At 44.7% G+C, this 144,179-nt stretch overlaps 4 protein-coding genes and 1 long non-coding RNA gene across 6 annotated transcripts; 3 read left to right on the plus strand and 2 right to left on the minus strand.

The window, feature by feature from the left end:
- Positions 1–31,797: 31,797 nt before the first annotated feature.
- On the minus strand, positions 31,798–57,912 carry LOC120018743. Its single transcript, XR_005472248.1, has 3 exons — positions 57,869–57,912; positions 56,988–57,075; positions 31,798–31,932 (listed from the first exon to the last, which is right to left on the minus strand). It is a non-coding gene; the product is annotated as an uncharacterized LOC120018743 (long non-coding RNA).
- LOC120018742 (retinol-binding protein 2-like) lies at positions 50,248–58,261 on the plus strand. Its single transcript, XM_038961948.1, has 4 exons — positions 50,248–50,362; positions 56,039–56,217; positions 56,977–57,078; positions 57,769–58,261. Exons 1-4 carry the CDS (start codon positions 50,290–50,292, stop codon positions 57,820–57,822), a joined length of 408 nt encoding a protein of 135 aa, XP_038817876.1. The 5' UTR covers positions 50,248–50,289; the 3' UTR covers positions 57,823–58,261.
- Positions 58,262–62,818: 4,557 nt separating this feature from the next.
- Positions 62,819–79,510, plus strand: LOC120018963 (coatomer subunit beta'). The gene is made up of 20 exons (XM_038962173.1): positions 62,819–63,050; positions 63,896–64,033; positions 64,192–64,278; positions 64,436–64,562; positions 64,678–64,826; positions 65,007–65,153; positions 67,359–67,458; positions 67,681–67,823; positions 68,113–68,312; positions 69,830–69,940; positions 70,046–70,134; positions 70,256–70,362; positions 71,355–71,498; positions 71,632–71,762; positions 76,417–76,624; positions 76,760–76,870; positions 77,209–77,423; positions 77,977–78,069; positions 78,409–78,589; positions 79,481–79,510. The coding sequence occupies exons 1-20, from the start codon at positions 63,048–63,050 to the stop codon at positions 79,508–79,510; spliced, it is 2,514 nt and encodes an 837-aa protein (XP_038818101.1). The 5' UTR covers positions 62,819–63,047.
- Positions 79,511–89,218: 9,708 nt separating this feature from the next.
- LOC120018076 (calphotin-like) lies at positions 89,219–96,459 on the plus strand. Of its 2 annotated transcripts, none has more exons than XM_038961041.1 (3): positions 89,219–89,678; positions 89,824–91,611; positions 91,803–96,459. In XM_038961041.1, exons 2-3 carry the CDS (start codon positions 89,836–89,838, stop codon positions 91,902–91,904), a joined length of 1,878 nt encoding a protein of 625 aa, XP_038816969.1. In that variant the 5' UTR covers positions 89,219–89,678; positions 89,824–89,835; the 3' UTR covers positions 91,905–96,459. The 2 variants fall into 2 exon arrangements, with proteins under 2 accessions (XP_038816969.1, XP_038816970.1); XM_038961042.1 differs by having other exon boundaries at positions 89,224–89,678; positions 91,818–96,459.
- A 30-nt stretch (positions 96,460–96,489) lies between these two features.
- LOC120018078 (28S ribosomal protein S22, mitochondrial-like) lies at positions 96,490–112,394 on the minus strand. Its single transcript, XM_038961043.1, has 7 exons — positions 112,255–112,394; positions 98,605–98,765; positions 98,280–98,444; positions 97,955–98,093; positions 97,609–97,753; positions 97,143–97,251; positions 96,490–97,015 (listed from the first exon to the last, which is right to left on the minus strand). Exons 1-7 carry the CDS (start codon positions 112,379–112,381, stop codon positions 96,938–96,940), a joined length of 924 nt encoding a protein of 307 aa, XP_038816971.1. The 5' UTR covers positions 112,382–112,394; the 3' UTR covers positions 96,490–96,937.
- Between the last annotated feature and the right edge of the window lie 31,785 nt (positions 112,395–144,179).

Genomic DNA, 144,179 nt, shown 5'->3' on the forward strand with positions numbered 1-144,179 from the left:
AAAGAAGTAGGTTCAATAGGAAACGAATTTTATCCGGTGCGTAATTTCTTCAGGGTGCATGCAAACACGAATTTCCAAGACTGTGTCCTTCTGCTAAAACTGAATTTTCTGAATCTTCATTGTTGAAGTTACAAGCCTGAAACCTTGACCATAGACTGCTGACACCCTGTGGAAGCAGGAAGATATTTCTCAATATGACTTTTCTCTTGCATATCTAAAAGGATGGTCTCTCCCAAAAAAATTCTGGTTGGTTTTTCTTTGGATTTTCTCCTACCATATCTATTGTGATATATTCTCCTACATTATTTTAATATTTCTACAAACTTCAAAGTGTTTTCATTCCAATGGTACCAATTATATGCATATCCTGGGTTCAGGGCCTGGGCTACAGGCAGTTTACTTTGGGCACATCATTCAGACAGGAGGTGGACAAAAAAGGGGCCTAGCCCTAAGAGGTTTTAATGCGGGGATACTTAAATTGTTATATCTCACTTTTACTAACATGTCTCCTGCCACACTAGGGTTGCTAAAACATTAGACCACTTTTATTCTACCCACAGAAATGCATATAAGCCCTCCCTCGTCCTCCCTTCGGCAAATCTGACAATGACTCTCTTCTCCTGCTTCCTGTTTACAAAAAAAAGCTCAAACAGGAAGTACCAGTGGCGCACTCAATACGGAAGTGGTCCAATGAAGCAGACGCGAGGCTACAAGACTGTTTTGCTAGTACAGACTGAGAAATGTTCCAGGATTCATCCGATAGCATTGAGGAGTTAACCACATCAGTCACGGGCTTCATCAATGAGTGCATAGATGACGTCATCCCCACTGTGACTATAAGAACGTATCGAAACCAAAAACCATGGATTACAGGCAATATCTGTGCTGGGCTAGAGCTACCGCTTACAAGAAACGGGACACGGACATGGACGTTCGACTACCACCAAGCTGCCTCAAAATGTAGTTAAATCACTAGTTGAGCTACATGTAAGTTCACTACTCCCCAACACTGGTTATCCTGTTCCTCAATTAATTCATAAGTATAGACTATCTCAACACAGAGGTCGCTCAGGACGCACAGAGCGCAGCCCGATTTATAGCATTGTCGAATCAGACAAACTTTGTAACGGGATTCAAACAAAAGTCAACTGATCAAAGTTGCTAAGCTTGCTAAATAACCTCCATCAATAAATGACAGAAAAGCTCATATATTTGGCATTATTTAGCTATGATTAAACAGATAGCAGATCAGCTCATGAATAACAGCAGTGACGATTTTAGCATCTAAATCTTGGTGGGGCAAACTCCCTAATTTTAGATGCATGTCAGGAAAGCCACTACACAACCCAACACGTTAATTGCACTAACGGTGACAAACGGTGCCCACAAACTGTTAGGGCCTACATAAAGCTGTCCCAACAGCAGAGCTTTCTTTTCAGCACCATGGAGTGAATCCTTACGACCGCTACATCTGGCTATCAGTGGAGCCTTCTCTGGCAGGGAAACAGTTCATTCACCCTCATTTACTGCCTTTAAAAAAAAAACTTGCTTACACAAATGTGGTTTCTAGTGACAAATGAGATGGCATAAGTGAACGACGAGCGGATAAGAGGCAATCCGTAATTTCTATTAAGACAATGAGTGAGTTAGAACGGAAGTAGTCAATATATCTATTTGTTCTGCACTTTTCAAATGTACAGCGACATTTCAGAACATGGGTCGTTTTTAACAGTATTCTCCTGTACACCAAGTCAGAGCCATAGGGTAAATAAAGGGGGCATATAGGCAGACAATGAAAGCTCTTACAATATTTGATGATTACATTTCTCTAAAACAGGCTATAGGCTACATGTCAGAACAGTAGGCTAAGTGATGAGGGGGAAAGGGACCAAATTATTAGGGAAATTGGGCTACTAACAGCTTACTACATAACATACACTTACATGTAGTATTAATTTCTTATCTACAGTATACATATCTCCCTGGCATATAAGATAATTTATTCAGCAGCATACAAGACATTTTTGAACTCACCTTGTTGTTCTGTGCTTACTTGAACAGGAAGGTAGCTCGGCGGTCCTTCTTGTGGGCAAATTTTGTCATTCAATTTTGTCTGGCATTCTCTGGATTGATGGTGCTTTCAAGACAACTGGGAACTCAGAAAAAAAGTTTGAATCATGACATGATTTTCAGGTCGGAGCTCTAGAAAGTGGCCTGTGTTCCAGACTTTGAATTGCGAGTTGTTTATTTATAAAAAAATTATTTAACCTTTATTTAACTAGGCAAGTCAGTTAAAACCTGTCTAGGACAGGGGTTCCTCTAGCGCCACTCCTCCCACATTCCACTGAAAAGGCAGAGCGCGAAATTCAAAAAATATATTTTTTAAATATTTAACTTTCACACATTAACAAGTCCAATACAGCTAATGAAAGATAAACATATTGTGAATCCAGCCAACATGATTTTTAAAATGTTTTACAGCGAAAACACCACGTATATTTATGTTAGCTCACCACCAAATACAAAAAAGCACAGACATTTTTCACAGCACAGGTAGCATGCACAAAACCAACCAAACTAACCAATAACCAACCAAACTAACCAAGAAACAACTTCATCAGATGACAGTCTTATAACATGTTATTCAATAAATCTATGTTTTGTTCGAAAAATGTGCATATTTGAGGTATAAATCATAGTTTTACATTGCAGCTACAATCGGAAATAGCACCGAAGCAGCCAGAGTAATTACAGAGACCAAATTGAAATACCTAAATACTCATCATAAAACATTTATGAAAAATACATGGTGTACAGCAAATTAAAGACAAACATCTTGTGAATCCAGCCAATATTTCTGATTCTTTAAGTGTTTTACAGCGAAAACACAATATAGCATTATATTAGCTTACTACAATAGCCAACCACACAACAGCATTGATTCGTTAGGCACGTTAGCATAGCGAATAAACCATCAAAAGATATTAATTTTTTCACTAACCTTCTCAAACTCCATCAGATGACAGTCCTATAACATCATATTACACAATACATATATTGTTTGTTCGAAAATGTGCATATTTAAAGCTGAATTCCGTGGTTATGCATTGTAAACATGTAGCATCTTTTTCCCAGAATATCCGGATCTATTTCTGACACACCTATTCTGACCAAATAACTATTCATAAACTTGACTAAAAAATACATGTTGTATAGGAAATGATAGATACACTAGTTCTTAATGCAATCGCCGTGTTAGAATTCTAAAAATAACTTCAGTACGACATCCAGCTTACGTTATGGCGAGAGAGCACCCAAAATCTGGGCGCGAACTAATAGTAAACAATTTTCGACAGATATATGAAATAACATCATAAATGGGTCCTACTTTTGATGATCTTCCATCAGAATGTTGTACAAGGGGTCCTTTGTCCAGAACAATCGTTGTTTGGTTTTAGAATGGCCTTTTTCCCTCGCGAATTAGCAAGCAAAACTAGCCAAGTGCCGCTAAGCTCTCCTTCGTGAACAAACGCAGTGAACGGAACACGCAAAAACTCCCGAAAAAAATTCAATAATCTGATTCAACTATATTGAAAAAACATACTTTACGATGATATTGTCACATTTATCAAATAAAATCAAAGACGGAGATATTACACGTCTATAGGGAAAGCTTTTCAGAAGCCAAAGCTGATGTCCATCCCGCGTCATCCTGAACAGAGGAAATTGGGGTCCTGTCATTCCAAGAGGCCTCTTTTCACCATAGAAAGAGCTAGAGACCCCATTTCACCTCTCACAGCCTATTGACATCTAGTGGAAGGCGTATGAAGTGCATGTATAGTCATAAATCTCATAAATCTGAGATTTGTCACTTTCTGACAGGAAGTTTGCTGCAAAATGAGTTCTGTTTTACTCACAGATATAATTCAAACGGTTTTAGAAACTTGAGAGTGTTTTCTATCCAATAGTAATAATAATATGAATATTGTACGAGCAAGAATAGAGTACGAGGCCGTTTAAATTGGGCACGATTTTCCCCCAAAGTGAAAATAGCGCCCTCTATCCTCAACAGGTTTTAAGAACAAATTATTATTTACAATGACAGCCTACACCGGCCAAACCCTAAACCGGATGACGCTGGGCCAATTGTGCGCCACCCTATGGGACTTCCAATCACGTCCAGTTGTGATACAGCCTGGAATCAAACCAGGGTCTGTAATGACACCTCTAGCACTGAGATGCAGCACCTTAGACCGCTGCGCCAGATGACCGTTCAAAACTTTTTTTCCCAGTCTGAGCTCGTTTCTTTTCAGAGTTCCCAGTTGTCTTGAACTCACTGAAGTCTGAGATTTCTCAGTTCCGAGTTTCCAGTTGTTTTGAACGTGGCAGAAGTCATGCTGGATTGACAGCATGGCCAATGTATTCAATCTTTTCTGGCCCATGGTGTGTTGGGAGACAATAATAATAATTTTAAGCTTGGAAAAGAGACTCTTAAACCCAGACTAGGACCACACACTCTCCACTGAATAGCAGGCTAGGGATTGCTTTGCAAAGCTTGCAGTTAGCCACTGATTCCTTCCAAACCACTCATTTTTGAATTTGCGATTTCCAACTTGTTCTGTAATGTTTATGTCCAATGGCCAACCAAAGAGCACCGATACATTTTACCTATACTTTCTCTTCATATGACAAGGATTGAAAAGAACTTGCCGGTAGATTGTCGACTTGATTCATGATGATTACTGATAACTTGCTAGCTAAGATTTTGAAAGTATGATGTTGACATGATCAGTCCAATCAAAGCTACGGTAGATATAAGGTGATTTGACATCAGTTTATCTGTGGCCAATGACCTTGAGCCTTCTTGGATGGTCAATTCTAATGTAAATCTATGACAGCAGCCAAGAGGCTTGAATTTTCAAGCTCTACCTGTAGATTTTGCAGTGACGTAGTGTCCCCATGAGTGACAGAACACTGAGCCAATCACGGCGCAACTAGAGAACATTACAACCTACGCTCCATAGTTTAAGTACAACATAGAGGCATGACTACATGGAACTCTATTCCACATCAAGTAACTCATGCCAGCAGTAAAATTTGATTTAAAAAACAGATTAAAAAAACACCTTATGGAACAACGGGCACTGTGAAGCAACACAAACATTGGCACAGACACATGCATGCACACACACACACACACACACACACACACACACACACACACACACACACACACACACACACACACACACACACACACACACACACACACACACACACACACACACACACACACACGATAACACGCACTATACATACACATGGATTTAGTACTGTAGATATGTGGTAGTGGTGGAGTAGGGGCCTGAGGGCACAGAGTGTGTTGTGAAATCTGTGAATGTATTGTAATGTTTTTAAAAATGTATAAACTGCCTTAATTTTGCTGGACCCCAGGAAGATTAGCATGGGGATCCATAATAAATACAAAATACAAATATAAGAGTTTCTGCTGGCTGCCCCACCACAACAGAAAGCACTGAGCTAGGCTGAAACATCTACATTTTGGAGCTGCCTTACTCAAGAAAGCAAAAAAGAGACCATGGTTGTATGCGGCTTTATTAACTCAACTATACATTTTTTGTATAATCTTTGCAAACTGATATGTGACACGTATTAATGCCAAAATAACATGCAAAACAACAAAAAACGTACCCCCAAAAATTATATATATACAGTACCAGTCAAATGTTTGGACACACCTACTCATTCCAGGGTTTTGCTATTTTTTTTAACGATTTTCTACATTGTATAATAATAGTGAAGACATCAAAACTATGAAATAACACATATGGAATCACGTAGTAACCAAAAAAGTGTTTTATATTTGAGACTCTTCAAAGTATTGATGACAGCTTTGCACACTCTTGGCATTCTCTCATCCAACTTCATGAGGTAGTCACCTGGAATGCATTTCAATTAACAGGTGCGCCTTGTTAAAAGTTAATTTGTGGAATATCTTTCCTTCTGGATGCGTTTGAGCTAATCAGTTGTGTTGTAACAAGGTAGGGGTGGAATACAGAAGATAACCCTATTTGGTAAAAGACCAAGTCCATATTATGGCAAGAACAGCTCGACAAGCAAAGAGAAACGACAGTCCATAATTACTTTAAGACATGAAGGCCAGTCAATATGGAACATTTCAAGAACTTTGAAAGTTTCTTCAAGTGCAGTCGCAAAATCCATCAAGCACTGTGATGAAACTGGCTCTCATGAGGACCGCCACAGGAAAGGAAGACCCAGAGTTACCTTTGTTGCAGAGGATAAGTTCATTAGAGTTACCAGCCTCAGAATTGCAGCCCAAATAAATTGCTTCACAGATTTCAAGTAACAGACACATCTCAACATCAATTGTTCAGAGGAGACTGTGTGAATTTCCGCAAAGAAACCACTACTAAAGGACACCAATAAGAAGAATAGACTTGCTTGGGCCAAGAAACAGGAGCAATGGACAATAGACCGGTGGATATCGGTCCTTTGGTCTGATGAGTCCAAATGTAAGATTTTTGGTTCTAACCGCCGTGTCGTTGTCAGACGCAGAGTAGGTGAACTAATGATCTCCACATGTGTAGTTCCCACTGTGAAGCATGGAGGAGGAGGTGTGATGGTGTGGGGGTGCTTTGCTGGTGACACTCACTGATTTATTTCGAATTCAAGGCACACTTAACCAACATGGCTACCACAGAATTCTGCAGCGATACGCCATCCAATCTGGTTTGCGTTTAGTGGGTCTATCATTTGTTTTTCAACAGGACAATGACCCAACACACCTCCAGGTTGTGTAAGGGCTATTTGACCAAGAAGACGATTGATGGAGTACTACATCAGATGACCTGGCCACAATCACTCAACCTCAACCCAATTGAGATGGTTTGGGATGAGTTGGACCGCAGAGTGAAGGAAAAGCAGCCAACAAGTGCTTAGCATATGTGGGAACTACTTCAATCAATCAATCAATCAATTTTATTTTATATAGCCCTTCGTACATCAGCTAATATCTCGAAGTGCTGTACAGAAACCCAGCCTAAAACCCCAAACAGCTAGTAATGCAGGTGTAGAAGCACGGTGGCTAGGAAAAACTCCCTAGAAAGGCCAAAACCTAGGAAGAAACCTAGAGAGGAACCAGGCTATGAGGGGTGGCCAGTCCTCTTCTGGCTGTGCCGGGTGGAGATTATAACAGAACTATGCCAAGATGTTCAAAAATGTTCATAAGTGACAAGCATGGTCAAATAATAATCATGAATAATTTTCAGTTGGCTTTTCATAGCTGATCATTAAGAGTTGAAAAACAACAGGTCTGGGACAGGTGGCGGTTCCATAACCGCAGGCAGAACAGCTGAAACTGGAATAGCAGCAAGGCCAGGCGGACTGGGGACAGCAAGGAGTCACCACGGGCGGCAGTCCCGACGCATGGTCCTAGGGCCCAGGTCCTCCGAGAGAAAGAAAGAGAGAAGGAGAAAATTAGAGAGAGCCAAGATTTTCAAAATGTTCATAAATGACAAGCATGGTCAAATAATAATCAGGAATAAATCTCAGTTGGCTTTTCATAGCCGATCATTAAGAGTTGAAAACAGCAGGTCTGGGACAGGTAGGGGTTCCATAACCGCAGGCAGAACAGTTGAAACTGGAATAGCAGCAAGGCCAGGCGGACTGGGGACAGCAAGGAGTCACCACGGCCGGTAGTCCCGACGTATGGTCCTAGGGCTCAGGTCCTCCGAGAGAAAGAAAGAGAGAAGGAGAAAATTAGAGAGAGCCAAGATTTTCAAAATGTTCATAAATGACAAGCATGGTCAAATAATAATCAGGAATAAATCTCAGTTGGCTTTTCATAGCCGATCATTAAGAGTTGAAAACAGCAGGTCTGGGACAGGTAGGGGTTCCGTAACCGCAGGCAGAACAGTTGAAGACTGTTGCAAAAGCATTCCAGGTGATGCTGGTTGAGAGAATGCCAAGAGTGTGCAAAGCTGTCATCAAGCTACTTTGAAGAATCTAAAATCTGTTTTACTACATGATTCCATATATGTTATTTCATAGTTTTGATGTCTTCAATATTATTCTACAATGTAGAAAATAGTAAAAATTAAGAAAAATCGTTGAATGGGTAGGTGCATCCAAACTTTTGACTGGTACTGAATATAAACTCAGCAAAAAAAGAAATGTCCTCTTACCGTCAATTGCATTTATTTTCAGCAAACTTAACATGTGTAAATATTTGTATGAACATAACAAGATTCAACATCTGAGACATAAACTGAACAAGTTCCACAGACATGTGACTAACAGAAATGGAATAATGTGTCCCTGAACAAAGGGGGGGTCAAAAACAGAAGTAACAGTCTGAAAACCAAGACTGAATGTGTCAAACACCCTGTTTATATATCCTATATACCTGTCTTTCTCACCCTGTCTATCTATCCTATCATTCTTTCTCTCACCCTGTCTCTTTATCCTATCCTCCTGTCTCTCTCACCCTGTCTATTTATCCTATCATTCTGTCTCTCTCACCCTGTCTGTCTGTTCTATCATTCTGTCTCTCTCACCCTGTCTGTTTGATCCTATCAATCTGTCTCTCTCACCCTGTCTATCTGTCCTATCATTCTGTCTCTCTCCCCCTGTCTATCTGTATCCTATCATTCTGTTTCTCTCACCCTGTCTCTACCCTATCATTCTGTATCTCTCACCCTGTCCCTATACCCTAACATTCTGTCTCTCTCAGACTGTGGTGAGGTGGGCGCTGTGCCGTGCTGCATGAGGAGGTGTGGAGGGATTTCTGCTTGTTTGGTTGAACATAAAGACTGTAATTTCCATAAGGTTAACACTTAGCTGGTTGTCTCTGTACAGTTCATCTGATTGGCTTGTAATGAGTTCTGCTTTCATAGTACAGCAACACAGACCTCTGGGATAAGTCATTCTGAATATACAGGGTGAGGGTTGACGCTGGAGACGAGAAAGCAGGTACAAGGAGGGAACATTTAATGAAACAAGGACTTGAAACAAAACAGGAACATCGTCTATAGAGGGGGAAAAAGCAACATCAATGCTGACACAGGGAACAAACTGAGGAGCAGACAGATATAGAGGGGGTAATCAACAAAGTAAGGGAGGCCAGGTGAGTCCAATATTGCGCAGCTGCTCGTAATGATGGTAACAGGTGCTCGTAATGATGGTGACAGGTGTGCGTAATGAATGGCAGCCTGGCGCCCTCGAGCGCCAGAGAGGGAAAGTGGGAGCAGGCATGACAGAACCCCGCCTCTAGGGGCGCCACCCGGCGTCCCACCTGGGCGAGCCTGACAGACCGGCCGAGGCATGGGCGCTGGACAAGCTGGCTGAGGCATGAGAGCCCGACAAGCCGGCAGAGGCATGGGAGCTTGATGATCCGGCTGAGGCGTGAAAGCCTAACGTGCCGTCTGAATCATGATGTGGGATGGGTGTGTGCCGAGCCAACCGAGGCAAGAGGACCTCTCGAGCCAGCTAAGGCGTGGAAGCCCGACCAGCTAGCTGAGGCACCCCCGGTTCCATCGGCGATGGCACCCGGACCCGACGTCACCAACCAAAACAAAAACCAAAAACTCTCTTATGCTTCCTTTACCGGTGTCAGCATTCTGTGAGGATTGAAGCTGGAGATGAGAAGCAGGTACAAGGAGTGAACATATAATGAAACACGGACATGAAACAGAACAGGAACAGCATCTGGTCAGGGGAAAAATAACGACATCAGTGCTGACACAGGGAACAAACTGAGGAGCAGACAGATATGGAGGGGGTAATCAACAATGTAATGGAGTCCAGGTGAGTCCAATATTGCGCAGCCGCGCGTAATGATGGTGACAGGTGTGCATAATGAAGGGCAGCGAGGGGGAGCGGAAGCAGGCGTGACAATACAGTATGTGTGCTATGACTCTATTTTTGAGGTTGTTTTTTCTTTCCTTCTGTGTATTCGTCCTCCTACTTTTCCTCCAACTTTTCCTCCTCTTCCTCTTTCTTATCTTCCTCCTCCTCTTCATCATCATCTTCCTCCTCCTCCTCATTATCATCTTCCTCCTCTTCCTCCTCCTCACCTGCGTTCTCATCTTCCTCTCAAAGCATCGTTTTAGAGAAATAAGAGATGTAACGCACACAAACATACACACATATACACACACACAAACACACACGCACACACACACAAACACACACAAACACACACACACACACACACACACACACACTTACTAAAAACAAACCTCCTGAAGGCAACAATGGTCCCACAGATCCCACATATCTGTCTGCGAATACCCAAATGCACACACACATACACACGTATAACACACGTATAACACACACACACACACACACACACACACACACACACACTCACAGGGAAGGTGAGAAATTAAATTAGCTATGAAAATAAACAAGTTAATAGAATAGCTAGGATTTTCAGACCAAATTAAGCTGATTTGCCCATTGGCAAAATGGAGTAGGATGTTCAGTTTGAATATGAAGTGAATATCCCCCCGACTCCACCTACGCTATTTTATCCCATAATGCTGGCTGTATATCCTCTGTGCTTCTGCTCAATACTATTCCAGGGCTCTGATGCTTGTTTTTCAATGAAATAGTATAACCTGTAACAATTTGACCTTATTGATATTACCATATTATTCATTTTTACCAGCAACTACAGAAGTTGTCATACTAATGTATTAACATATAAATTATTGTAAATCTCCTTCATTCTCTCAGAATTGCAACTACTTTCATCACACTCATCAGCAACACTCATCACTTGAAATCTAATGTATTCTCTCATCAGGAACCTCAACAAACAGCTGTTAATCTCACCACCTTCATCACATCAACACAGCTAGTGATAATTCTCCACTCTCTGGCCAAACTCCAAACACCTAAACATCAACATACTGTAGAATCCCCTTTCTAACACGGCCACTTTGCCTGTGTACGTTCTGCTTCTTGTTGTTAAGCGTTTTAGAAGCGTTGTTGTAGCTCCTTGTTTAGCCCGGCGGGGGAACTGGTAGGTTTGGAGTGCTGAAGAAACGGTTCCCCTCTGTTAAACCTGCTTATTTATGTTGACAGTTTTATTTTAGCGCTCTAGTCATTACACACATACACACATACACACACACACACATAGTGCTCAACTAATTTGCATAGCTAATGAAGCTTTATTTTCAGTGCCCGTTAAGATTTAAGATGGCAGGAACATGCCTTTTTTTAAATTAAACTCAGTTTGCATGGAACTAATAAACCGAGGTCCCTGTTGCTGGGGACAAATATACTTGTTTTGTGGACGGAGATGAAGAGTTTGAAACAGGTTAATTGCTTTGGCCTCGTTTTGTAATGGAAGAAAAACTGTTTGAAGCACATAAGCTTTTTAAATCCAGGCTTTTCTTTGAGCGGGTTGAGGAACGAGTGAAGATGATTGGCAAGACAAGGAGATGTGGAGGAGAGCAGATAGAGGGAGGAGGAAAAGAGTGATGTGGAGAGAGGGAAGAAGGTGTGGAGGATAGAGGGAGAGGGAGGAGGAAAAGAGTGATGTGGAGAGAGGGAAGAAGGTGTGGAGGATAGAGGGAGAGGGAGAGGGAGGAGGAAAAGAGTGATGTGGAGAGAGGGAAGAAGGTGTGGAGGATAGAGGGAGAGGGAGGAGGAGAAGAATGATGGAGGGAGAGGGAAGAAGGTGTGGAGTGATGGAAAGGGATTCATGGATGATTGGGCTTAAACGTGTTTCTCTGTTTACAGTGGAGATCATCTAGGAAAGGAGGAAGATGAAGATGAGGAAGTGGAGGGGAAATAGTCCGTCCATCAAACAGTCAGTCCAGCCTGCGCATGATGAGTCAGTCCATCCCACCAAGTACGTTGCAGGACACTTGACTTTACTGCATCTCACAACCAAACACATACCGTATGCACATGTACACACACACAAACCTATGCCCGTGAGCTATGTCTCCATTATAAAGCTCACGTCACACCATCTCACACCAGATTCACACACTCATACACTATCTCTCTCACACACACACACACACACACACACACACACACACACACACACACACACACACACACACACACACACACACACACACACACACACACACACACACACACACACACACACACACACACACACACACACACACACACACACACACAGCCCTCTGCCCCTTGGGAGTGCTGCTCGTTGGGACTCCTGCTAGTGAGGAGATGGGTATTTTAATGAACTCTGCCCAGCGGGGCTCTCCTTGCCCCCCTGTTTCAATCTTGTGGTCTCTCTCTCCTTTTCTCCTTTATCGCTCCCACTCTCTATCGCTCCCCCTTCATGTTTTCATGTTGTCCCTATTTCTCATCTGTCCTCTCTCTCCATCTCTCTCTCTCCCTCTCCACATGGATGCAAAGGTCATTTTATCTCTCGCCTTGTTGGTTTCACTCTGTCCTTTTCTAATTTTCTTCTTCCAAAAGAGGGATAGGAGCCTATCAACAACCTTTAGATACCGCTGAACCCACTGTCGTATAATAAGGTGATTGACAGGTGTGACTCAGACCTATGAGTGGCTTAGAGTTGGTGGGGACTGTTTTGGCTCAAGCCTAGGCCATACACACACCTGGGTACACCAGTAAGATATGTGTGGAAACAATAGTGTTGGTAGGTACTGTACTGGGAATGATGGGTCAGTCAGAGGTGGTGAAGGTTAATAGAAGTTAGAAAGAGGAAGCAGCTGATGTGATATTAGTTCTGTGTGAAGAACATCCACACACACCTGCATCAGCCAAGACCTCAGATGGTCAAGCCTCTACAGAGAACTAAGGGAAAATTGTAAAAAAGGAGAAAGAACAGGGGAGGTGGCAAGAAAAAGAGAGAGAAGAGAGAGAAGAGAGAGGGGGTGATGGGTAGATTGACAAAAAGACAAAAAGGAAAACATGTTATTTTGTACATTCCTTCTACTTTTCTGCCTCACACAAACACGCATTTCTCTACCTCCCTCCCTCCTTTATCTCTGTCTCTTTTGTGATGAGTGACACTAGTCCGCATTCTGGCCCAGCATTCTTAAACACTGCTTCTAGCCCTCCCTACTAATAACACAGATAATCTGTCTCCTAAGAAACTCAACATTATTCTGAACCATGAGGCACAAAGAAAATGGCCTCCAAGCTCTTAGCAAAAAACAATCTGGGCCTCTCCGGCGTGGCTTGCTGCCCTGCTCGGTATTGGTGAGTCATGCTGGCAGTCTAATTCTCCAAACAATTTAGACTTTACTTTCTTTGTAGAGTGTCAGAGTGAAAATGACATAATTGCAGTCATCACAGGGGCTATTTTAACTCTTTAACCTTGAACCTTTTCCATGCTTTTCACTCTTGATGGGTAAAACATACTAAGAGCACTTTATTAAATTACGAGTAACACTCAGACCTTTATTAATTTATTCATTTTTAAAATTTGTATTATTTCACCTTTATTTAACCAGGTAGGCTAGTTGAGAACAAGTTCTCATTTACAACTGCGACCTGGCCAAGATAAAGCAAAGCAGTGCGACACAAACAACAACACAGAGTTACACATGGAATAAACAAGCATACAGTCAATAATACAATAGAATAAGTCTATATACAGTGTGTGCAAATGAGGTAGGATTAGGGAGGTAAGGCAATAAATAGGCCATAGTGGCGAAATAATTACAATATAGCAATTAAACACTGGAGTGATAGATGTGCAGAAGATGAGTGTGCAAGTAGAGCTACTGGGGTGCAAAATAAATAAAATAAATAACAGTATGGGGATGAGGTAGTTGGATGGGGTATTTACAGATGGGCTATGTACAGGTGCAGGGATCTGTGAGCTGCTCTGACAGCTGGTGCTTAAAGTTAGTGAGGGAGATATGAGTCTCCAGCTTCAGTGATTTTTGCAGTTCGTTCCAGTCATTGGCTGCAGAGAACTGGAAGGAAAGGCGGCCAAAGGAGGAATTGGCTTTGGGGGTGACCAGTGAAATATACCTGCTGGAGTGCGTGCTACGGGTGGGTGCTGCTATGGTGATCAGTGAGCTGAGATAAGGCGGAGCTTTACCTAGCAAAGACTTATAGATGACCTGGAGCCAGTGGGTTTGGCGACGAATATGAAGCGAGGGCCAGCCAACGAGAGCATACAGGTCGCAGTGGTGGGTAGTATTTGCGGCTTTGGTGACAAAACGGATGGCACTGTGATAGACTGCATGCAATTTGCTGAGTAGAGTGTTGGAGACTATTTTGTAAATGACATCGCCGAAGTCAAGGATCGGTAGGATAGTCAGTTTTACGAGGGTATGTTTGGCAGCATGAGTGAAGGATGCTTAGGAAATAGGACGCCGATTCTAGATTTAATTTTGGATTGGAGATGCTTAATGTGAGTCTGGAAGAAGAGTTTACAGTCTCACCAGACACCTAGAATATGTGGACAACTACAAATACCTAAGTCAGAACCGTCCAGAGTAGTGATGCTGGATGGGCAGGCAGGTGTGGGCAGCGATCGGTTGAGAGCATGCATTTAGTTTTACTTGCATTTAAGAGCAGTTGGAGGCCACGGAAGGAGAGTTGTATGGCATTGAAGCTTGTCTGGAGGTTAGTTAACACAGTGTCCAAAGAAGGACAAGAAGTATACAGAATGGTGTCGTCTGTATAGGGTGGATCAGAGAATCACCAGCAGCAAGAGCGACATCATTGATGTATACAGAGAAAAGAGTCGGCCCGAGAATTGAACCCTGTGGCACCCCCACAGAGACTGCCAAGGGCCGGACAACAGGCCTGCCTTCAGAGACGTCTCCGTCGGAGAGGGCCGACCCCTCAGCAAGACAGTGAGGTTCAACGTCCTCAAGGTCACAAAGGCTGCTGGAGCCAAGAAGCAGTTTTGACATACTGAACTCTGTCTGAGAAGTAGTTGGTGAACCAAGCGAAGCAGTCATTTGAGAAACCAAAGCTGTTGATTCTTCCGATAAGAATGTGGTGATTGACAGAGTCAAAAGCCTTGGCAAGGTCGATGAATACAGCTGCACAATATGGTCTCTTGACGATGGCGGTTATGATATTGTTTAGGACCTTGAGGGTGGCTGAGGTGCACCCATGACCAGCTTGGAAAGATTGCATAGTGGAGAAGGTACGGTGGGATTCGAAATGGTCGGTGATATGTTTGTTAACTTGGCTTTCGAAGACCTTAGAAAGGCAGGGTAGGAAGAGGGGGATGACCGCGGCAGCTTTCCAATCTTTGGGGATCTTAGACGAAACAAATGAGTGGTTGAACAGGCTAGTAATAGGGGTTGCAACAATTTTGGCAGATAATTTTAGAAAGAGAGGGTCCAGATTGTCTAGCCCGGCTGATTTGTAGGGGTTAAGATTTTGCAGCTCTTTCAGAACATCAGCTGTCTTGATTTGGGTGAAGGAGAAGTGGGGGAGGCTTGGGCAAGTTGCTGTGGGGGGTGCAGGGCTGTTGACCTGGGTAGGGGTAGCCAGGTGGAAAGCATGGCCAGCCGTAGAAAAATGCTTATTGATATTCTCTATTCTCGTGGATTTATCGGTGGTGACAGTGTTTACTAGCCTCAGTGCAGTGGGCAGCTGGGAGGAGATGCTCTTATTCTCCATGGACTCCAGTGTCCCAGAACTTTTTGGAGTTTGTGCTTCAGGATGCAAATTTCTGTTTGAAAAAGTTAGCCTTTGCTTTCCTAACTGCCTGTGTATATTGGTTCCTAACTTCCCCGAAAAGTTGCATATCGCGGGGGCTATTTGATGCTAATGCAGTACGTCACAGGATGTTTTTGTGCTGTTCAAGGGCGGTCAGGTCTGGAGTGAACCAAGGGCTATGTCTGTTCCTAGTTCTACATTTTTTGAATGGGGCATGCTTATTTAAGATGGTGAGAAAAGCACTTTTAAAGAATAACCAGGCATCCTCTACTGACGGAATGAGGTCAATATCCTTCCAGGATATCCGGGCCAGGTCGATTAGAAAGGCCTGCTCGCAGAAGTGTTTTAGGGAGCGTTTGATAGTGATGAGGGGTGGTCTTTTGACCGCAGACCCATTACGGACGCAGGCAATGAGGCAGTGATCGCTGAGATCCTGGATGAAAACAGGAGAGGTGTATTTGGAGGGCAGGTTGGTTAGGATGATATCTATGAGGGTGCCTGTGTTTACGGATTTGGGGTTGTACCTGGTAGGTTCATTGATAATTTGTGTGATATTGAGGGCATCAAGCTTAGATTGTATGATGGCTGGGGTGTTAAGCATGTCCCAGTTTAGGTCACCTAACAGCACGAGCTCTGAAGATAGATGGGTGGCAATCAATTCACATATGGTGTCCATGGCTGGGGGCAGAAGGTGGTCTATAGCAAGTGGCAACGGTGAGAGACTTGTTTCTGGAAAGGTGGATTTTTAAAAGTAGAAGCTCAAATTGTTTGGGCACAGACCTGAATAGTAAGACAGAACTCTGCAGGCTATCTCTGCAGTAGATTGCAACTCCGCCCCCTTGGCAGTTATATCTTGTCGGAAAATGTTATAGTTAGGGATTGAAATTTCAGGGTTTTTGGTGGTCTTCCTAAGCCAGGATTCAGACACGTCTAGGACATCCGGGTTGACAGAGTGTGCTCAAGCAGTGAATAAAATAAACTTAGGGAGGAGGCTTCTAATGTTAACATGCATGAAACCAAGGCTTTTACAGTTACAGAAGTCAACAAATGAGAGTGCCTATTTAGCAGATGCTCTTATCCAGAGCAATTACGGTTAAGTGCCTTGCTCAAGGGAACATGAGCAGATTTTTCACATAGTCGGCTCAGGGATTTGAACCAGCAACCTTTTGCTTATTGGCCCAGCACTCTTAACCGCTAGGCTACCTTCTAGAGAACAGCGAGAGAAAAAAGGAGGTGGACGGATGGAGGTGAGGGAGAGAGAGGGGGATGAGACGGAGATGGAGAGGTCAAGGGGGTGAGATGGATTGGGTTGTGTGTGTGTGTTTGGGCAGGTGGGGGGGGGGTAGGTAAATGCATGCATATGTATTTGTATTGTTCCTCCACCAGCCAGTTCTCACGCCTGTTTTCAGAGTGCCTCAGAATGGGACTTGAATGGCAGTCTATGGCAGGAGTAGCGAAAACAGACACCGGTTTCAATTGGCTGATCTCTCAGTCCATCACCATCTAGCACCTCCCCCTCTTTGTGGATTTCAAAGTGCGCGCATCGCAAGAAATGGGATAAACAAGAACGTTTGGGAAATCAGAAAGTATGCATCTAACAAATTGTTTTCACATACAGTCGTGGCCAAAAGTTTTGAGAATGACACAAATATTAATTTTCACAAAGTTTGCTGCTTCAGTGTCTTTAGATATTTTTGTCAGATGTTACTATGGAATACTGAAGTATAATTACAATTTCATAAGTGTCAAAGGCTTTTATTGACAATTACATGAAGTTGATGCAAAGAGTCAATATTTGCAGTGTTGACCCTTCTTGTTCAAGACCTCTGCAATCCGCCCTGGCATGCTGTCAATTAACTTTGAGGGACTTTGCAATTAATTGCAATTCATCTGATCACGCTTCATAACATTCTGGAGTATATGCAAATTGCCATCATACAAACTGAGGCAGCAGACTTTGTGAAAATTATTTGTGTCATTCTCAAAACTTTTGGCCATGACTGTACACTGAGTATCAGTGGAGGCTCCCCAGAGGAGGAAGTGGACGACCATCCTCAGTGAATTTCATACAAATAAAATGGTAAAACATTTAAAAAGGTATCCTTTTTAAATAAAACTATACTAAATATATTCACATCACCAAATAATTGATTAAAACAGGTCTACAGCAGCCTCAACAGCACTGTAGGGTAACACCATGGTGTAGCCGGAGGACAGCTACCTTCTGTCCTCCTCTTGGTACATATACTTCAATACAAAACCAAGGAAGCTCTTGGTTCTCACCCTCTTCCATAGACTTACACAGTAATTATGACAACTTCCAGAGGACGTGCTCCAACCTATCAGAGCTCTTGCAGGATGAACTGACATGTTGTCCACACAATCAAAGGATCAGAATGAATCTAGTACTGAAAGCATAAGTTAGCTAGCTAGCACTGTACTGAGATACAGTGCCTTTGACTGCTGTGCCACTCGGGAGCCCAAATGTAGTGAGTAGTTGACTCAAGGAGAGAGAAAGACAATAGTTGAAAGGTTAACAATTGAATTTCTTCAAAAATGGAGAAGCAAGAGAAAAATATATATTTTTTCACTTTTAGTTTCACAAAGCTAGAGGCTAGTTTAGCCTACTCAAAGAACCCATCTCAAACAGAGGGATGCTATGTTAGCTAGCTGGCTATGACTACCCAACAAAACACTGGAACTCTTCCAAGTCAAGGTAAGCTTTTGGTTTTAATTTATTTCCACTGGGCCCGCCAGTGTAACCGCTATACTGCTTGGTGACTGTAACGTTACTGCATGATCGTAGGAGTACATGACACAGTAACTGGTACATATCAGAAGTACATGATACACAGTAACTGTTAGGCGGAGCGACACAGGGGAACCCAAGAGCAGACTCAGATGAGGAAACAGGGATGAGTGAACCAAAATATTTATTGTTACACAGGGAGATATGGAGTGCAGATCCGAGGAAGCTTGGATGAGTTGCAGAAAAACCAGATGTGGAGACTGAGGTTGGAGTTAGCTGAGTAGAACAGGGTAAACAGGTCCTGAGGGGAATCCAAGGTAGTGGTGGTGAGTAATCCAGAGCTAGGTAGTTGGAATGATGTGATGTGGAACGGGAGACAGGAGCCAGAGACGGCTAGAATCATGAACTGACTGAGCAGAGATTACGATCAGGCAGAGTGGAAGGACTGAGTATTTGTAGAGGTCTTGATTATGGGACGACTTGCAGCTGGTAGGGATCTGCTCTGACTCCAGCACACCTGTCTCCAACCACACAATCCCACAGAGAGGGAGAGGGAGAGGGAGAGGGAGAGAGAGAGTGTACAGGGGGGAGTAACTGCAGGTCAAGAAGACACCGGATGAACACCAGAGGGCGTAGCAGAAGCAGATGTGACAGTACCCACCCCCCCCCCCCCTCTCTACGGATGCCACCTGGCGCATAACCCGGCTTGTCTGGGTGTGAGGTATGAAAATCCTGTAAGAGGGAGGGATCCAGAATGTGACGACGGGGCACCCAGCAGTGCTCCTCAGGCCCGTATCCCTCCCAGTCGACCAAATACTGCCAACCACGACGGCGCACATCCTAAAGTCGCCGGACGGTATAGGCAGGATGGTCGTCGATGAGCCGAGGGGGTGGAGGAGCAGCTGCAGGAGGGGACAGGGGACTGGAGGAGACTGGTTCAATTAAGGATACATGGAAGGTGGGGTGAATTTTGAGATAGTCTGAGAGTTTAAGATGAACAGCAGAGGGGTTTATGACACAATCAATCTCAAAGGGGCCAATGAATCAGAGAGCTAGTTTTTTAGAAACCACTTTCAGGGGAAAGTCCTTAGATGAGAGCCATACCTTTTGGCCTAGAGTGTAGACTGGGGCTGAAGCACCGCAACGGTTAGCTTGGGATTGGGAGGCATGAAGAGCAGCCCGGGCCCTCCTCCAGGTGCGACAACGGCGCATGTGGTCCTGGACTGAGGGCACTGCTACTTCGACCTCTTGGGCAGGGATCAAGGGAGGTTGGTAACCCAGAGCACACGCAAAGGGAGACATACCTGATGAGGCATTGAGGGCATATTCCACCCAGGGTAGCTGGGCACTAAAGGGAGGAAGGGTTAGCTGAAGTCAGTGTATTGCAGTTTCCAACTCTTGGTTGGCCCACTCGGTCTGGCCGTTGGTCTGATATCCAGACGAAAAGCTAACATTAATACCCAGAGCTGTGCAGAAGGCTCTCCATACCTGGGATGTAAACTGGGGTCCTCTGTCAGAAACAATGTCACTAGGGATGCCATGGGGCCACAAAACTTGGGATACCAGCAGGTCCGCATTCTCCCGGGAGGAAGGAAGCTTGGAGAGGGGAATGAAGTGAGCTGCTGGGGGAAGGCCAGTGACAAAGTCCAAAGCTATGTGTGACTAGGGGCGACTGTGTATGGGAAGAGGACGAAGCAGACCAGATGATGATTTGGTGGAGGTTTTGTTCCGAGCACAGATTGAGCAGGCTGAGATGAATTCCCGAGCGTCGTTCTCCATGGTGGGCCACCAAAATCGCTGACGCAGGAAGGGGACAGTCCAGTTCATGCCTAGGTGACAGGTGAGGTGAGTAAAATGGGCCCTTTGAAGAACATCAGAACGAACTGAATCTGGCACAAACAGAGCCTTAGAAGGACCGTTTCTAGGATCAGGCTGGTTCTGCTAAGCCTGACGAACACGGTACTCAATCTCCCAGGAGACAGCAGCAACGATACAGGAGGATGGCATAATGGTTTCTGGCTCGGAACTTGTGTTGTCTGCGGTGAACTGACGGGAGAGGGCGTCAGGCTTGCTATTCTTAGTTCCGAGGCAATAAGTGAGTGTGAATTTGAATCTTCCAAAAAACAATGCCCACCTGGCCTGCCAAGAGTTCAGACGTTTGGCGGTCTGGATGTAGGCTAGATTTTTGTGATCTGTCCACACAATGAAGGGAAGGACTGAACCCTCTAACCAGTGACGCCACTCCTCAAGAGCCAGCTTAACAGCCAGGAGTTCCGGGTTACCCATGTCAAAATTTCTCTCTGCAGGTGAGAGCTTGCGGGACAAGGCACAAGGATGGAGATTCTGATCCAAGGGAGAAGGTTGAGACAGGACTGCACCTACCCCGGTGTCGGAAGCGCCCACCTCGAGGACGAACTGAAGTTCTGGGTCTGGCAGGGTAAGGATTGGAGCAGAAATGAAACGGTGCTTGAGTTCCCGGAATGCTGCCTGTGCCTCAGGTGACCAGTGGAATGGCGTGGAGGTGAGAGGAGCTGCCAAACGACTGTAGTCATGGATGAATCGTCTATAAAAATGGGCATACCCCAGGAAACACTGTAACTGCTTCAGATTCGTGGGCACAGGCCACTCTGTGACTGCCCTAACCTTGGCAGGGTCCATTCGTAGCTGTCCTTGAGCAAAAATGTAACCCAAGAAGGACACAGAGGAAACATGACTCACATTTCTCAGCCTTAACACATAGCTTATTCTCCAAAAGCCTTTGGAGACCGTGTAGCTTGTGAGCCTCCAGGTCCTTCGGAAAAAAATAAGAATGTCATCCACAGAGACAAAAACAAAACGCCCAATGACATCCCTCAGGACATCATTAACCAGGCTCTGAAAAACAGCAGGGGTGTTAGTGAAACCAAAAGGCATGACCAAATACTCAAAATGTCCAAGTGGTGTGTTGAACGCCGTTTTCCACTCATCCCCTTCTCTGATGTGGACAAGGTGGTGGGCATTCCGGAGGTCAAGTTTAGTAAACAATGTAGCACCATGGAGGGGGAAAAGCAGCACTGATGAGTGGCAAGGGATACTTGTTCCTGACAGTGATACTATTCAACCCACGGAAGTCTATGCATGGCCTCAGTGACCCATCCTTTTTCTTGACAAAGAAAAACTCAGCTCCCACTGGAGAGGAAGAAGGCCTGTTATGTCCGACAGCCAGGGAATCCTGTATGTATTCCTCCATGGCCTCTTGCTCGGGGCGAGAGAGGTTATACAACCTGCTACTAGGGAGAGGAGCTCCAGGCTGAAGCGCGATAGACAGTTGTACGGCCAATGAGGCGGCAGAGATGGGGTGTGGTGCTTACTGAATACAGGAGCTAGACCGTGATATTCTGGAGGAACAGAAGACAGGTCTGGGGGTTCTGGAATGGACTGGGGTGCAGACAAGGCAGGAGGAAGAGCAGAATGTAGACAATTGGAATGACAAAATGTACTCCAGGTAGTTACCCTTCCGGTGGACCAGTCAATCTGTGGGTTGGTGGACCAGTCAATCTGTGGGTTGTGTAGCTTTAACCATGGATGACCCAGAACCAGAGGTGTGTGAGAACAGTCGATTATGTGGAAACTGATCTTTTCCTGGTGATTTCAGAGTAACGCAGGATAACAGGAACAGTTCTCTCCAAAACACAGAAGAGTAGCTTTCCATTGAGAGCATTGGCATCCAGAGGTCAATCGAGTGAAACAGTGTCCAGACCCAACTGATTAACGACCCCTCGGTCCAGAAAGCTCTCATCGGCGCCCGAATCGATGAGAGCAGGCAGAGGAAAAGCCTGGCTCTGACACACAAGGTTGGCCTCAAGCAGGGGTCTGGGAGATGATGGGCAGGCGATTTGGCTCAACAGTATGTCCCCCACTACTGCTGAGCCCCCTCTTTTGCTGGACACAAGTGGAGACCAGGTGACCAACCTGGCCACAATATAGACAGCTCCTAGTACTGATACGCCGCTGCCTCTCCTCTGGAGCTAGACGGGTCCGGCCGAGCTGCATGGGTTCAGGATTAGAACATGCCTGGAGATGTGATGCAGTCGGAGAAGGAGAGCAAGGCACTGAAGCAGATATTATGGGACAGGCAACCCTACCTCCTCTCTCCCTCCGACGCTCACAGAGACAGTTGTCAATGCGGATAGTGAGAGAAATTAGTTTGTCAAGTCCATCAGGCTCCTCTCTGGACATCAACTCATCTTTAATGGTCTCAGTGAGTGCGTTCCGGAATGCTCCCTGAAGGGCCTCGTCATTCCAGCCGCTATCTGCGGCGAGGGTGCGGAACTCACATGCCATTTCAGCCACACTCTGGGAGCCTTGACGAAGGGACAGAAGTCGTTTAGCGGCATCCTTTCCACGGACCGGGTGGTCAAAGACCTTCCTCATCTTATCTGTGAATCTACGTAAGAGAAGCAAACAGGTGACTGTCTCTCCCACACCGTAGTGGCCCAGGAAAGCACTACTCCACGAAGGCAGCCAATCAGAAAAGAAATATTGGCTCGTTCAGTAGCATAAGAGTAGGGCTGTTGCTCAAATACTAGTGAACATTGCACAAGGCTCTGCAAGTGCCAAGATTACCATCATAGAGACAGATTGTGAACTCCGGGCGGAGGTTCGGACCTGTAGGTCAGACAGGCTCTGTGAAAACTACTTGATGTTCTCCAGCAGGGCTTGGTGATGTTGCTCAAGAAAGGTGCCTTGACCAACAAGAGTTTGGTGAAGAGTAGTGGAGTCTGCTGCGTTCATCTCTTGGCCAGATCCTACTGTTAGGCGGAGCGACACAGGGGAACCCAAGAGCAGACTCAGATGAGGAAACAGGAATGAATGAACCAAAATATTTATTGTTACACAGGAAGATATGGAGTGCAGATCCAGGCAAGCTTGGATGAGTTGCAGAAAAACCAGATGTGGAGACTGAGGTTGGAGTTAGCTGAGTAGAACAGGGTAAACAGGTCCTGAGGGGAATCCGAGGTAGTGGTGGTGAGTAATCCAGAGCTAGGTAGTTGGAATGATGTGATGTGGAACGGGAGACAGGAGCCAGAGCGGTAAACTGCAATGAGAGGATAAACGGTGTCGGGCAGGGAAACAGGCACAGCAGAATAACAGGATCTTCAATAATCATAAATGGGTAGACTCATGAACTGACTGAGCAGAGATTACAATCAGGCAGAGTGGAAGTGGCAGGTCTGAGTATTTGTAGAGGTCTTGATTATGGGACGACTTGCAGCTGGTAGGGATCTGCTCTGACTCCAGCACACCTGTCTCCAACCACACAATCCCACAGAGAGGGAGAGGGAGAGAGAGAGTGTACAGGGGGGAGTAACTGCAGGTCAAGAAGACACCGGATGAACACCAGAGGGCGTAGCAGGAGCAGATGTGACAGTAACTGGTACATATGAGGAGTACATGTACACAGTAACTGGTACATATCAGGGCCAGTAACTGAAAGGTCGTTGGTTTGAATCCCTGAGCCGACTAGGTAAAATAATCTGTCTGTGGCTTTGACCGAGACACTTAACCTTATCTGTGTATCTGGCTCTGTGAAATTGGACTTGTGTGAATTTCCATGCTATTATTACTTTAAAACAGCACGAAAAGTATTTTTCTGGTATACGATGCCTGCATTTATCGATTTATGTAAGAGAATGTGTGTGTTTGCAAGCATCTTTATGTGTGTGCGTGCAAGCCTGTTTGATTGACTATGTGAGCGTCTCTCTCTCTCTCTCTCTCCCTCTGCCTCCCTCCTACCTGGGGGATGAGGGCAAGTTGACTGTGACCAGTGTGAGCAGCTCACACCGGCCCAATTCCAGATATCTGTGACATCAGTCACTAACAGACGGAGATCTCAGAACCAGTACAGCCCTGAACTTCCACAACACACACACACACAAGGCCAGATACTTGCCAAGACTATCATAGATCAAAAGCACCTTTCTATTGAGAGGCAGCAGCAGGCTCTGTGTGACTGTATAGGAAGACAGGGTGTAGCAACACAGAGCAACAAAAATGAGAGAGAGACAGACTGAGAGACCCAGAAACGGACTAGGGGGAACCAGAGACAGACCCAGAGATGGACTGGAGAGACCCAGAGACAGACTGAGAGAGACTGAAATATCGGCGTCTGTGTGCGTAGGCCTACATAAGGAATCTTGATGGGGGACCAGGAAGATTTGATTGAACCTTTATTTAACTAGGCAAGTCAGTTAATTAAGAACAAATTCTTATTTACAATGACAGCCTACCCTGGCCAAACGCAAATGACACTGGGCCAATTGTGTGCCAACCAATCAGAGCTGGATGTGATTCAGCCTGGATTCAAACCAGCGACTTTAGTGACGCCTCTTGCACTGAGATGCAGTGCCTTAGACCACTGCGCCACTCGGCAGCCCGGTTCCCTTGGACAGCTAGACATGCTGGGCTGTGGGAGACTTAGCCATCCACTACCATTTTGGGGGAAATGTGGTCATTATCAGTTGCGTAAACAGTATTGCGACACAATTCTCAGAAATCACGTGATAATTTATTGTTCAATCAATGTAAAATATTTGAAAAACATTTCTCAGACAACGAACAAACAGAACTGTCCTAAAAAAATCTGAAAATCATCAAACACATACAGTACTTCTCAGAGAGTAAGCAGTCATATGTTATTTTCTCAATGCTGGTCATTGCTGCTCAATGCAAATCAATGCTGGTCAATGCTGGTCAAAGCTGAACAATGCTGGTCAATAATGGTCAATGCTGGTCAATGCTGGTCTACGCTGATCAATGCTGGTCAATACTGATTAATGCTGGTCAATACTGATCAATGCTGGTCAGTGCTGGTCAATGCAAATCAATGCTGGTCAATACTGGTCTACGCTGATCAATGGTGGTCAATGCTGATCAATACTGGTCAATGCTGGTCAATGCTGAATAATGCTGGTCAAAACTGGTCTACGCTGATCAATGCTGGTCAATGCTGATCAATGCTAATCAATGCTTGTCAACACTGATCAATGCTGGTCAATGCTGGTCAATTTGGATCAATGCTGGTTAATGCTAATCAGTGCTGGTGAATGCTGGGAAATGCTGATCAATGCTGGCCAATGCTGATCAATGCTGGTCAAAGCTGGTCAAATCTGATCAATGCTGGACAATGATGATCAATGCTGGTCAATGCTGATCAATGCAGGTCAATGCTGGTCAATTCTGATCAATGCTGATCAATGCTTGTCAGTTTGGATCAATGCTGGTCAATGCATGTCAATGCTGGTCAGTGCTGGCAAATGCTGGTCAATGATGATCAATGATAATCAATGCTGGTCAATGCTGATCAATGCTGGGCAATGCTAATCAATGCTGATCAATGCTGACCAATGCTGGTCAATGTTGGTCAATGCTGACCAATGCTAGTCAATGATGATCAATAATGGTCAATGCTGATCAATGCTGATCAATGCTGGTCAATTCTGGCCAATGCTGATCAATGCTGATCAATGCTGGTCAATGGTTACCTTGGACAGCGAGTCATGCTGGGCTGTGGGAGACTTAGCCATCCCCTACCCGTGGGGGGGAATGTGGTCATTATCAGTTGTGTAAACAGTATTGCGACACAATTCTCAAGAATCACGTAATGTTTTATTGTTCAATCAATGTAAAATATTTCAAAAACATTTCTCAGAAAATGAACATTCAGAACTGTCCTTAAAAAAATATAGAATCTGAAAATCACCAAACACATGCAGTACTTCTCAAGGGCAGAAAGAGAGTAAGCAGTAATTTGTCATTTTCTCAATGCTGCTCAATATTGATCAATGCTAATCAATGCTGGTCAATGCTGATCAATGCTGATCAATAATGGTCAACGCTGGTCAATGCTGGTCTACGCTGATCAATGCTGGTCAATGCTGATCAATGCTGGTCAATGCTGATCAATGCTGGTCAATACTGGTCAACGCTTGTCAATACTGAACAATGCAGGTCAATGCTGGTCAATTTGGATCAATGCTGGTCAATGATGGCCAATGCTGATCATTGCTGGTCTAATAAAACGTTCCATCTATGTATCCATCTTCTTACTGTTTTCTTGCCATTCAATTCTATTCTCTCTGCTGGCATTTCAGTATGTACAGTGCAAAGAATGCACAAACTATATCATTATGTGTGAATAAGCTTGAGATAGCACATTTTTGCAATGTAAACACAAAGACTGGACTGGACTGGATTTGACATCAGACACCTGCAGTACAAAAAAACAACTATTCAAAGTGGGGTCATACTTCCGAACATAAAAAAACGGTCTGAAGGTAAATGAGTTCTCCAGCTCAAAATGCTTAACCGTCAATTAAAATCGCCGATTTACTTATGTGACAGAATGCTACATAAACAGAAATGTAGCTTGTCCCATCAGATAACATGGCACACGTTAGCCCTATGCTAACTTCAACAGGTGCCACTGATTATATCCTGCCACAAGTTCTGTATCAAGTGTGTTCCAACACTTGTTCCTTGGAAGCGTCCTTAACATGCACTTGTCATGACGTGGCCCTTTCCGGGTGTAGATCATGGCTTCCCCCTCTCTCTCTCTCTCTCTCTCTCACTCTCACTCTCACTCTCTCTCTGCTAAACCCAGGTTTTATTGCCCAGGTCATAAATTCCTGGTAGAGACTCTCTCCCCCTGGTCATGCAGAGAGAGAGAGCACAGAGTGAACAAAGGATTTCACTTGGCCAAACTCCTAAATCCCCAAAATGGGAGAATTAAACAATATGTCCACTTTTGAGAGTGTGGAAATGGTCTGTGGACAGTTATGTTGAGTGTGTTTCATTTAATGACCTCATGACGGACAGGAAACACACACAACTATATCTCTGAATGTGTACATTTCTCAAAAATGGGGTTTGCATCTAATTCTTGTATAAAATGAATGAGTAAAGATTAAACTATTTGTGAAATGATTCCCTGTAAAGTTGAACTAGTCAGTGGCCACACTCCCGTGACCACAGACATGATCTGGCATCATGGAACTGCCCTTTTCTATTGTTATGAATAAAACCCACTCCTGAGGAAATTCACATCAGACAAAGCAAAACCCAGCTTGAGCTTATTTTGCAAATGGTTGAATTCCTAAGACTAGAAAACCATATAATGTGGAGCATTGGCTACACGGCTGGAAATAGTGAAACACTGAGACTATTGATCTCTACAGAATAAGAGCAAATGTTAGATATAATTACTAGACTGCAGCTAGAAATGATGTAAACCTAAGATGCGAATACCGACAACCGCCGAAACATCTAATCTAAGAACAATGGACGCCTGACGTACCCATTACAACAGACACTATCCGGAGCCACTGATAAAGCTACAACCATGAAAGACATTGTGACTTCTGGGGAAGTAACCAGAGACTCTCTGATGAACTGACTCTTCAGCAGACGGACCGACGATTCTAACAGAGAAGACAACAATGACATACGGGCGTAAATATATATATTGCAATTATTCCCGAATGAGCGGCCGTTCATGTGCAAAGGATTAGCATTTCAATTAATATAATTACCCATTGTTTGTAGTGATCCATTTTGTCCTTCCCTCTCCTTTATCGGTCAACACCCCCTTTCCTTTGTCCACCAAGCCGTCATATCGGCTTAGCCCACTAGGGAATCTTCCCCATCATTGTTAGTAACCAATATCTACTGTTTGTTTATGCATTTCTGTGATTATTTAGTTAGTTAGTAAATAAATGATTAAGCCAATTGGTGTATGGGTGATTCATGGTTTAGGCTGGGTTCGTGCAGATAACCAATAATTCTATGACGTTTGAAATGAGACTGACATAAGGTAAAGAACAATTAATTAATAGAAGACTAATTGATCAGATATTAAAATATCTAAAGAGTTATATACGGAAAATTATAACTTTGTAATCTGAAGATTTTCCGTGGTGCCCCGACTTCCTAGTTAATTAAATTTACATGATTAGTTTAATCACGTAATATTAATTACAGAGAATTTAATTGATAAAATAATCCTTCACATTTAATGATAGCCAAAGGCACGACACACTATATATACAAAAGTATATGGACACCCCTTCAAATTAGTGGATTGTGCTATTTCAGCCACACCCTTTGCTGACATGTGTATAAAATTGAGCATACAGCCATGCAATCTCCATAGACAAACATTGGCAGTAGAATGGCCTTACTGAAGAAATCATTGACTTTCAACGTGGCATCGTCATAGGATGCCACTTTTCCAAGTCAGTTTGTCAAATGTATGCCCTGCTAGAGCTGCCCTGGTCAACTGTAAGTGCTGTTATTGTAAAGTGGAAACGTCTAGGAACAACAACGGCTCATCCGTGAAGTGGTAGGCCACACAAGCTCACAGAACGGGACCTTGAGTGCTGAAGCGAGTAGAAATCGTCTGTCCTCGGTTGCAACACTCACTACCAAGTTCCAAACTGCCTCTGGAAGCAAAGTCAGCACAATAACTGTTCGTCGGGAGCTTCATGAAAGGAAATTCAATTGGTGACCATGAAATTAAATGGGTTTCCATGGCCGAGCACCCGCACACAAGCCTAAGATCACCATGCGCAATGCCAAGCGTTGGCTGGATTGGTGTAAAGCTCACAGCCATTGGACTCTGGAGCAGTGAAAATGTGTTCTCTGGAGTAATATATCAAGCTTCATCACGGACAGTGGCAGTCCGACAGACAAATCTGGGTTTGGCGGATGCCAGGAAAATTCCACCTGTCCCAATACATAGTGCCAACTGTAAAGTTTGGTGGAGGAGGAATAATGGTCTGGGGCTGGTTTTCATGGTTTGGGCTAGGCCCCTTAGTTCCAGTGAAAGGAAACCTTAATGCTACAGCATACAATGACATTCAAGACGATTCTGTGCTTCCAACTTTGTGGCAACAGTTTGGGAAGGCCCTTTCCTGTTTCAGCAAAACAATGCCCCATGCACAAAGCGAGGTCCATACAGACATGGTTTGTCGAGATCGGTGTGTAAGAACTTGTCTGGCCTGCAGAGAGCCCTCAACCTCATCGAACACCTTTGGGATGAATTGGAACACCGACTGCGAGCCAGGCCTAATCACCCAACATCAGTACCCGACCTCAGTAATGCTCTTGTGGCTGAATGGAAGCAAGTCCCTGCAGCAATGTTTCAACATCTAGCGGAAAGCCTTCCCAGAAGATTGGAGGCAGTTATAGCAGCAAAGAGGGGACCAACTCCATATTAATGCCCATGATTTTGGAATGAGATGTTTGACGAGCAGGTGTCCACATACTTTTGGTCATGTAGTGTACCTCAGTCCAACAGCACGTTCTGATCCTCAAAGCAACTATTGTGTATTTGACTGACTGGTCAAATAGCTCTAAAGTGCCAAGTACATGTAAAATGTTGCCGATTGTAGCAAGGCTTCGAATCTCACATGAGTTTGCCCCCTTTCGAAAAGTAGATTTATATGTATTGTAGTGTGTTGAAAAGAGACAGCCTAAAGCCGACAGCTTTAAAATTAAGAATAAATGTAGGAATACATTTCAAACTTTAAGCCTATTAGGCATCCAGACCTCATGAAAGTTGCAAAGGAAACCCTTAACCTTGTAATAAATCAAATCTAGTGATACATAACTTGACTTTAAGGAGCTACCTCTTTTAGTCTTGCACAAACAAATTGCTATTCCCTAATTATCATATTGCATAGGCTATTACATGGACGTGTACATCTAAATGTAGGCCTACAACCTTTTATATGCATTCTTATAATCATATGCTTTGTCACGTGCGTTATTTGATACGAGGAGTATGCAATTGAGATATTGCCTTCATGCAGCCTCGGCTTCCAGGCCTGTGAAGTGGAAGCCTGGTGGAGCCGACCCATGGAGCCTACCCATAGTGATTAAACCCTCTCCTGGCAAAGTGACAATAGTGTAGGCTATCATTAATAAATGATTAGGCTACACATGTAGGCCTACGATGTTTTATAGGCTATGCATTATTTATAATCATCCACTTCGTCACATGCAGAATGAATCGAGCATCAAGGACCTGCAGTGGACAGTTTTTTTCCTCAACAAAAAAGCTTGACGCGAGGGGGGCTCGAACCAGTGGTTTAGGTACACTATCAATTGACAACTGTGCCACCTAGAAGCGATGGTGACAACAGTAGCCTGACAGCTATTTGACAAGTCCAGAGGGCTTTTCATTTTTGTTTGTTTTACAATACAACTTTATGTTGTAAGGACCTTTAAAAGGTTTCTTAAAAAGCACATGGATGTTTGTGAAACAGTGGGATTTTGTCATATACAGTATGTGAAAATGGGCAAATGTTGTCAAACGTTAGTAGTAGCTAGTAGGTTAGTCAAGGATGTATCAGTGCAATATTGGCACACAAAATTTAAAATCAAATCAAATTGTATTAATATTTAGCAGATGTTAATGCGGGTGTAGTGAATTACTTGTGTTCCTAGCTCCAACAGTGCTGTAATATCTAACAATTCACAACAACAAACACAAATCTAAAAGTAAAAGAATGGAATTAAGAAATATATAAATATTAGGATGACCAATGTCGGAGTGGCATTGACTAAAATATAGTAGAATAGAATACAGTATATACATATAAAATTAGTAAAGCAGTATGTAAACATTATTAAAGTGACTAGTGTTCCATTATTAAAATGACCAGTGATTCCATGTCTATGTATATAGGGCAGCAGCCTCTAAGGTGGAGGGTTGAGTAACCAGGTGGTAGCCGGCTAGTGATGGCTATTTAACAGTCTGATGGCCTTGAGATAGAAGCTGTTTTTCAGTCTCTCGGTCCCAGCTTTGATGCACCTGTACTGACCTCGTCTTCTGGATGGTAGCGGGGTGAACAGGCCGTGGCTCGGTGGTTGATGTCCTTGATGATCTTTTTGACCTTCCTGTGACATCGAGTGCTGTAGGTGTCTTGGAGGGCAGGCAGTGTGTCCCTGATGATGCGTTGGGCAGACCGCACCACCCTCTCGAGAGCCCTGCGGTTGCGGGCGATGTAACAGCCCGACAGGATGCTCTCAAATGTGCATCTGTAAAAGTTTGTGAGGGTCTTAGGGGCCAAGCCAAATTTCTTCAGTCTCCTTTTAATCAAGCCTATTACTGTTGTGTTGTCTGCAAACTTGATGATTGAGTAGGAGGTGTGTGTGGCCACGCAGTCATGGGTGAACAGGGAGTACCGGAGGGGGTTAAGCATGCACCCTTGTGGGGCACCTGTGTTGAGTATCAGCGAAGTGGAGGTGTTTTTTCCTACCTTCATCACCAGGGGGCGGCCTGTCAAGAAGTCCAGGACCCTGTAGTCAATGAACAGCATTCTTGTCCAGATGGGATAGGGCAGTGAGCAGTGCAATGGCGATTGCATCGTCTGTGGATCTGGTATTTGGTATTTGATTAGGATCTCTATTAGCTGTTGCAAAAGCAGCAGCTACTCTTCCTGGGGTCCACACAAAACATGAAACATAATACAGAACATCATTAGACAAGAACAGCTCAAGGACAGAACTACATACATTTTTAGAAAAGGCACACGTGTCTGCTGTCACCATATGTATTCGTTATGGCCATCGAAATGCTAGCTTTTCAAATCAGATCCAATAACAACATTAGAGGATTAGAAGTCCAAGGCTTAAAAACAAAGGTGTCCATGTATGCCGATGACTCAAGTTTTATTTTAAGTCCACAAGCTAGATCCCTGCAATGTCCCATTGAAGATCTAGATAACTTTTCTGTACTCTTTGGACTAAAACCTAATTATGATAAGTGTACAATATTACGTATTGGATCTTTAAAAAATACAACTTTTACATTAACCTGCAGTTTACCTATAAAATGGGCTGATGGTGAAGTAGACATACTTGGTATTCATATCACAAAATATATAAATAAGCTCTCCACAATGAATTTCATTAGAAAACTTGTAAAAACAGACAAGATCCTGCAACCATGGAGAGGTAAATACATGTCTATTTATGGAAAAATTGCCCTGATTAACTCCTTAGTCATATCTCAGTTTAGTCACTTACGTATGGCGTTGCCTACTCCTGATGATTCGTTTTTCAAATCAATGGGCAATTTTTTTTTCACTTTATCTGGGACGCTAAACCAGACAAAATAAAGCGTACCTATCTAAACTCAGCAAAAAAAGAAACATCCTCTCACTGTCAACTGTGTTTATTTTCAGCAAACTTTAACATGTATAAATATTTGTATGAACATAACAAGATTCAACAACTGAGACATAAACTGAACAAGTTCCACAGACATGTGACTAACAGAAATGGAATAATGTGTCCCTGAACAAAGGGGGGGGGGGTCAAAATCAAAAGTAAGAGTTGCAAAGAAAAACCCATATCTCAGACTGGCAAATAAAAAGGAAAGATAAAGATGGGCAAAAGAACACTGACACTGGACAGAGATATGGCTTTTTCTTTGCAACTCCGCCTAGAAGGCCAGCATCCTGGAATCGCCTCTTCACTGTTGACGTTGAGATTGGTGTTTTGCAGGTACTATTTAAATAAGCTACCAGTTGAGGACTTGCTACGTGTCTGTTTCACAAACTAGACACTCTAATGTACTTGTCATCGTGCTCAGTTGTGCACCGTGGCCTCCCACTCCTCTTTCTATTCTGGTTAGAGACAGTTTGCACTGTTCTGTGACGGGAGTAGTACACAGCATTGTACGAGATCTTCAGTTTCTTGGTAATTTCTCGCATGGACTAGCCCTCATTTGTCAAAACAAGAATAGACTGACGAGTTTCAGAAGAAAGGGCTCTGTTTCTCGATATTTTGAGCCTGTAATTGAAACCACAAATGTTGATGCTTCAGATACTCAACTAGTCTAAAGAAGGCCAGTTTTATTGCTTCTTTAATCAGTACCAGTTTTCAGCTGTGCTAACATAATTACGAAGATTTTTATTAATGATCAATTAGCCTTTTAAAATAGTTGAGAAAAGTTCTCATTTACAACTGCGAACTGGCCAAGATAAAGAAAAGCAGTGCGACAAAAACAACAACACAGAGTTACACATAAACAGACGTACAGTCAATAACGCAATAGAAAAATCCATGTACAGTACACTCTATCTGAGAAGTAGTTGGTGAACCAGGCGAGGCAGGCATTTGAGAAGCCAAGGCTATTGAGTCTGCCGATAAGAATGCGGTGATTGACAGAGTTGAAAGCCTTGGCCAGGTCGATGAAGACGGCTGCACAGTACTGTCTCTTATCGATGGCGGTTATGATATCGTTTAGGATATTGAGCGTGGCTGAGGTGCACCCATGACCAGCTCGGAAACCAGATTGCATAGTGGAGAAGGTACGGTGGGATTCAAAATGGTCGGTGATCTGTTTGTTAACTTGGCTTTCGAAGATTTTAGAAAGGCAGGGTAGGATAGATATAGGTCTATAACAGTTTGGGTCTAGAGTGTCTCCCCCTTTGAAGAGGGGGATGACCACGGCAGATTTCCAATCTTTGAGGATCTCAGATGATACAAAAGAGAGGTTGAATAGGCTAGTAATAGGGTTGCAACAATTTCGGCTGATATTTTAGAAAGAGAGGGTCTAGCCCAGCTGATTTGTAGGGATTCAGATTTTGCAGCTCTTTCAGAACATCAGCTGTCTGGATTTGGGTGAAGGAGAAGCAGGGGGGGGGGGGGGACTTGGGCAAGTTGCTGCAGGGGGTGCTGAGATGTTGGCCAGGGTAGGGGTAGCCAGGTGGAAAGCATGGCCAGCGATAGAAAAATGCTTATTGAAATTATCGATTATCGTAGATTTATCGGTAGTGACAATGTTTCCTATCCTCAGTGCAGTAGGCTGCTGGGAGGAGGTGTTCTTATTCTCCATGGACTTTTGTTCGTCGTGGGCATTTCCTGCCTAAGCTTGCCCACTTTGCCAATTAAATAATAATTAAAATAATTGCCAACATCAAATGGTTTTGTGATGAATAAGCCATCTGATTCGATGAAAGACGGAGTTGAATTTGTCTTTCTGCCCATAATTTCATTTAAAATACTCCCCCCCAAAAAGCCCATCATTCTTTATATCATTGATCTTGGCTTCATAATAAAGTTTCTTCTTCTTCTTGTTGAGTTTAGTCACATAATTTCTCAATTTGCCAGTAAGCCAGTCAGATGTGTAAGCCAGTCAGATGTAAGCCAGTCAGATGTGCAGCCAGACTTATTAGCCACTCCTTTTGCCCCATCTCTTTCAACCATACAGTTTTTAAATTCCTCATCAATCCAGGGAGCCTTAACAGTTCTAACAGTCAGTTTCTTAACAGGTCCATGTTTATCAATAATTGAAAGAAGCAATTTCATAAATTCATCAAATGCAGCGTCTGGATGCTCCTCATTAATCACATCAGACCAACAAATATTTTTAACATCATCCACATAAGAGTCACAGCAAAATTCTTTGTATGATCTCTTATACACTATTTTAGGCCCAGCTGTTGGAACTTTGGCTTTCCTGGAAATTGCCACTATATTGTGATCACTGCATCCAATGGGTACGGATACAGCTTTAGAACAAAGTTCTACAGTATTAGTAAACATGTGATCGATACATGTGGATGATCCTGTAATGTTTGTAAACACCCTGGTAGGTTGATTAATAACCTGAACTAGATTACAGGCACTGGTTACCGTAAGAAACTTCCTATTGAGCGGACAGCTTGATGAAAACCAGTCAATATTTCGGTCCCCAAGAAAGTAGACCTCTCTGTTTACATCACATACACTATCAAGCATTTCAAACATATTATTTAGATACTGACTATTAGCACTTGGTGGCCTATAGCAACACCCCAAAAGAAAAGGCTTTAGATGTGCCAAGTGAACCTGCAACCACAACACTTCAATAACACTTGACATAAGATCTTCTCTAAGCATTACAGGGATATGGCTCTGAATATATACAGCAACACCTCCCCCATAAGCATTTCTGTCTCCTCTATAAATGTTATATCCTTGTATTGCTACTGATGTATCATCAAATTAATTATCTAAGTGAGTCTCAGAAATGTCTAATATATGAATGTTATCTGATAGCAAGTTATTGATTTCATGAACCTTGTTTCTAAGGCTACATATATTAATATGGGCTATTTTCAGCCCTTTCCTGGTTAGCTTATCAGAGATAGACATAATATTGAAAAGAGCACACGAATCAAGAGAAAAGAATAGACATTTAGCAGTCCATTAATCAATTGGTGTGTGTGTGTGTGTGTGTGTGTGTGTGTGTGTGTGTGTGTGTGTGTGTGTGTGTGTGTGTGTGTGTGTGTGTGTGTGTGTGTGTGTGTGTGTGTGTGTGTGTGTGTGTGTGTGTGGTGCGGGGTTGAGGCTATGAACCCATAGGCTTGGCTCTCTCATCCCATCCAGGCTTCTGGGAGGGTGGACAATGAGCATGTCATAGCGGATGTAAGCAATGTCCCCACGCGCTCTGGCAGCTTTCATGGCGGGTATCAGTTCTTTCCTCTTCTGGAGGACAGCTTCAGGATAGTCCTCGTTGAGGAAGATATACATCCCTCTCAAGTTCTTGGCTCTTTCCAGAACAGCTACCTTGTCCTTGAACCTCAGGTACTTGACCACTATCGGCCTGGGCCTATCACCTGGGCCGGTAGTGGGTTTTCCAGTCCTGTGGGCACGCTCCACCTCAATCTTCCTGTGGTCCACCTTCAATTTCTCAGAGATCATTTCCCTCACTTTGTCCTCAGACTCCGTCCAGATCTCATGTGGAGATTTTGCAATTCCGTCCACAATCATGTTGTTCCGCCTTGATTGTCCCTCGAGATAGTCTGATTTATCTGTCGTTGTTATCATGGATTCACACACAGAACTGATGTCCTCTCTCAATGACTTACAGATTGCTGTCATCTTGCTGTTCTCCTGCTTCAACTCGTTGAGCTGACCCTGGGAGAACTGAAAACTGTTCTTCAGGTCCTGGACCTGTCTGGTCAGGTCATCCATTATTTTATTAGTTGAATCCACCAGTTTTTGGACAAAACACTTGAAGCTATTTTCTTGTTGTTGTAACAACTGCTTGTAGGTCTCTTTTTGTTTCTTTAAAAGATCCTTAACGTGTGATAGAGAGACACCACTGGCACTGTACTCAGTGGTACTCCCGCCGGCATTGGTCGTTGTCATGATAGCTAGCAACGTATGTTAGGCTGTTACTCCTCGCAGTTCCAGACAGGGCAGGTCACGGGGAAAATGTAAAACAACAAACAGCAGGGATCTAGACAGCCACAAACCCAGGACAATCCGCGGTCCCAGCCACAATGGCTAACCACGTCACGGGCTGCGTTCAAGAACACCTCGCTAGCTTTTATTTCCAGCTAGCTAGCAGCTAGGCTAGCTGCGACGCCAAATAGCTCCTCACACCCGTCCTTGGTTGGCAGGATCACTGGAAAGATACAAGCAGTCCCAGCAACTGATGCCAACTGCGTCGCGGGATCCAAAATAAGAAGCTAGGTAGCTACCAAGAACTTTCCAATATACTTTTAAACAACAAACTTTTCAAACAAACAAAACCGAGCTCTTCCTCGTTCCATGTACAACAGGAAGTGACGTTCATCTACAGATTACCCAGTGGTATTTTACTATAGGAGAGACATGTAGATTACCCAGTGGTATGCAAATTGAAGTGGGTCTAGGGTGTCAGGTAAGGAAGAGGTGCAATGACCCTTAACTAGCCTCTCAAACAGAAGAGAGTGCTACAGAGCGATAGTCATTTAGTTCAGTTACCTTTGCTTTCTTCGGTACAGGAACAATGGTGGACATCTTGAAGCAAGTGGGGACAGCAGACTGGGATAGGGAGAGATCGAATATGTCTGGAAACACTCCAGCCAGCTGGTCTGCGCATGCTCTGAGGACGCGGCTAGAGAAGCCGTCTGGGCCGGCAGGCTTGCGAGGGTTAACACGCTTAAATGTCTTACTCACACCGGCCATGTAGAACGAGAGACCACAGTCCTTGGGAGCAGGCCGCATCGGTGGCACTGTGTTATCTTCAAAGCGAGCGAAGAAGGTGTTTAGCTTGTCCGGGAGCAAGATGTCGGTGTCCTTGACGTGGCTGGTTGTCCCTTTGTAATCTGTGACTGTCTGTAGACCCTGCCACATACGTCTCGTGTCTGAGCCGTTTGTCTCTGTACTGTAGTTTTGCCTGTTTGATTGCCTTACGGAGGGAATAACTACACTGTTTGTATTCAACCATATCCCCAGTCACCTTGCCATGGTTAAATGCGGTGGTTCGTGCATTCAGTTTTGTGGGAATGCTGCCGTCTATCCACGGTTTATGGTTTGGGTAGGTTTCAATAGTAATAGTGGGAACAACATCCCCTATACACTTCCTGATGAACTCAGTCACCGTGTCCGTGTTAACGTCAATGTTATTCTCAGAAGCAACCCGGAACATATCCCAGTCCATCTGATCAAAAAAATCTTGAAGCATTGATTCCAATTGGTCAGACCAGTGTTGAATAGACCTTAGCACGGGTACTTCCTGTTTGAGTTTCTGCCTATAGGAAGGGAGGAGCAAAAAGGATGCTGGATCTGATTTGCCGAAGGGAGGACTTCTTTCGAACATGGATTAAATTCCTTATATTATTTTTGCATCTCTGCTTCCTTGGGTTATTCATTTTCATGGTTTTGAGTGCGAGTACCTTTTGAACTCTACAGATATTTTCTCTCCCACGCACCGGCTACCTTTCATTCTAGTCTGAGCACAAACCCTCATACTGTCTTTCCAAGAATTATAATCAACAAAATAATTCAAATTTCCTGCTGCTGCAGAATTATTTTCCTGCTGTAGCAAACTGCCTCAAATTAAGATCCTACATCTGTAGACGCACACACACATAGGCCACTCACCTGGGCTTCATATGAAAAAATAAATAAAGAACGTCTCCACATGTGCCCTCCTGTAAGAAAGGCTGTGATTGTGGTGAACAGAATGGGCATTCAATAATTTTGAATGTGTGTGTGTGTGTGTGTGTGTGTGTGTGTGTGTGTGTGTGTGTGTGTGTGTGTGTGTGTGTGTGTGTGTGTGTGTGTGTGTGTGTGTGTGTGTGTGTGTGTGTGTGTGTGTGTGTGTGTGTGTGTGTGTGTGTGTGTACAGGTGTAGGATCCTAATTGGATCACCCTGTTGCAGGTGAAATTTAAAACTTGTGGTGGATTTGTGGTTTAAAAAGGCTTCTGAAGTTTGTAAATTCCACCTGACATTTCAGACTTGATTTTCCTTTACGAAAAATGTATCAACCCCTACGAAAATGTCCATGAATTATAATCCACATAATAACTCACATTTCCTGTTACTGCAGGATTATTTTCCTGCTGTAGCAAACTGGCTCAAATTAAGATCCTACATGTGCATGTACTATGAAAATGTTTGCTTTGTACAGCTATGTCAGACTTCTCTGATGGAACATAGAGTGGTTGAAAGCTGGTGATTTTGGAACAGCCTCCTGCAGTCCTGAGAATGAAAGAAAAACTGTTCTATTGTACTGTACTGGCATATTGGAAACCTTTTGATTGTCTCTGTGACACCTGAGCACACAGATTTCTATTCAGGAGACCGTGGGTGGCTACAGAACAGCTCTTTAAGAACATAAAGAACATTTAAAAAATGTAACGAGTATTTTGGGGTGTAAGGGAAATGTATGGGTGTAAAAAGTGCATATTTTCTTTAGAAATGTAGTGAAGTAAAAGTAAAAGTTGTCCAAAATATAAATACTAAATTAAAGTACAGATACCCAAAAACAATACTTAAGTAGTACTTCAAATAATGTTTTACTTATTTACGTTACACCGCTGATCTTTGATGCTTCCAAAACGAAAGCTGCAACACAGCTAGTAAGAAGAAACATAAAGACAGAGAGAGGTACACAGGAAGTGAAGATGGAAAAAAAAGCTTTCTGTAAAGGGGTGGCAGGTAGCCTCATGGTTAGAGCGTTGGGCCAGTAACTAAAAGGTTGCTTGATCAAATCCCTGAGCTGACAAAGTAAAAATCTGTCGTTCTGCCCCTGAACAAGGCAGTTAACCCACTGTTCCTAGGCTGTCATTGTAAGTAAGAATTTATTTTTAACTGACTTGCCTAGTTAAATTTTAAAAAACACACACATGAGCTGTCATATTTGCAGCCAGCCCATTAGATGGGTTATGAAATCAGTTGTCTAGACTCCTGTGTTCAGGGGAACAACTTTGGTTTGAGAAGTGGGCAGGACATAACCTGGCGGGGGGGGCTGAGGTCCTCCCTCCAAATTTTTGGGGGCATCTAAAGCCAATTTGGGGTACATTTTATTGTAAATAAGAATAGAATCTGTTTCTAAACACTTCTACATGAATGTGGATGCAACCATGATTATGGATCCTCCTGAATGAATCGTGAATAATGATGAGTGAGAAAGTGCTAACCTCCCCTGTTAAGGTAATGGTGAGAGGTTAGCATGTCTTGGGGGTATGATATTTGTGTGTCTATAACTTTCATTGTTCACAATTCATTCAGGATTATCTGTAATCATGGTAGCGTCCACATTAATGTAGATGTGTTTAGAAACATATTCTATCCTTATTTACAATGAAAGTGACTCCAAAATGACACAATACATTATTTACCATTAATTTCTATTGGGCACAAAATAATCTGAAACACAACAAAAATAAATAGCAAATGCATAAAACAAATGTGTTGAGTCACAAGCTTGATGCAGTCATTCCGTGCTATGAATATGGTACCAAATACTTAACTTTGTACTACTTTAATATACATACAAGTGAATTTGTCCAAATACTTTTGCTCCCCTAAAATGGGGAGACTATGTACAAAAAGTGCTGTTACTTCTAAACGGTTCACCCAAAATCGATTAAAATAACGTCAAATTAAAGCTGTCTGTCTGCACTTTAACTTCATAGTCATTGTTTGATTTCAAATCCAAACTTTTAGAGTACAGAGCCAAAAGAAGAACAAATGCTTCACTGTCCCAATAATTACTTAGGGCACTGTAATTCATATCATAGGCCTAATAGTAATGTAGAGCTCTTTTACTTTCGATCAATATAGCTGGATTGCCCTGTCCTGCCACTAGTCTCCGCCAAACTGCAGCGGTCCAACCCAACACACCACACTCAGCTTTAGGATCTTAGTGAAACATTCAGTATTGGTTTCAGGTGTGTTAGGCCAAGGCCACAGTGACAACCAACATTACGGCAGACCTCCAGGGGCAGGACGTGGGCATTTTTTCAATACAGACTCCTTTTCAAATCAAATCGTATTTGTAACATGCGTCAAATGAACAGGTGTAGACCTTACAGTGAAATGCTTACTTACAAGCCCTTAATTAACCAACAATGCCATTTTAAGAGAAATACCATTGTGATTTTGCTATTGTAAATGTTTGTAGGCTTATGTAGCCAAATTGTATCTATGATTGTAAGCTATCCATTTATGTTTTGTGTATGCTATTTTAATATATGAGAATTAACCAATGATATCAAGCCACACCCGGCCATGATTACAGACACCTGTGTGTGTCTTTTGACACTATATAAATGAGTCATCCCGCAGTGTTTGTCATTATACCCTGATGAAGACAGCTTGTCTGTCCAAACGTTGGACATAAATATTTTGGCATCTGAGCTCCTATAGTGTGCGGCTCTCCTTGATTTTTTAAAGAAAAATACCAACACATTTTTTTAAAGATAAAAATATAAGAAATAAAAGTAACAAATAATGAAAGAGCAGCAGTAAAAATAACAATAGCGAGGCTATATACAGGTGGACCGGTACAGAGTCAATGTGCGGGGGCACCGGTTAGTTGAGGTAATTGAGGTAGTATATACATGTGGATAGAGTTAAAGTGACTTATGCATAGGTAATAACAGAGAGTAGCAGCAGCATAAAATAGGAGGGGGAGGGGGCAATGCAAATAGTCTGGGTAGCCATTTGATTAGATGTTTGTAGTCTTATGGCTTGGGGGTAGAAGCTGTTTAGAAGCCTCTTGGACCTAGACTTGGTGCTCCGGTACTGCTTCCCATGCGGTAGCAGAAGAAAAGTCTATGACTAGGGTGGCTGGAGTCTTTGACAATTTTTAGGGCATTCCTCTGATACCGCCTGGTATAGAGGTCCTGGATGGCAGGAAGCTTGGCCCTGGTGATGTACTGGGCCGTACGCACTACACTCTGTAGTGCCTTGCGGTTAGAGACCGCGCAGTTGCCATACCAAGCAGTGATGCAACCAGTCAGGATGCTCTCGATGGTGCAGCTGTAGAACCTTTTGAGGATCTGAGGACCCATGCCAAATCTTTTCAGTCTCCTGAGGGGGAATAGGTTTTGTCGTGACCTCTTCATGACTGTCTTGGTGTGCTCGGACCATGTTAGTTTGTTGGTGATGTGGATGCTAAGGAACTTGAAGCTCTCAACCTGCTCCACTACAGCCCTGTCGATGAGAATGGAGACGTGCTCAGTCCTCCTTTTCCTGTAGTCCACAATCATCTTCTTAGTCTTGATCACGTTGAAGGAGAGGTTGTTGTCCTGGCACCACGCAACCAGATCTCTAACCTCCTCCCTATAGGCTGTCTCATCGTTGTCGGTGATCAGGCAACGATACTGTTGTGTCATCTGCAAACTTAATGATGGTGTTGGAGTCGTGCCTGGCCGTGCAGTCATGAGTAAACAGGGAGTACAGGAGGGGACTGAGCATGCACCCCTGAGGGGCCCCAGTGTTGAGGATCAGAGTGGCGGATGTGTTGTTACCTACCCTTACCACCTGAAGGGGCCCGTCAGGAAGTCCAGGATCCAGTTGCAGAGGGAGGTGTTTAGTCCCAGGGTCCTAAGCTAAGTGATGAGCTTTAAGGGCACTATGGTGTTGAACGCTGAGCTGTAGTCAATGCATAGCATTCTCACATAGTTGTTCCTTTTGTCCAAGTGTGAAAGGGCAGTGTGGATTGCAATAGAGATTGCATCATCTGTGGATCTATTGGGACGGTATACAAATTGGAGTGGGTCTAGGGTTTCTGGGATAATGGTGTTGATGTCAGCCATGACCGGCCTTTCAAAGCACTCCATGGCTACAGACGTGAGTGCTACGTGTCGATAGTCATTTAGGCAGGTTACCTTAGTGTTCTTGGGCACAAGGACTATGGTGGTCTGCTTGAAACATGTTTGTATTACAGACTGAGACAAGGAGTCTGTAATACAGTATTCCATATAAGGCATCCAGACCTTTGGAAAGTTGCACAGTATACCCTTAATCTTGTATTAAATCAAATCTAGTGATACATAACTTGACATTTCTGCCATTCATTGTTACATTGTGGGTGGATAACCAACCTTCCAATTAATGGCAATGCATTTCTTAGCCGCTATAAATGCTAAATTACACAGTTTCTTGTGATAACAGTCTCCAGTATCAACATTTCCAAGCAAACAAAAACTGTGAGAATCTGTAGACATGCTGAGATAAAAGAACATACTCTTTGCCAGAATGCAGCCAGCCTTCACAAGAGCATAACATATGCAAATATGTCCCCTTGTGTTTTACACCTCCAGCAGAGGACTTACATTTCTGAGTGCATGATATTCTGTTTCACTGGCATATAGTACGTTCTATGGATGGTCTTCAACTGCAGTCATTTCTGTCTGAGATTATATGAACATGATGGAGCATTCAAACACATCTGTATCCATTCATTCATAAAAATAAAAATAAATGTAGAAGACTAGGGAGGTAAGCAAGTCTGGTGGTTAGAGCGTTGGACTAGTAACCGAAAGGTTGCAAGTTCAAATCCCCGTGCTGACTAGGTACAAATCTGTCATTTTGCCCCTGAACAGGCAGTTAACCCACTGTTCCTAGGCCGTCATTGAAAATAAGATTTTTTTTTCTTAACTGACTTGCCTAGTTAAATAAAGGTCAAATAAAAATATACCTCATCTTCCTCACATTTGTATTTTACATTTGTTTTACAGGTTTGTCAGACTGCCTTAAAATGGTTTAAATCTTTGAAGCTTCTGGCTTGCCCAATGTTTGCTGCAGAGTCTGAGCATGTGAAGAGCACGCACAAGTAAAAATGACTTGTTTTCCATGTTACAATACTACCTTCGTGTGGTTAACAGACAATACAATCCATCCATTGGCATAGAAGTTGTTGCTGGTGAGCCCAGTATATAACAAAAAGTGGGTGGCTATAGCACACGATACTCTCAGGACAGCGAGTAGCCTACTGGTTAGAGAGTTGGAGCAGTAACCGTCAGGTTGCTAATTCGACCCCCATTGAGCCAGCAAGGTGAAAAATCTGTCTATGTGCCCTTAAGCAAGGCACTAATTGCTCCATGGTTGCCGTTGGCAGACCCTGGCTGTGACCCCACTCTTCAAGGGTGTCTCAAAGAGTTGGGATTTGCAAAATAACACATTTGAAATAGGCAAATATAATCACCCACCTACAGTGGCTTGCGAAAGTATTCACCCCCCTTGGGATTTTCCCTATTTTGTTGCCTTACAACCTGGAATTAAAATAGATTTTTGGGGGGTTTGTATCATTTGATTTACACAACATGCCTACCACTTTGAAGATGCAAAATATTTTGAAAAAAACTTGAGTGAGCATAACTATTCAAGTCAATACTTTGTAGAACCACCTTTTGCAGCAATTACAGCTGCAAGTTTCTTGGCGTATGTCTCTATAAGCTTGGCACATCTAGCCACTCTTCAAGGCAGAACTGCTCCAGCTCCTTCAAGTTGGATGGGTTCCGCTGGTGTACAGCAAACTTTAAGGCATACCACAGATTCTCAATTGGAATGAGGTCTGGGCTTTGACTAGGCCATTCCAAGACATTTAAATGTTTCCCCATAAACCACTCGAGTGTTGCTTTAGCAGTATGCTTACGATCATTGTCCTGCTGGAAGGTGAACCTCCATCCCAGTCTCAAATCTCTGGAAGACTGAAACAGGTTTCCCTCAAGAATTTCCCTGTATTTGGTGCCATCCATCATTCCTTCAATTCTGACCAGTTTCCCAGTCCCTGCTGATGAAAAACATCCCCACAGCATGATGCTGCCACCACTATGCTTCACTGTGGGGATGGTGTTCTCGGGGTGATGAGGGGTTTTGGATTTGCGCCAGACATAGCGTTTATTTTGATGGCCAAAAAGCTCAATTTTAGTCTCATCTGACCAGAGTACCTTCTTCCATATGTTTGGGAAGTCTCCCACATGCCTTTTGGTGAACACTTTAAGCAATAGCTTTTTTCTGGCCACTCTTCTGCAAAACCCAGCTCTTTGGAGTGTACGGCTTAAAGTGGTCCTATGGACAGATACTCTAATCTCCGCTGTGGAGCTTTGCAGCTCCTTCAGGGTTATCTTTGGTCTCTTTGTTGCCTCTCTGATTAAGCCCTCATTGCCTGGTCCGTCAGTTTTGGTGGGCGGCCCTCTCTTGGCAGGTTTGTTGTGGTGCCATATTCTTTCCATTTTTTAATAATGGATTTAATGGTGCTCCGTGGGATGTTCAAAGTTTCGGATATTTTTTTATAACCCAACCTTGATCTGTACTTCTCCACAACTTTGTCCCTGACCTGTTTGGAGAGCTCCTTGGTCTTCATGGTGCCGCTTGCTTGGTGGTGCCCTTGCTTAGTGGTGTTGGAGACTCTGGGGCCTTTCAGAACAGGTGTATATAAACTGAGATCATGTGACAGATCATGTGACACTTAAATTGCACACAGGTGGACTTTTTTTAACTAATTATGTGACTTCTGAAGGTAATTGGTTGCACAAGATCTTATTTAGGGGCTTCATAGCAAAAGGGGTGAATACATATGCACGCACCACTTTTCCGTTCTTTTTTTAAATTTTATTTTTTGAAACAAGTTTTTTCTTTCATTTCACTTCACCAATTTGGACTATTTTGTGTATGTCCATTACATGAAATCCAAATAAAAATAAATTTAAATTACAGGTTGTAATGCAACAAAATAGGAAAAACGCCAGGGGGATGAATACTTTTGCAAGGCACTGTAATTTATATCAACCCTCTACTGCACTCATTTTGGATTATCCGATTTTTTGGAAGATTTTGTCTTTCTGATAATATATCTATAATATAAAACAATCTTCAATAATGTAAAACACTTTTACTGTCACGATCGTCGTCAAGGAAATGACCGGACCAAGGTGCAGAGTGGTAAGCGTACATTCTTTTCTTTTTTAATGTCGCCAACAAAAACAATAAACAACAAAACGAACGTGAAGCTCTGTAAGGCTATACATGCCACTAACAAAGACAACAACACACAAATGAGAAAAGGAATAAAGGCTGCCTAAGTCTGATTCCCAATCAGAGACAACAATAGACAGCTGTCCCTGATTGAGAATCCTACCCGGCCAAAAAACAAAGAACCAGAAAGCATAGATTTTCCCACCCGAGTCACACCCTGACCAAACAAACATAGAGAATAAAAGGATCTCTACGGTCAGGGCGTGACAGTACCCCCCCCCCCCCCCCCCCCCAAAGGTGCGGACTCCAGCAGCAAACCTGACACTATAGGGGAGGGTCCGGGTGGGCATCTATCTTGGTGGCGGCTCCGGTCCGGGACGCAGACCCCGCTCCACCTCTGGCTCCCCCCACTTTGGTGGCGCCTCTGGTGCGGGGACCCTCGTCGCCGAATCCGGACTGGGGACCCTCGTTGCAGGACCCGGACTGGGGACCCTCGTTGTAGGCCCTGGACTGGGGACCCTCGCTGCAGGCCCCGGACTGGGGACCCTCGCTGCAGGCCCCGGACTGGGAACCCTCGCTGCAGGCCCCGGACTGGGAACCCTCGCTGCAGGCCCCGGACTGGGGACCTTCTCTGCAGGCCCCAGACTGGCAAATGGAGCAGGCACAGGACTGGGGACCCTCGCTGCAGGCCCCGGACTGGGAACCCTCGCTGCAGGCCCCGGACTGGGAACCCTCGCTGCAGGCACCGGACTGGCCCGTGGAGCAGACACAGGACTGGGGACCCTCGCTGCAGGCCCCGGACTGGGAACCCTCGCTGCAGGCCCCGGACTGAGGACCCTTCTCTGCAGGCCCCGGACTGGGGACCCTCGCTGCAGACCCCGGACTGGGAACCCTCGCTGCAGGCCCCGGACTGGGGACCCTCTCTGCAGGCCCCGGACTGGCCCGTGGAGCAGGCACAGGACTTCCCAGGCTAAGGGAACATACTGGAGGCCTAGTTCTTGGAGCAGGCACAGGCCTCACCAGGCTGGGGAGACATACTGGAGGCCTGGTCCGTGGAGCAGGCACAGATCGAACCGGGCTGTGGGGGAGCACTGGAGATCTGGTGCTTAAAGCTGGCACCACTCGTCTTGGCTGAATGCCCACTTTGGCCCGACACGTGCGGAGCGCAGGCACAGGACGCACTGGGCTGTGACAGCGCACCGGAGACACAGTGCGCAGAGCCGGCGCAGGATGCCCTGGGCCGAAGATGCGCACCGGAGACCAGGAGCGCTGTGCTGGCACAATCCGTCCTGGCTGGATGCCCACTCTAGCACGACACATGCGGAGAGCTGGCTCAGAGCGCACCGGGCTGTGAACGCCGTGCACACCGTGCACTTCACCGCATTACACGGTGCCTGACCAGTACCACCCTACCGTGAGCACGGGGAGTTAGCTCCGCCAACCTCCCCGTGTGCCTCCCCCCACAAACATTTTTTGGGAGTGGCCTCCCGGTCTTCCTTGCCAGCCGTGACCCTGTGTAACGCTGGGCCCCTTTACTAGCTGCTTCCGCCTTCCTCGCTGCTTCCACCTGCTTCCACGGCAGGCGATCCTTTCCAGCCAGGATCTCCTCCCACGTCCAGAATCCCTTTCCTTCCAGAATGTCATCCCATGTCCACTCTGTCTGCTCCTCCCGGCCACGCTGCTTGGTCCGTTTGTGGTGGGTTGTTCTGTCACGATCGTCGTCAAGGAAATGACCGGACCAAGGTGCAGCGTGGTAAGCGCACATTCTTTTCTTTTTTAATGTCACAAAACAAAAACAATAAACAACAAAACGAACGTGAAGCTCTGTAAGGCTATACATGCCACTAACAAAGACAACAACCCACAAATGAGAAAAGGAAAAAAGGCTGCCTAAGTCTGATTCCCAATCAGAGACTACGATAGACAGCTGTCCCTGATTGAGAATCCTACCCGGCCAAAAAACAAAGAACCAGAAAGCATAGATTTTCCCACCCGAGTCAGACCCTGACCAAACAAACATAGAGAATAAAAGGATCTCTACGGTCAGGGCGTGACATTTACCCCCACACACAGAATCTTTATGGTGTGCCTCAGGGCAATGCTGTGCCATTAGGGTAGTAAAACACCATGGAAAATCGGGGGCAAAAAGGTTTTCTAGAGGGTTAAGTAATTGAATTCTGAATTCTGTAGGCTTTTACAAAATGAAGGAAGAGCAAGGCTACTCAGCCAGCACTAGTTTTAAGAAACACTTACTCAGGTGCATGACAACATTTCCGTTCCGTGAGACTTTACTCAGTTGCGTGGCAATGATGGGGTGAAAGTTCCGATGATAATAGTGTTATTTTGATCTTATCAGAGGGGTGATAAAACATTTCAGACATCGACCTTTGACCCCTTCAAAGCAACTCAAGAGTTGCTTGAAGAGTTGCTTCACATCACAGCCAAACTGTCAAACTGTTATTTTGATGTGATGCAAATGAAATAATCGTGTGAAATACTGCTCCGTTTCAATTTGAAGTAAATTACAACTTTATTGTCCCCGCAGGTAAATTAATTGTGTAGTCAGGAGTACATACAACACAATATATGCAGAGCCGTTGTTCAGCTGTTGTTGGTTGCATGTATTTATGGAATAGGATTGTGGTTTAGGGTAACAGTGAACTCAATCCTGATAAATGAATAACGCTGGGTTCAACCTACACCAAGCTCATGCATGACCTATGTCCTTAATGCAGTGTTTATGAGCTCAAGGTCACATTAGGAATACTAAACGATGCACATTATGCACATTACTGTGAACATACAGTACCATGCAAATTACTGTAAACATACCATGGCAGAAATATCATTCACATTACTGTAAATATACCATGCCAGAAACATCATGCACATTACTGTATACACACCATACACATTACTGTAAATGTGTATAGCAGAAACATCATGCACATTACTGCAAACATACCATGGCAGAAACATCATGCACATTACTGTAAACATACCATATGCATTAGGCTTGAAAGATAAAGGCATTTTATTATTTTCTCTATGCTTTAGACCTTGAGAGAGGTCTGCCCTAGGTTGAACTCTGTATACCCCCTCTCATGCTCACTTCCTCTCTCTCTCGATGCGTCTCTCTCTCTGCTCCTACCCCCCCTCTCTCTATCAATTCAATTTCAATTTAAGGGACTTTATTGGCATGGGAAATGTATGTTTCAAAAGTTAAATAAATAAAAAATAACAAATTACAGTAAACATTACACTCACAAAAGTTCCAAAATAATAAATACATTTCAAATGTCATATCATGTGCAAATCGGAAAATAAATAAACATAAATATGGGTTATATTTAGAATGGTGTTTGTTCTTCACTGTCTCTCTCTCTTACCTCTCTCTATGTCCCTCTCTCTACCTCTCTCTCTGTTCCTCTCTATGTCCCTCTCTCTCTCTCTCTGTCCCTCTCTCTCTCTTGCTCACTCTTAGTCCCTCTCTCTCTCTCTGTGTCCCTGTCTCTCTCTGTGTCCCTCTCTCTCTCTCTGTCCCTCTCGGTGTCCCTCTCTGTCCCCCCCTTCCTTTGCTGATATGATAGATTTCATGCAGCAGATTATGGGACCATCCTAGAGATATCAGCCATATGTGGCAGATAACAAGTAACCAGCTCATTATATCTTTCTCTCTCTCGCTCTCACTCTCACACACACACAAATACACTAATCAACATTGATTATGAGAAGGGATTTCAAGTCAGAAATATGGTAGGTTATTGTAATTCATTAGGAATAATTTAATTCAAAGCAAATATAACCACAAACCACTTACAGATATAGAGTTAATTGGCAAATACGCAATCACAACCTGGGAAAATGTACAGAATTTTTTTGTTACTTTCCTTGCAGATTGCATCGAGCCTGGTTGCCAGATCTGTAATACTTTAGCAAGTTTCCCTGGGCTAAAGCATAGGAGTTGGCTAAAGCACCTACACATCTGGCAACCAGGATAGAATGCGGGTTAAATGCAAATGCCAGTTTGTTGCTTTGACTCCCATTAACCAGTCTTAACATGAAGAAAATAGTAAAATGTACACTCAGTGTATTCTGTGTTTGAACTGGAAACCTAGTCTATATGTATTCTTGTTTCAGAAGAGAGATATGACCTTCTGACCTTCTCCTCAGCATTACTTTTTAGTGTCTGCGTTGACAGGTGACAGGGGAACTAGCTCTCATTGCTCTAGCTGGAGCTCTCCATCTTGTTTCCTTTCTGCATCATTACAATGAACAAGGGATCTGGCTAGCCTGTTAAGAGGCAGTGGGTTAGCTGACGCTAAGTGTCTCCACACTTGACACACACACACACACACAGACGAACAAACACACGTAAAACACACATACAGTCACACACACCTGTCCCTTCTCTCTAAGAAATATAGAGAGTGTTATCAAGCGAACCCTGCCCCTTAGTTCCACACGTAAACAGGCTGTATATAAAAGGGTTGGGACCATAGAATCTGACTCTACCTCTTGCAGTGTGTGTGTGTGTGAGCAAATTCCCCATAGACAGATACAGGGCATATACAGTAACACAAACCCGGCCGGTGCCAAGATGCCTGCAGACTTCAATGGACAATGGGTGATGGTCACCAACGAGAACTTTGAGGATATCATGAAGGCCATTGGTAAGCTGTTGTTCTAATGTCTGTTGGAAAATAGGGACATGAGATACTAGATATGCAGAGAGAGATATTAGATATGCAGAGAGAGATACTAGATATGCAGAGAGAGATACTAGATATGCAGAGAGAGATACTAGATATGCAGAGAGAGATACTAGATATGCAGAGAGAGATATTAGATATGCAGAGAGGGATACTAGATATGCAGAGAGAGATATTAGATATGCAGAGAGAGATATTAGATATGCAGAGAGATATATTAGATATGCAGAGAGAGATACTAGATATGCAGAGAGATATACTAGATATGCAGAGAGGGAGGGAGAGATACTGGATATGCAGAGATACTAGATATGCAGAGAGATATACTGGATATGCAGAGAGAGATACTGGATATGCAGAGATACTAGATATGCAGAGAGATATACTGGATATGCATAGAGAGATACTAGATATGCAGAGAGATACTAGATATGCAGAGAGAGATACTAGATATGCAGAGAGAGATGGTGGAGAGGGAGGGTGAGATACTGGATATGCAGAAATACTAGATATGCAGAGAGATATACTGGATATGCATAGAGAGATACTAGATATGCAGAGAGATACTAGATATGCAGAGAGAGATACTAGATATGCAGAGAGAGATACTAGATATGCAGAGAGAGATACTAGATATGCAGAGAGAGATACTGGATACGCAGAGAGGTACTAGATATGCAGAGAGAGATGGTGGAGAGGGAGGGAGGGAAGGGGTGGAGAGGAGAGAGGGAATTGACAGAGAAAGAGTGTGTATGTGTGTGTGAGTGCACATGTCTATGTGTGTGTGCACGAGTGTGTCTAATAGAGAGGGGGATGTCAGAGACAATGTTAGTGTAAATACTTTATTTGAGAGTGTTAGTGAGTGAGATTGTGAGAGAAAGGATGATGTGGTGCTGCTTCAGTTACTTATTGAGGTTCTGTCATGGCGACTTAACCTCCAATGTTTGTGTGAATGGCTCCCGCTTGTTACCACGTCGAACAAATATTGATTTACTCTTTTAAGCATTTTTATCATCCCCATTTAAGAGAATAAAAAATCCCGTCCCAAGCTCTGCCAAGAGGCGTCGGCATGCCGCTGGAAAGCGAAGGCCCTCATCCATCCACTCAGCATGGCGTTGATAAACCACAAGTCTTTTATTATTCATGACTTTATCTGCAATTCATAACTCCCTCCGTGTCATAACTCCCTCGTGTTATAACTCCCTCCGTGTCATAATTCCCACGTGTTATAACTCCCTCCGTGTCATAAGTCCCTCCGTGTTATAACTCCCTCCGTGTTATAGCTCCCTCGTGTTATAACTCCCTCCGTGTTATAGCTCCCTCGTGTTATAACTCCCTCCGTGTCATAACTCCCTCCGTGTTATAGCTCCCTCGTGTTATAACTCCCTCCGTGTTATAACTCCCTCGTGTCATAACTCCCTCCGTGTCATAACTCCCTCCGTGTCACAACTCCCTCCGTGTTATAACTCCCTCCGTGTCATAACTCCCTCCGTGTTATAACTCCCTCCGTGTCATAACTCCCTCGTGTTACAACTCCCTCCGTGTCATAACTCCCTCCGTGTCATAACTCCCTCCGTGTCATAACTCCCTCCGTGTTATAACTCCCTCGTGTCATAACTCCCTCCGTGTTATAACTCCCTCCGTGTTACAACTCCCTCCGTGTTATAACTCCCTCCGTGTTATAACTCCCTCGTGTCATAACTCCCTCCGTGTCATAACTCCCTCCGTGTCATAAATCCCTCCGTGTTATAGCTCCCTCCGTGTTATAGCTCCCTCCGTGTTATATCTCCCTCCGTGTTATAACTCCCTCCGTGTTATAGCTCCCTCCGTGTTATAACTCCCTCCGTGTTATAACTTCCTCCGTGTTATAACTCCCTCCGTGTTATAACTCCCTCCGTGTTATAACTCCCTCGTGTTATAACTCCCTCCGTGTCATAACTCCCTCGTGTTATAACTCCCTCGTGTTATAACTCCCTCCGTGTCATAACTCCCTCGTGTTATAACTCCCTCGCGTTATAACTCCCTCAGTGTCATAACTCCTTCCGTGTTATAACTCCCTCCGTGTTATAACTCCCTCCGTGCCATAACTCCCTCCGTGTTATAACTCCCTCCGTGTTATAACTCCCTCGTGTTATAACTCCCTCGTGTTATAACTCCCTCCCGCTCAACCCAACAAATCCCAAAAATCCCAAATCCGAGGCGTCTCATTCCGTGCCGCTCTCTCATTTCCATGAACGGATCGAAAATTACAGCCATATGGAAACAGAGGGAGGGAGAACATATTTGGATGGGTAAATAAAAGAGCTTCATCAAAAAGAGAGATGGGTAGAAAATGAATTTACACTTTGTGGCCAATGCAATGCAGTGCAGGCTCACAGTTTAACTTATTCAGCTCTATTTCTGGTACAAGGCCATTTTAAAAAGGGTAAATGAGATTGTCAACAGAGCTGGTCTGAGTGGAATAGTAATTCTAGAACTTGAGCTCCAGTCTCATAACTGAAGAGGGGGACTGGTGGCTAATGCACAAGGGAACACAATAAAACAGTATACTATACACACCTCACTGTCCAACCAAGGTGAACAGAGCCTATATGAAATTGGTTGGTGGTTTAAGCCCTGAATGCTGATAGGCTGAAAGCCGTGTTATATCAGAACGTATAGCACGGGTATGACAAAATATTACTTTCAACTCTTCCAATTAGATTGGTAACCAGTTTATAATAAAGCAATAAGGCCCGAGGGTTGTGGTACATGGCTAATATACAGTTGAAGTCAGAAGTTTACATACACTTACATTGGAGTCATTAAAACTGGTTTTTCAACCACTCCACAAATTTCTTGTTAACAAACTATAGTTTTGGCAAGTCAGTTAAGAGATCTACTTTGTGCATGACACAAGTCATTTTTCCAACAATTGTTTACAGACAGATTATTTCACTTATAATTCACTGTATCACAATCCCAGTGGAACAGAAGTTTACATACACTAAGTTGACTGTGCCTTTAAACAGCTTGGAAAATTCCAGAAAATGATGTCATGGCTTTAGAAGCTTCTGATAGGCTAATTGACATAATTTGAGTCAAATAGAGGTGAACCTGTGGATGTATTTCAAGGCCTACCTTCAAATCAAACAAATCAGCCAAGACCTCAGAAAAACAATTGTAGACCTCCACAAGTCTGGTTCATCCATGGGAGCAATTTCCAAACACCTGAAGGTACCACTTTCATCTGTACAAACTATAGTACACAAGTATAAACACTATGGGACCATGCAGCCGTCATACCGCTCAGGAAGGAGACGTGTTCTGTCTCCTAGAGATAAACGTACTTTGGTGAGAAAAGTCCAAATCAATCCCAGAACAACAGCAAAGGACCTTGTGAAGATGCTGGAGGAAACCGGTACAAAAGTATCTTTATCCACAGTAAAACGAGTCCTATATCGACATAACCTGAAAGGCCGCTCAGCAAGGAAGAAGCCACTGCTCAAAAACCACCATAAAAAAAGCCAGACTACGGTTTGCAACTGCACATCGGGACAAAGATCGTACTTTTGGAGAAATGTCCTCTGGTCTGATGAAACAAAAATAGAACTGTTTGGCCATAATGACCATCGTTATGTTTGGAGGAAAAAAGGGGGGGCTTGCAAGCCAAAGAACACCATCCCAACCGTGAAGCACGGGGGTGGCAGCATCATGTTGTGGGGGTGCTTTGCTGCAGGAGGGACTGGTGCACTTCACAAAATAGATGGCATCATGAGGGTGGAAAATTATGTGGATATATTGAAGCAACATCTCAAGACATAAGTCAGGAAGTTAAAGCTTGGTCGCAAATGGGTCTTCCAAATGGACAATGACCCCAAGCATACTTCCAAAGTTGTGGCAAAATGGCTTAAGACATTTTTACTCTGATTAAATGTCAGGAATTGTGAAAAACTGAGTTTAAATGTATTTGGCTAAGGTGTATGTAAACTTCCGACTTCAACTGTACCACGGCTAAGGGCTGTTCTTAAGGATACAGAACAGCCCTTAGCTGTGGTATATTGGCCATATACCACACCCCCTGGGGCCTTATTGCTTAATTAGGGCAAGGCCCCTTTTTTCTCAATTTCCGCCTGAATGACATGCCCAAAGTAAACTGCCTGTTGCTTAGGCCTTGAAGCCAGTGTATGCATATAAAAGAAAACACTTTGAAGTTTGTAGAAATGTTAAACTAATGTAGGAGAATATAACACAATAGATATGGTAGGAGAAAATCCAAAAGAATAACCAAACGGAATTTTGTTTTTGAGAGAGACCATGCTCTTACAATGGCAAGTATAAGGGCATACTCAAGTCTAGCTCCCAGGATGCAATTCCTATGGATTCCACTGGGTGTCAGCAGTCTATTTTCAAGGTTTCTGGCTTGTAACTTCCAAAACGAATAAGAAATATCAGTTTTAGTACAGGGACACAGTCTTGGAAATTAGTGTTTGCGCGCGCCATGAAGACAAGACCCACCTGTAAAATCGGTTTCCTATTGAACATACTTCTTTCCGTTAGAAATATTATAGTTTGATTACATTTTAGGGTATCTGAGGAGTAAGTAGAAACGTATTTTGTCTTGTTGAAACAAAGTTTAGGGGCAGATTTTCGGATTCCTTTCTCTGCATGTTGAACTAATGGATTACTCAAATCGATGGCGCCAACTAAACTGACTTTTTGGGATATAAAGAAGGATTTTATCAAACAAATCGACACTACATGTTATAGCTGGGACCCTTTGGTTGACAAATCAGAGGAAGATATTCAAAAAGTAAGTGAATATTTAATCGCTATTTGTGAATTTATGAAACCTGTGCCTGTGGAAAAATATTTTTATGTGGGGCACCGTCTTCAAACAATCGCATGGCATTCTTTCACTGTAATAGCTACTGTAAATTGAACAGTGCAGTTAGATTAACAAGAATTTAATATTTTAACCAGTATAAGACACTTGTATGTACCTAAATGTTTAATATCCATAATTTGTATGATTATTTATTTGAATTGCGCGCCCTCCAGTTTCACCGGAAGTTGTCCGCTAACGGGATGCCTAGCCCTAAGAAGTTCATACTTCATACTTATCCTGTTTACAGTATACACTGAGTGTACTAAACATTAGGAACACCTTCCTAATATTGAGTTGCACCCCATTTTGCCCTCAGAACAGCCTCAATTTGTCAGGGCATGGACTCTACAAGGTGTCAAATGCTTTCCACAGGGATGCTGGCCCATGTTGACTCCAATGCTTCCCACAATTGTGTCAAGTTGGCTGGATGTCCTTCGGGTGGTGGACCATTCTTGAGAACCCAGCAGCATTGCAGTTTTTGACACACTCAAATTAGTGCGCCTGGCACCTACTACCATACCCCGTTCAAAGGCACTTAAATATTTTGTCTTGCTCATTCACCCTCTGAATGGCATTCATACACAATCCATGTCTCATTTGTCTCAAGACTTACAAATCCTGTTTTAACCTGTCTCCTCCACTTCATCTACACTGATTGAAGTGGATGAAACAAGTGACATCAATAAGGGATTCACCTGGTCAGTCTATGTCATGGAAAGAGCAGAGCATCTTTAAACATTGACATTGTTGTTTCATTGTGTTTCCTCCAGATATTGACTTTGCAACCCGTAAGATCGCCGCCCACCTGACTCAGACCAAGGTGATCGTCCAGAACGGAGACAAGTTTGAAACCAAGACCTTGAGCACCTTCAGGAACTACGAGGTCAACTTCACCGTCGGGGAGGAGTTTGAGGAGGTCACTAAGGGACTGGACAACAGGACGATCCAGGTAGGACCACAACCACTATGACCAGGTCAGAGTGTCACTGCACTCTGTCCTAACCGGTTCCAAACCCTAACCTTTACCCTCTCCATCATGTTCTCTCCTTTTATTCTATTCCACCATTTTTATTTACATTTCTTATAGGTTTTCATCTCCTGCTTTCCCTTGACTCTCAGTTTGTTAATGCATACTGTATGGTCACATAGCCCTCACACACATAGCCCACAATCCAAGCATCTTAAAAGGTTTGGTCCAGTCTCTCTCAGATTAGAATTCAAGAGACAGCCATAAGCACTGCTGTGGGTTGTTGACCCTGGCTTTATGGAAACATACACAGATATCTTCAGCCTGGACTCAGGGTTAGACATAACATAGTAAACAAAAATACGGGACACCCAAATTAGTATGATATGTTACATTTGGTATGGTATGTTTTAATTTGTGGATATACATCATCCACTTTGTATGATATGTTCTGAATTAAAATGTGTATGATATGTTACCAATTACAATTAGAACACACAACTTTTGGGTTGCTAGACGTTCACGTCATCCACCCCGACCAACTACCCTCCTTTCGTTTTTGCCTTAAGTAACCTTCTGTCTTATGCAACCATACCAAATGTAACATATACTAATTTGAGTTTCACGTATTTTCATTTACTATGTTACGTCTATGATACCAGCCTGATATCTTAGCTGTGGGACATTTGGGTAAATGCTTGTCTACGGTAAGCTAACTGTGTGTGTGTGTGTGTTCTTCAGACACTGGTTACCTGGGATGGAGATACGTTGGTGGCTGTGCAGAAGGGAGAGAAGGCCAATCGTGGCTGGAAGCAATGGATAGAAGGAGACCTGCTACACCTGGTGAGAGCAAGACAGATGGGGGGAGGGGTTTAGAGACAGAAAAGAGAGGGAGAGAGAAATGTCCTGGACTTCAACTTGAACATACAGAACGTTACAGATTCTTCATACCTAAGACAACAGAAGCTCTATACATTTAGTACATTTCTGAGGAGAGAGATAAAGAGACAGACAGCTATCAATCCTTCAGCTTTTATACATATCCTCATTCAGACTTACACTCTGGACTTTTTCATGATAATAAAGTGAGAACGTCTACTTCCGTATGTCAATCAGTACAGTGGAAGTTGTAAAGTCAATCTTGATTTCGAGCTCTGAGAAAGAGAAGTTATACTATAATCCCTATAGGGCTTCATGCCAAATGGCACCCTATTCCCTTTATAGGGCCCTACATTTTACCAGAAGTGCACTATATAGGGCACATATGTCAAACCCATTTTATTGAGGGCCAAGTGTCTGCGGGTTTTCGCTCCATCATTGTGATGATGAATGAAGGTCACTAATTAGTAAGGAACTCCCCTCACCTGGTTGTCTAGGTCTTAATAGAAAGGAAAAAACTAAAACCCGCAGACACTCGGCCCTACATGGAATGAGTTGACACCCCTGATATAGGGAACAGGGTGCCGGTTCGGATGCAGACTACATGTTATGTGATTGTCTCATTGTCTTTCTGTCCATCTCTTTTTCTTTCAGGACATCTATGTTGAAGACAAAGTCTGCAAACAAGTATTCAAGAAGAAACCCTAAAACCGTCTTTGTTGTAACATTTAAAAAAATATATATATTAATTCACCTTTATTTAACCAGGTAGGCCAGTTGAGATCAAGTTCTCATTTACAACTGCGACCTGGTCAAGATAAAGCAAAGCAGTGCATCAAATACAACAACACAGAGTTACACATAAACAAACATATAGTCAATAACACAATAGAAAAATGTTTGTACAGTGTGTGCAAATGTAGAAGATTAGGGAGGTAAGGCAATAAATAGGCCATAGAGGTGAAAAAATGACAATTTATCAGTAACACTGGAGTGATAGATGTGCAGATGATGATGTATAGGTAGAGATACTGGGCTGCAAAAGAGCAAGAAGAACATTACATACATGTGTTCCTGCCTGCATAATTGTCTTATGTATTTATGATGTGATTGTACATACATTTAATAAATACTTAATTCAACCCAAGCAGATAGGAGGCATTGACTTTAAGTTAAATGAATATTTATATGGGTGTATATTGACCAGAGTTGACAGTACTTGCAAATAAAAACAAACAGTATGAACTTTTAAAAACATAACATAGCTTCTCAAATTAGCGCGTCATTGTGAGAGAACAGAACTATGTGTAAATTGGCAAATCAATCGAATACATTGTACACTGTACAGTAGATGACCAGAAGAAGAAATATATGAATAGTGTACAGTATATGATGTTCAGTTGGGTTGTGAAGGCCTGCAACCTTATCTACTTCTTCACAGGGACAGATCTAAGTGATTATCAGTGACAGAACAGAAGGTCTACGGAACCTTTCAACATGCAACAGTGAGGAGGTGTGGACTTTGAATACAAGATTGGGAGAGTATTCCTCACACCACCCAGGCTTTCTTATCAAGACCTGACGGATATGAAAAACCTCAACAAAGGGTGCAGTTAAATGATTTAAAGTAGAACACTTCGACCATAAAGCATCGTAGGCATAGAGCTGGGAACGTATAACATTCTAATTGTTATGACACAAGTATGTTATTGCTTAGTTGGTTGGAACGTGCTTCTTGCAACACCAGCATGGTTTGAACTCTGGTCTGAACCATCTGTACTGGATGACTGTCGGTAGCCGATGTGAACAAGACCTTTAAACAGGTCAACATTCACAAAGCCGCTGGGCCAGACGGATTACCAGGACGTGTACTCAAAGCATGCGTGGACCAACTGTCAAGTGTCTTCACTGACATTTTCAACCTCTCCCTGACTGAGTCTGTAATACCTACATGTTTCAAGCAGACCACCATAGTCCCCGTGGCTAAGGAAGTGAAGGTAACCTGCCTAAATGATTACCGCCCCGTGGCACTCACGTCGGTAGCCATGAAGTGCTTTTAAAGACTGGTCATGGCTCACATCAACTGCATCCTCCCGGACACCCTAGACCCACTCCAATTCGCATACCGCCCCAACAGATCCACAGATGAAGCAATCTCAATCGCACTCCACACTGCCCTTTCTCACCTGGACAAAAGGAACACCTATGTGAGAATGCTTTTCATTAACTACAGCTCAGCGTTCAACACCATAGTGCCCACAAAGCTCATCACTAAGCTAAGGACTTTGGGACAAAACACCTCCCTCTGTAACTGGATCCTGGACATTGTGACGGGCCGCCCCCAGGTGGTAAGAGTAGGCAACAACACGTCTACCACGCTGATCCTTAACACGGAGGCCCCTCAGAGGTGTGTACTTTTTCCCCTCCTGTATTCCCTGCTCACCTACGACTGCGTGGCCAAACACGACTCCAACACCATCATTAAGCTGAAGACACAACAGTGGTAGGCCTGATCACCGACAACGATGAGACAGTCTTTAGGGAGGAGGTCAGAGAACTGGCAATGTGGTGCCAGGACAACAACCTATCCCTCAATGTGAGCAAGACAAAGGAGCTGATCGTGGACTACAGGAAAAGGCGGGCCGAACAGGCCCCCATTAACATCGACGGGGCTGTAGTGGAGCGGGTCAAGAGTTTCCAGATCCTTGGTGTCCACATCACCAACGAACTATCATGGTCCAAAACATACCAAGACAGTCGTGAAGAGGGCACAACAAAACCTTTTCCCCCTCAGGAAACTGAAAAGATTTGGCATGGGTCCACAGATCCTCAAAAGGTTCTACAGCCGCACCATCGAGAGCATCCTGACCGGTTGCATCACCACCTGGTATGGCAACTGCTCGGCATCTGACCGTAAGGTGCTACTGAGGGTAGTGCGAACGGCCCAGTACATCACTGTGGCCAAGCTTCCTGACATTCAGGACCTACAGTTGAAGTCGGAAGTTTACATATACCTTAGCCAAATACATTTAAACTCAGTTTTTCACAATTCCTGACATTTAATCAGAGTAAAAATTCAGTTAGGATCACCACTTTATTTTAAGAATGTGAAATGTCAGAATAATAGCAGAGAGAATTATTTATTTCAGCTTTTATTTCTTTCATCACATTCCCAGTGGGTCAGAAGTTTACATACACTCAATTCGTATTTGGTAGCATTGCCTTTAAATAGTTTAACTTGGGTCAAAAGTTTCGGGCAGCCTTCCACAAGCTTCCCACAATAAGTTGGGTGAATTTTGGCCCATTCCTCCTGACAGAGCTGGTGTAACTGAGTCAGGGTTGTAAAGCCTCCTTGCTCGCACACACTTTTTCAGTTCTGCCCAAAAATGTTCTATAGGATTGAGAACAGGGCTTTGAGATGGCCACTCCAATAACTTGACTTTGTTGTCCTTAAGCTATTTATGCCAGTATGCTTGGGGTCATTGTCCATTTGGAAGACCCATTTGCGACCAAGCTTTAACTTCCTCACTGATGTCTTGAGATGTTGCTTCAATATATCCACATAATTTTCCACCCTCATGATGCCATCTATTTTGTGAAGTGCACAAGTCCCTCCTGCAGCAAGGCACCCCCACAACATGATGCTGCCACCCCCGTGCTTCACGGTTGGGATGGTGTTCTTCGGCTAGCAAGCCTCCCCCTTTTTCTTCCAAACATAACGATGGTCATTATGGCCAAACAGTTCTATTTTTGTTTCATCAGACCAGAGGACATTTCTCCAAAAAGTACGATCTTTGTCCCCATGAGCAGTTGCAAACCGTAGTCTGTTTTTTTATGGCAGTTTTGGCTCAGTGGCTTCTTCCTTGCTGAGCGGCCTTTCAGGTTATGTCGATATGGGACTCGTTTTACTGTGGATATAGATACTTTTGTACCTGTTTCCTCCAGCATCTTCACAAGGTCCTTTGCTGTTGTTCTGGGATTGATTTGCACTTTTCGCACCAAAACACGTTCATCTCTAGGAAACAGAACACGTCTCCATCCTGAGCGGTATGACGGCTGTGTGGTCCCATGGTGTTTATACTTGCGTACTATTGTTTGTACAGATGAACGTGGTACCTTCAGGCGTTTGGAAATTGCTCCCAAGGATGAACCAGACTTGTGGAGGTCTACAATTTTATTTCTGAGGTCTTGGCGGATTTCTTTTGATTTTCCCATGATGTCAATCAAAGAGGCACTGAGTTTGAAGGTAGGCCTTGAAATACATTCACAGGTACACCTCTATTTGACTCAAATGATGTCAAATAGCCTATCAGAAGCTTCTAAAGCCATGACATCATTTTCTGGAATTTTCCAAGCTGTTTAAAGGCACAGTCAACTTAGTGTTTGTAAACTTCTGACCCACTGGAATTGTGATACAGTGAATTATAAGTCAAACAATCTGTCTGTAAACAATTGTTGGAAAAATGACTTGTGTCATGCACAAAGTAGATGTCCGAACTGACAGGCCAAAACTATAGTTTGTTAACAAGAAGTTTGTGCAGTAGATGAAAAACGAGTTTTAATGACTCCAACCTAAGTGTATGTAAACTTCCGACTTCAACTGCATATAATAGGCGGTGTCAGAAGAAAGCCCATAAAATTGTCGGACTCCAGTCAACAGTGAGTAGCAGCAGTGTACAAAAGGGGGGGGGGGTCAATGTAAATTGTTCGGTGGCGATTTTATTAATTGTTCAGCAGTCTTATGGCTTGGGGGTATAGAGTCTCCAGCAGCTTGTCTCTCTCGTCAAGCATGTTGACCATCAGCTGCTCGAAGTTGGCTTCGGGGTCTGAGCCGTTCTGAGTCCCTCCACCCCGGGGAGGTCCCCCCGAGTCCCCCTCGGTGATTGTCGGCATCACCTCGCACATCATATTCGCTGCTTGTGTAGTATAGCGGTAATGAGAGGGGTGATATCCTTGGCGGTCTGAAGGCTAATCAACCGGCTAATAAACACGATGACTGATTGATGTGAATAGGCTATTTATCTTTGATGATTACGACTAATGGAAAACAGCATGGAATGTGCCGCGCGCACTGGGGATAGATATCCTAATGATCTTCACCCCCCCCCCCCCCCCCCCCCCCCACCACTTTTGTACACTGCTGCTACTCACTGTTTATTATCTATGCATAGTCACTACACCCCCACCTACGTTTACAAATTACCTCAACTAGCCTGTACCCCTGATGAACACTGACTCGGTACCCCCTGTATATAGCCTCGTTAATGTTATTCTTATTGTGTTACTTTTTATGATTACTTTTTATTTTAGTATACTTGGTCAATATTTTCCTAACTCTTCTTGAACTGCACTGTTGGTTAAGTGCTTGTAAGTAAGCATTTCACGGTAAAGTCTACACTTGTTGTATTCGGCGCATGTGACAAATAAAGTTTCATTTGATTTGAACTCTGCATGGACTATATTGGGTAAGCCTAGGTATTGTAGCTTTAGCCTGATAAACATCTGAAAGACTATTCACTCATCAAGTTAGCATATTTATACACATTAGAAATAGGGAGATAATTGGAACAAATAGGAAATTAGGCAATGTTTAAGACGTTCAAATGAATGATTATCTTTATAATTCATTCATTTATTCGTTTTTATTTATATTTTTGGGGGTGGAAAGTGGGTAGGCTACATACAGTTACCTGATTTTGCCTGTAGTCGAACGTCCATACATTTCTCTGTAACCTACATACACACCGCATAGTATGGTCATGTTAGGTACAGACTGTACTAGTGCTCCACCGGATCTTGCGAAGTGCAGCCAGGAAGCTCCATAGAATCCACGTCGCCAAGAAGACTCTCCGCTCTAAACTAGTCTACCAGCCCGACTCATTTCTCAGGGTGGTCGGGCACTTTGACCAAACACTACCCGCAGACGTAGAAACATGGTAAGGAAATGAAAACATAGATTTTGAATGAAGTGCAACATAGATTTAGAGTGAAAGTATTGATAAAGACCCGCTGCCGCCCAGGCCAGTCATTGCAGTTTTTTTATGTGAATTGCTTTTTTTACGATTGCTACCTGATTGAAAACTAATTTAGACCACATCCAATGAATTAACCTATGCCTAGTTGTGAATGATCGAATTTTTTAAGATATTGCAGAAACTCTAGAAATGGCAATAATGTAACAATATGGTATTCAAAAGACTCGTGAAGTCTCTGATCGATTGGTCAGTTACTAAATATGCTAGTACTTCAATATGCAACTTTATATAACGATTATTTTCCTAAACTACTATATCGCAAATGGCTAATGGCTGGGAATTTCCAGACCAGAGGGAATCATTCATGCACCTCAAATGTGGTGGAATGAGCTTCAGTAAACAGACACGCCCCCATATTAACCCTCCCCACAAGCAGTTGCCTTGGTGCCACTTTGTGAAACTTTATATCTACTGTAGAACTACAAGTGTATAGCTGTTATGGTTTGGATACACTTATAGTTTTATTGATAAGCGTAATCAGACTAATTTGAGTACATATTTAAAAAAAGAAAAAAGGTAAGTGTATCTGACCTGTCTCTATAAAAACATACTCAGATCTGGTCTCTGTCAAATCAGATGTTTTATTTATTGTTTCCGTTCAACTGATCTGCATATACATATGAGTGAAGAGTAATCTGGTTAGTATCAAAATAAGACACTGTGTCTAGTATTGGTCTAGTATAAGTTAGGAGGCAGAGGTAGAATATGACTTCATATATTGGGTTCTCTCCCTCTCTCCCTCTCAGCCTCTCCGGTTGGACATCAAGCGGAAGCTGACCGCTCGGTCGGACCGTGTGAAGAGTGTGGACCTGCACCCAACTGAACCATGGATGGTTGCCAGCCTGTACAATGGCAGTGTCTGTGTCTGGAACCACGAGACACAGGTAAACAACATTCATTCTCATTTAGGATTCAGCTCTCATTCATTCATTCATTCTTCGTAGACCTTGCTGCACATTATGTTCTTGAGTGATATATGAATGGATTGCTTCTCTATGATGATGATGACCATGATGCTGGTGCTTCTTTTGAATCTGTGTAGACCCTGGTGAAGACATTTGAGGTGTGTGACCTGCCTGTGAGAGTGGCTAAGTTTGTGGCGAGGAAGCACTGGGTCATTGCTGGAGCAGTAAGTGTTATAACACCCTTATAACTGCTTATAATGCATTTATCTGTCCTATTCAGAGTTCAGAGTTTTCCCATATCTCTCTCCATTTTAACCTTCTCCACCCTCTCTCCCTTCACCTTCTCCCCCCTCTCTCTTGCTCTTCTCTGGTCCTCCTCAGGATGACATGCACATCCATGTGTTTAACTACAACACTCTGGAGAGAGCTCACATGTTTGAGGCCCACTCTGACTACATCCGCTGTATCGCAGTCCACCCAACACAACCTTACATCCTTACCAGCAGTGGTATGTTGTGTTTGTCTCTTTCTTTCTCTCACTCTCTCTTTCTCTCTCTATATATACATAAATTACAAACATCAACCATTGAATATTGTGAACATGATCGTGTGTGTGTGTCCAGATGACATGCTGATCAAGCTTTGGGACTGGGACAAGAAGTGGGTGTGTGGTCAGGTGTTTGAGGGCCACACCCACTATGTCATGCAGATTGTCATCAACCCTAAAGACAACAACCAGTTCGCCAGCGCCTCCCTGGACAGGACCATTAAGGTACATACAGTACACACACACTAATCTTTGTGTTTGTAGCACTACAGTTGGTTTGATTATTGTCATGTTGAAGTGGTTATAGATGTGTAATGTTTCATGAATTCTATACACTTGTTGTAAATCATTACCACTACATTTCAGTAATACACTGAAGTATTCTTTGGCCCTTGGCTGTTGCAGGTGTGGCAGCTGGGATCTTCCGCCCCTAACTTCACTCTGGAGGGCCATGAGAAAGGAGTCAACTGTATCGACTACTACAGCGGAGGGGACAAGCCCTATCTTATATCAGGAGCTGACGACCGCCTGGTCAAGATCTGGGACTACCAGGTACACATGGAAATAAACATGGAAACACAGTTTATGTACAGTCGTGGCCAAAAGTTTTGAGAATGACACAAATATAAATTTTCACAAAGTCTGCTGCCTCTGTTTGTATGATGGCAATTTGCATATACTCCAGAATGTTATGAAGAGTGATCAGATGAATTGCAATTAATTGCAAAGTCCCTCTTTGCCATGCAAATGAACTGAATCCCCAAAAAACATTTACACTGCATTTCAGCCCTGCCACAAAAGGACCAGCTGACATCATGTCAGTGATTCTCTCATTATCACAGGTGTGAGTGTTACCGAGGACAAGGCTGGAGATCACTCTGTCATGCTGATTGAGCTCGAATAACAGACTGGAAGCCTCAAAAGGAGGGCGGTGCTTGGAATCATTGTTCTTCCTCTGTCAAACATGGTTACCTGCAAGGAAACACGTGCCGTCATCATTGCTTTGCACAAAAAGGGCTTCACAGGCAAGGATATTGCTGCCAGTAAGATTGCACCTAAATCAAACATTTATTGGATCATCAAGAACTTCAAGGAGAGCGGTTCAATTGTTGTGAAGAAGGCTTCAGTGCGCCCAAGAAAGTCCAGCAAGCGCCAGGACCGTCTCCTAAAGTTGATTCAGCTGCGGGATCGGGGCACCACCAGTACAGAGCTTGCTCAGGAATGGCAGCAGGCAGGTGTGAGTGCATCTGCACGCACAGTGAGGCGAAGACTTTTGGAGGATGGCCTGGTGTCAAGAAGGGCAGCAAAGAAGCCACTTCTCTCCAGGAAAAACATTAGGGACAGACTGATATTCTGCAAAAGGTACAGGGATTGGACTGCTGAGGACTGGGGTAAAGTCATTTTCTCTGATGAATCCCCTTTCCGATTGTTTGGGGCATCCGGAAAAAAGCTTGTCCGGAGAAGACAAGGTGAGCGCTACCATCAGTCCTGTGTCATGCCAACAGTAAAGCATCCTGAGACCATTCATGTGTGGGGTTGCTTCTCAGCCAAGGGAGTGGGCTCACTCACAATTCTGCCTAAGAACACAGCCATGAATAAAGTATGGTACCAACACATCCTCCGAGAGTAACTTCTCCCAACCATCCAGGAACAGTTTGGTGACGAACAATGCCTTTTCCAGCATGATGGCGCACCTTGCCATAAGGCAAAAGTGATAACTAAGTGGCTCGTTGAACAAAAAAGCGATATTTTGGGTCCATGGCCAGGAAACTCCCCAGACCTTAATAATTAATCCCATTGAGAACTTGTGGTCAATCCTCAAGAGGAGGGTGGACAAACAAAAACCCACAAATTCTGACAAACTCCAAGCATTGATTATGCAAGAATGGGCTGCCATCAGTCAGGATGTGGCCCAGAAGTTAATTGACAGCATGCCAGGGCGGATTGCAGAGGTCTTGAAAAAGAAGGGTTAACACTGCAAATATTGACTATTTGCATCAACTTCATGTAATTGTCAATAAAAGCCTTTGACACTTATGAAATGCTTGTAATTATACTTCAGTATTCCATAGTAACATCTGACAAAAATATCTAAAGACACTGAAGCAGCAAACTTTGTGGAAATGAATATTTGTGTCATTCTCAAAACTTTTGGCCACGACTGTACACATGTACACACAGTTAATATGCACATGTACACACAGTTTATATACACATGTACACACAGTTAATATGCACATGTACACACAGTTTATATACACATGTACACACAGTTAATATGCACATGTACACATCGTTTATATACAGATGTACACACAGTTAATATGCACATGTACACATAGTTTATATACAGATGTACACACAGTTTATATACACATGTACACACAGTTTATATACACATGTACACACAGTTTATATACACATGTACACATAGTTTATATACACATGTACACATAGTTTATATGCAGATGTACACACAGTTTATATACACATGTACACACAGTTAATATGCACATGTACACATAGTTTATATACACATGTACACACAGTTTATATACAGATGTACACACAGTTTATATGCACACGTACACACAGTTTTTCACATACTCTCAAACGAAGAATGAAACACATATGAATATGCACAGCACACACATTTCAGATCAGAAAATACACACACTTGAAGTGTTACGCGTCTGTCCTAGTGATGATATATAGTGAGTTGACTGATTCTACTCTAGTCCTCTGCTCTACCTCCAGAATAAGACATGTGTGCAGACTCTAGAGGGCCATACCCAGAATGTGTCCTGTGTCAGCTTTCACCCTGAGCTGCCAATCATCCTCACAGGCTCCGAGGACGGTGGGTAGTGTAGTGTTTACCTTATCCCTTTAGAATGGAATAACAAGGTGTTTACCTATGTTATAACATAGTTGTAACATTGTACCGTGGTGATAACATGGTGTTTTCTTGTCATGTTGACTAGTTCTAGTCTTCCCTGGATCAGTTATCTATGTTTGACCACTCTCTCACATGTAAAGCTCTTTCTCTCCACCCTTCTTCCATCTTCTTATGGACATACAGGCACAGTGAGAGTCTGGCATTCCAGCACGTACCGCCTGGAAAACACACTGAACTACGGGATGGAACGTGTGTGGTGTGTGTGTGGCCAGCGAGGCACCAACAGTGTGGCGCTGGGATATGATGAAGGCAGCATCATCATCAAGGTACCAAATTAAGGAGACTCTAAACTACACATCAAGAATGATGTGGGGTCAGTGATCTGATTATTAGTATTGTTGGTAATCATATAGAATGCTTGTATTGTTTTCATACAGGGCCAGTTTGATTCTGTAGGCTGACATATCACCCATGTACGTCCAAGTTGTATGTTCAGCTGAAGTTGAAATATTATGATTTGAACATCACTCCTTCTCTTCCTCTGTCTCATCTTCTTCACTCTCTCCCCCCTCTTCTCCCTCTCTCTCCTCATCTCCCCCTCCCTCCCTCCCTCAGTTGGGCCGTGAGGAACCAGCCATGTCTATGGACTCTAACGGTAAGATCATGTGGGCCAAGCACTCTGAGGTGCAGCAGGCCAACCTGAAGGCCATGGGAGAGGCTGAGATACAGGACGGAGAGAGGCTGTCCCTGGCCGTCAAAGACATGGGCAGCTGTGAAATCTATCCCCAGACCATCCAGCACAACCCCAATGGCAGGTTAGTGTGTGCGTGTGTTACCGTGTTTGTGTGCATATGTGTACTAGTTGCTCACCAAATGTAAAATATATATATATATATATATATACAGTACCAGTCCAAAGTTTGGACACACAAACTCATTCCAGGGTTTTTCTTTATTTTCTTACTATTTTCTACATTGTAGAATAATAGTGAAGACATCAAAACTATAAAATAACACATATGCAATCCTGTAGTAAGCAAAAAAGTGCTAAACAAATCAAAATATATTTTATATTTGAGATTCTTCAAAGTAGCCACCCGTTGCCTTGATGATAGCTTTGCACACTCTTGGCAGTCTCTCAACCAGCTTTACCTGGAATGCTTTTCCAACAATCTTGAAGAAGTTCCCACATATGCTGAGCACTTGTTGGCTGCTTTTCCTTCACTCTGCGGTCCAAATCATCCCAAACCATCTCAATTGGGTTGAGGTCGGGTGGTGGAGGCCAGGTCATCTGATACAGAACTCCATCACTCTCCTTCTTGGTCAAATAGCCCTTATACAGTCTGGAGGTGTGTTGGGTCATTGTCCTGTGGAAAAACAAATAATAGTCCCACTAAGCGCAATCCAGATGGGATGGCGTATCGCTGTAGAATGCTGTGGTAGCCATGCTGGTTAAGTGTGCCTTAAATTCAAAATAAATCACACAGTGTTACAAGCAAAGCACCATCATACCGCCTCCTCCATGCTTTACAGCGGGAACCATACATGCAGAGATCATCCGTTCACCTTCTCTGTCTCACAAAGACACAGCGGTTAGAACCAAAAATCTGAAATTTGGACCTCAACCTCATGAAGCTGGTTGAGAGAATGCCAAGAGTGTGCAGAGCTGTCATCAAGGCAAAGGGTGGCTACTTTGAAGAATCTCAAATATAAAATATATTTTGATTTGTTTAACACTTTTTTGGTTACTACATGATTCCATATGTGTTATTTTATAGTTTTGATGTCTTCACTATTATTCTACAATGTAGAAAATGGTTTTTAAAAAATTAAGAAAAACCTTGGAATGAGTTGGTGTGTCCAAACTTTTGACTGGTACTGTATATATGCTAGTTAGCAGATGCTTTTATCCAAAGTGACTTACAGTCATGCGAGCATGCATTTGTATGTACTGGTGCGCCCCAGGAATCGAACCCACAATCTTAGTGTTGCAAGCACCATGCTCTACCAACTGAGCCTTACAGGACCATAAATGGACAGTATATATATGTGTGTGTGTGTGTGTGTGTGTGTGTGTGTATGTGTGTGTGTGTGTGTGTGTGTGTGTGTGTCAGTGGAGGCTGCTGATGGGAGGATGGCTCATAATAATGGCTTGAAGGGAGTAAATGGAATGGTATCAAACGTGGTTTATATGTGGTTGATATCATTCCATTGACTCCATTTCATCCATTACTATGAGTCGTCCTCCTCTCAGCAGCCTCCGCTGGTGTGTGTGATCACACACTAACTAATGTCGTGTGTCTGTGTGTCTGTGTGTGTATGTGTGTTACAGGTTTGTGGTGGTGTGTGGGGATGGAGAGTACATCATCTACACTGCAATGGCCCTGAGGAACAAGAGCTTTGGTTCAGCACAGGAGTTTGTCTGGGGCCACGACTCCTCAGAGTAAATCAAGTCAACCGCACACTGACCACTCATACACAGTCATCTATGGACCATCCACGGTCTAGTATGGTCAGGGTGACTTAACCACTGTTGTTTCTATGGCAGGTATGCTACTCGGGAGAGCACCAGTATGGTCAAAATCTTCAAGAACTTCAAAGAAAATAAGTCTTTTAAACCAGACTTTGGGGCAGAAGGTAGGACAAACATATCATATTTGATCCAGTATGAACTGACTCCCTATGTGTGGGTGTGTCTGCATGCAGATGATATGCTGATGTGTTATACCTAACGATATGTGTGTATCATCCCCTGCAGGTATCCATGGTGGGTTCTTGCTGGGCGTGAGGTCAGTGAGTGGTCTGGCCTTCTACGATTGGGAGAACACAGAACTGGTCCGCCGCATTGAGATCCTGCCTAAACACGTGAGTCGGCTACAGTATTTAAACTGTTATTAATCCACAGTTGATCTATATCAACTTTCAGACACATGACCATTTACAGATTATAGCAGGTCCAGGCAGCGCCTAGCTCAGGTAGAGGGTGAGAAGCCACCTACAGCGACCCAACCCTCCTCTAACTTCCTCCCCACAGCGATACAACCCTCTTCTAACTTCCTCCCCACAGCGATCCAACCCTCCTCTAACCCCCTCTCCACTGTGACCCAACCCTTCTCTAACCCCCTCTCCACAGCGACCCAACCATTCTCTTACCCCCTCTCCACAGCGACCCAACCCTCCTCTGATCTCCTCTCCACAGCGACCCAACCCTCCTCTGACCTCCTCTCCACAGCGATCCAACCCTCTAACCTCCTCTCCACAGCGATCCAACCCCCTCTTCACAGCTACCAAACCCTCTTCTAACCTCCTCCCTACGGCGACCCAACCCTCCTTTGACCTCCTCTCCACAGCGACCCAACCCTCCTTTGACCTCTCCACAGCGACCCAACCCTCCTCTGACCTCCTCTCCACAGCGACACAACCCTCCTCTCCACAGCGACCCAACCCTCCTTTGACCTCCTCTCCACAGCGACACAACCCTCCTCTCCACAGCGACCCAACCCTCCTTTGACCTCCTCTCCACAGCGACCCAACCCTCCTCTCCACAGCGACCCAACCCTCCTTTGACCTCTCCACAGCGACCCAACCCTCCTTTGACCTCCTCTCCACAGTGACCCAACCCTCCTTTGACCTCTCCACAGCGACCCAACCCTCCTCTGACCTCCTCTCCACAGCGACACAACCCTCCTCTCCACAGCGACCCAACCCTCCTTTGACCTCCTCTCCACAGCGACCCAACCCTCCTCTCCACAGCGACCCAACCCTCCTCTGACCTCCTCTCCACAGCGACCCAACCCTCCTCTGACCTCCTCTCCACAGCGACACAACCCTCCTGTAACCACCTCTTCTTTCCTCAGGTCTTCTGGTCAGAGTCTGGGGAGCTGGTGTGTATCGCCACGGAGGAGTCTTTCTTTGTGCTGCGCTACCTGGCTGAGAAAGTGGCAACAGCACAGGAGACCAAGGAGGGAGTCACCGAGGATGGGATAGAGGACGCCTTCGAGGTGAGACTACGCGACATCTAGAGATTAGATTCTGGACAGGACAATTAATTTTGTATTTCTACTCTAACATTTTCTTCTATACCTATATCTCTCCCACTCTCGGTCTCTCTCTCCCTCAACCCCCTTTCTCTAGGTGTTGGGTGAGATTCAGGAGGTGGTGAAGACAGGTCTGTGGGTGGGAGACTGTTTCATCTACACCAGCTCAGTCAACAGACTCAATTACTACGTAGGAGGAGAAATTGTCACCGTCGCCCACCTGGACAAGTAAGACTATACCTACCTGCTGAGACTGCTACAAACCATTAACCTGTTGACCTCAAATGACCTGTTATGCATGTGTTTCAATATTTCAAATCTCGCTCAACTCTTACAGTTCCCTAGGGCCTAAAACATAAAGGATTCATGCCTTACAAAATGTTATGTCAGAATGTCATTTCCTTAAGTCATTGTGTGTCATGTTTCCTGTTTTCATTCAAGATATGTGTTCACCTTAATACTGGTGTTGTATCAACTCCCCTGTCTGTCTGCTATAGAACTACAGTTGAAGTCAGAAGTTTACATACACCTTAGCCAAATACATTTAAACTCAGTTTTTCACAATTCCTGACATTGAATCCTAGTAAAAATTGCCTGTCTTAGGTCATTTAGGATCACCACTTTATTTTAAGAATGTGAAATGTCAGAATAATAGCAGAGAATGATTTATTTCAGCTTTTATTTCTTTCATCACATTACCAGTGGGTCAAAAGTTTATACACTCAATTAGTATTTGGTAGCATTGCCTTTAAATTGTTTAACTTGGGTCAAACGTTTCAGGTAGCCTTCCACAAGCTTCCCACAATAAGTTGGGTGAATTTTGGCCCATTCCTCCTGACAGAGATGGTGTAACTGAGTCAGGTTTGTAGGCCTCCTTGCTCGCACACGCTTTTTCAGTTCTGCCCACACATTTTCTATAGGATTGAGGTCAGGGCTTTGTGGTGGTCACTCCAATAATGTCACGACTTCCTCCGAAATCGGGTCCTCTCCTTGTTCGGGCGGCGCTCAGCGTCGCCGGTCTTCTAGCCATCGTCGATCCACTTTTCATTTTCCATGACCGCATTTCAGCCGTGCGTAATTGGCCGACTCCCACCACGGTAAAGGAAGTGCAGCAGTTCGTAGGGTTTGCCAATTACTACCGGAGGTTTATCCGGGGTTTTGGTCAGGTAGCGGCTCCCATTACCTCACTGCTGAAGGGGGGCCCGGTACGTTTGCAGTGGTCGGCTGAGGCGGACAGGGCTTTTGGTCACCTGAGGGCTCTGTTTACCTCGGCTCCCGTGCTGGCCCATCCGGATCCCTATTTGGCGTTCATAGTGGAGGTGGACGCGTCTGAGGCTGGGATAGGAGCCGTGCTCTCTCAGCGCTCGGGTACACCACCGAAGCTCCGCCCCTGTGCCTTCTTCTCGAAGAAGCTCAGCCCGACGGAGCGAAACTATGACGTGGGGGACCGGGATCGGTTGGCTGTCGTCAAGGCTCTGAAGGCGTGGAGACATTGGCTTGAGGGGGCTAAACACCCTTTTCTCATCTGGACTGACCACCGCAATCTGGAGTACATCCGGGCAGCGAGGAGACTGAACCCTCGCCAGGCAAGGTGGGCCATGTTTTTCACCCGTTTAGTTTTTTCCCCTTTCCTACAGACCAGGTTCCCAAAATGTAAAGGCAGACGCACTGTCCCGACTGTATGACACAGAGGAGCAGTCCATGGATCCCACTCCCATACTCCTGGCCTCCTGCCTGGTGGCGCCGGTAGTGTTGGAGCTGGACGCGGACATTGAGCAGGCGTTACGTGCAGAGCCCGCTCCCCTCCAGTGTCCAACTGGGTGTCTGTACGTTCCGTCTGCTGTCCGTGACCGGTTAATCTATTGGGCCCACACGTCACCCTCCTCTGGTCATCCTGGGATCGGTCAGACGGTGCGCTGTTTGGTTGGGATGTACTGGTGGCCTACCTTGGCCAAGGACATTAGGGTTTATGTTTCCTCCTGCTCGGTGTGCGCTCAGTGTAAGGTTCCTAGGCACCTGCCCAGAGGGAAGCTACACCCCTTACCCGTTACACAGCGGCCTTGGTCGCACCTGTCGGTGGATTTTCTTACCGATCTCCCCTCCCCTCACAGGGAAACACCACGATCCTGGTCGGTTCTTTAAGTCCTGCCGTCTCCTCCCTCTGCCCGGTCTCCCTACGGTCCTACAGACTGCGTAGGCCTTGTTTACGCACGTCTTCCAGCACTACGGGGTGCCTGAGGATATAGTGTCTGATCGAGGTCCCCAGTTCACTTCGAGGGTCTGGAAGGCGTTCATGGAACGTCTGGGGGTCTCGATCAGCCTTACCTCAGGTTTTCACCCCGAGAGTAATGGGCAGGTGGAGAGAGTGAACCAGGATGTGGGCAGGTTTCTGCGGTCGTATTGCCAGGATCGGCCGGGGGAGTGGGCAGCGTTCGTGCCCAGGGCCGAGATTGCTCAGTTCTCGCTCCGTCACTCCTCCACTAACCTCTCCCCTTTCCAGTGCGCCCTGGGGTACCACACGGTTCTGGCGCCCTGGCATCAGAGTTAGACTGAGGCTCCTGCGGTGGACGACTGGTTCAGGCGCGGAGGAGATATGGGACGCCGCCCATGTTCACCTCCAGCGGGCCGCGCTGCGCCAGAAAGCCAGCGCAGACCGTCACCACAGTGAGGCCCCAGTGTTCGCACCGGGGGACCGGGTCTGGCTCTCGACCCGGAACCTGCCCCTCTGCCTGCCCTGCCGGAAGCTGGGCCCGCGGTTTGTGAGGCCATTTAAAGTCCTGAGGAGAGTGAACGAGGTTTGTTATAGGTTACAGCTTCCCCCTGATTACCGTATTAACCCCTCGTTCCATGTGTCTCTCCTCAGGCCGGTGGTGGTTGGCCCGCTCCAGGAGTCTGAGGTGCGGGAGGTTCCTCCGCCCCCCTCTGGACATTGAGGGGGCCCCGGCGTACTCCGTTCGCTCTATACTGGATTCGAGGCGTCAGGCGAGGGGCCTTCAGTACCTCGTGGAGTGGGAGGGGTACTGTACGGAGGAGAGGTGCTGGGTTCTGGTGGAGGATGTGTTGGACCCTTCAATGCTGCGAGAGTTCCACTGTTCCGTCCGGATCGCCCTGCGCCTCGCCCTCCGGGTCGTCCCCGAGGCCGGCGTCGGCGCGCGGCTGGGGCCATGCGTCAAGGGGGAGGTACTGTCACGACTTCCGCCGAAGTCGGATCCTCTCCTTGTTCGGGCGCCGGTCTTCTAGCCATCGTCGATCCACTTTTCATTTTCCATTTGTTTTGTCTTGTTTTTCCACCCCCCATGTCTTTGTGTGGGATTGTTTATTGTAGTGCTTGTGAACGTTCCCCGTGAGCTCACTACGGGTTATTTTTGTGCCTATTTATCTTGTTCTGGATGCCGTTGGTTTTACTTAATAAATCTCCGGTTATTACCCAGTTTCTGCTCTCCTGCGCCTGACTATTATGCACCCCGCTACAAATAACTTGACTTTGTTGTCCTTAAGCCATTATGCCACAACTTCTGAAGTATGCTTCGGGTCATTGTCCATTTGGAAGACCCATTTGCAACCAAGCTTTAACTTCCTGACTGATGTCTTGAGATGTTGCTTCAATATATCCACATAATTTTCCTGCCTCATGATGCCATCTATTTGTTTCAGTGCACCAGTCCCTCCTGTAGCAAAGCACCCCCACAACATGATGCTGCCACCCCGTGCTTCACGGTTGGGATGGTGTTCTTCGGCTTACAAGCCTCCCCCTTTTTCCTCCAAACATAACGATGGTCATTATGGCCAAACAGTTCTATTTTTGTTTCATCAGACCAGAGGACATTTCTCCAAAAAGTACGATCTTTGGCCCCATGTGCTGTTGCAAATCGTAGTCTGGCTTCTTTATGGTGGTTTTGGAGCAGTGGCTTCTTCCTTGCTGAGCGGCCTTTCAGGCTATGTCAATATAGGACTCGTTTTACTGTGGATATAGATACTTTTGTACCGGTTTCCTCCAGCGTCTCCTTCCTGAGCGGTGTGATGGCTGCGTGGTCCCATGGTGTTTATACTTACGTATTATTGTTTGTAGAGATGAAAGTGGTACCTTCAGGCATTTGGAAATTGCTCCCAAGGATGAACCAGACTTGTGGAGGTCTACAATTTTATTTCTGGTCTTGGCTGATTTTTTTTGATTTTCCCATGATGTCAATCAAAGAGGCACTCAGTTTGAAGGTAGGCCTTGAAATACATCCACAGGTACACCTCCAATTGATTCAAATGATGTCAATTAGCCTATCAGAAGCTTCTAAAGCCATGACATCATTTTCTGGAATTTTCCAAGCTGTTTAAAGGCACAGTCAACTTAGTGTATGTACACTTCTGACCCACTGGAATTGTGATACAGTGAATTATAAGTGAAATAATCTGTCAATAAACAATTGTTGGAAAAATGGCTTGTGTCATGCACAAAGTAGATCTCTTAACTGACTTAACTGACAAACTATAGTTTGTTAACAAGAAATTTGTGGAGTGGTTGAAAAAACAGTTTTAATGACTCCAACCTAAGTGTATGTAAACTTCCGACTTCAACTGTATGTACTGTACCCGTCTGTCTAAAATACTGGTGTTGTATTGACTCCCTGTCTGTCTGCTATAGAACTATGTACCTGTCTGTCTAAAATACTGGTGTTGTATTGACTCCCTGTCTGTCTGTTATAGAACTATGTACCTGTCTGTCTAAAATACTGGTGTTGTATTGACTCCCTGTCTGTCTGCTATAGAACTATGTACCTGTCTGTCTAAAATACTGGTGTTGTATTGACTCCCTGTCTGTCTGCTATAGAACTATGTACCTGTCTGTCTAAAATACTGGTGTTGTATTGACTCCCTGTGTCTGCTATAGAACTATGTACCTGTTGGGCTACATCCCTAAGGATGACCGTCTGTATCTGGGTGATAAGGAGCTGAACATCGTCACTTACTCTCTGCTGGTGTCGGTACTGGAGTACCAGACTGCTGTAATGAGGAGGGACTTTGGGATGGCAGACAGGGTCCTACCCACAATCCCTAAAGAGATGAGGACCAGGGTTGCCCACTTTTTAGAGAAACAGGTGAGACTGGGAGGGTGGGTGTATTTTTACATTGGTGTGTGTCTTAACGCACACTATTTCTGTGTGTGTCCTCTAGTGTCTGTGTGTATCTTTTGTGTGTGTAACCCTTTCTCCTCTCTCTATCTCTCTCTGCAGGGTTTCATGCAGCAGGCCCTGGCTGTGTCCACAGACTCAGAACACAGGTTTGAGTTGGCTCTGCAGCTAGGAGAACTGAAGATCGCCTACCAGCTGGCTGTAGAGGCTGAGGTGAGACAACACGTAAAGAGAAAGACTGGGAAAAATGTTGACAAACTGGGAATTATAGCAGTCTTGGAATGCAAGGGAAGTATTAAGAAATGTAGGGCCAAATGTGGATATTTGCAGACATATTTGGAGACCAACAGTATAAGATGACATGAGAAATACTGTAGTAAAGGGTATATCTTATCATATTTTTAACTAATCAAAAGCAGAGTGAATAGGGCTTCTGTTTTGTGTTTGTGATGAATGTCTTTCTAACATGGCAAACCTGTTCCCTCTCTCTCTTCCCCCCGTCCCTTTCTCTCCCTCTCCACATCCTCTCTCCCTGGCACGGTGCCCTGCAGTCGGAGCAGAAGTGGAAGCAGTTGGCAGAGCTGGCCACTACTAAGTGCCAGTTTGTCCTGGCCCAGGAGTGTCTGCACCATGCCCAGGACTATGGGGGGCTACTGCTGTTGGCCACAGCCTCGGGCAACGCCAACATGGTGGGCAAGCTGGCAGAGGGGGCAGAGAGAGATGGCAAGACCAACGTGGCTTTCCTCACCTATTTCCTCCAGGGGAAGTAAGTGTGTTTAGGGAGAGAAGGGTGCGGGGGTGGATGTTACAGAGGGAGGTGAGGAGGAGTGAGCAGAGTACTGGTTGGTGTTTAGGGAGAGAAGGGTGCGGGGGTGGATGTTACAGAGGGAGGTGAGGAGGAGTGAGCAGAGTACTGGTTGGTGTTTAGGGAGAGAAGGGTGCGGGGGTGGATGTTACAGAGGGAGGTGAGGAGGAGTGAGCAGAGTACTGGTTGGTGTTTTGGGAGAGAAGGGTGCGGGGGTGGATGTTACAGAGGGAGGTGAGGAGGAGTGAGCAGAGTACTGGTTGGTGTTTAGGGAGAGAAGGGTGCGGGGGTGGATGTTACAGAGGGAGGTGAGGAGGAGTGAGCAGAGTACTGGTTGGTGTTTAGGTTTCACTTTTATATGTACGTCATCTGTCAATAAATTGTTCTTATCGTTTCATCATTTATAATTCATTATTGGATCTTGGTGTGCTTTATGTTTATGATCTGGAAATGTCAATGTCCTTGGTTTCATCATTAGTCATTGTATTTCCATATTTCTGTTTTTTCCTTCCAGACTGGACAAATGTCTGGAGCTCCTCATTAAAACCAACCGGCTGCCAGAGGCTGCATTCCTGGCCAGAACATACCTGCCCAGCCATGTGTCTAGGTACAGCACTGGCAGGTTCACCTTGATTATCTCAATCTTGCCCTGGAGACACAACTTGGCTAAATTGGCTATATTTAAAAAATGCATGAAAACAAAATCTAGCTTTTTGGTCTTAATTTAAGGTTAGGGTTAATCATTCGGGTTAGCAGTATTGTTAAAATCAGAATTTATGACTTTGTGGCTGTGACAGCTAGTGACCACTCTGCAGAGCTACCTCCAGCACATTATTCATGACAGAAAAACGCTAACCTGCATAGCTGTGTGTGTGTGTGTGTGTGTGTGTGTGTGTGTGTGTGTGTGTGTGTGTGTGTACACGTGTACTGACCTCTGTGTCTCCAGTGTGGTGAAGCTGTGGAAGGAGAGCCTGGGGAAGGTGAACCAGAAGGCAGCTGATGCATTGGCCAACCCTACAGACTACAGCAACCTGTTCCCCGGCCTACGGGAGGCCTTCCTGGCCGAAGACTACCTCAAGGAGACCCACGTCAGGCTGAGGCCCGCCGCAGAGTACCCTCTCATCACCGTGAGTAGATACACACACATCTTGGGCACATTGTGGCAAAACTTTTGCAGCCATTGGATCATTTTCTTCTGTTTCATACCTATTTAACACAACCCTTTTTGTACACGTTCTTTCCATTTTACACTGAACAAAAATATAAACACAACATGTAAAGTCCCCTGTTTCATCAGCTGAAATAAAAGATCCCAGAAATGTTCCATGTGCACAAACAAACATATGTTTACATCCCTGTTAGTGAGCATTTCTCTTTTGCCAAGATAATCCATACAGCTGACAGGTGTGGCATATCAAGAAGCTGATCAAACAGCAAGATCATTACACAGGTGCACCTTGTGCTGGGGACAATAAAATGCCACTCTAAAATCTGCAGTTTTGTCACACAACACAATGCTACAGATGTCTCAAGTTTTGAGGGAGCGTGCAATTGGCATGCTGACTGCAGGAATGTCTACCAGAGCTGTTGCTCATTTCTCTACCATAAGCCGTCTTTAACATCATTATAGAGAATTTGTTAGTACGTCTGACCGGCCTAAAAACTGCAGACCACGTGTATTGCGTCGTGTGGGCGAGCGCTTTGCTGATGTCAACATTGTGAACAGAGGTGGTGGTGGGGTTATGGTATGGTGGTATGGGCAGGCATAAACTACGAACAACAAACACAATTGCATTTTATCGCAATTTGAATGCAGAGATACCGTGCCGAGATCCTGAGACCCATTGTCATGCCATTCATCTTCCGCCATCACCTCATGTTTCAGCATGATAATGCACGGCACCATGTCGTAAGGATCTGTACACAATTCCTGGAAGCTGAAAATGTCCTAGTACTCACCAGACATGTTACCCATTGATGAGCATGTGTGGGATGCTCTGGATCGACGTGTATGACAGCGTGTTCCAGTTACCGCCAATATCCGGTAACTTCGCATAGCCATTGAAGAGGAGTGGGACAACATTCCACAGGCCACAATCAACAGCCTGATCAACTCTATGCAAAGGAGATGTGTTGCAAAGCATGAGGGAAATGGTGGTCCCACCAGATACTGACTGGTTTTCTGATCCATGTCCCTACTTTTTTTTTTTTTTTGGTATCTATGACCAACAGTATTGCCAGTCATGTGAAATCCATAGATTAGGGCCTAATTTATTTATTTAAATTGACTGATTTCCTTATGAACTGTGAATCTTTGAAATTGTTGCATGTTGTGTTTATATTTTGTTCAGTATAGTTATGTTATTGTAGTGTGATGCACTGATGAAGACACACAATGTATGCGACCACCAGTAAAATACAGGTCAATGATTTGAGTCAAGGCAATACTTTACAGGTACCATAACTCCTTTGTACCTTTGCCCTTGTTTTCTGGTAAAATAAATCATATTATAATAATGCTTGTTATTATAGTATAAGTCTTGTACCTGTACTTGTAGTAGTACTGTCGTAAGAATGCCTCTACTCGCTGTTCTGCCTCTACTGGCTCTTCTACCTCTCTACTCGCTGTTCTGCCTCTCCACAAACTGTTCTACCTCTACTCGCTGTTCTGCCTCTCCACAAACTGTTCTACCTCTACTCGCTGTTCTGCCTCTCCACAAACTGTTCTACTTCTCTACTCGCTGTTCTGCCTCTCCACAAACTGTTCTACCTCTCTACTCACTGTTCTGCCTCTCCACAAACTGTTCTACTGTTCTACCTCTCTACTCGCTGTTCTGCCTCTCCACAAACTGTTCTGCCTCTCTACTCACTGTTCTACCTCTCTACTCACTGTTCTACCTCTCTACTCACTGTTCTGCCTCTCCACAAACTGTTCTACCTCTCTACTCACTGTTCTGCCTCTCCACAAACTGTTCTACCTCTCTACTCACTGTTCTGCCTCTCTACTCACTGTTCTGCCTCTCCACAAACTGTTCTACCTCTCCACAAACTGTTCTACCTCTCCACAAACTGTTCTACCTCTACTCACTGTTCTACTGTTCTACCTCTCTACTCACTGTTCTGCCTCTCCACTCGCTGTTCTACTGTTCTGCCTCTCCACTCGCTGTTCTACTGTTCTGCCTCTCCACTCGCTGTTCTGCCTCTCCACTCGCTGTTCTACTGTTCTGCCTCTCCACTCGCTGTTCTGCCTCTCCACTCGCTGTTCTACTGTTCTGCCTCTCCACTCGCTGTTCTACTGTTCTGCCTCTCCACTCGCTGTTCTGCCTCTCCACTCGCTGTTCTGCCTCTCCACTCGCTGTTCTGCCTCTCCACTCGCTGTTCTGCCTCTCCACTCGCTGTTCTGCCTCTCCACTCGCTGTTCTGCCTCTCCACTCGCTGTTCTGCCTCTCCACTCGCTGTTCTGCCTCTCCACTCGCTGTTCTGCCTCTCCACTCGCTGTTCTGCCTCTCCACTCGCTGTTCTGCCTCTCCACTCGCTGTTCTGCCTCTCCCCAAACTGTTCTGCCTCTCCCCAAACTGTTCTGCCTCTCCACAAACTGTTCTGCCTCTCCACAAACTGTTCTGCCTCTCCACAAACTGTTCTACTTCTCTACTCGCTGTTCTGCCTCTCCACAAACTGTTCTACTTCTCTACTCGCTGTTCTGCCTCTCCACAAACTGTTCTACTGTTCTACCTCTACTCGCTGTTCTGCCTCTCCACAAACTGTTCTACCTCTCTACTCACTGTTCTGCCTCTCCACAAACTGTTCTACTGTTCTACCTCTCTACTCGCTGTTCTGCCTCTCCACAAACTGTTCTACCTCTACTCACTGTTCTGCCTCTCCACAAACTGTTCTACCTCTCTACTCACTGTTCTGCCTCTCCACAAACTGTTCTACCTCTCTACTCACTGTTCTGCCTCTCCACAAACTGTTCTACCTCTCTACTCACTGTTTTACTGTTCTGCCTCTCCACAAACTGTTCTACCTCTACTCACTGTTCTACTGTTCTACCTCTCTACTCACTGTTCTGCCTCTCCACTCGCTGTTCTGCCTCTCCACTCGCTGTTCTACTGTTCTGCCTCTCCACTCGCTGTTCTGCCTCTCCACTCGCTGTTCTACTGTTCTGCCTCTCCACTCGCTGTTCTGCCTCTCCACTCGCTGTTCTGCCTCTCCACTCGCTGTTCTGCCTCTCCACTCGCTGTTCTGCCTCTCCACTCGCTGTTCTGCCTCTCCACTCGCTGTTCTGCCTCTCCACTCGCTGTTCTGCCTCTCCACTCGCTGTTCTGCCTCTCCACTCGCTGTTCTGCCTCTCCACTCGCTGTTCTGCCTCTCCACTCGCTGTTCTGCCTCTCCACTCGCTGTTCTACTGTTCTGCCTCTCCCCAAACTGTTCTGCCTCTCCCCAAACTGTTCTGCCTCTCCACAAACTGTTCTGCCTCTCCACAAACTGTTCTACTCGCTGTTCTGCCTCGCTGTTCTACCTCTCCATACACTGTTCTACCTCTCCACACTGTTCTACCTCTCCACACTGTTCTACCTCTCCACACTGTTCTACCTCTCCACACTGTTCTACCTCTCCACACTGTTCTACCTCTCCACACTGTTCTACCTCTCCACACTGTTCTACCTCTCTGCTCTACCTCTCCACACTGTTCTACCTCTCTGCTCTACCTCTCCACACTGTTCTACCTCTCTGCTCTACCTCTCCACACTGTTCTACCTCTCTGCTCTACCTCTCCACACACTCTTCTGCCTCTCCGCCACACTCTTCTGCCTCTCTGCTCTATCTCTCCACACACTGTTCTACCTCTTTCCTCACTGTTCTACCTCCTTCCTCACTGTTCTGCCTCTCCACACACTGTTCTGCCTCTCCACACACTGTTCTGCCTCTCCACACACTGTTCTGCCTCTCCACACACTGTTCTGCCTCTCCACACACTGTTCTGCCTCTCCACACACTGTTCTGCCTCTCCACACACTGTTCTGCCTCTCCACACACTGTTCTGCCTCTCCACACACTGTTCTGCCTCTCCACACACTGTTCTACTGTTCTACCTCTCTACTCACTGTTCTACTGTTCTACCTCTCTACTCACTGTTCTACTGTTCTACCTCTCTACTCACTGTTCTACTGTTCTACCTCTCTACTCACTGTTCTGCCTCTCCACAAACTGTTCTACTGTTCTACCTCTCTACTCACTGTTCTACCTCTCTACTCACTGTTCTACTGTTCTGCCTCTCCACACACTGTTCTGCCTCTCCACACACTGTTCTGCCTCTCCACACACTGTTCTGCCTCTCCACACACTGTTCTGCCTCTCCACACACTGTTCTACTGTTCTACCTCTCTACTCACTGTTCTACTGTTCTACCTCTCTACTCACTGTTCTGCCTCTCCACAAACTGTTCTACTGTTCTACCTCTCTACTCACTGTTCTACCTCTCTACTCACTGTTCTACCTCTCTACTCACTGTTCTACTGTTCTACCTCTCTACTCGCTGTTCTGCCTCTCCACAAACTGTTCTACCTCTACTCGCTGTTCTGCCTCTCCACAAACTGTTCTACTGTTCTACCTCTACTCACTGTTCTGCCTCTCCACAAACTGTTCTACTGTTCTACCTCTCTACTCACTGTTCTGCCTCTCCACAAACTGTTCTACTGTTCTACCTCTCTACTCGCTGTTCTGCCTCTCCACAAACTGTTCTACCTCTCTACTCGCTGTTCTGCCTCTCCACAAACTGTTCTACCTCTCTACTCGCTGTTCTGCCTCTCCACAAACTGTTCTACCTCTCTACTCGCTGTTCTGCCTCTCCACAAACTGTTCTACTGTTCTGCCCCTCTACTCGCTATTCTGCCTCTCCACAAACTGTTCTACTGTTCTGCCCCTCTACTCGCTATTCTGCCTCTCCACAAACTGTTCTACTGTTCTACCTCTACTCACTGTTCTGCCTCTCCACAAACTGTTCTACTGTTCTGCCCCTCTACTCGCTGTTCTGCCCCTCTACTCGCTGTTCTGCCCCTCTACTCGCTGTTCTGCCCCTCTACTCGCTGTTCTGCCCCTCTACTCGCTGTTCTGCCCCTCTACTGTTCTACCTCTACTCGCTGTTCTGCTTCTACAAACTGTTCTACTGTTCTACCTCTACTCACTGTTCTACCTCTACTCACTGTTCTACCTCTCCACAAACTGTTCTACTGTTCTGCCTCTCCCCAAACTGTTCTGGCTCGCTGTTCTACCTCTCTACTCACTGTTCTACCTCTCTACTCGCTGTTCTGCCTCTCCACTCGCTGTTCTGCCTCTCCACTCGCTGTTCTGCCTCTCCACTCGCTGTTCTGCCTCTCCACTCGCTGTTCTGCCTCTCCACTCGCTGTTCTGCCTCTCCACTCGCTGTTCTACTGTTCTGCCTCTCCACTCGCTGTTCTGCCACTCCACTCGCTGTTCTACTGTTCTGCCTCTCCACTCGCTGTTCTGCCTCTCCACTCGCTGTTCTGCCTCTCCACTCGCTGTTCTGCCTCTCCACTCGCTGTTCTGCCTCTCCACTCGCTGTTCTGCCTCTCCACTCGCTGTTCTGCCTCTCCACTCGCTGTTCTGCCTCTCCACTCGCTGTTCTGCCTCTCCACTCGCTGTTCTGCCTCTCCACTCGCTGTTCTGCCTCTCCACTCGCTGTTCTGCCTCTCCACTCGCTGTTCTACTGTTCTGCCTCTCCCCAAACTGTTCTGCCTCTCCACAAACTGTTCTGCCTCTCCACAAACTGTTCTGCCTCTCCACAAACTGTTCTGCCTCTCCACAAACTGTTCTACTCGCTGTTCTGCCTCGCTGTTCTACCTCTCTGCTCTACCTCTCCATACACTGTTCTACCTCTCCACACTGTTCTACCTCTCCACACTGTTCTACCTCTCCACACTGTTCTACCTCTCCACACTGTTCTACCTCTGCTCTACCTCTCCACACTGTTCTACCTCTCTGCTCTACCTCTCCACACTGTTCTACCTCTCTGCTCTACCTCTCCACACTGTTCTACCTCTCTGCTCTACCTCTCCACACTGTTCTACCTCTCTGCTCTACCTCTCCACACACTCTTCTGCCTCTCCGCCACACTCTTCTGCCTCTCTGCTCTATCTCTCCACACACTGTTCTACCTCTTTCCTCACTGTTCTACCTCCTTCCTCACTGTTCTGCCTCTCCACACACTGTTCTGCCTCTCCACACACTGTTCTGCCTCTCCACACACTGTTCTGCCTCTCCACACACTGTTCTGCCTCTCCACACACTGTTCTGCCTCTCCACACACTGTTCTGCCTCTCCACACACTGTTCTGCCTCTCCACACACTGTTCTGCCTCTCCACACACTGTTCTGCCTCTCCACACACTGTTCTGCCTCTCCACACACTGTTCTGCCTCTCCACACACTGTTCTGTTCTACCTCTCTACTCACTGTTCTACTGTTCTACCTCTCTACTCACTGTTCTGCCTCTCCACAAACTGTTCTACTGTTCTACCTCTACTCACTGTTCTACTGTTCTACCTCTCTACTCACTGTTCTGCCTCTCCACAAACTGTTCTACTGTTCTACCTCTCTACTCACTGTTCTACCTCTCTACTCACTGTTCTACCTCTCTACTCACTGTTCTACCTCTCTACTCACTGTTCTACCTCTCTACTCACTGTTCTACTGTTCTACCTCTCTACTCGCTGTTCTGCCTCTCCACAAACTGTTCTACCTCTACTCGCTGTTCTGCCTCTCCACAAACTGTTCTACTGTTCTACCTCTACTCACTGTTCTGCCTCTCCACAAACTGTTCTACTGTTCTACCTCTCTACTCACTGTTCTGCCTCTCCACAAACTGTTCTACTGTTCTACCTCTACTCGCTGTTCTGCCTCTCCACAAACTGTTCTACCTCTCTACTCGCTGTTCTGCCTCTCCACAAACTGTTCTACCTCTCTACTCGCTGTTCTGCCTCTCCACAAACTGTTCTACCTCTCTACTCGCTGTTCTGCCTCTCCACAAACTGTTCTACTGTTCTGCCCCTCTACTCGCTATTCTGCCTCTCCACAAACTGTTCTACTGTTCTGCCCCTCTACTCGCTATTCTGCCTCTCCACAAACTGTTCTACTGTTCTACCTCTACTCACTGTTCTGCCTCTCCACAAACTGTTCTACTGTTCTGCCCCTCTACTCGCTGTTCTGCCCCTCTACTCGCTGTTCTGCCCCTCTACTCGCTGTTCTACTGTTCTACTGTTCTACCTCTACTCGCTGTTCTGCTTCTACAAACTGTTCTACTGTTCTACCTCTACTCACTGTTCTACCTCTACTCACTGTTCTACCTCTCCACAAACTGTTCTACTGTTCTGCCTCTCCCCAAACTGTTCTGGCTCGCTGTTCTACCTCTCTACTCACTGTTCTGCCTCTCCACTCGCTGTTCTGCCTCTCCACTCGCTGTTCTGCCTCTCCACTCGCTGTTCTACTGTTCTGCCTCTCCACTCGCTGTTCTACTGTTCTGCCTCTCCACTCGCTGTTCTGCTGTTCTGCCTCTCCACTCGCTGTTCTGCTGTTCTGCCTCTCCACTCGCTGTTCTGCCTCTCCACTCGCTGTTCTGCCTCTCCACTCGCTGTTCTGCCTCTCCACTCGCTGTTCTGCCTCTCCACTCGCTGTTCTGCCTCTCCACTCGCTGTTCTGCCTCTCCACTCGCTGTTCTGCCTCTCCACTCGCTGTTCTGCCTCTCCACTCGCTGTTCTGCCTCTCCACTCGCTGTTCTGCCTCTCCACTCGCTGTTCTACTGTTCTGCCTCTCCCCAAACTGTTCTGCCTCTCCACAAACTGTTCTGCCTCTCCACAAACTGTTCTACTCGCTGTTCTGCCTCGCTGTTCTACCTCTCTGCTCTACCTCTCCATACACTGTTCTACCTCTCCACACTGTTCTACCTCTCCACACTGTTCTACCTCTCCACACTGTTCTACCTCTCCACACTGTTCTACCTCTGCTCTACCTCTCCACACTGTTCTACCTCTCTGCTCTACCTCTCCACACTGTTCTACCTCTCTGCTCTACCTCTCCACACTGTTCTACCTCTCTGCTCTACCTCTCCACACTGTTCTACCTCTCTGCTCTACCTCTCCACACACTCTTCTGCCTCTCCACCACACTCTTCTGCCTCTCTGCTCTATCTCTCCACACACTGTTCTACCTCTTTCCTCACTGTTCTGCCTCTCCACACACTGTTCTGCCTCTCCACACACTGTTCTGCCTCTCCACACACTGTTCTGCCTCTCCACACACTGTTCTGCCTCTCCACACACTGTTCTGCCTCTCCACACACTGTTCTGCCTCTCCACACACTGTTCTGCCTCTCCACACACTGTTCTGCCTCTCCACACACTGTTCTGCCTCTCCACACACTGTTCTGCCTCTCCACACACTGTTCTGCCTCTCCACACACTGTTCTACTGTTCTACCTCTCTACTCACTGTTCTACCTCTCTACTCACTGTTCTACCTCTCTACTCACTGTTCTACTGTTCTACCTCTCTACTCGCTGTTCTGCCTCTCCACAAACTGTTCTACCTCTACTCGCTGTTCTGCCTCTCCACAAACTGTTCTACTGTTCTACCTCTACTCACTGTTCTGCCTCTCCACAAACTGTTCTACTGTTCTACCTCTCTACTCACTGTTCTGCCTCTCCACAAACTGTTCTACTGTTCTACCTCTCTACTCGCTGTTCTGCCTCTCCACAAACTGTTCTACCTCTCTACTCGCTGTTCTGCCTCTCCACTCGCTGTTCTGCCTCTCCACTCGCTGTTCTGCCTCTCCACTCGCTGTTCTACTGTTCTGCCTCTCCCCAAACTGTTCTGCCTCTCCACAAACTGTTCTGCCTCTCCACAAACTGTTCTGCCTCTCCACAAACTGTTCTACTCGCTGTTCTGCCTCGCTGTTCTACCTCTCTGCTCTACCTCTCCATACACTGTTCTACCTCTCCACACTGTTCTACCTCTCCACACTGTTCTACCTCTCCACACTGTTCTACCTCTCCACACTGTTCTACCTCTGCTCTACCTCTCCACACTGTTCTACCTCTCTGCTCTACCTCTCCACACTGTTCTACCTCTCTGCTCTACCTCTCCACACTGTTCTACCTCTCTGCTCTACCTCTCCACACACTCTTCTGCCTCTCCACCACACTCTTCTGCCTCTCTGCTCTATCTCTCCACACACTGTTCTACCTCTTTCCTCACTGTTCTGCCTCTCCACACACTGTTCTGCCTCTCCACACACTGTTCTGCCTCTCCACACACTGTTCTGCCTCTCCACACACTGTTCTGCCTCTCCACACACTGTTCTGCCTCTCCACACACTGTTCTGCCTCTCCACTCGCTGTTCTGCCTCTCCACTCGCTGTTCTACTGTTCTGCCTCTCCCCAAACTGTTCTGCCTCTCCACAAACTGTTCTGCCTCTCCACAAACTGTTCTGCCTCTCCACAAACTGTTCTACTCGCTGTTCTGCCTCGCTGTTCTACCTCTCTGCTCTACCTCTCCATACACTGTTCTACCTCTCCACACTGTTCTACCTCTCCATACACTGTTCTACCTCTCCACACTGTTCTACCTCTCCACACTGTTCTACCTCTGCTCTACCTCTCCACACTGTTCTACCTCTCTGCTCTACCTCTCCACACTGTTCTACCTCTCTGCTCTACCTCTCCACACTGTTCTACCTCTCTGCTCTACCTCTCCACACTGTTCTACCTCTCTGCTCTACCTCTCCACACACTCTTCTGCCTCTCCACCACACTCTTCTGCCTCTCTGCTCTATCTCTCCACACACTGTTCTACCTCTTTCCTCACTGTTCTGCCTCTCCACACACTGTTCTGCCTCTCCACACACTGTTCTGCCTCTCCACACACTGTTCTGCCTCTCCACACACTGTTCTGCCTCTCCACACACTGTTCTACCTCTACTCGCTGTTCTGCCTCTCCACAAACTGTTCTACTGTTCTGCCCCTCTACTCGCTATTCTGCCTCTCCACAAACTGTTCTACTGTTCTGCCCCTCTACTCGCTATTCTGCCTCTCCACAAACTGTTCTACTGTTCTACCTCTACTCGCTGTTCTGCCTCTCCACAAACTGTTCTACTGTTCTGCCCCTCTACTCGCTATTCTGCCTCTCCACAAACTGTTCTACTGTTCTGCCCCTCTACTCGCTATTCTGCCTCTCCACAAACTGTTCTACTGTTCTGCCCCTCTACTCGCTGTTCTGCCCCTCTACTCGCTGTTCTGCCCCTCTACTCGCTGTTCTGCCCCTCTACTCGCTGTTCTGCCCCTCTACTCGCTGTTCTACTGTTCTACTGTTCTACCTCTACTCGCTGTTCTGCTTCTACAAACTGTTCTACTGTTCTACCTCTACTCACTGTTCTACCTCTACTCACTGTTCTACCTCTCCACAAACTGTTCTACTGTTCTGCCTCTCCCCAAACTGTTCTGGCTCGCTGTTCTACCTCTACTCGCTGTTCTGCCTCGCTGTTCTACCTCTCCATACACTGTTCTACCTCTCTGCTCTACCTCTCCATACACTGTTCTACCTCTCCACACTGCTCTACCTCTGTTCTACCTCTCCACACACTGTTCTACCTCTCTGCTCTACCTCTCCATACACTGTTCTACCTCTCCATATACTGCTCTACCTCTCTGCTCACTGTTCTACCTCTCTGCTCTACCTCTCCACACACTGTTCTACCTCTCCACACTGTTCTACCTCTCCATATACTGCTCTACCTCTCTGCTCACTGTTCTACCTCTCTGCTCTACCTCTTTCCACACACTGTTCTACCTCTTTCCACACACTGTTCTACCTCTTTCTCTACCTCTTTCCACACACTGTTCTACCTCTTTCCACACACTGTTCTACCTCTTTCCACACACTGTTCTACCTCTTTCCACACACTGTTCTACCTCTTTCCACACACTGTTCTACCTCTTTCCACACACTGTTCTACCTCTTTCCACACACTGTTCTACCTCTTTCCACACACTGTTCTACCTCTTTCCACACACTGTTCTACCTCTTTCCACACACTGTTCTACCTCTGCACCTCACTGTTCTACCTCTCTACTTCAGTCCAATGAGAATAGGAATGTCCTGGGGGAATCTGCAGACTATGTGCCAAAAGTATTGCCTGCTAAACCAGAGGTAAAGTCTGAAATCTTACACCTACTAGAATCCTGGACATGGCCACAGCTGTTATATGTAGTACTACTTACATAACCCCTAGTTTAGACAACCATTCAGTGTGATTTGTCAACTTAAATAAAGTACGTTACTGTCACTGTTCTAGGTTGCTGGGAGCATGGATGAAACCCCTGTATTGGAAGCAGTGGTAGAAACCCCTGTAATGGCAGCAGTGGTAGAAACCCCTGTAATGGCAGCAGTGGTGGAGGCTGCAGCTCCAGAAGCTCCAGTAGTGGAAGAGTCCATTGTCATGGAAGAGGTAGAACCTGTTGCAGCTGCAGTAGTGGAGTTTATCCCAGCAGTAGAAGAATCTATCCCAGTGACAGTAGTGGAACCAACTATGGCTGCAGTGGAAGAATCCATTGAGCTGGCAGAGGAGGAACCCATTATTGTTGAAGTGGAAGCTCCCAAGCCAAAGGAGGCAACATCAGTGGATGATACCATCACTAAGATAGAGGCTCTTGTCACCATAGAAAATGACACAGAAGCACCCCTCTTGGTGCCAGAGGTAGCACAGTCCGCCCCAGAGGAAGAAGTCATAGCAACACCAGAGGAGGCTGTTGAGGAAGGACCTGCAACAATGAAGCCCATAGCAACAGATGCACCTGTTACAGAGTCGGTCACAGAACCCATTGTAACAGAAGCACCAGTTGCAGAGGAAGCGCCAGTGCCTATAGCAACAGAACCAGAACCTGTTACCATAGAAGCGGTGGTGGAGGCTGAAGCACCCATTGCCGCAGCAGTACTAGAAGCCATAGCAACAGAACCCATGGTTACAGAACAAGCACCTGTTACCATAGAAGTGGCAGTGGCCGCAGAAGCACCCATTACTGAGGCAGTAGCAGAACCCATAGCAGCAACTGAAAAAGCTCCAGTCATTGTAGAAGAGAATGAACCTGCCCCAGCACCACTCATAGACCTAGCCCCAGCCATAGACCTATCCCCAGCCATAGACCTATCCCCAGCACCACTCATAGACCTATCCCCAGCCATAGACCTATCCCCAGCACCACTCATAGACCTAGCCCCAGCCATAGACCTATCCCCAGCCATAGACCTATCCCCAGCACCACTCATAGACCTAGCCCCAGCCATAGACCTATCCCCAGCAACACTCATAGACCTAGCCCCAGCCATAGACCTATTCCCAGCACCACTCATAGACCTAGCCCCAGCCATAGACCTAGCCCCAGCACCACTCATAGACCTAGCCCCAGCCATAGACCTAGCCCCAGCACCATGCATAGACCTAGCCCCAGCCAATGACCTAGCCCCAGCACCACTCATAGACCTAGCCCCAGCACCATTCATAGACCTAGCCCCAGCCAATGACCTAGCCCCAGCACCACTCATAGACCTAGCCCCAGCACCACTCATAGACCTAGCCCCAGCCAATGACCTAGCCCCTGCCATAGATCCAGCTACAAACCCAGCTGTAGAGGACGAGGCTGCAGCAGCCCCAGCAGTAGAGCCCCTACCAGCCCTCACCCAGGTGGTTCCACCAGGCGCAGAGCCAGCCCCTGCAGCCCCTCTAGCTGCCCTCTTAGAGGGTAAAGGTGTGGAGGAGGCAGCCCCTGCAGCCGCTCTCTTAGAGGGTAAAGGTGTGGAGGAGGCAGCCCCTGCAGCTGCTCTCTTAGAGGGTAAAGGTGTGGAGGAGGCAGCCCCTGCAGCCGCTCTCTTAGAGGGTAAAGGTGTGGAGGAGGCAGCCCCTGCAGCCGCTCTCTTAGAGGGTAAAGGTGTGGAGGAGGCAGCCCCTGCAGCTGCTCTCTTAGAGGGTAAAGGTGTGGAGGAGGCAGCCCCTGCAGCTGCTCTCTTAGAGGGTAAAGGTGTGGAGGAGGCAGCCCCTGTAGCAGTAGCAACAGCATCCATGGACCTGCTGGACCTGAATGATGAGGTAAACCTAACCAGTCTATACATCCTGTCATGACTTACACAGTATTTAGAAAGCTAATCTATATTGGAAATCACCTTTTGATTTTTATTGAACAATGATGTACTCTATATAAATGTTACGGGACAACAATGTACCAGCAAGGTAGTTCACCCTCGCCTACAGTTTTCCACTGACTCATCACTCATATACAGGACTTATTCCACCAGGGCCTTGACGACCTGGACCTGTTTGATCTGGACGATGACATCGACACCACAGACGTCAATCTGGACGATGACTTCTTAGACGAATGAAAGTCTTAGAGAAATGTCCTTAAAGTGACCAAAGAGCACAGTGTTGTTCATACTCCTAGTGAATGGGAGTGTGTGTGTAGGGGACGGGGTGTTTTTACCTTTACAGTGAAACTGGTGAAAGGTGGGGTGGATGAGTTCATGTCTTTATACATTAACTGTGAAACACCGTGGGAGGGGGTTTGTAGAATGCTTTGGGTGATAATGGGGTGGACTGGGTTCATTCATTAGGAACAAACGCAGGAAATGTTTTGAAACGGGAAACAAATGTGCCTTCTTATTGAACAGGTCAAATGTACTGTGTCAAATTGATTTCTCTGGTTTCGCACATGCTGAACACAACCCCGGGTTGTATTCATTAGTCGTATTTCATTGCAAACAGTTTCTATTGCACAAATTCAGGTTGGTTCCTAGAGTAAACTTTTTCCATTGCAAACATTTAGCAATGGAATCCAACTAATGAATACACCATGGTTTTGAAATCCTTTGTACAGTACTTCATCATCCAACTCTCACATTGACCTACAGTATAGAATGATAGTGTGAACCAGAGTGGTCATGGGTTTGACATGTTTACCTTATCCTCTCACATAGGAAGATGGGAATAGTTTACTATTGTACCTCTTACGCCTAGCTAAACAGGCTTTGATCTTTCATTCATTAGTTAGGTTAGGTCATGAGCTTGTCTTCAGTATACCTCTACATGCCTTGGCAAGCATGCTGCTCTGCCATGGTCTAGTATCTTATGCATCTGCTGTTTTTAAATAAGGAACCTACTTCATTGTTACAGATGTGAACCCAAGTGCCTTATGTATGACTGGTTTAGAAAAGGGCATGATGTTCTGTATGACTGGTTTAGAAAAGGGCATGATGTTGTGTATGACTGGTTTAGAAAAGGGCATGATGTTGTGTATGACTGGTTTAGAAAAGGGCATAATGTTGTGTATGACTGGTTTAGAAAAGGGCATGATGTTGTGTATGACTGGTTTAGAAAAGGGCATGATGTTGTGTATGACTGGTTTAGAAAAGGGCATGATGTTGTGTATGACTGGTTTAGAAAAGGGCATGATGTTGTGTATGACTGGTTTAGAAAAGGGCATGATGTTGTGTATGACTGGTTTAGAAAAGGGCATGATGTTGTGTATGACTGGTTTAGAAAAGGGCATGATGTTGTGTATGACTGGTTTAGAAAAGGGCATGATGTTGTGTATGACTGGTTTAGAAAAGGGCATGATGTTGTGTATGACTGGTTTAGAAAAGGGCATGATGTTGTGTATGACTGGTTTAGAAAAGGGCATGATGTTGTGTATGACTGGTTTAGAAAAGGGCATGATGTTGTGTATGACTGGTTTAGAAAAGGGCATGATGTTGTGTATGACTGGTTTAGAAAAGGGCATGATGTTGTGTATGACTGGTTTAGAAAAGGGCATGATGTTGTGTATGACTGGTTTAGAAAAGGGCATGATGTTGTGTATGACTGGTTTAGAAAAGGGCATGATGTTGTGTATGACTGGTTTAGAAAAGGGCATGATGTTGTGTATGACTGGTTTAGAAAAGGGCATGATGTTGTGTATGACTGGTTTAGAAAAGGGCATGATGTTGTGTATGACTGGTTTAGAAAAGGGCATGATGTTGTGTATGACTGGTTTAGAAAAGGGCATGATGTTGTGTATGACTGGTTTAGAAAAGGGCATGATGTTGTGTATGACTGGTTTAGAAAAGGGCATGATGTTGTGTATGACTGGTTTAGAAAAGGGCATGATGTTCTGTATGACTGGTTTAGAAAAGGGCATGATGTTCTGTATGACTGGTTTAGAAAAGGGCATGATGTTCTGTATGACTGGTTTAGAAAAGGGCATGATGTTCTGTATGACTGGTTTAGAAAAGGGCATGATGTTGTGTATGACTGGTTTAGAAAAGGGCATGATGTTATGTATGACTGGTTTAGAAAAGGGCATGATGTTGTGTATGACTGGTTTAGAAAAGGGCATGATGTTGTGTATGACTGGTTTAGAAAAGGGCATGATGTTGTGTATGACTGGTTTAGAAAAGGGCATGATGTTGTGTATGACTGGTTTAGAAAAGGGCATGATGTTGTGTATGACTGGTTTAGAAAAGGGCATGATGTTGTGTATGACTGGTTTAGAAAAGGGCATGATGTTGTGTATGACTGGTTTAGAAAAGGGCATGATGTTGTGTATGACTGGTTTAGAAAAGGGCATGATGTTGTGTATGACTGGTTTAGAAAAGGGCATGATGTTCTGTATGACTGGTTTAGAAAAGGGCATGATGTTCTGTATGACTGGTTTAGAAAAGGGCATGATGTTCTGTATGACTGGTTTAGAAAAGGGCATGATGTTCTGTATGACTGGTTTAGAAAAGGGCATGATGTTCTGTATGACTGGTTTAGAAAAGGGCATGATGTTCTGTATGACTGGTTTAGAAAAGGGCATGATGTTGTGTATGACTGGTTTAGAAAAGGGCATGATGTTGTGTATGACTGGTTTAGAAAAGGGCATGATGTTGTGTATGACTGGTTTAGAAAAGGGCATGATGTTGTGTATGACTGGTTTAGAAAAGGGCATGATGTTGTGTATGACTGGTTTAGAAAAGGGCATGATGTTGTGTATGACTGGTTTAGAAAAGGGCATGATGTTGTGTATGACTGGTTTAGAAAAGGGCATGATGTTGTGTATGACTGGTTTAGAAAAGGGCATGATGTTGTGTATGACTGGTTTAGAAAAGGGCATGATGTTGTGTATGACTGGTTTAGAAAAGGGCATGATGTTGTGTATGACTGGTTTAGAAAAGGGCATGATGTTGTGTATGACTGGTTTAGAAAAGGGCATGATGTTGTGTATGACTGGTTTAGAAAAGGGCATGATGTTGTGTATGACTGGTTTAGAAAAGGGCATGATGTTGTGTATGACTGGTTTAGAAAAGGGCATGATGTTGTGTATGACTGGTTTAGAAAAGGGCATGATGTTGTGTATGACTGGTTTAGAAAAGGGCATGATGTTGTGTATGACTGGTTTAGAAAAGGGCATGATGTTGTGTATGACTGGTTTAGAAAAGGGCATGATGTTGTGTATGACTGGTTTAGAAAAGGGCATGATGTTGTGTATGACTGGTTTAGAAAAGGGCATGATGTTGTGTATGACTGGTTTAGAAAAGGGCATGATGTTGTGTATGACTGGTTTAGAAAAGGGCATGATGTTGTGTATGACTGGTTTAGAAAAGGGCATGATGTTGTGTATGACTGGTTTAGAAAAGGGCATGATGTTGTGTATGACTGGTTTAGAAAAGGGCATGATGTTGTGTATGACTGGTTTAGAAAAGGGCATGATGTTGTGTATGACTGGTTTAGAAAAGGGCATGATGTTGTGTATGACTGGTTTAGAAAAGGGCATGATGTTGTGTATGACTGGTTTAGAAAAGGGCATGATGTTGTGTATGACTGGTTTAGAAAAGGGCATGATGTTGTGTATGACTGGTTTAGAAAAGGGCATGATGTTGTGTATGACTGGTTTAGAAAAGGGCATGATGTTGTGTATGACTGGTTTAGAAAAGGGCATGATATGTATGACTGGTTTAGAAAAGGGCATGATGTTCTGTATGACTGGTTTAGAAAAGGGCATGATGTTCTGTATGACTGGTTTAGAAAAGGGCATGATGTTGTGTATGACTGGTTTAGAAAAGGGCATGATGTTGTGTATGACTGGTTTAGAAAAGGGCATGATGTTGTGTATGACTGGTTTAGAAAAGGGCATGATGTTCTGTATGACTGGTTTAGAAAAGGGCATGATGTTCTGTATGACTGGTTTAGAAAAGGGCATGATGTTCTGTATGACTGGTTTAGAAAAGGGCATGATGTTATGTATGACTGGTTTAGAAAAGGGCATGATGTTATGTATGACTGGTTTAGAAAAGGGCATGATGTTGTGTATGACTGGTTTAGAAAAGGGCATGATGTTGTGTATGACTGGTTTAGAAAAGGGCATGATATGTATGACTGGTTTAGAAAAGGGCATGATGTTCTGTATGACTGGTTTAGAAAAGGGCATGATGTTCTGTATGACTGGTTTAGAAAAGGGCATGATGTTCTGTATGACTGGTTTAGAAAAGGGCATGATGTTCTGTATGACTGGTTTAGAAAAGGGCATGATGTTGTGTATGACTGGTTTAGAAAAGGGCATGATGTTCTGTATGACTGGTTTAGAAAAGGGCATGATGTTCTGTATGACTGGTTTAGAAAAGGGCATGATGTTCTGTATGACTGGTTTAGAAAAGGGCATGATGTTCTGTATGACTGGTTTAGAAAAGGGCATGATGTTCTGTATGACTGGTTTAGAAAAGGGCATGATGTTCTGTATGACTGGTTTAGAAAAGGGCATGATGTTCTGTATGACTGGTTTAGAAAAGGGCATGATGTTCTGTATGACTGGTTTAGAAAAGGGCATGATGTTCTGTATGACTGGTTTAGAAAAGGGCATGATATTATGTATGTCTGGAATTGAATGTCAACTCAATAAAGATGACAAGTGTTTGTCTGAATCAGGCCATAGGAATAATTCAGATTCAATAAATGAGAATGTATATAAAAATATATATTTTGTATGTACATGCATCATGATAATTAAACAGCTTACAGTCAGTTCCAATGTTGAGATACAGTATGATTAAGGTTATGGACAAATGACAAGGTTGAAATGCAGAAGTGAATATCTGCACTGCGTCGATAGAAGACAAGCTTGGTGCATCCCAATTATGTGCACATTTTGATGCCATTCATTGGCAATGGACACTTGGCTTGCAAGTGTTTCATATGAGCTCCATAGTTCAAGGACTAAATGATTCTCTTTGTTTACCGTAATTGTCCAGTTGATTAAAGATCGGGTCATGGATAGGCAGGCCATTGGGGAGAATGTCACTGCTCCGTTGGTTTATTGTTGTGGGTGTGAGATGTATGGGACGGTTGGAGCTATGCTGTGATGTGACAGAGCTCTCCAGTGGTTAGGTGTGGTGATGCATGACGGTCAGAAGGAGCTCTCTGCGGAAGTCTGCAGGGCCAGCTCTACGTATCCTGCCCTCTGGGACTCCCGCTTAGCGTAGATCTGGTGGGGAACAGACACAAGAGGTTAAACAAAGGGTTTACTGTGTATCACGACTACCAATATGGTGACTGGTGCTACCTATAAATCAGGTTCTGAGATACACTAGTGTCTGCTGATAGGGCCTCACCTTGAGCAGGTCCAGTCCAGAGGCCTGTTGGCTGGAGGCGTCCTGGACTGTCTCACTGTGTGGATGGACCTTGTTGAACAGACCCACCAGACTCACTGCATCCTGCCATCTAGAACAATACAACCAGTGTTAAGAGATGTTACTCTGGGCTAACAATGACAGTTATGGTGTTATTAAATCATTACTTGTCCTAATGCCTACAAAACACTTATAACATATGGCATTTGGAGTCATAAACAGATGGCATGGGGTGTCATGTAGAAGAAAAACAAGCCTCTAACACAGTGTTCCCAACAAGGGGTGCTTGTGGTCTATCCACAGGGGGTACCTCGAGATTCATGAGACCATAGGCTTACTGGTAAAATTCACAAGGGGGTACTTCTGGGGTACTCCGGGCAGAGCTAAATTCAGTGGGTGCTACAGTAACCAAAAAAGGTTGGGAGCCACTGGTCTAACACAGACTCACAGGTCTTTCTGCAGCATGTCTATGATGAGTCCATCCACCCTCCTGGCATTGACCAGGTACCAGACCAGGCCTCCAAAGTGTCTGGTTGAATGCAGCAGATCATACTTCCCCATCTTCTCAAGATCCGCAAGGTGGCTGCATGCACCTGGACAACAGAGCACAGCCAATAAGGAGAGGGTTTTACTAACTGCTAATGGGTAATAATAACTGAAGCATACATCTGGACAGCCTGTTGAGGAGTGTGAAGGAAGTGGTATTTTATCCTGATGTATTCTGAGGAGTCAGGTTCAAACTGGACCTGGCACAGATCCAACACATCCTCATGACGATCCTGGCCAAACACCACCTTCAGGTTCTCCTTGAAGACGGGGTGCTGTGAGCCTGCGGCCCTCTTTAGGGAAGTAGACTTGCAGGATCCTCTCTCTGTCCTCCCACGATGCCTTCTTCAGTGTCCTGGTGGGTTCCCGGATCACTATGAACAGCTCCTGGAAACACCAGGAGGTGACCATGGAAGAGAGAACAATACATGACAAAAGAGCACTAATTGTTTGAGGCATTGTAAATGATAACCAATATTTATGTTGATGGACACAAACCATTACACACTTTGCCTGTGGTGTACTGTATGTAGAATGTAACGTTGGTGGACACAAACACACTCTATCTCCTACCCTGTGTGGTATGTTGAAGGTGATGTCAGTGAAGACGTATTCGGCTGTGTCCATGCCCTCCAGGATCTTGTCCTCAGACAGTACATCGATGATGGGCTTCCTCTCCGGCAGCACTGGAGGCATCTTCAGCAGCCTCTGGGCCTGCTCCCTGGCACTCTGGGTCGCCTACAACACAAACACATTAACAAGACTGACACCAGCTGTACAGGGATGTAATCTGCCAAATGAAATGTTCAGAATGTTGCAGAAGATGTTGTAGAGCCATTCCCTACTCCGCATGACAGACAAACTATCTGCCCTACCATGTGTGTGGGTGTGTTCATACCTCCTTCAACTGTGCATCTGTCATAAGTTTGTACTCGGGGGGCTTCAGCTCCTGTTTGATGGGTCTGAACACCTTCTCCAGGTTCAAGCCTGTGATTCTGGTTAGGATGTCCTGCACCTCTGCATCCAGAAACTGGGGCTTCACATGGGCATCTGGAGAACCTAGAAATAAATGAATGACTTCAGAGATGGATGAAGCTAGCTCTGGTCTCGGATCTGCAGGTACGACCTGCATCAGAGCTAGTCACACTGTGCATATTGACACAGGAAGTGATCTCACTGATGCCGCAAAACAGGAAGAATGGCGCTAAGTACATACCAAAGATGGTATGTACAAACCTTCCGAATACAAGCTTTCTAGATACTTTTCAAATCGTCAACTACTGGAATGATCGTTGTTACATGTTCTCCGGAGAATCTTAAGGTGGACTTGGTACTTAAAGAATAGAAGGGATGGAGTAGCTGCAGCAACAGGTCTTTCGAGCCTTGCTCCAATGATCATGCCTGAGGTAATTCTGGCCCAGTGGGATTATGATTTTGGGAAAAAATGTATCCCAGCATTTTTTGGGAGTTACGAAAGTAGCTATATTGAAGCCAGCCACTAAACAAAGAACACATGGAAAGTGGCGGAGTGCAACTAATAGGCTGACCACACCGTTCGCGTCGCGTGCGTGTTGCAAAATAAATGTAGGAATCTATGTTATTCAATTATTGTGCACGCCAACGAGCATCTGCGTTGCCAAGGGCTAAAATAGAACTCCATTCTATTTCTGACGCAGATTGCGCTGCAAGTCCTGCCTCTCCCATCTCCTCATTGGTTTATAGAAGCAAGTACCCACGTGCCATCTCCTCATTGGTTATACCCACGTGGGTGATTGAAAGACGAACTGTGTTGCCGGTCGTTGTAGTAATACTATGAAAGTTTAGATGCCAATCACCATATAAGTTCAAAGATGAAAAAGCCTGGAAGGAGGAGAGATGACTAGAAACGATTCGGTTGACCGTTTTATGTGTGGATTAATTGTTGGAGTAGAGGACCTTGTGCATTTCAGGTAAAATAACATTTCAATGTTTATATCCCAGGACAAATTAGCTAGCAACAGCAAGCTAGCTAAATAGGACAAATTAGCTAGCAAAGGCAAGCTAACTAGCTAAATTGCCATAAATGTTTATTGCTTTTCGACCTGTTCCCAAATTAATATAATTGGTTCAGAGTTTGTTTTGATATTTTAACCTGCGTGTCGTAATCGCGTTTGGTGTAGGGGTACAAAATAAATGTATGCACGATGGCACAAGCGCGCAGCCGGTTTGGGTTCCGTGTCATTGTCATCGCGATGGACCCGAGCTAGCTAGTAACTTAAAGGAAATATTCCAACATTTTGAATGTTAATATTGTTTTTTTTGCAGCAGAGCGATTTTCTATTGATTCCCAGCATCATTTCATGTTTTCATATGCGGGGCGCAACTTTCACTGGGGATGGTGGGGACATAAGCCCCCCCAAACTTTAAAAATGTATTTTTAGCTAGCTACCTCACTATCTTCAGCAATTATTTTTGCCTCAATCACACTAGACCTGAATCAAACGATGAATCCAGCGGCCAAACGATTGAAGACCGATATTCTGACGTTTTTTCAGCGCAATGTGAGTTTTTATTTTAATCAGTATAGCAATGTAATTGATCTGTCAGTTTCCCTAGCTAATTCCCTACTTTTCACACTGACACGGTATAAACAGCTCTACAGGCTACACTGTCATGGTGCACAATCAGTACACAACATTATGCTCATCAGGGTCAGACAGCCAGGGAAGACCAGTCTACAGAGCTCAGGTATATATTATAACAATCAGTGAATGGATACAAAGTTCAATCTTGAGTTGATGGGTAAGCTACAGTCTGGGATCTAGGAATAATGGTCAGTTCGATTATTGAACCATTCATTATATTCTTGGATAATGTATAAATGTACACCAATGAAATTCTTTGTCATGCCTCATCTGAGCAGGATTAGATGGTGACAGGGGTCTCAGCAGGGTCATGCAACCAGAGAAGCACTAAGGTGACCTTTTGCAGATACATTATTCTCTCAGTGCAAACACTGGACAAGCCAGAAGCTTCAAAGATTTAAAATAGTTTGTCTGATGAACCTTAAGTTGATTTCCAAACGGTATTGAAAGGTTGATAGAGGCTTTTTCCCGATTACACGAAAAATGTGAGGAAGACCAGAGAGATACTATTGATGATGGATACAGATATGTTTGAATGCCCAGTCATGTTCATATCATCTCAGACAGAACATACTACAGTATATGCCACATAAATGTAAATCCTCTGCTGAAGGTGTAAAACACAACAGGGGACATACAGTGCATTTGGACAGTATTCAGACCCCTTCCCTTTTTCCACTTACAGCCTTATTCTAAAATTGATAAAATAAATACAAATCCTCAAATCTACACACAGAAATGACAAAACGAAAAACAGGTTTTTAGAGAGATTTTTTTTTTTTTTTATCCTTACGTAATTATTCTGACCCTTTGCTAGGAGACTTGAAATTGAGCTCAAGTGCATCCTGTTTCCATTGATCATCCTTGAGATGTTTCTACAACTTGACTGGAGTCCACCTTTTGTAAATTCGATTAATTGGACATGATTTGGAAAGGCACACACCTGTCTATGTAAGGTCCCACAGTTGACAGTGCATGTCAGAGCAAAAACCAAACTGAGGTCGAAGGAATTGTCAGTCCTGTCTCTGAGCTCTACGGACTCGAGGAACAGATCCCCAAGAACACAGTGGAAGACGTTTAGAGCCAACAAGACTCTTGCTAGAGCTGGCCGCCCGGCCAAACTGTGCAATCGGGGGAGACGTGCCTTGGTCAGGGAGGTGACCAAGAACCTGATAATCACTGACTGAGCTTCAGAGTTCCTCTGTGGAGATGGGAGAACCTTCCAGAAAGACAACAATCCCTGCCTGACTCCACCAATCAGGCCTTTATGGTAGAGTGGCCAGGCAGAAGCCACTCCTCAGTAAAAGGCACATTACAGCCCACTTGGAGTTTGCCAAAAGGACTCTGACCATGAGAAACAAGAATCTCTGGTCTGATGAAACCAAGATTGAACTCTTTGGCCTGAATGCCAAGCGTCATGTCTGGAGAAAACCTGGCACCATCCCTACGGTGAAGCATTGTGGTGGCAGCATCATGCTGTGGGGATGTTTTTCAGCAGCAGGAACTGGGAGACTAGTCAGGATCGAGGGAAAGATGAACAGAGCGCTCAGGACCTCAGATTGGGGCAAAGGTTCACCTCCCACCAAGACAATGACTAAGCACACAGCCAATACAACACAGGAATGACTTCGAGACAAGTCTCTGAATGTCCTTGAGAGGCCCAGCCAGAGCTCGGACTTAAACATCTCTGGAGACCTGAAAATATCTGTGCAGCGATGCTCCCCATCCAACCTGACAGAGCTTGAGAGGATCTGCAGAGAAGAATGGGAGAAACTCCCCAAATACAGGTGTGCCAAGCTTGTAGCGTCATGCCCAAGAAGACTCAAGGCTGTGATCACTGCCCAAGGTGCTTCAACAAAGTACTTAGTAAAGGGACTAAATACTTATGTAAATGTGATGTTTGTTGTTTATTAGCAAAAATAAATAACTTTTTGTTTTGTCATTATTGGGTATTGTGTGTAGAGTGGTAAGGGGAAAAAACAATGTCATCCCTTTTAGAATAAGGCTGTAACGTAACAAAATGTGGGAAAAGGGGTCTGAATAATTTTCGAATGCACTGTATTTGCAGGTTATGATCTTGTTGGTTGAATTCTGGCAGAGTATGTTCTTTTATCTCAGCATGTCTACAGATTCTCCCTGTTTTTGTTTGCTTGGAAATGTTGATACTGGAGACTGTTATCACAAGACACTGTGTAACTTAGCATTTATAGCAGCTAAGAAATGCATTGCCATTAATTGGAAGGTTGGTTATCCACCCACAATGTAACAATGAATGGCAGAAATGTCAAGTTATGTATCACTAGATTTGATTTAATACAAGATTAAGGGTATAACCTTCATAAAGTCTCGGTGCCTCATATGGAATACTTCATGACTAAGGGGGTCCTGTCTGATTTGCGCCCGTCTCAGTGGACTAATCTATTCATTGTTTCATAACTTCAATGTGTGGATTTTTTGCTGTGTCATCAAGAGTGTGCAATGCTGTCATCAATGCAAAGGGTGGCTACTTCGAATAATCTCAAATATAAAATATATTTAGATTTGTTTAACACTTTTTTGGTTACTACATGGTTCCATGTGTGTTTTGATGTTTTCACTATTATTCTACAATGTAGAAAAGTAAAACTATAATCCCTGGAATGAGTAGGTGTCCAAACTTCTGACTGGTACTGTATATCACCAGCAGTAGCCTACATTTACTGTAAATTCCCATAATTTCTACTCTGCAATGTTTGATTGAGGTAATTTCTTTTAATGCATTCAATATATTATCAGAGCCTAAAACTAGGGGGGCAAAGTAAATCCCCCCCCCCCCCCCATTTCGTGGTATCTAATTGGTAGTTACAGTCTTGTCTCATTGCTGCAACTCCCGTACGGACTCGGGAGAGGCGAAGGTCGAGAGCCGTGCTTCCTCCGAAACACGACCCAGCCAAACCGCACTGCTTCTTGACACAATGCCCGCCTAACTCAGAAGCCAGCCGCACCAATGTGTCGGAGGAAACACCGTACACCTGGCAACCATGTCAGCGTGCATGCGCCCGGCCTGCCACACGAGTCGCTAGAGCACGATGGGACAAAGAAATCTCGGCCTGCCAAACCCTCTCCTAACCCAAACCCTCTCCAAATCCAAGATGGCGTGGCAGTCAGACGTCTTCGTCTTGTCGTGTATATATATTTTTGATTTTTTACATTTATCTTAACCTCAACTTCAACATACTCTCCTGCAATCCGCCTCACCCAATGTGGTATGGATCTGCTATTTTCTTTACTTTAGAACCGGAACCCCCAACAGAAGCTAGCCAGCTAACTAGCTAATAGCTAGTAGTCAGCTAGCGGTCATCAGCTAACCTTTAGCCCGGACAACTCTTGCCAGTCTGCACAGCGCGATTCAAACCATATTGGAGCATATAGATTCCTACCGCAAACTCTGAACCTTTTCATCTGGATCATCGCAGCTCCAAATGTCCACTCCTGGCTAACGTCTCTGTCCCGAAGCAAGCACCAATTAGCCTGGAGCTAGCCTATGCTAGGCCCATCTCCCGGCTAGCTGAAGAGGTCCATAAGCCACTCCATGGGCTACAATACCTATTTTGCAATTGCCCTGGACCCCTCTTACTGCCGATACTGAGCCCCGCCGATCCATCACGACTGGACTACCGACATAATCTGCCCGAGGGGGTTTATCAACTGGCTCCTCCGTCGCGACATCCTCTGAATACCCATCTGCTAGCCGCGGCCCGCTAGCTGTCTAGAGCATATCGGACTGTTAGCTGAAGATGCCCATCGGCCAATTTCTTGGGCCACTATACCTATTTTGACAATTGGCCTGGACCCTTTTACTACACGGAGCCCTGTCGATCCATCACGACTGGTCTGCCGAAGTAACCACACGAGGGGCTACGACAGACTTCTTCCGTCGCGACGTCCCTCTAAGGCCCTTCTGCTAGCTTGCTAACCCCGGCCCGCTAGCTGTCAATCGCCGTGTCTCCAGCCCGCCTAGCTACTCACTGGACCCCTATGATCACTCGGCTACGCATACCTCTCCCTAATGTCAATATGACTTGTCCATTGCTGTTTTAGTTTGTGACTATTGCCTTATTTCACTGTAGAGCCTCTAGCCCTGCTCAATACGCCTTGGCTAACCCTTTAGTTCCACCTCCCAATAATGCAGTGACTTCACCTGGTTTAAATGATGTTTCTAGAGACAATATCTCTCTCGTCACTCAATGCATAGGTTTACCTCCACTGTACTCACATCCTACCATACCTTTGTCTGTACATTATGCCTTGAATCTATTCTACCGTGCCCAGAAACCTTCTCTGTTCCAAACGTACTGGAAGACCAGTTCTTATAGCCTTTAGCCGTACCCTTAGCCTACTTATCTTATGTTCCTCTGGAGATGTAGAGGTTAATCCAGGCCCTGCAGTGCCTAGCTCCACTCCCGTTCCACAGGCACTCTCATTTGTTGACTTCTGTAACCATGAAAGCCTTGGTTTCATGCATGTTAAGATTAGAAGATTAGATCCTCCATAAGTTTGTTTTATTCACTGCTTTAGCACACTCTGCCAACCCGGTTGTCCAAGCCATGTCTGAATCCTGGCTTAGGAAGACCACCAAAAACCCAGAAATTTCCATCCCAAACTATAACATTTTCCGACAAGATAGAACTGCCAAAGGGGGCGGAGTTGCAATCTACTGCAGAGATAGCCTTCTATCTTACTATCCAGGTCTGTACCCAAACAATTTGAGCTTCCACTTTTAAAAATCCACCTTTCCAGAAACAAGTCTCTCACCGTTGCCGCTTGTTATAGACCACCTTCTGCCCCCAGCCGTGCCCTGGACACCATATGTGAATTGATTGCCCTACATCTATCTTCATAGCTCGTGCTGTTTGGTGACCTAAACTGGGACATGCTTAACACCCCGGCAATTCTACAATCTAAGCTTGATGCCCTCAATCTCCCACAAATTATCAATGAACCTACCAGGTACCCCAAATCCGTAAACACGGGCACCCTCACAGATATTATCCTAACCAACCTGCCCTCCAAATACACCTCTGCTGTCTTCAACCAGGATCTCAGCGATCACTGCCTGCGTCTGTAATGGGTCTGCGGTCAAATGACCACCCCTCATCACTGTCAAACGCTCCCTAAAACACTTCAGCGAGCAGGCCTTTCTAATCGACCTGGCCCAAGTATTCTGGAAGTATATTGACCTCATTCCGTCAGTAAAGGATGCCTGGTCATTCTTTAAAAGTGCTTTCCTCACCATCTTAAACAAGCATGTCCCATTCAAAAAAAAATTCAACCAGGAACAGATATAGCCCTTGGTTCCCTCCAGACCTGACTGCCCTCGACCAGCACAAAAACATCCTGTGGCGTTCTGCATTAGCATCGAATAGCCCCCGCGATATGTAACTTTTCAGGGAAGTTTGGAACCAATATACACAGGCAGTTAGGAAAGCAAAGGCTAGCTTTTTCAAAAAGAAATTTGCATCCTGTAGCACAAAATCCAAAAAGTTCTGGGACACTGTAAAGTCCATGGAGAATAAGAACACCTCCTCCCAGCTGCCCACTGCACTGAGGCTAGGAAACGCTGTCACCACCGATAAATCCATGAAAATTGAGAACTTCAATAGTTTTTCTACGGCTGGCCATGCTTTCCACCTGGCTACCCTACCCCGGTCAACAGCCCTGCACCCCCCACAGCAACTTGCCCAAGCCTCCCCATTTTTCCTTCATCCAAATCCAGATAGCTGATGTTCTGAAAGAGCTGCAAAATCTGGACCCCTACAAATCAGCCAGGCTAGACAATCTGGACCCTCTCTTTCTAAAATTATCCGGCGAAATTGTTGCAAACCCTATTACTAGCCGGTTCAACCTCACGTATCGTCTGAGATCCCCAAAGATTGGAAAGCTGCCGCGGTCATCCCCCTCTTCAAAAGGGGTAGACACTAGACCCAAACTGCTACAGACCTATATCTATCCTACCCTGCCTTTATAAGGTCTTCGAAAGCCAAATTAACAAACAGATCACTGACCATTTCGAATCCCACCTCTATGCAATCTGGTTTCCGAGCTGGTCATGGGTGCACCTCAGCCACGCTCAAGGTCCTAAACGATATCATAACCGCCATCGATAAGAGACATTACTGCGCAGCCGTATTCATCGACCTGGACCAGGCTTTCGACTCTGTCAATCACCACATTCTTATCAGCAGACTCAGCAGACTCAACAGCCTTGGTTTCTCAAATGACTGCCTCGCCTGGTTCACCAACTACTTCTCAGATAGAGTTCAGTGTGTCAAATCGGAGGGCCTGTTGTCCGGACCTCTGGCAGTCTCTGGGGGTGACACAGGGTTCAATTCTTGGGCCGACTCTTCTCTCTATACATCAATGATGTCGCTCTTGCTGCTGGTGATTCTCCGATCCACCTCTACTCAGACGACACCATTTTGTATACTTCTGGCCCTTCTTTGGACACTGTGTTAACTAACCTCCAAACGAGCTTCAATGTCATACAACTCTCCTTCCGTGGCCTTCAACTGCTCTTAAATGCAAGTAAAACTAAATGCATGCTCTTCAACTGATCGCTGCCCACACCTGCCTGCCCGTCCAGCATCACTACTCTGGACGGTTCGGACTTAGAATGTGTGGACAACTACAAATACCTAGGTGTCTGGTTAGACTGTAAACTCTCCTTCCAGACTCACATTAAGCATCTCCAATCCAAAATTAAATCTAGAATCGGCTTCCTATTTCGCAACAACGCATACTTCACTCATGCTGCCAAACAGTCGGTTTTACGAGGGTATCTTACCGATCCTTGACTTCGGCGATGTCATTTACAAAATAGCCTCCAACACTCTACTCAGCAAATTGGATGCAGTCTATCACAGTGCCATCCGTTTTGTCACCAAAGCCCCATATACTACCCACCACTGAGACCTGTATGCTCTTGCTGGCTGGCCCTCGCTTCATATTCGTCGCCAAACCCACTGGCTCCAGGTCATCTATAAGTCTTTGCTATGTAAAGCCCCACCTTATCTCAGCTCACTGATCACCATAGCAGCAACCACCCATAGCACGCGCTCCAGCAGGTATATTTCACTGGTCACCCCCAAAGCCAATTCCTCCTTTGGCCGCCTTTCCTTCCAGTTCTCTGCTGCCAATGACTGGACCGAACTGCAAAAAAAAAAATCACTGAAGCTGGAGACTCATATCTCCCTCACTAACTTTAAGCTCACAGATCATTGCACCTGTACATAGCCCATCTGTAAATAGCCCATCCAACTACCTCATCCCCATACTGTTATTTATTTATTTTGCTCCTTTGCACCCCAGTATCTCTACTTGCACATTCATTTCCTGCACATCACTCCAGTGTTTAATTGCTATATTGTAATTATTTCGCCACTATGGCCTATATTGCCTTACCTCCCTTCTACTACCTCATTTGCACACACTGTATATGGACTTTTTCTATTGTATTATTGAATGTATGTTTGTTTATTCCATGTGTAACTCTGTGTTGTTGTTTGTGTCGCACTGCTTTGCTTTATTTTGGCCAGGTCGCAGTTGTAAATGAGAACTTGTTCTCAACTAGCCTACCTGGTTAAATAAGGTTGAAATAAAATTAAAAACCCGGTCGACGCTGGGCCAATTGTGCGCTGCCTCATGGGTCTCACAGTCACGGCCAGCTGTGACAGAGCCTAGGATCGAACCTGGGTCTGTAGTGCGATGCAGTGCCTTAGTCCGTTGCACCACTCAGGACGCCCCCACAAATTGATTTTAACAAACAATTGGTCCCCCAAAAAATGCAGCCCTCCGTTGAAATTCAAAATCCCGATGTGGTCCTCGAGCCAAAAAGTTTGCTCACCCCTGGCCTAAAATTTTGTTTTTGGTTCAGCAGCCACTGTGTCAAGTAGATTAAAAATAAAAAATGGACCAGTCACTCAGACTTTTTAACAGACAAAATATATTTTTCCCAGCTAAAATTACATCAACAAAACAAAAACAAAATGAACATGCTTTGTAATGTTTATATTTACAATGTTACATTGTAGTCATTTAGCAGACACTCTTATCCAGAGCCACTAACAGTAGTGAGTGCATACATTCACACTTATGTACTGGTCCTTCGTGGGAATCGAACCCACAACCCTGTTGTTGCAAGCACCATGCTCTACCAACAGTCACATGGGACTTTTCGGTAAGACGTATTGTGGTATATTGTTTAATTTCAGATTTTTGGTGACCTGAACCTTTTAACCTAAATATCACAAAAGAGAAGATTTTTTTTTTTTACCAACCACCTTTAACTGCACCTGTTTGAACTCGTTACCTGTATAAAAGACACCTGTCCACACACTCAATCAAACAGACTCCAACCTCTCCACAATGGCCAAGACCAGAGAGCTGTGTAAGGACATCAGGAATAAAATTGTAGACCTGCACAAGGCTGGGATGGGCTACAGGACAATAGGCAAGCAGCTTGGTGAGAAGGCAACAACTGTTGGCGCAATTATTAGAAAATGGAAGAAGTTGAAGATGACGGTCAATCACCCTCGGTCTGGGGCTCCATGCAAGATCTCACCTTGTGGGGCATCAATGATCATGAGGAAGGTGAGGGATCAGCCCAGAACTACATGGCAGGACCTGTTCAATGACCTGAAGAGAGTTGGGACCACAGTCTCAAAGAAAACCATTAGTAACACACTACACCGTCATGGATTAAAATCCTGCAGCGCACGCAAGGTCCCCCTGCTAAAGCCAGCGCATGTCCAGGCCCATCTGAAGTTTGCCAATGACCATCTGGATGATCCAGAGGAGGAATGGGAGAAGGTCATGTGGTCTGATGAGACAAAAATATAGCTTATTGGTCTGAACTCCACTCGCCGTGTTCGGAGAAAGAAGAAGGATGAGTACAACCCCAAGAACACCATCCCAACCGTGAAGCATGGAGGTGGAAACATCATTCTTTGGGGATGCTTTTCTGCAAAGGGGACAGGACGACTGCACCGTATTGAGGGGAGGATGGATGGGGACACGTATCGCGAGATCTTGGCCAACAACCTCCTTCCCTCAGTAAGAGCATTGAAGATGGGTCGTGGCTGGGTCTTCCAGCATGACAACGACCCGAAACACACAGCCAGGGCAACTAAGGAGTGGCTCCGTAAGAAGCATCTCAAGGTCCTGGAGTGGCCTAGCCAGTCTCCAGACCTGAACCCAATAGAAACTCTTTGGAGGGAGCTGAAAGTCCGTATTGCCCAGCGACAGCCCCGAAACCTGAAGGATCTGGAGAAGGTCTGTATGGAGGAGTGGGCCAAAATCCCTGCTGCAGTGTGTGCAAACCTGGTCAAGAACTACAGGAAACGTATGATCTCTGTAATTGCAAACAAAGGTTTCTGTACCAAATATTAAGTTCTGCTTTTCTGATGTATCAAATACTTATGTCATGCAATGTCATGCAAATGAATTACTTAAAAATCATACAATGCGATTTTCTGGATTTTTGTTTTATATTCCGTCTCTCAAAGTTGAAGTGTACCTATGATATAAATTACAGACCTCTACATGCTTTGTAAGTAGGAAAACCTGCAAAATCGGCAGTGTATCAAATACTTGTTCTCCCCACTGTATATCCTAACATCACTGTCGGTCAAAGACTCAACATCAAAACTCAAAAGAACAGACTCCTCATTTCGCCACCCTGGTGGCGTCGCACCAAACGAAGAGAATCAAACCAGGGAATCTTCCCCTTCAGTTGGTCAACTTTTACCACTACCCCAGTAATCCCTCCTTTCAATAATTTGTTTTCTCCCACCCTGAAACCACAAATGGATCAGCCAAAAGCCAACGGCCCACTTTTTCCAAAAACTAAAGACTCATCTTTATCCTGAACCTCGGTGCATGTCTCGGGCTCCGAGAACGTCACACCTACCACCGCCGATACTTTGCCCTCATTCACTTCCATTTCTCCTCCTGTCTTCAGCTCACACTGCTTACACTTTCTACCATTCTTCTTTAACAAACCATCTCCTTTTTTTCCACCATTTTTAACTGACTCAAGCGCACCCTCTTAGAGCTCCTCTGCCCCTCTTTTTCCCTCCATTCCTACTCCGTATTCCAAGTACACTTCTCCTTATGATAATACTGCACTTCTCCTGACATACATCTTGTTCATGCCTTCTCAAGGGATGCCATTTAAGTCTGTCACAATCTCTGTACAATCAGCACGAACCCCTCAGGATGTAGCACTCAACAGTGCATCCCACTTATAAAGCAGCTGCTTCATCTCGATGTTCTTTATCAATAGCTACCGCAACGCTTTTCCATATCAAACAAGCGCACTCTCCCCGTTATTTATTTTTTTGACCAATCGATTGGTTGGAAGAAAAAAATTAAAAACTTTTGGTCGACCAATAATTTGCTTATTTGTGTCAGGGACAGCCCCAGTAGAAATGCAGGAAATTAGCTTTAGATGCCTAAAACAATTCTGAGTGAGGAACCCCAGACCCACCGCCAGGTTGTCCCCACCCACTTCTAAAACTAAAGTTGCCACCCGTTCATGTGTATCTGCGCTATTGCCGTTCAAGCGGGCAGAAATTTGGCCATTATGACGTAGCATTGTATTTAAAGCCACTCACTACACTGGAAGTTAATAGGAATATGACTTTTAGATCGCAAAAACGTCTATCATGTCAGATTTCAATAATGGGCAATGTCATAACGCAAGACGTTGTCTTCTCTCAAATGAGCCATTTTTCATATTTTTGCAATATTCCTACATTGAGAAATGTGTAATTTAACAGGAGGGTCCACCACAATTCTCATATTTGTCTGCCTCTTCAGTCCAGGGTGCATTGCATAGTGCCGTTGCGAATGTCAGACTCCACTCTGCGAGGCACATCGATCTGCAGGTTGAACATGGCGAGATTGTAGACTCCTAAATTGATAGTTAGCTATACAATCGCCTAAAACTGCACTAACTACTTCACATGCTGATATTGACTTTGGTATTGTGTTTAACTACCTAGCCAGTCCATGGAGAGAGCATTGCATTGTCGGTTTTGTAGTACACTTCAGCTGTAACAGATTTCCACGTTGCTACCAGCCTTATGACAAAATGAAACATTTATTCACATAAAATATTGTTCTCACATAGTTATTTAACACTGTCAATTAAAGGAATTAGTTATTTGAGGTGGATTTTTCCTTTAAATTAGCTCCATGGTAGCCAGATTATATATATGTGATGCGCTAAATCTGACTGCTGTCACGTTCAAAACCAATGGGAACTCAGACCTCGGGAAATCTCCAACTTCCGAGTGTTCAAGACAACTGGGAAAAGAACAAGCTCCGACTGGGAAAAATCTTTTAAATCTTCATCCAAGTCGGGAAATGTCGACAACTCGGGGAACTTTCAAGAGCTCCGGCTTTCCGGGCAGAATATCACTGACATTTTTTTCTTGCATCCTTCCGAGTTGTCTTGAAAGTAGTTCATGCTTTACAAAATGCTAATGGTGCCTTCAAGACTACTGAGAACTGGGGGGAAAACAAGGTCAAATCACGATGCCAGTGATCTCTCTTCAGGTAGGAGCTCTAGAAAGAGGCCGGAGTTTCCGAATTGAAAATCATAGTTGGATGACAGTTCGATTTTCCCATTCGGAGCTCGTTTTTTCCGAGTTCCAAGTTGTCTTGAACGCACTGAAACCTGAGATTTCTTAGTTCCCAGTTTTAAACGCGGCATAAATTTACGTTGTTGTCAACATGTGTTTAAATCGCTTCGAGGATAACAACTAGCTACTAGTACCATTAAAATACTAAAATGTGAACGCTAGCTAACAATAGCCGCACATGCTACAACGTCAGAGGTAGAACTCCCATTTCTCAGTGTGTCGGCAAAATAAACGACTTACTGCTGTCAGACGGTGCACTGCACAGCATCCTTCTGCTACATCTGACAAGTACTCGTGTGTTTTGATCGACATTTCTGACCCGAGAATAGCTTCTAAATAAGCACCGTATTGCAAAAAGCGCTGCCATGTTTGTAGTTACCTCATCGAGCACACTGCCGTGACCTTTACATACGACGTATAAATGGTGGAATCATGGGAGATGCTGTCTTTCGATTGTGTGACTGTTTTATAAAGGATGTTCGCAAGATGGCGCTGATTGATCATTTGTTCTGTGCAAGTCGTTCATGGTTACAGTGGTGATGCTCATGAAACGGTGACATGTAGTCCTAGATTGGAATTAGGAATTTAGTATTGTCCTCAAATTGTAAGTATCATAGTATTATGTTTGTCTTACCAATACAGACAGTCTTTTCTCATGACAAAAATAAATAAATAGATTCAATTTAGATGCCATGGGTGTCAACATGTTGGAGTGCCATGCTCTTTGGGCACCCATGCTTAAAAAAACAGCAATTATCTTTCCTTCTCTCTGCATGGTAGAATTGTGTCTGATGTAAGAATTCAGCTATTCCTATATTCAGCAATTTAGTTGTTTTTCTGCGCTGCTATGTGATGTCTGCCTATCCTTGAGGAAAAGCTTTGAGTCAGAGTACTAGACATTCCTACACTATCATTACAATGTGTTCCTGCATTGTCTGATAATAGCTATGAAATCTGTCTGGATGATAGGGAACACACACACACACTTTCTCATGCAGACATACAAAACACTTTCTCATGCAGACATACAAAACAAAATGTAGACATCTACAAAAACATAGCCACGTAACGTTGCACTTTAGCACAGATTTACTGTCAAACACCTTATGATTTGGTTTGTAAAAAACGTCTCCAAGTATTTTTGAAACATTCTTAATAATAAATGGTCGTGGGATAGATTCTAGAGCAATATTTTTGTATGAAAACTTTAAGGAAGTCACAAACATTTTGTTAGATAATTATTCATTCTGACCCATAAGTCAGCAACTGAATGGAAAGTTCTATAATGGTAGGCAATTGAATTTTCATTGTGCACTATAGTGTATTCCACAATAAAAGGAGAGCGAAACCAAGGAGACTGTTTTTGGACTGTTGAATATCTATTCATTAAGAAAGAATAGGCTAGCTTTGGCAGACATTCTCTGGTCGTCCCAGGTAACATGTAGGAGTGAAGCCTTGATCACTGCTTAGATCTTCTAGAGCGGGATTATGAAAGACCAGGTGGCTATCGCTCACAGTGAGCCCACGGCACACACACACACACACTCACAAGCCACCAGCATATTATACAGTCACGTAACCAGAGATACCTATCTGTACGTCATCATGAAAAACAGCATGTGTCACACATAAATCCTTCCCCCAGGGAAGGGCTAGACAAGAGATGGGGGATGTAAGATAGAGCAGGGTAAGGTGTGTGTTTGTCAGTAATGACATGATGTGTAGCACAGCAGAGTAAAGCAGGGCAGACAGTGGTGTAGCTGTAGCTAGCTGTATGTAACGATGTGAGGATTGAGCTGTAAGGGGCCAACAGGTCCAGATGTACGCAGCTGTCGCGCTGCTGACAGCGCTAATCCTGCTACCCACAACTGAGTGCTCTGAGAGGGAGTGCTCTGAGAGGGAGTGCTCTGAGAGAGATTTCTGATTGTCCTCTGTGTTGTCTTTATTTTTCTGTAAGATAGAGGGAGAGTAGGGAGAAGAAATCTGTCTCTCGTTCTACATATCTGTTGACCCTCCTCCTACTTTATCTCTCTGGGCAGAGATTATTTAATACAAACAGGAAGCTTGGTGACAACCATGATGAGTCAGGATCAAGCTCAACACACACACATATACAGTGCATTCGGAAAGTAATCAGACCCCTTGACTTTTTCTAAATTTTGTTACGTTTCGTAATGTCTATGTTTTATATTTACATCTGGGTTAGGGTCAATTGCATTTAGATTCAGGTAATCCAGCAGGAGGTTCATAAACATTTCTATTCAAGAACTGGAAAGTGCAGTTAGGGTGTTTTTCAGCTCTTGAATTCCAATTCACTACCTAAATTGACATGGGATTGACCCCAAACCTGAAATACCTAGACACACATGTAGGTCTACATATTTTCTCACACCCACGCATTCAATATTGGACTGGTTGAGTGTAAGGGTGTGTGTCAGCGTGACTGGGCGCAGCAGGAAGCACAGAGAAGTGAAACCTGAGTGGAGGGGCTCTCTGATACAGGGGTTGCTATGGCGGGCGGTGAGGGGGGCACTCAGGGAGCGAGTCAGTCTATGTTTATTTGTCTTTCTTTACGGTGGATAGAGGAGAACGGGTTCAGAGGAGGCTTTACAGAGGAGAACGGGTTCAGAGGAGGGTGGACAGAGGAGAACGGGTTCAGAGGAGGGTAGACAGAGGAGAACGGGTTCAGAGGAGGGTGGACAGAGGAGAACAGGTTCAGAGGAGGGTGGACAGAGGAGAACGGGTTCAGAGGAGGGTGGACAGAGGAGAACGGGTTCAGAGGAGGGTGGACAGAGGAGAACGGGTTCAGAGGAAATCGGGTTCAGAGGAGAACGGGTTCAGAGGAGGGTGGACAGAGGAGAACGGGTTCAGAGGTGAAACCCGAAAGGTTTGTGACTATGAAGGAGGACGGTCCTTCTTGAAAAACTATATGACCAAAATGTGAGAAAATAAATACTACCAATGCTGTATAGTTAAAATAATGTTTAATTCAGAGGGAATTGTAATGTCAATGACTTTTAGTAGAAAAGCATTTATTGACCCTGACATAGAAAGAAGAAAACTCTGAAAGGATACATTTTCCCAAATTCCACCAGTTAAATTTTTTCTCAAATGCTTCGGAATTAAGTGTTATAAACCCCCTACGGTCCATGTCCGTGCCCCTGCATCTGCGGTAAATGGTCTTCTCACAAAATAGTCTGTAGTGTCCAATTGGTTTAGCCGACAAACTGTTATGAAAGATGAGACTCTCACGAACACTACGGTGTTCTTCGTTTTGCTCTACAACCCCAACAATGTGTCTTGTGACTCGTCTGAAGTCGGTACAGCCAATCTGTCAACTTCTATCTGTAGTGTCTGAACAGTTTGGGCTACACAGCTCTGTGGAAAGGTGAGACTCTAACGAACACATACTGTACATGTCAGTTGATTTGGTCTAGGACGCCTACAGGCCTCACAAGACTCGTCTGAAGGTCCCCGGTACCAGTTAAAACAATCTGTGGAAGTATATATGGAGACTGTTTAGTGCCAAAAATTAAGGGTTAGATACATGTCAAATGTTTGTGTGTGTGTGTGTGTGTGTCAGCTGAGAAACAGGGGCATCTCTGTGGCTTCAGTCTCAAGGACAGCAGCTCCTCCTCTCCTCCTCGTCTTTGAACGAAGAGGAGTGAGAATGGGAGAGAAGGAGATAGGAGGGCAGAGAAGACAGATAGGAGTGAGGGAGAGATTGAGGAGAGGGAGGAAGAGAGAAGGGCACAGTGACATAGCGATGGGTTCCTCCACAACTACAACCTGCATCTTTTTATGATTATTACTGAGTGAAGCTAGTGGCTCCCACCATCATGGAATCAGAGCGAGAGAGAGAGAGAATTTCTAGAGGGAGAGTTCACCTGCACCCTCTGACCTCCCTTGACCTGCCTACATCTGTTCATGCTCACTGGTTTCTAGTCAAGCCCAGACTAGCCCCATGCCATGCACGAAGCTATATGCCTCCCAACCTTTCTTATGCTTTTCACCCCAACTTCACCCCTTACTGTCTCCCTTCTCACACACACACACACACACACACACACACACACACACACACACACACACGTACACACTCATCATCACACCAATCACACAGACTACCCCCAACCTCCCCCTCCCAATGAAACTAGAACCAACTAGCCACCACACCCTGCTGCACCTCCACCATTCGAAAGGCCTTTAGACTGCATTTGTTTCCAACTAAAGCCTGTCTTGGTTTACATGCAACGCGAGAAGGCCTGCGAGAAGGGGGGGGAGCGTGGCACTGATAAAGAAGCTAATAACCAGGCTCTGAGGAGGTCAGAGGTCAAGCTGGGAAAACTGGGTGGTGAGGGGGGGGGGGGGGTGCTTCTCAGTAGGGATTGAGTAAAAAGAGGTATGAAAGGTGCTTCTGAGTAGGGGGCTACACTGGGCCGGGGCCTCATTGCGTGTCACATCAACCTCGACTTTTGAGGGACTAGAAGAAAGCGAACAAAAGATGGGAGAGAACGCACTCTCTGGTCAGTGACAGTAATCAGAGCCAGTGTCCCACAGGAACAGGAAGTCCCACAGGATCCAGCTACTGATCTGCCCCAGCACTCAGAAGCCTCCACTACACCCTGTTCCCCCCACACACACAACCTGTTCCCCTACTCCCCCACACACACAACCTGTTCCCCTACTCCCTTATTCCCCCACACACACAACCTGTTCCCCTACTCCCCTATTCCCCCACACACACAACCTGTTCCCCTACTCCCCTATTCCCCCACACACACAACCTGTTCCCCTACTCCTCTATTCCCCCACACACACAACCTGTTCCCCTACTCCCCTATTCCCCCACACACACAACCTGTTCCCCTACTCCCCTATTCCCCCACACACACAACCTGTTCCCCTACTCCCCTATTCCCCACACAAAACCTGTTCCCCTATTCCCCCACACACACAACCTGTTCCCCTACTCCTCTATTCCCCCACACACACAACCTGTTCCCCTACTCCCCTATTCCCCCACACACACAACCTGTTCCCCTACTCCCCTATTCCCCCACACACACAACCTGTTCCCCTACTCCCCTATTCCCCACACAAAACCTGTTCCCCTATTCCCCCACCACACACAACCTGTTCCCCTACTCCCCTATTCCTCCCCCCACCACACACACAACCTGTTCCCCTACTCCCCTATTCCTCCCCCACACACACACAACCTGTTCCCCTACTCCCCTATTCCTCCCCCACACACACACAACCTGTTCCCCTACTCCCCTATTCCTCCCCCCCACACACACAACCTGTTCCCCTACTCCCCTATTCCTCCCCCACACACACACAACCTGTTCCCCTACTCCCCTATTCCTCCCCCTCACACACAACCTGTTCCTCTACTCCTCTATTCCCCCACACACACAACCTGTTCCCCTACTCCCCTATTCCTCCCCCACACACACACAACCTGTTCCCCTACTCCCCTATTCATCCCCCCAACACATATACTCCAGCTCCAAATTAGACTGTTGATTGAGCCAACCACTAATTTTAGCCAGAGACGCCCCCGACTCCGAATCAGAATTGTCGGAAGAAGAGGTAATCAATCGCTGTCAGCCCTGTCACGACAGAAAAAGGAGCAATGCGGAGCGGAGGGGAACGCTGGGGAATGTTATGGAAGTGGGGTAACATGCCAAATTCTGACATCTGTTGTTGTTGTTATTATTGTCGGTTGGAGAGATTTAAGATTTGCGTGCGAGCGTGTACGTAAGAAACAGAGAAAGAGAGATGTACTGTGTGTTCCCTAGTCTGATGACTCTCTGATGATGCAGAGCAGAGTTACACACTGTCAACTAACACACTTATAACACCATACAAACACCGTCTACTAACAACACACTGATAACACCATACAAACACTGTCTACTGACAACACACTGATAACACCATACAAACACTGTCTACTGACAACACAGTGATTACACCATACAAACACTGTCTACTGACAACACACTGATAACACCACACAAACACTGTGTACCAACACACTGATAACACCATACAAAACACTGTCTACTAACAACACACTGATAACACCATAAAAACACAGTCTTCTGACAACACAGTGATTACACCATACAAACACTGTCTACTGACAACACACTGATAACACCATACAAACACTGTGTACCAACACACTGATAACACCATACAAACACTGTGTACTAACACACTGATAACACCATACAAAACACTGTCTACTAACAACACACTGATAACACCATAAAAACACAGTCTACTGACAACACAGTGATTACACCATACAAACAATGTGTACTGACAACACACTTACAAAACCATACAAACACTGTCTACTAACACACTGATAACACCATACAAACAATGTGTACTAACACACTGATTACACCTAATAACACAACACAAACACTGTCTACTGACAACACACTGATAACACCATACAAACACTGTCTACTGACAACACACTGATTACACCATACAAACAATGTGTACTGACAACACACTTACAACACCATACAAACACTGTCTACTAACACACTGATAACACCATACAAACACAGTGTACTGACACACAGATAACACCATACAAATTCTGTCTACTAACAACACACTGATTACACCATACAAACACAGTCTACTGACAACACAGGGATAACACCATACAAACACAGTCTACTGACAACACAGTGATAATACCATACAAATACTGTGTGCTATCAACACACTGATAACACCATACAAACACAGTCAACTGACAACACAGTGATAACACCATACAAATACTGTCTACTAACAACACACTGATAACACCATACAAACAACGTGTACTGACAACACACTGATAACACCATACAAATACTGTCTACTGACACACTGATAACAGCATACAAACACTGTCTACTGACAACACACTGATTACACCATACAAACACTGTCTACTGACAACACACTGATAACACCATACAAACACTGTGTAATACCACACTCATAACATCATACAAAACACTATCTACTAACATCACACTGATAACACCATAAAAACACAGTCTACTGACAACACACTGATGACAGCATACAAACACTGTGTCCTGACACACTGATAACACCATACAAATACTGTCTACTGACAACACACTTACAACACCATACAAACAATGTGTACTGACACACTGATAACACCTAATAACACAACACAAACAGTGTCTACTGACCACACACTGATAACAGCATACAAACACTGTCTACTGACAACACACTGATTACACCATACAAACACAGTGTACTGACACACAGATAACACCATACAAACACTGTCTACTAACAACACACTGATTACACCATACAAACACTGTCTACTAACACACTGATAACACCATACAAACACAGTGTACTGACAACACAGTGATAACACCATACAAACACAGTGTACTGACACACTAATAACACCATACAAACAATGTGTACTGACAACACACTTACAACACCATACAAACACTGTCTACTAACACACTGATAACACCATACAAACACAGTGTACTGAAACACAGATAACACCATACAAACACTGTCTACTAACAACACACTGATTACACCATACAAACACAGTCTACTGACAACACAGTGATAACACCATACAAACACAGTCTACTGACAACACACTGATAACACCATACAAACACAGTCTACTGACAACACACTGATTACACCATACAAACACAGTCTACTGACAACACAGTGATAACACCATACAAACACAGTCTACTGACAACACACTGATAACACCATACAAACACAGTCTACTAACAACACAGTGATAACACCATACAAAACACTGTCTACTAACAACACACTGATAACACCATAAACACACTATCTACTGACAACACAGTGATAACACCATACAAACAATGTGTACTGACACACAGATAACACCATACAAACACTGTCTACTAACAACACACTGATTACACCATACAAACACTGTCTACTAACAACACAGTGATAACACCATACAAACACAGTGTACTGACACACTAATAACACCATACAAACAATGTGTACTGACAACACACTTACAACACCATACAAACACTGTCTACTAACACACTGATAACACCATACAAACACAGTGTACTGAAACACAGATAACACCATACAAACACTGTCTACTAACAACACACTGATTACACCATACAAACACAGTCTACTGACAACACAGTGATAACACCATACAAACACAGTCTACTGACAACACACTGATAACACCATACAAACACAGTCTACTGACAACACACTGATTACACCATACAAACACAGTCTACTGACAACACAGTGATAACACCATACAAACACAGTCTACTGACAACACACTGATAACACCATACAAACACAGTCTACTAACAACACAGTGATAACACCATACAAAACACTGTCTACTAACAACACACTGATAACACCATAAACACACTATCTACTGACAACACAGTGATAACACCATACAAACAATGTGTACTGACACACAGATAACACCATACAAACACTGTCTACTAACAACACACTGATTACACCATACAAACACTGTCTACTAACAACACAGTGATAACACCATACAAACACAGTCTACTGACAACACAGGGATAACACCATACAAACACAGTCTACTGACAACACAGTGATAACACCATACAAACACATTCTACTGACAACATAGTGATAACACCATACAAACACATTCTACTGACAACACAGGGATAACACCATACAAACACAGTCTACTGACAACACACTGATAACACCATACAAACACAGTCTACTGACAACACACTGATTACACCATACAAACACAGTCTACTGACAACACAGTGATAACACCATACAAACACAGTCTACTGACAACACAGTGATAACACCATACAAACACTGTGTACTAACACACTGATAACACCATACAAAACACTGTCTACTAACAACACACTGATAACACCATACAAACACTGTCTACTGACACACTGATAACACCATACAAACACTGTCTACTGACAACACACTGATAACAGCATACAAACACTGTCTACTGACAACACACTGATTACACCATACAAACAATGTGTACTGACAACACACTTACAACACCATACAAACACTGTCTACTAACACACTGATAACACCATACAAACACTGTATACTGACAACACACTGATAACACCATACAAACACTGTGTCCTAACACACTGATAACACTCTACAAACACTGTCTACTGACACACTGATAACACCATACAAACACTGTCTACTGACAACACACTGATAACAGCATACAAACACTGTCTACTGACAACACACTGATTACACCATACAAACGCTGTCTACTAACACACTGATAACACCATACAAACACAGTGTACTGACAACACAGTGATAACACCATACAAACACAGTGTACTGACACACTAATAACACCATACAAACAATGTGTACTGACAACACACTTACAACACCATACAAACACTGTCTACTAACACACTGATAACACCATACAAACACAGTGTACTGACACACAGATAACACCAAACAAACACTGTCTACTAACAACACACTGATTACACCATACAAACACAGTCTACTGACAACACAGTGATAACACCATACAAACACAGTCTACTGACAACACACTGATAACACCATACAAACACAGTCTACTGACAACACACTGATTACACCATACAAACACAGTCTACTGACAACACAGTGATAACACCATACAAACACAGTCTACTAACAACACACTGATAACACCATACAAACACAGTCTACTGACAACACAGTGATAACACCATACAAACACAGTCTACTGACAACACACTGATTACACCATACAAACACAGTCTACTAACAACACAGTGATAACACCATACAAAACACTGTCTACTAACAACACACTGATAACACCATAAACAAACTATCTACTGACAACACAGTGATAACACCATACAAACAATGTGTACTGACACACAGATAACACCATACAAACACTGTCTACTAACAACACACTGATTACACCATACAAACACTGTCTACTAACAACACAGTGATAACACCATACAAACACAGTCTACTGACAACACAGGGATAACACCATACAAACACTGTCTACTGACAACACACTGATTACACCATACAAACACTGTCTACTAACAACACAGTGATAACACCATACAAACACAGTCTACTGACAACACAGTGATAACACCATACAAACACTGTCTACTGACAACACACTGATTACACCATACAAACACTGTCTACTAACAACACAGTGATAACACCATACAAACACAGTCTACTGACAACACAGTGATAACACCATACAAACACTGTCTACTGACAACACACTGATTACACCATACAAACACAGTCTACTAACAACACAGTGATAACACCATACAAAACACTGTCTACTAACAACACAGTGATAACACCATACAAACACAGTCTACTAACAACACAGTGATAACACCATACAAACACTGTGTACTAACACACTGATAACACCATACAAAACACTGTCTACTAACAACACACTGATAACACCATACAAACACTGTCTACTAACAACACACTGATTACACCATACAAACACTGTCTACTAACAACACAGTGATAACACCATACAAACACAGTCTACTAACAACACAGTGATAACACCATACAAAACACTGTCTACTAACAACACAGTGATAACACCATACAAACACAGTCTACTAACAACACAGTGATAACACCATACAAACACTGTGTACTAACACACTGATAACACCATACAAAACACTGTCTACTAACAACACACTGATAACACCATACAAACACTGTCTACTGACACACTGATAACACCATACAAACACTGTCTACTGACAACACACTGATAACAGCATACAAACACTGTCTACTGACAACACACTGATTACACCATACAAACAATGTGTACTGACAACACACTTACAACACCATACAAACACTGTCTACTAACACACTGATAACACCATACAAACACAGTCTATTGACACACTCTTAACACCATACAAACACTGTGTAGTAACACACTGATAAAACCACGCAAACACTCACCTAATAACACCATAGAAACACTGTCTAGTAACACACTGATAACACCATACAAACACTGTGTAGTAACACACTGATAACACCTAACAACACCATACATGCAGCCACTACCCGTGTGACTAAGAGGCACATCAGATGACCATTCTCCCTCTTCCTCTTCCTCTCCTTCTTCCCATCCCAGTCTATCTTTTATTTGTTCTTTGTATTACTTTCAATATATTTACTGGAAATGCCCTGGGACTCTTTATGTGCTATCCCTCGCATTGAACACTAGAGAGCGCTAAGCATGCTCATTGGGATATTATGGGATATTATCTTATATTTTCTCTGTAGCTGTTGATGAGAACAGCTCCTCTCCCTGACCCTTCACCTGGCTGATGCAGCACCACTACAGTCTGACTGGGTTCCCAGCTCCTCCACAGTGTCTGTAGGCCTGGGGCCTGGACCACCTACAGTCTGACTGGGTTCCCAGCTCCTCCACAGTGTCTGTAGGCCTGGGGCCTGGACCACCTACAGTCTGACTGGGTTCCCAGCTCCTCCACAGTGTCTGTAGGCCTGGGGCCTGGACCACATACAGTCTGACTGGGTTCCCAGCTCCTCCACAGTGTCTGTAGGCCTGGGGCCTGGACCACCTACAGTCTGACTGGGTTCCCAGCTCCTCCACAGTGGCTGTAGGCCTGGGGCCTGGGCCACATACAGTGTGACTGGGTTCCCAGCTCCTCCACAGTCTCTGTAGGCCTGGGGCCTGGGCCACCTTCAATCTGACTGGTTTCCCAGCTCCTACACAGTGGCTTTAGGCCTGGGGCCTGGGCCACATACAGTGTGACTGGGTTCCCAGCTCCTCCACAGTGGCTTTAGGCCTGGGGCATCAACTTCTCTGGGTAGAGTGACACTGGCAGGATGGCGGGTGGGTTAGTCAGTCACCTCTCACTCATAATGAGCTCCTCAGATCTCAGATTGTGGAGGTTTCTACAGGAAAGGTGATGGTCTGTTTTTTTGCTGGCTATATTTAGAATTTTCAACCATGTTTTACAAACACATCACTTATACAGATACAGATGGTACACTCACACGTACAAGGATTATGTTTCTTTTCAGTGCTCTCTGAGTCTTTAGTCCTTAGTGGTAGGCATGTAAGATGTTTTCACATGTCTGTCGGCACCAATCACTTACAGCCTGGCTGTTTTCTAACCAGTCATTAATTAGCACATGTTCCTATGATGATTATTGATATAACACCTGTTAGTCTGGCCACTGGTGTTATGGCTGTGTTTGTACAGAGGTAGGATCTTCATTTGATCCAGTTTTCTACATCAGGAAAATAATCCTGCAGCAACCGAAAATGTGAATTATTATGTGGATTATAATCCATGGACATTTTTGTAGGGATTGATACATTTTTCGTTAGGGCAAATCAAGTTGGAATTTTCAAAGTGGAAATTATAAACTTAGAGGACTTTTTTAAATGCAAATACACTACAGGTTTGCACTTCCTGCTTTGCAGGAAAATGCTCAGAAACAAAAGAGATCAAATTAAGATCCTACATCCATATGGGTCTTCACCTAAATAGAGACCACTGTGCAGAATGTGAAATACAATTGACATAAATGGAGTTGTCACAAATTCCTGCAGGAAATATGTGTTCTTGCGTATTTCTGAGTGTAGCGTATTTTATGTGTGTATGTGTGTGTGTCTGTCTGCTTGTCTGCCTGCCTGCCTGTCTGTCTGTCTGTCTGCTTGTCTGCCTGCCTGCCTGCCTGTCTGCCTGCCTGCCAACCTGTCTGTCTGTCTGTCTGTCTGTCTGTCTGTCTGTCTGTCTGTCTGTCTGTCTGTCTGTCTGTCTGTCTGACCTCACCCTCTCCAGCAGGATACATGGACCTGGGTCCGTTACGTTGGCTGCAGAACACATCTCCCTCTGTGTAGGAGTGGATCGCTTTTGAAGTCGCTGACTGACATCTTCTTTCTGCGTTTGGCGTTAGATCTGTGCACACACAGCCGCGTGGGCTGGGTTGAGCTGACCACAGCGCCAACGGTCGGGTTCTGGTCAAGTGACCTGGTCAGGTGACCTGGGTCAGGGAAGCCATTGGCTGTGCTTTCTTGTCCTCTGTCATGCGGTGGGAAAACATTCCAACAGCTGTCCTGGAACGTTCTAGAAACATCTGCAACGTTTGTTCGCTTGCTTGGTGAGAATCTCCACTCGCACTGCTTTAAAACACAACCTACAAATAACAGTGTTTATAAATTAAGGAAAATATTGTAAGGTCCAGAGTTTCAGATTCAGAACTCCCCTCTCCCCCTTACCAGCTTGAACGTAACTGGGCAGAGAGTTTGTGTGTGTGTGTGTGTGTGTGTGTGTGTGTGTGTGTGTGTGTGTGTGTGTGTGTGTGTGTGTGTGTGTGTGTGTGTGTGTGTGTGTGTGTGTGTGTGTGTGTGTGTGTGTGTGTGTGTGTGTGTGTGTGTGTGTGTGTGTGTGTGTGTGTGTGTGTGTGTGTGTGTGTGTGTGTGTGTGTGTGTGTGAGAGAGAGAGAGAGCGCTCTGTAGCCTTTGACATAATGTTAATTTGAAGAATGTTTGAAGTATGATGCAACATCAGCTGCTCTTACTTAGCTTTGAGCTGCTTTCCTCTGAAAGGTCCCCTCCGGTCTCAGATTACCACAGAGACAGCCCTGGTGTGTGTGTGTGTGTGTGTGTGTGTGTGTGTGTGTGTGTGTGTGTGTGTGTGTGTGTGTGTGTGTGTGTGTGTGTGTGTGTGTGTGTGTGTGTGTGTGTGTGTGTGAATGCGTGTGCATTCTCAGATGCATGGGCATTTGTAATAACATATTTGTGTTAATATTTGCTTTTCCTTGGATGTTTTCTTTCTTGGGATGACTCTGTTTAGGAAATTGGCAAATTGACATAGTTGCGGTATATCAAATAGTAACAATCCCAAACATGAAAAAGATAAGATAGTGTTCTTATTTCTGTTTCGGAAATGTGTTGTCAGTACTAAGTAGAGTTACGAACTGTTTTGAATATATGCCGATGATTGAATAATCCAAGCGCTTTATTGTGTTGTCGTCTATATTTGCCATAGGACTGAGTAGGAAAAATAGTCTTCCAGAATAGTTAGGGAAAGGATTTTGGAGTGTCCATTATCGGTTGTGTCACAAATCAGTCTATGAAAGTTGCAATTTTTTTTATATATAGTACTGATAAAACTGCATTCACCCTCTGAGTGTCGTGAGGGTGGACATTTTTCATTCACTCCATGAGGGCTCTTTTTAGCACAACCCATACAGACCTCATGGCTGACTCAATGGGCGTCATCTCCCAATGACCTATTCTCAGTTCTCTACCCTTTCCCACACTCTTCCTATCATTCATTCAATCATTCATTTATATATGTTCCTGGTTAAATTAGTTAATTCACTCGTTTGCCCCTGGGTTTGCTGTGTTCTTTCATTCCTCGCTCGTTCCCAACAGGTTTGGGAGTGAAATCCCCGTTGGCCAGGTGCCAGGGCTTCGGTGTGGATCCGGGTGTGATCAGTTGGAATTTTGCATGACCAACGCCACTACTCCTGATCGGTGAGTTTGATAAAGAAAAAGAAGCAGGTCCTTTGGCGCCTCTACAACCACACACTTTCTGAATACAGAAATATGATGTCGAAAGATCGTATGAAAGATGAATTGTGGTCAGTCACTAGTCGCTCTGCAGCTCACTTCTTGGAAATATGCTTATGGTGGTGGTGGACCCAAATGAGAGGTGATGCAGTTGTATTGTAGGCTATTGTATTGTCTTAGAACAAACTTCTCCACTCAGGAATTTGACATGAACAGTTGTGTCAATAATAACAGACCAGAAGAGTGTCATAATGGTTACATGTTGCAAATCATGTTGCATGTCAAAGCTAATGGCCAATAGGCTCTTGTGATAAGGTTATTTCTGTATTCTAACTTTACGCTATGTCAGAAACATTGGTAACACTTGATTTAGTACCAATTTATATTTGTTCCTACCTAAGGACTTCATAACACATTAATAAACTATACATAACGCCTTCATAAGCAATACGTAAGTGTGTTTTTGTATGGCTAACATTTGCATCTTCCATGACCTCTGACCTAGAGGATCTTGCCTTAGGAGAGCTGCTCTTGCCTCATCTTTCAACTCTCAGCTTATACCCTGCTCCTACAACCCTCAGCCCTTAGATCACTATGGATAAAAGCCTCCATTATACGAGAAGGAAACAGCACACACACACAGTTTGTTTTACATGGGGCCTAAAGGAGAACCCTGTTTGTGTGTGTGTGTGTGGGTGTGCGCGTGTGTGTGTGTGTGTGTGCGCATCCGGTTCCCCTCTACACCTCGGCAGGCGGCACACACACGCGTGAGCATGCATAAGCATGCACACACCATCACGCCTGCCTGGCTGCGACAGGATGGCACCCACACATATGCCCTGGGTTAGAGGCGGGACATAGGCGGAAGGTGGGGAGGTGGGTATAAGGTGGGCACAATAGGAGGATGTGGCGTGTTGTTTTACCCTGTGGTGGAATGCGCCGCGCGCTGCCAGGGCTGCCGGTCTGAGCTGACACATGTGACGTGGTTGATGAGTGACGGCAGTAAGTGCAGTATGAGTGGTCAGGTAGATATAGACTGCTACCCGACTAAAAACATAACCAGACCAAACACAACTCCACCACAGTCAGACTATGGTTCACTCACCCCACTGCTTGTTCAAGTTGACCGTTTTGAGATAAATAGTATTGTATGTAATATGGTTGTTTTATCACATTTCATTGTTGTTTTAGCGTACAGAAAACGTCAACCATAATGTGATACACCAACATCAATAAGAGTGCATGTCAAAGTGGGTCAGAATGTGGAATGCCTTAGCCAATCAGGCGCCTAAACCTCAGGCTTGCAGCCGATCAGGTCATGGTGCTGCCGTCCCCCAGGAGACCATTGAACTCAATACATAGTTCCATACATGTATTTATGAAGAGATGATGAACTCTTCACTCCAGGAGATCTCTCCTTCTCTCTCTCCTCTCTCTCCTTCTCCCTCTGTCTCCCTCTGTCTCCCCTTCATTTCTCGTTGTAAAGCATGTCTCTTTCTGGTAATTTTATTTCTCTGCTTGCCAAGAAAATGTTTCCTCAGTGAGGCAGTCTCTCTCTCTTGCTCTCTCTCTCTTTCTCTCTCTCTCTCTCTCGCTCTGTCTCTCTCTCTGGGGCAATGGGGGAAAAGGCGCAGCAGGAATTTATGTGTCTGTGCGCTGTTTAGTTAGACAGAGTCATATAACACCGCTACGGCGTGTTCACATGTGCCGGAGCGTCAGGGCTGTGATGGCTATTTACACTAAAGGGCCGTGTGCGGCCGGCACTGGGCTCCGCCGCCCTCCCTGGTTACATTAAGTGAAATAGAATCAGCCTAACCCTCACTGTTCAACTCTGCTCTGTCTCTGGATAACTCTCTCTCACGATACTCTCTTTCTCTCTCTCTCAATTCAATTCAATTCAATTCAAGGTGCTTTGTTGGCATGGGAAACGTATGTTAACATTGCCAAAGCAAGTGGAGTAGATAATATACAAAAGTGGGATAAACAATAAAACATTTACAGTAAACATTACACTCACAAAAGTTCCAAAAGAATAAAGACATTACAAATGTCATATTATGTATATATACAGTGTTGTAACGATGTACAAAAGGTTAAAGTACAAAAGAGAAAATAAATAAACATAAATATGGGTTGTATTTACAATGGTGTTTGTTCTTCGCTGGTTGCCCTTTTCTTGTGGCAACAGGTCACAAATTTTGCTACTGTGATGGCACAATGTGGTATTTCACCCAGTAGATATGGGAGATAATCGGGTCTGTTTTTGAATTCTTTGTGGATCTGTGTAATCTGAGGGAAATATGTGTCTCTAATATGGTCATACATTTGGCAGGAGGTTAGGAAGTGCAGTTTAGTTTCCACCTCATTTTGTGGGCAGTGTGCACATAGCCTGTCTTCTCTTGAGAGCCAGGTCTGCCTACGGCGGCCTTTCTCAATAGCAAGGCTATGCTCACTGAGTCTGTACATAGTCAAGCTTTCCTTAAGTTTGTGTCAGTCACAGTGGTCAGGTATTCTGCCACTGTGTACTCTCTGTTTAGGGCCAAATAGCATTCTAGTTTGCTCTGTTTTTTTTGTTAAAACTTCTTAAGGCTAGGAGGCGGTATTTTCACGTCCGGATGAAAAGCGTGCCCAAAGTAAACTGCCTGCTACTCAGGCCCAGAAGCTAAGATATGAATATTATTTGGATAGAAAACACTCTGAAGTTTCTAAAACTGTTTGAATGATGTCTGTTTGGCGAAACTGTTTGAACTTATTTGGCAGGCGAAACCCTGAGGACAAACCATCCAGGAAAAAAAAAGTTGGAGATCACTCTCTTTTCAATGGGGTTTCAGTTGCTTGCAGTACCTATCGCTTCCACTGGATGTCAACAGTCTTTAGAAATTGGTTTATGTTTTTCCTTTGTGTAATGAAGAAGTAGGGCTGTTCAGAACGAGGGTCAAGTGAAGTGTACTGTTTGATAGAGGCGCATGACCTGAAAAGCACGCTCCACTTTGTTTTCCTCCGGTATTGAACGCAGTTTATCCCGTCTTAAATTTGATCGATTATTTACGTTAAAAAATACCTAAAGTTGTATTAGGAAAGTTGTTTGAAATGTTTGGACAAAGATTACAGGTAACTTATGAGATATTTTGTAGTCATGTTGCGCAAGTTGGAACCGGTGTTTTTCTGGATCAAACGCGCCAAATAAATGGACATTTTGGATATATAACGACGGAATTATTCAAACAAAAGACCATTTGTGATGTTTATGGGACATATTGGAGTGCCAACAGAAGAAAATCGTCAAAGGTAAGGCATGAATTATATCTTTATATCTGAGTTTCGTGTCGCGCCTGGCGGGTTGAATTATGATTGTCATGTGTTTGTTTGATGGGGTGCTGTCCTCAGATAATAGCATGGTTTTCTTTCGCCGTAAAGCCTTTTTGAAATCTGACACATTGGCTGGATTAACAACAAGTGTAGCATTAATTTAGTGTATTGCATGTGTGATTTCCTGAAAGTTTAATATTTATGGTAATTTAATTTGAATTTGGCGCTCTGCCATTTCACCGGATATTGTCAAATCGATCCCGCTAAAGGGATTTGATCCATAAGAATTAATTCTTTCCAATGTGTCAAGTAATTATCTTTATGTTTTCTCATGATTTGGTTGGGTCTAATTGTGTTGCTGTCCTGGGGCTCTGTGGGGTCTGTTTCTGCTTGTGAACAAAGCCTCAGGACCAGCTTGCTTAGGGGACTCTTCTCCAGGTTCATCTCTCTGTAGCTGATGGCTTTGTTGTGGAAGGTTTGGGAATCGCTTCCTTTTAGGTGGTTGTGGAATTTAACATCTCTTTCTGGATTTTGATCATTTGCAGGTATCGGCCTAATTGTGCTCTGCGGGCATTATTTGGTGTTCTACGTTGTACACTGAGGATATTTTTGAATTCTGAATTCTGCATGCAGAGTCACAATTTGGTGTTTGTCCCATTTTGTGGATTCTTGGTTGGTGAGCGGACCCCAGACCTCACAGCCATAAAGGGCAATGGGTTCTATAACTGATTCAAGTATTTTTAGCCAGATCCTAATTGGTATGTCGAATTTTATGTTCCTTTTGATGGCATAGAATGCCCTTCTTGCCTTGTGTCTCAGATCATTCACAGCTTTGTGGAAGTTACCTGTGGTGCTGATGTTTAGGCCAAGGTATGTATCGTTTTTTGTGTGCTCTAGGGCAACGGTGTCTAGATGGAATTTGTATTTTTGGAACACCATTATTTTGGACTTACTGAGATTTACTGTCAGGGCCCAGGTCTGGCAGAATCTGTGCAGAAGATCTAGGTGCTGCTGCAGGCCCTCCTTGGTTGGTGACAGAAGCACCAGATCATCAGGAAACAGTAGACATTTGACTTCAGATTCTAGTAGGGTGAGGCCGGGTGCTGCAGACTTTTCTAGTGCCCTCGCCGATTTGTTGATATATATGTTGAAGAGGGTGGGGCTTAAGCTGCATCCTTGTCTCACCGCATGGCCCTGTGGGAAGAAATGTGTGTGTTTTTTGCCTATTTTAACTGCACACTTGTTGTTTGTGTACATGGATTTTATAATGTTGTATGTTATTCCCCCAACACTACTTTCCATCAATTTGTATAGCAGACTCTCATGCCAAATTGAGTCGAAGGCTTTTTGAAATCAACAAAGCATGAGAAGACTTTGCCTTTGTTTTGGTTTGTTTGTCAATTAGGGTGTGCAGGGTGAATACGTGGTCTGTCGTACGATAATTTGGTAAACATCCAATTTGACATTTGCTCAGTACATTGTTTTCACTGAGGAAATGTACGAGTCTGCTGTTAATGATAATGCAGAGGATTTTCCCAAGGTTGCTGTTGACACATATCCCACGGTAGGTATTGGGGTCATTGGGGTGATTAGTCCTTGGTTCCAAATATTGGGGAAGAGGCCAGAGCTAAGGATGATGTTAAAGAATTTTAGTATAGCCAATTGGAATTTGTTGTCTGTATATTTGATCATTTCATTTAATCTCTCTCTCTCTCTCTCTCTCTCTTTTTTTTTCTCTCGCTGTCTGCATCTCTCTGACTCGATCTATTTTTCAGTCACTCATGCTCTCTCTTTATTGCTCACTTGTATTTTTTCTCTCCCTCCCGCTCCCTCCCTCCCTCCCTCTCTTCAGAGAGTAGTGTAGCGGATGTTAGTAATGTTATCACCCTCAACAGTCGGGGCTGCACTGCTCAGAGCTCATACGTACATGTGGAGAGAGGTTTCAAAACAGAGGAAGTGTTTCAGTACAGTGTAGGTACCGACACATCTGCCAATAGTAAAGAACAACTCCCTGCCCCTTTGGCCATCAGCACCTACTCTCAGCCTGGAGAAACCCTCCTCTCCAATATCGTTACATCTGTTTGGACTAAAGTAGGCCTAAACTCCTCTCCTAATATCGTTACATCTGTTTGGACTAAAGTAGGCCTATACTCCTCTCATAATATCATTACATCTGTTTGGACTAAAGTAGGCCTGTACTCCTCTCCAATATCATTACATCTGTTTGGACTAAAGTAGGCCTGTACCCCTATCCAATATCATTACATCTGTTTGGACTAAAGTAGGCCTAAACTCCTCTCCTAATATTGTTATATCTGTTTGGACTAAAGTAGGTCTAAACTCCTCTCCAATAGCATTACATCTGTTTGGACTAAAGTAGGCCTGTACCCCTTTCCAATATCATTACATCTGTTTGGACTAAAGTAGGCCTGTACCCCTTTCCAATATCAGTACATCTGTTTGGACTAAAATAGGACTGTATCCCTTTCCAATATCATTACATCTGTTTGGACTAAAGTAGAACTGTACCCCTATCCAATATCATTACATCTGTTTGGACTAAAGTAGAACTGTACTCCTCTCCAAACCTTCTGGTACCTTATCTATCACCCCTGCCTTTCAACCCTGTTTCGGATCAGTCTTCACACATAATAGAAATGCAGCACCCACACACCCACACACCCACACACACACCCACACACCCACCCACACACACGCACACACACACACGCACACACACACGCACACGCACACACGCACACGCGCAATCACACACACGCACGCACACACACACACACGCACACGCAATCACACACACACACGCTCACCCACACGCACACACACACACACACCCACACACACACACGCTCACCCACACGCACACACACACACACACACACACGCACACACACACGCACACACACACGCTCACCCACACACCCACACGCACACACACACACACACGCTCACCCACACGCACACACACACACACACACACGCACACACACACACGCGCAATCACACACACGCACGCACACACACGCACGCACACACACACGCACACGCAATCACACACACACACGCACGCACACACGCACACGCACACACGCAATCACACACACGCACACGCACACGCGCAATCACAAACGCAAACACACACAGGCACGTACGTACACACGCAAACACAGGCAGTTTCTGTGTCTGCTCTCACTGTGTCTATATTAGTCCCTAGGGGCCCACCCACTGGGCAGCCAGGCCCACCCAATCAGATTGTGTGTCTTTTTACCTAAACATGCAAAAACCATCAGATAGAATTCATAGCAGATTAACTGGAATGACATTCACTAGCATGGGTGGCCAAAAATGAATACTTGAAAGCCAATAAGCCACGAATATGACTGCATTGAGATATATGTCACTGTGCTTCTATTGCTATATGGACCATGCCCCTGACTATTTCATTTGTTCATTTAGCAAACAAGACAGCTCATAATCCAGTGCCTTTATAACAGTCAACACACCTTTATTTTAACTTTAATTAGCTTTAAAAATGCAAAATGCTATTTTAGTCTCGTGGCAAAATGTGTAGAATAGCCTGAGATTAGCTGTAAAACTTCAAATGATTCTACCCACCAACTAATTTCTGGCTAGACTACTGGACTAGCCTTGGTAAGAATTGTTAGTCTTTCTTTCATGTTATTGATGTAGCAGGTTTTTTCTGCAGTTTTATTCATAACAAATCATCAGAAAGCTGCACTTAGGCATATTTAGGGCTACACATACTGTATGTGTTTAATGGTTATACCGTTTTATACAGCACAAAACACTAGTTGAATAACATAGTAGATGAGGTACATCAAGTCCTGTCCATTGCTGAAATGAAAAAAATATATATTGGATTAATATTTTTCCGTTATTATTGTACTCTAGTCTGAGGTGAAATATAGTCCCTGCCCTTCTCCTCTTGGGATAGCAGTTGTTTCCTCTCAGAATCTACCTCCAGCCTGCTCAAAACGCAGGTATAGTGTTTCTTCCTGGGAGTTGCGCTGGGCTTGACCCCAGCACATATAAAACATGTTAGCTAATGGGGCGGGAAGCGGGGCCAAGTCGGAGCGTTTGATCAGGAAATCCTGCATGCGCCTTACTGGATGGAAATGTGATTAGTAGCCTTGGTGACGAAGAGATGAGATCCACACGGCTTTCTCTCGAGCGGATGTGACAGGGAGTGTTTTTCCTCATCTTCCCAGCGCAGCGGGATCACAAGGGCTCGGACATAGGGCATTAGATAATGCGCGCGTAATTGAATGCATCGGCAAAAGCTGGGGAAAGCGGAGACGCTTCTGATCGCGACCTATGATAAGATAACCGCACCATTTACTTGATTTAATTATTCCCAATGCCCCGTGCGCCACCTGTAATGTAATGCCTTTCATTTACAGAAGTGGAAAACTGAAATGCAGGGAACATGTGGTGTGTAAAATAATAAATCACATAGGCCTAATAATAAGTAGGCCTAGTTTTTAGGCTTATAGGCTACTGTCTTGATGCGTTTTTGCGAATTTCTGGAGTGGACTGGGGAACGAGGTGAAGTCAAGGTGACGCGTCGTGCTGGGTCAAATCAACGACCTGAAGGGTGAAAGTAGATTCCAGTAGTCCGGAATCTAGAACCAAAACAAACATGTCAAACCTATTTAGTTGGCAATGTCAGGACACTCTCTGGAATACCGAGGTGTATATTTGTTCTGATTATGTTTTTATATCCACGTGTCTCAGTCCCAATCTTCAACAATCTTCCCAATCTAAAACATTTGGCTTGGCCAAGTACATAGAAAATAAATCACTCATTTAGAAGGAATTACATATTTAAATACTGTCAAACATGCATAATCAGGCTTTTCAATGTGAAATAGGCGTTTTTCATTATTGGAGATTCAATTGAATTAGTTCTAATTAATTTCCCTATGAGACCAAAGGACAGCAATATTTTTTACATATATCTGTAGTTCCCTCCACTAACCAACTATAAAATCTTTTTCTCAACACTTTTCATCAATATTGACCTGTGAAGAGAAACCCTCAAACAGAATGCCTCAGCCATTCTCCTGAGAACATGAGAACGATTAAATAGTGACCATAAAAAGAGAGAGCCGATCATTTCCCAGACATCTGTGAAAAATGTAACCTTTCCGTCGCTCTCATGATGTCAGTGCGCCGCTGTTTTCTGCGGGGATTGCGCTAAAACGCTTGTGACAGAGCCAAGCTAAACAATTCCAAATGGAGCCCAGCGCGGGAAAAGGGACACTAGCAACAAAAGGAGTTAGATATGGATCATTGGGTCTGCGCGCTGGCCGCAGCTTGAACCAATTATTGGTGTCATCTTGATCCAATTTAATCAATCCGAGGGGGGACTCGAGGGGGGCGGGTGCAAATGTTGGTCAAATACACCCCCCCCCCTCCCCCCTTCTGCTGTGACCACTGGTGACTGGTAAGAGAATGGTTCGATTTGCGTAATTCCACACATAACATAACATTTCCAAACTCTTTACAATTTTTACAATAGGTAAAATAGGAAAGGCCACATTCTCTATACTGAAAGTGAAACAAGTGATAGGCAGGATTTTAATTTGAATGTGTCCACTTGAGAAAACAATGCTTTAATTTTAGAGATCTAGAGAACTGTATTTATCTCCCTGAATTATTTTTTTTATATCCGTGCCAAAAAGCAGCCACCCGCCCCTCTTCCTATCCGTTTTCTGTCGCTATGGATGAGCTGTAATGGGAGATGAGGCTGAGCCTGTGGCCTTGTGGCGCACGAGCCCTCCTTAGCACACAAGTCTGGATTTAGGACCTTACGTTGTTTTTTATCCAACAAGATGGTCGATCCATTGCATGATAGCCTTTTAGTTATATTTGTTTCGTATTTACAAGTATGCAAAATCGGTTGTCTTAATACGTCGCCCACTCTAACTCACTCACTCACACCATGACTCAGGGTCTTTCTATGGTGCCAGAGAAACCCTTCACCCTTCCTAAAACAATCAGTATTTGAATCAAGAAACCTGTAGAATTACTTAGTGTTTAAGAAAAGAAAAACAATACACAGTAGTACTTATTATTATATCTTAAACCGGGTCGCGTTCCCAATTACCCTAAATCGTTGTGTTGACATGGTCAGTGTTTTCACTGATAATATTGATATTATTTCAGGTAATGCGTCTTGGCACGGTGGGTAAATGTTGTTGTCACTGCGATTCCATTACTTGTCAATAGCAGAGTGGAATAGCTTTTGAAAAACGAAAAAACATATTTCCAACATTAAGGACTAGACGTAGGAGTAGGCTATTCAAATCTTACCCTACGAGCTCCGGAGCCTGCTGGTTTTCTGTTCTACCTGATAATGAATTGCACCCACCTGGTGTCCCAGGTCTAAATCAGTCCCTGATCAGAGGGGAACAAGGAAAATATGCAGTGGAACTGGCTTCGAGGTCCAGAGTTGAGGGGCTCCGTTGCAACGTTAGGTAGCGCTGCGAGTAAAAAGTTCACCCAGGCCTTTGATACATGCTTAAACTCAGTTTTTAAAGTCATTAACTAAGGGTAACACATATTTTAACTGTTTGTTTGTTTGTTTTCAACCAAACACTAAGGCTATGCCTCAAAAAAAGCATTCCACTTTGCGCACGAGGTTACAAGTTTACGCACAAGCAACATGTGCATACAGCAAGTGTAACCTAATATTACAGCATATTCAGCTAATTAAGTGTCTCTCATTCGATGCTTCTATGCTCATCCTTTCCATAGGGTAGTCTATATAAAAGGCGGATTCGTTTATTTGCATTAAGACAGTTAGCCTTCCTTGGGTCCCCTTAATAACAGTTGTTGCAGTAATTACGTCGACATAATACCCCTCTGATGTTCTACCACCGATGGAAGCCACCGTGTCCATCTGCAGGATGGTAGGCCTATTACACAAAGCCGTCTCTAGTTCTCCAAATTAAAAATGGCCTCCATTGACTGTTGACCTTGGCTCGACATTCTCGCTTTCTATTTTTATTAGGTTATTAACACAAACCCCTGAAAGTATCTTTTTAAAGTCTAAAGCAAATTCGATTAAGCCTCTTTACTCGCGCCGGTGCAGACATAGGCTACATATCGCTGTCTAAACTCCTGTCTGCTCCTTGTTACCTATAGCGGCGCTGAGACACTGAACTCACTGAAACCGTTTCGACCAGAAAGCCTATATCCCTCGGTCCACATCTGATGGAGGGGGCCGAGGTTTGCAGCACATTACCACTTTATTGAATTAATTACGATAAGGATCATAGCTTTAAAGCGGGGTGAGGCGAGGGGCGTTTTTCGGCGCAGATAGCTCCGAGCAATTTCTCCCCTGAACGATCGCGCAGGGTTATTGGATCTGTCAGGCCTGAACTCGGTGGCACAGTAACGAACTCCATAAGGTAAAGAGGTTGGGCACAGTTCGCGGCGGTGATCCCTATACCTCTGCTACACAGGGAAATTTGTACTACATACTGAACAAATAACGAGAGAGGCAGGCAGGGCCGTCGTTTCCATGGTGCTGCATACAACTCCAAAGGCTTGGAGGAGAGAGTGGGGTTTCCCGGGGTCTCGCGCCATATACAGTTTCACCCTATGAAATAAACTGTGTCATTCTATTATGATGCCGGTTGGATTTGTAACGACCTTACCCAGTTTGACTTGTTTGTCTGTATAATAAGGCGACGTGACGTGCACGAGTCTACAGAATTAACGCATATAGGTCTAGTAAAAACGTTACAAAATAGATTTTTTTTGTGTGTTGGGTGCGCAGTTGGCAAAACCAAGAAGACCTCCCATCCACTTCACATCAAAGGATTCCTCTTCCATTGAGTGAGTCCATTCTCATTTTCTCAATTTCACCCATCACAATGTTGAAAGTATTACAAGAGAATACCTGTCATTTGTTTTTGAATAACAAACGCACGGAAACTCGCGGGTATCTCAATATGGGGGGCCCGGGGGAAGGAGTGTCTTTTCTAGTAAAGTGCCGTGGGGTGAGTTGTCTGTCCGGTTCCAATTAGCGGCTTTGTTGATCAATAGCGCTGCTGAGGGCGTTATGGCTGCTTATGACGTTTAGATAATGTTTTTATTCCTTTGTGAGCCAACCAACATTTCAACACATTTGACAGCCCTCCCAGGCTCCCTTCTTTACTTTTTACATACTCCACACGAGGTGTGTGGACAAGAGCTAAGTGTGTGCAGATGTACCACAATATTTTCACTGTAAGAGAGAATCTTTCAGCGACAATAACCTGCAGCTGAAATAGCGCGCTGTCCCGCCACGCGAGAGCCTTTCATATGAACGCAAACTATCTCGAGAATGTGCGCGCGGTCTTTTCATTTTCTTATATCTGACCACTCTCTCACAGACGCTCTTTCTCCCTCCCTACTGTTCAGACACACAATTGTAGCCTATGTACCCCCCCCCCCCCCCCCCACACACACACACACACACACATGCCTGTGCCACATGCAGGCACACTCCGTATAGCCCACGTACAGCCTTTGCCAACACACACATTAATCCCCTAGTTGTTGATTGAGAGAAGACAGTTATTGGGTATATGGGAAAACAGTGAGGAGATGAGATGCACTCGCAGCCTTGTACAGTTGGCTCTTAGTTCTGCATCTCTGTGCAAGAGGCGTCACTACAATCCCTGATTCGAATCCAGTTTGTGTCACATCCGGCCGTGATAGACCCATAAGGCAACGCACAACTGGCCCAGCGTCGTCCGGGTTTGGCCGCGGTAGGCCGTCATTGAAAATAAGAATTTGTTCTTAACTGACTTGCCTAGTTAAATAAAGGTAAAAAAACACATCAGGATCAAATGTGCCCATAAGGCCAGAAGAGAGCATTACTGCCATGGCTCGGGCTGATTCCAGATCAGTGTATGACACAGAAGGTTGGTGGCACCTTAATTGGGGAGAATGGTATCGTGGTAATGGCTGGAGCGGAATCAATGGAATGGTATCAAACACATGGTTTCCATGTTATGAGCCGCCCTTCCCTCAGCAACCTCCACTTGTGTATAGGGTCTGTCTGGTGTGTGTTCATTCACTGATGTCCGCAATTAGACTTGTCTGAGAACAGCAACTAGAGACTCATTATTTTCCAAATAAATTCAAATATTCCTTATTGCCATGGTTATAAAGATACAATTGCCAAAGCTGTTTATAATGGCCTAATAACATTATGTTATTTAGAATGTAGGTTGATCTGAGTTAGATAATGTAGCCAAGTTGTCCACTGTTAGGTTTCATTCCCAGCTATACTATAATCTAAGGTATGATTTAGAAATGTGAAGTTCTACCCCTGTTGGTAGTATACATGGGCAGGATCTTAATTTGATCACTCTTTTGTTGCTGAGAATTTTCCTGCACTTCAGGAAATGCAAATTTGTTGTGTATTCAAGGTTTAAAAAGGCTTCTAAAACATTGTATTTTCATAATTTGCCCTAACCAACCGCTAGAAAACATTTACTTTAGTTATATTCCACATAATAATTCACCTTTCCCATTGCTGCAGGATTATTTTCCTGCTGTAGCCAACTGGCTCAAATGAAGATCCGACATCTATAATCCGTATTGACCCTCTCCATATCATCATAATCAGAGTCAGACTAAATCAAGAGGGCTGGGCAGTCCAGGAATGGGAGGCACAAGAGGGGAGAGGTGGGCTGGAGGTTATGGAGAGGTGGGAGGAGAGGGGTGAGAGGCTATAGGGGGACAAGAAAGGATAGCAGACTTTTGGGGGGTTGTAGAGAAGGGGAGAGGGGTTAGAGGAAGCAGGGGGTCCAGAGTTTTAGAGTGGGGTGTATTCGGAGCTGGCCAGAGCCTCGTAGGGGTGTGTTGTTTTAGGGGTCCCGGGGGAGGCAGTCTAAGGGGTCAGGGGTGGTTGAGATTGGGGAGGTTGGAGAGCAGAGGAGGAGGGGGGATAAGGGGGATAATCATGTTACTGTAATGCTGTTAGCCCAGAATCAGTGCAGGGCGTGGAAAGCAATTTCTGGGCACTCGAGTTGTCTGGCCCAAGGTATGTCATTTACAGTGACTGAATGTGCACCCCTCTCTAACTCCATCCCTTCATTCCTCCCGCCACCCCCTTATTGTCTATTCTATTTCTTGAGTAAACACTCGATTGGAATGAGAAGTAGTCGACTTTGGACCGCCAGCCAGAGAGCACAGAACTGGACCTGGATCTCAAGAACACTACGCACAAAAATACTATTCACATTCAAACACAGAACCTTCTTCACCATCTCTCCATCTCTACCTGCTCACTATCGCTCCATCTCTGCCTGCTCTCTATCGCTCCATCTCTTTCTCCTCATGTCTCGTGTCCTGTCCTCATTTCTCCTCAAAAATGTAATTTTTCACCTTTGTCCCGGTTTATTCCCTCCATCCTGGGGTTCTCTCCCCCAAACTTCTCCTCTTTCACCCTGCCTCAATTTCAGATGTGTTAACTTGTGAGTAGGGCCAGGAGTTTCACCTGTATGGCCAGAAGGTCTATAACCAAGGCCAGGAGTTTCACCTGTACGGCCAGTAGCTTAATAACCAGGGCCCAGAGTTATTCCTGCACAGGTTACGTGGTCACGTCAAGAAGAGTTAAGAGAAAATGTATTAGCTCTCTCCTCTCTCCTCTCTCCTCTCTCCTCTCTCCGGCCCCAGTGTAAGTGCTCTATTTCTCTATTTCTGTTTTGGGGCCTAAGTATTTGTTGTGCCACGGTACAGTACATGTTTCTGATGAAGATAAGAGCGATGAGAAAAGCATTCTTTAATTTGTTTTTCTGTTTGTTTTCTTTTCCTTTTCAAACAACCAATCTCTACTCTTAAAGTAAACACTAGTGTTAACTGGCCTAAATATTTACCTTTTCGCTCCATTCATCCCTCTATCCGTCCTGTCTTTAACGTTGATGCGCCACACGCCTAGCGCTGGCTTTGAGATGGCTATCACACACTCAGTGTATCAATCATTTGGGTAGACGGGGATATACAACATATGGGCCCTCTAGCCCTTGGGGTGCAATGGTAGGAGGGTTATGAGGTGTGTGTGTGTGTGTGTGTGTGTGTGTGTGTGTGTGTGTGTGTGTGTGTGTGTGTGTGTGTGTGTGTGTGTGTGTGTGTGTGTGTGTGTGTGTGTGTGTGTGTAAACTCTTGAGACATGTTGACAGAAGAGGTAAACTGTGGAGGTACACTCACAAGCACAGAGGGAGGAAGGAAGAGAGAGAGAGAGAGAGAGGGGATAAGTGTGACACAGAGGGAGGAAGGAAGAGAGAGAGAGAGAGAGAGAGAGAGAGAGAGAGAGAGAGGGGATAAGTGTGTCGGATAAGTGTGTTTTCATAACAGTTTCCATAATAAAAATAAAACACACAAGCACACACACACACACACTATGACTGCACCTCCAGTAGAGCAACGCCTTAGGAAGGAAATGCTAAGGTTTAAAATGACACACAATGACAAAGACACAAACACACAGAAACTCTCAGATAACGTCACTTACACAGGACAAGCTCATTCACGTAAATGCACTCTACTAACCATAAGTCCCACACATATGTATGTACACACATACACTCACCCTGCATCTCTCAATCTCCCTCCACAGCCATTGTGTTTGTATGTTTGCTTAGCGGTCTACACATCGCAGCTTTTGTTTTGTTCTCTCAGTTGCACCGACAAGCACTTTTAAACACTGTTCCTGTGTGTATGTGGGGGGGGGGGGGTTTGAAGCTGACAGTGTTAAACTTGTGCATCAGTTGACATCCCAGCAAGGCCAGAGCCGGCCTGTTAGCCAGTGACACATTCTAGTCCGTCACTGCAGACCACTGCTGCTGTAGCCTGGCTGATAGAGACGTCATAACACAACACTAACCCCACTACCAACCCCAGACACTACACACAACACTAACCCCACTAGCAACCCCAGACACTACACACAACACTAACCCCACAAGCAACCCCAGACACTACACACAACACTAACCCCACTAGCAACCCCAGACACTACACTACACACAACACTAACCCCACTAGCAACCCCAGACACTACACTACACACAACACTAACCCCACTACCAACCCCAGACACTACACACAACACTAACCCCACTAGCAACCCCAGACACTACACACAACACTAACCCCACTAGCAACCCCAGACACTACACTACACACAACACTAACCCCACTACCAACCCCAGACACTACACTACACACAACACTAACCCCACTAGCAACCCCAGACACTACACACAACACTAACCCCACTAGCAACCCCAGACACTACACTACACTATACACTAACCCCACTAGCAACCCCAGACACTACACTACACACAACACTAACCCCACTAGCAACCCCAGACACTACACTATACACTAACCCCACTAGCAACCCCAGACACTACACACAACACTAACCCATACTACCAACCCCAGACACTAAACACTACACTAACCCCACTACCAACCCCAGACACTACACACACCACTAACCCCACTAGCAACCCCAGCCACTACACACTACACACTACACACAACACTAACCCCACTAGCAACCCCAGACACTACACACTACACTAACCCCACTACCAACCCCAGACACTACACTACACACTACACTAACCCCACTACCAACCCCAGACACTACACACTACACTAACCCCACTACCAACCCCAGACACTACACACTACACTAACCCCACTACCAACCCCAGACACTACACTACACACTACACTAACCCCACTACCAACCCCAGAAACTACACACTACACTAACCCCAGTACCAACCCCAGACACTACACACTACACACTACACTAACCCCACTACCAACCCCAGATTCTACACACTACACAAACCCCACTACCAACCCCAGACACTACACACTACACTAACCCCACTACCAACCCCAGACACTACACTACACTATACACTAACCCCACTACTAACTCCAGACACTACACACTACACTAACCCCACTACCAACCCCAGACACTACACACTACACTAACCCTACTACCAACCCCAGACACTACACTACACTATACACTAACCCCACTACCAACCCCAGACACTACACACTACACTAACCCCACTACCAACCCCAGACACTACACACTACACTAACCCCACTACCAACCCCAGAAACTACACTACACACTACACTAACCCCACTACCAACCCCAGAAACTACACACTACACTAACCCCACTACCAACCCCAGACACTACACACTACACTAACCCCACTACCAACCCCAGATTCTACACACTACACAAACCCCACTACCAACCCCAGACACTACACACTACACTAACCCCACTACCAACCCCAGACACTACACTACACTATACACTAACCCCACTACCAACCCCAGACACTACACTATACACTAACCCCACTACCAACCCCAGACACTACACACTACACTAACCCCACTACCAACCCGAGACACTACACTACACACTACACTAACCCCACTACCAACCCCAGACACTACACACTACACTAACCCCACTACCAACCCCAGACACTACACACTACACTAACCCCACTACCAACCCCAGACACTACACTACACACTACACTAACCCCACTACCAACCCCAGAAACTACACACTACACTAACCCCACTACCAACCCCAGACACTACACACTACACACTACACTAACCCCACTACCAACCCCAGACACTACACTACACTATACACTAACCCCACTACTAACTCCAGACACTACACACTACACTAACCCCACTACCAACCCCAGACACTACACACTACACTAACCCTACTACCAACCCCAGACACTACACTATACACTAACCCCACTACCAACCCCAGACACTACACACTACACTAACCCCACTACCAACCCCAGACACTACACTATACACTAACCCCACTACCATCCCAGACACTACATTATACACTAACCCCACTACCAACCCCCGACATTACACACAACAACACTAACCCCACTACCAACCCCAGACACTACACTATACACTAACCCCACTACCAACCCCAGACACTACACTA

The sequence above is a fragment of the Salvelinus namaycush genome, chromosome 23, assembly GCF_016432855.1.
Source record: "Salvelinus namaycush isolate Seneca chromosome 23, SaNama_1.0, whole genome shotgun sequence".
Classification (NCBI taxonomy): domain Eukaryota; kingdom Metazoa; phylum Chordata; class Actinopteri; order Salmoniformes; family Salmonidae; genus Salvelinus; species Salvelinus namaycush.

What these genes read in the sequence shown, in the direction of transcription:
- LOC120018076 (XM_038961041.1), top strand. Translation starts at nt 89,836, where the DNA reads ATGGATGAAACCCCTGTATTGGAAGCAGTGGTAGAAACCCCTGTAATG. An exon ending in TGCTGGACCTGAATGATGAG is followed by an intron (nt 91,612 to 91,802) that starts GTAAACCTAACC and finishes ACTCATATACAG; the next exon opens with GACTTATTCCACCAGGGCCT.
- LOC120018078 (XM_038961043.1), bottom strand. Translation starts at nt 112,381, where the DNA reads ATGGCAGCGCTTTTTGCAATACGGTGCTTATTTAGAAGCTATTCTCGG. An exon ending in CCTTCAACATACCACACAGG is followed by an intron (nt 98,094 to 98,279) that starts GTAGGAGATAGA and finishes TGGTGTTTCCAG; the next exon opens with GAGCTGTTCATAGTGATCCG. An exon ending in CTGGACTGGACCTGCTCAAG is followed by an intron (nt 97,016 to 97,142) that starts GTGAGGCCCTAT and finishes GTTCCCCACCAG; the next exon opens with ATCTACGCTAAGCGGGAGTC.
- LOC120018742 (XM_038961948.1), top strand. Translation starts at nt 50,290, where the DNA reads ATGCCTGCAGACTTCAATGGACAATGGGTGATGGTCACCAACGAGAAC. An exon ending in GGATATCATGAAGGCCATTG is followed by an intron (nt 50,363 to 56,038) that starts GTAAGCTGTTGT and finishes TGTTTCCTCCAG; the next exon opens with ATATTGACTTTGCAACCCGT. An exon ending in TGGACAACAGGACGATCCAG is followed by an intron (nt 56,218 to 56,976) that starts GTAGGACCACAA and finishes TGTGTTCTTCAG; the next exon opens with ACACTGGTTACCTGGGATGG.
- LOC120018963 (XM_038962173.1), top strand. An exon ending in TTACATCCTTACCAGCAGTG is followed by an intron (nt 64,563 to 64,677) that starts GTATGTTGTGTT and finishes GTGTGTGTCCAG; the next exon opens with ATGACATGCTGATCAAGCTT. An exon ending in TTGAGATCCTGCCTAAACAC is followed by an intron (nt 70,363 to 71,354) that starts GTGAGTCGGCTA and finishes TTCTTTCCTCAG; the next exon opens with GTCTTCTGGTCAGAGTCTGG.